The following is a 114,503-nucleotide window of genomic DNA, read 5'->3' as shown; positions in this document are numbered from 1 at the left end:
GCTACCACACCACGGACTCACAAAATCGCATGTTTGGCGGACTTCTCCTGAGAAGGTCTGCGTGCTCAAGGGGACGTTTCACCTAGACACCGGTCTCCACGCCCCAGGCCCAGGCGGGCACGCGGCTCTCCGGCCGCCTCGGGTCACCACAGTGCCGCCCCCCGCCCCAGGGCCCCTCCTGACCGCCCCCTCCTCGCCTGACGTCCTGAGAACGCGCGGCTGGCGGGCAGGTCCTGGGGAAGGCGGGCCGGAGTCTGAGGTACCACCGGCCGGGTCCTAAAGAGCGACGGGCCGGGTCCTGGGGGGCTGCAGGCAGGTCCTCAGGGGCGGCGGGCCGGAGCCTGAGGTACGACGGGCTGGGTCCTAAAGAGCGAGGGACCGGGTCCTGGGGAGCGCCGGGGGTCTCGGGGAGCGGCGGTGTGGGGGGGGGAGGTCCTGGGGGCGACTGAGGTCTGCGGGTCTGCGCGGTTCGCTCCCAGGAGCGCGCAGAAACCTCCTCGCACCCGACAGCCGCCTCACCTACTCCACCGCGACCCCGGAAGTGGGTGGGCGCGCGACCCCCAGGCGGGCCTGTGATGCGGTGCGCCGCAGCCAATCGCGTGCGCCCGGCCTTGCGTCACGGCGAGGCCGGCCAATGGGCGCGGGCCTGACTGCCGCTTCCTGCCCGCCCGCTCTCCCGGCAGCCGGGGGAGGGCCGGCCCGCTAGCCCGGCAGCGGAGGAGTGATCGCCGCCACCCCGCCCGCCGGGCGCCAGCCCAGGTGAGTGCGGCGGCGGGTCGGGCCGGTGGGATGGGCACCCCGGCCTCTCCGGACAGGTTGAGGCGGCGGAGGGCAGCGGCGCCTCCTCCCCCGCGGCTGCGTTTGCCCCTGACACCCGAAGGGTGGGAGAGGTTGTGCAGGTGCGCCTTCCTGCACTCCGTGTCGGGCGCCGTCGCCGTCCCCCGGAACACCCGCTGACGCTTCCACCCCAGTCTCTGCGCTGGAGTGATTCCTGGAGCCTGCGGGTTTAGGGGGTCGAGCTGCAAAGAGACCGTCTGTCCCTCCTGTAGGCAGCGGTAGGAGCAAATCAGCTTGTCGTGGGATTAGCAAGGGCAGATGGTGAGGGCCGGGCGCTCCGACTGTGCTACTGGTGGCTGGACAGGGGGCCCACCTGTCGCCTAAGTGCATACAGCCGAATGAAACCAAGGCTGACCTGCCCGCGATCATCGCGGGGGGCTGGGGGTGGTGGTGGTAGTGGTGGTGGAATGGGGTGGGGTTCATCCCGAAACTGCAGGCTCAGGGCATCTCCTGGCCAGTGCGACCGGTGGACCCTGCTTCAGGAAGGACTCAACTACCGTGCGTGTCCTGCTATTTTCTCCCGCGTCTTTGGACCCTGTTGTCGCTTTCCAACAGCCCTTGCAAGTGGCTGGCAGTAAGCAACCTCAGTAGCCAGACTCCCTGTGTTTGTACAGAGGGTGGGAGTGACAGGATGTAATAGAATACCCAACAGGAAACCTTTCAGGAAGGAGTCCTAAGGCAGAGTCAGGGACATAGATGCTTCAAGAGCTCTCTTGGTCCCTTGTGTCCCTCCTTCTACCATACCCTCGCCCTACTCCCCCCACCCCCACCTTCCCTTGGGGACCTTTTGGCCTCCGAAGGGATCTATTAATAAACCTGTTCAGAAAGGCAGGTGGCTCTGAGGGCGGTGAGCAGGTCTTCTTAGTGGAATGACTGAAGGTCCAATTGGAATTCATTGTGCAAAAGTTCTTGGTGAATCTGAAGTTGCTTTCTTGGATAGTGTTCTCTCTACCCCTACAAAACAAAGGAGTCTCAGGATCCCAGAATCAAGAGACTTAATGCTCAAACCTACTTTTCCTTTCAAGAGTCCTCTGACCCAGTGACCCAGTGTCCCTGGATTGGTTACATGGTTACCTCACAGCCAGGAAGTGGTATATGAGGAGTTGGGGTAGCATCCTGGCAAGAGCAGAAAGGGGGTGAGGCTGGCCAAGGATATTCACCGCTGTCATCTTTGGCTGGGAAATGATGGTGCCTGGGTGTCCACTCTGAAGGGAGTCTACAAACATAACTCCCATTCCTGTCCTTTCTCTGCAGCAGAGTCTTTTGTTAGCTGCCCGGAAGGTTCAATTATGTCTGTGTGGAAATTACTGCTTAGTCATTTCTCTGAAGGGAAGTGTATCAAATACAAGTCAAAGTCACTGTTCATTGAGCTCAACCCACAGGTAGCCTGACTTCGCTGGTTTCTTATAATGTGGACTGTCAGCTGAGAGATAGCTTTGAAGAGTGGCTATATATTAAACTGACATCATAAGAACCAAATTCCCTTCACCTCCAAAATTCTTACTTTTCCCCCCAACAATTTATGAGGATATTCAGACACACAGCCAAGTTTAACGCATGATACAGTAAGCACCCCTCCACCCACCATATTTTCTACTCCTGGTCTTTTACCAGTTTTATCACCAACCTTGCCACCTATTATGACCTTACTTTAAACCTTAAGTACTCATGCTCGCTTCGGCAGCACATATACTACAATTGGAACGATACAGAGAAAATTAGCATGGCCCCTGCGCAAGGATGACACGCAAATTCGTGAAGCGTTCCATATTTTTTAAAAAATAAAAAAACAAAAAAAAAATAAACCTTAAGTACTCGATGGCATTCGGCTTACCTGAAGCAGTATTTCCATCCTAGCCTAGGAAGACGGCAATCTAGTGGATGTAGGTGGCCATGATAATCCGTAAACTTTGGTTGAACAGCCACTGTGTGCGGATCGCTGTTAGGTGCTAAGGAAATGAAGAGACTAAAGGCTCAGGTTGAAGAGAAAGGGCTTTGATTTTGTCTGTTTTCTACGAGATAGGAGATAAGTCGTAGTTTGTGATCGCAAATGCCAAGTAGTAAAACAATGCCAATAATGCCCATTGAGTTCTGGCTGAGTACTGAGCATGATCTATTACAGGCTCTACATCTGTATGATTTCACGTAAATCTCACAACAACTTTGTAAGTAGGTCGGTGTTCCCTTCCGCCTTTTACAAGATTAAGAAACTGAGGCATGGAGAGGTTAGTCGACTCTGCGTGGTGCCAGAAAGTGATGGAGCCAGGACCCAGATTCCAACAGTCGGGGTCCAGGGTGTGGCTCTGGGCACTTTTAGTCACAGTGTAGATGCCAGAGGCAGGTAGTGGACCCTCAGGCTGGGCCAGGCAAGGGTCAAGAGGGGGTGCCTTGCAGCTCTTCCACCTGGACACAGATACCAGTTTTCAAATGGCTCCAGAAGGCTGGTGTCATGACTGCCCATACGTTTGACTGAGCCTTGGTGCCAGGGCAGAAAGGTCGGGATTCTGGGATGTTTCATAAAGCTTGGCTCCTGTTCCCTCTTTTTTATTTTTTTATTTTTTTAATATTTATTTATTTTTGAGAGAGAGAGAGCTGGGGAGGGGCAGAGAGAGAAAGAGGGAGACCCAGAATCCGAAGCAGGCTCCAGGCTCCAAGCTGTCAGCACACAACCCGACGCGGGGCTTGAACTCTCAAACCGCAGGATCATGATCTGAGCCGAAGTAGGATGCTTAACCAGCTGAGCCACCCGGGCGCCCCTCTTGTTCCTTCTGCTTCCCTTCTTCCTCATCCCTTGGTTTCTTCCTTCTCAGCCTGCACTTTCTTCTTGGTGTTCGTAAGACACACTTTGTTCCAAAAGAGCCTATTTGCCTGTAGCAGATGCTCTTGTTCTCAGACGCTTTGCATCTGTGTCATCGAGTTGTGCTGTCTGAAGCGCCCACAGCCTCTGGTGTGCTGGCAGGAGCGGAACAGCCCGGCCTAGCAGCCTCCCGTGAGGGTGGGATGCTGTCTCCTAGCAGCTCTTGCCTCCTTCCTGGCCTTGGGGTGGTGTCAGGCCGAGCTTCCCGCTGCCACTCCCCAGGCCTGCTGTCATCCCAGACCTCGTGGCCCTGCCCTGGTCGGAGGCTTTCCCTACCGGAAGCCAGGCTCCAGGAGTCAGGCCCCAGGGAGCACCAGCACGGTCTGCCCTGGAGGTGTGGGGGTGGCCACAGAGCTTACCAGTCACCTTGCCCACCGCCTACTGAGCAGAAAGAGGACAGAAAAAGGCGGCAGGAGTGGAGGATGGCAGATGGAGAGGGCTCGGCCAGGAGAGGGTGGTTACACAGTGGGTCGTAGACAGGACCCTCACATCCCCACCACACAGCCATAGGCCTCCCGCAGGACTGTGGCTGTGGGGATGCTTTCACCACCCCCATATAGGATTGTCACTGTGAGACCCACATAAACGAGGGGACCTGCCCACCGTGGGGCAGAGGCTTCCTGGGGAGGCAGCCATGGGCGTAAGACTGAACTAAATCTGTAACTTTTCACTTATTCTTTTTTATTATTATTATTAAATGTTTATTTATTTTTGAGAGAAAGAGAGCACAAGCGGGGAGGGGCAGAGAGAGAGGGAGACACAGAATCCGAAGCAGGCTCCAGGCTCTGAGCTGTCAGCACAGAGCCCGATGCGGGGCTCGAACCCACGAGCCGTGAGATTATGACCTGAGCCGAAGTCCGACGCTTAACCGACTGGGCAACCCAGGCGCCCCTTCACTTATTGTTTTAGAGACAAGAAAGGTGTGGAGGAAATATGATCAAATGATAATACTCGTTAGATTTGGGGAGATAGATAACTTGAATGTTACGTTTTTTTTCCTCTGTATATTTTTTGTATGTTTGAAAATAATCCCCATAATTAGAGGGAAAAGAAAGAACAAAGAACAAATATGGGCCCTGGGGGCACCTGGGTGGCTCAGTCGGTTAAAGCTTCAGGCTCTTGATTTCAGCTCAGGTCATGCTCTCACAGTTCGTGAGTTCGAGCCCTGTGTTGGGCTCTGTGCTGACAGCACGGAGCCTGCTCAAGATTCTCTCTCTCCCTCTTTCTCTCTCTAAATAAATAAACATTAAAAAAAAAAAAAAAAAAAAAGAAGGGCCCTAGACTGGAAGCCGGGACTGGCCGCCCACACTGACCTTGGCCTCCTGCCACCAGTTCTCCCTCGGTTACCGCTGCCATGCCCAACTCGGCGCTGTGGGCGGTGGATCTCTTCGGGAAGGTGCACACACTCTCCACGGCTGGGCAGTACTGGGAGCCCTGCAAGGACAGCCAGCTGGAGTTCAAGCGCGTCAGCGCGGCCACGCAGTGCTGCTGGGGCATCGCCTGTGACAACCAGGTCTACGTGTACGTGTGCGCCAGCGACGTCCCCATCCGCCGCCGGGAGGAGGCCTATGAGAACCAGGTGGAGTCGCGTGGGTTTGGGCGGCTGAGTTGGTTGGTCTGCCGGGAGGGAGATCGCCCTGCCCCAGGCTCGTGGCCAAGCCCCACATTCGTTTCCTTCATTCTGCTTAACATCTGAGTTGTCCAGCGTCCAGGGCCTTTGGGGCCAGACCCCCTGTTGTGTCCTTATCAAGGCAGGCTGGCCAGGTCTGCACAAGGTGGGCTCCGGGTAGTTTCCTGGAGCCTGGGACAGGGCCATGACCCCTACCGGCTGCCCCTCGGGGCCCTGTGTCCCACGGCAGGTTGTTTGCCCTTTGGGGAGCTGCTGACATGCTGGCGCTTGGTAATGAGCCGTGGGAGGCTCTGATCCCTGAGTTCCAGGCAGACCCCCTGCTCACTTCCCATCCTGGAGATCTCTGCAGGGGGGCCCTACTAGCAGGGTCCTGCTCGTCACGGAGAGGTCCCCGCCACCCCAGGCCGGCAGCAGGCCTAAGGCCTTGTGTCTGCTTCCCGGCCCTCAGCGCTGGAACCCCGTGGGCGGCTTCTGTGAGAAGCTCCTGCCCAGCGACCGCTGGCAGTGGAGTGACGTGAGTGGGCTCCAGCACCGGCCGCTGGACGGGGTGGCGCTGCCCTCGCCGCACTGGGTGTGGGAGTCGGACTGGTACGTGGATGAGAATTTTGGAGGGGAACCCACCGAGAAAGGGGTAGGTGAATTCCATTCCTGCCGCGGCTCCCCTGTGGGGAAGGACCCCGTGCCCCCCGGTGCTGTCCCCGGTGCCCCAGCGTCCACCCTCAGCTGGTGCCCTGCATGTTCCTGCTCGGGATACGAGGGGCTGGGCACTCGGGGCCCTACCACTGTCCCCTTCCCTCTCTTCTACCCCGCTCCCCCCAGCCCCATCCCCAGCTGTTTCCTTCCTTCTCCAGGAGCCTGACAGAGCCACCCCCTGCTTGGTATTTCAGGGGTGGACGTACGCCATCGACTTCCCCGCCACCTACACGAGAGACAAGAAGTGGAATTCTTGTGTGCGGCGGCGCAGGTGGATCCGGTACAGGAGATACGAGTCCCGGGACGCCTGGGCCAAGGTCGATGCCTGAGTGTGGCCGGGGCAGGGGGCAGGGTTGTACAGCAGTCCCACGGTTGGGAGGGTCCCATGGGACCCTCATCCCCGCCCTCCCCTCCTCTGGGCAGGGCGTACCATGCCACCCTGGGACCTGGCCTTTGACTCACCTCCTGTCCCAAGAACACTGTGGTGCTGAGTGCGCTCTTGGCTGGGAGTTGGCCACAGAGGAAGCCGGACTAGACTGTGGCCCAGGACAGCACAGAACTTGACCTGACCCTGGTCTCCAGGCTCTCCTGCCCCAGACTGAGGCACAGTCTGTGCCCTTCTTCCTCCCCCAACCCCCACAGGAGCCACTCTGGCTCTTGGGTTGTTCCCGTGACCCCAGAAATCTCCCAGTTCAGGGATATGAGGCCTGGATTGGGGTCCTATGTGGCCTTGAATGAGAGGAGGGCCTTGGGCCCTTGCCAGACCTTTCTGGAGGGATCCTGCTTTGAGGTGGGGCCGCTAGCCCAGCCTGCCAGCCCCTTGTGCTGGGAGCAGCCGCCCAGAGAACAGGGTAACGGCTCACACCCAGGGCCAGGTTCTGCGATCAGCCCCCTTCTAGGTGGGGGTACAGGGTCACGGCAGTCAGGTCACTGCAAAGCACAGAACTGAGACCTTGCTTGTACGTCTGCCTTCCACACTGGAGCAGCAGTGGGCCCTCGGGGGTAGCAGCCCCAGGCCTAGTGGCTGACAGAGGGAGGCCTGGGCAGAGGGGACCCAGGGCCGGGAGCTCTCTGTCCTGATGCTGGCTTGCTGGCTTCTCTGTGGAGTCAGGCAGTTGTGGGCGGGCTGAGCTGGAGAACAGAGGGCAGCGTGCTGGGGGAAGGTAGCGGGGAGTGTTGGAGGGGGGCCGAGCACTCGGGTGTCCACCAGGAGGGGAACACTGCCATCTCCTGGCCCGGGTGCCCACGGGTCGTGACCGCCTCTGCCACATGCCTGCTCGTTTCAGATCCCTTCGAAGGATGACCCCGAGCAACTGCCCGACCCCTTCAATGACCTCTCTGTGGGGGGGTGGGAAATCACAGACGAGCCTGTGGGCCGCCTGTCCGTATGGGCCGTGTCTCTGCAGGGAAAGGTAAGGCCCGTGTCCCCCTGTGTCCTAGGATGGGAGGTGGCTGGGGGAGGCCAGCCACCGGAAGGAGCAGGCAGGAGATAAACTGGCCTTCCGGGCCAAAGGTGGAAGCTAGGGGCGGGGGCTGCCCCTGAGCCCTTCTCCGCTCCTCGCCGCCTGTCCCTACAGCTGGGACCGCCCTGAGCAGGCGAGGAGCCATGTTAGTAGGGTCCCCACAGTAACCCCTCCTGTGAATCCTGCGGTTCTATGGACCCACTTGGTCCTCCTCCTCCTCCTCCAAGCTTCTGACCTCCCACCCCGTGCCTGGCCCTGGCCTATCCCTTCTCTGCGCCCCCAGAGCATTGATCAGTGCCCACCCTGAGCTCAGATGTCCTCAATGTTGTCTCCTCAGATTCTGAGTTCCCTGCCAACTCCCTTCGGGTGGTTCCCGCACAGCAGTCTCCAATAGTATCGTGAATGGGGGTCAGGTGGATAAATGGGTGTGTGGAGAGTAGATGGCTGTATGGATGGCTGAGTGGGTAGGTGGATGGATGATGGGTAGGTGTGTGCGTGGGTGGGTGGATAGATGGGTGAGTAGGTAGACGGGTAGGTGGGGAGGTCAGAGGCTGGGTGGCTGGATGTTTAGAGAGAAGAGGAGATTCTTCGCTCAGGAAGTTTATGAACCAAGGAGTAAGGCCAGCTCCCGCTGGCAGTAGTGACATAGGTGGTCCTTCATGCAGGTGACTCAGCACTTTAGCTGTGGTTTTAGAGCAGACTTTGTCCAGTCCGTACCCTTTACCACAAGTTCACCACGATTTTCTGGTTGGCCTTGGAATAATCACAGTAGGTTTTTATCAGGCTTACTTACCTCTGGACTCTTGTTTGGCCTGGGCATAGCTCAACCCACAGTTGTTTGTTTTCTGAGCCGTGCTGAAAGGTGGTAGGGAGCTGGCTGGGACAGAGCCCCCGTTGAGGGTCCATGAGCACCTGGATGCAGAGAGAGGGGAGAACAGGGGCGTGAGAGCAGCGCTTGTGGTCGCTCTGTGCTGGCTGTCAGCCACAGCCCTGCTGCACTCCTGAGGGCCATAAAGGTCTGACTAGGACCCTGGGCTCCAGGAGGAGCTAGAGAGACTGAGGGGCCCCCGAACCAGCAGATAGCAGAATGGAGGCTGCCGAGGGGTGGGCTGTGAGGGAGAGGTGTAAGGGTTGGGAGGCCGTGGTCCCCAGTATGGAGACAGCCTGGGAGGGGTCCCCACCCCCCTGGACCACTTGGCAACGTGAAGCCCCTTCAGATGAAGTGAGCCAAACGGTTTGGACAATATGAACAGGTGGCTCAGTCTTAAATATTTTGTTACACTCGTTGTCTCCAGGTTAAAGGAAAAAAGAAGTGGATATTTTACACATTCCTATGAAAGGGATTTAGGGGTTTTCCCAGTTCACCACCAGGGACCCCCCCCCCCCTTCCCCTAGATTCAGTGCACTGAGAGTGCATCGCCACTAGGGGGCACAAGATCCCTGGGGCTGGATGGGGCCAGAGGTCTCCCTGGGACCCTAGGTGAATGGGGAAGGGGTTCTTGAAAGCAGATGTTCCAAAGCCAGGATGGCTGAAACCCCGGGTGGCATTTTTTTTAGCAGCGGTTGGGGGCCATCTAATCTGGCATGAGGATTCCGATGGCAGTGGGGCCAGGGAGAGCGAGTCTGGACAGTCAGGGCCCCCTGGCTCCCAGAGACTCCACGCCTGGCCTGCGCACATAACTCGTGTAAGCATAGTCAGGCTTGGGCTGTTAGCCTGACCCGGAGCCCTGGCCGGGCCCCGCCTGACCCTGCCGTGGGTTTCTCCGCCACCCAGGTGTGGTACAGAGAGGATGTCAGCCACCCCAACCCTGAAGGCTCATCGTGGTCCCTCATGGACACCCCAGGGGAGGCGGTACAGATCAGCTGTGGGCCCCACGACCTCCTGTGGGTCACGCTCTGGGAGGGGCAGGCCTTGGTCCGGGAAGGAATCAACAGGAACAATCCCAAAGGTGGGCAGCCCTACGCCCCATACAGGGAGAGGCAGGGGGACGCCCACTCTTCTCCCCAGCGCTCTTGCTGATGAGGGCCGCCTGCTCTTTCTTCTGGGGCCGGGTAGGAAGTTCCTGGTCCATAGTGGAGCCTCCCACATCTGAAAATGGGATCATGCACGTCTCCGTGGGAGTCAGCGTGGTCTGGGCCATCACCAAGGACCGGAAAGTAAGACAGGGTTGCTGGGGGCTGGGGCCGAGGGCTCTGTTTAATTTCTTTATTTTCTTTCTTCCTTTATTTTTAAAGGCATCACTGGCCCATATGGGAATCGAATCGAGGGCTCACCTAATGTTGAGGGCTGTGTGGTTACTCTTGCTAGTGTGGTCTAAACCGTTTAGAACAAATCCAGCCAAGCAGCATGCATTTTCTGGGGTTGAAGGCCGTGGTGAGCTCCACGATACACCCATGCCCCCGTACCGGCTGCAGAACAACTGTATTTATCATTCAGTACGCTGTAACGTTTCACATAGTCCAGTGCCAATTTTCTGGAACCCTCTGCCATTTGAATCCATTTGATCCCATCCAGTGCTCGTTTTTACATCATCAGAGACAAGTCCAGTGAAATGAGATTTCAGGTTGCTTCCGTGGTGTTTCCGACCCCACCTCCCAGGCATCGGTAGCATTGTCCAAGGGGGCAGAACCCCCACATGTCTGAGTCTGTGTCCATGCAGAAGGTCCCTGAGCCTTGGGCCATCCCCCAGCCTGAGAAAGTACAGATCACCCAAAGCATCCACTTCCCAGAGACCGCAACTTACTAAGCCCCTCTGAGAACGATGAATTCAATGAGCAGGAAATTTTATTTATATCCTCAATTTGCTCAGTCTTCAGACAAATATTTGTGCAGACTTTCTTTGGGTCAAGGAGATGTTTTAGACATCCTAGAATTTTTTATAAAAGCGATTTTAGGGTTTCTCATTTAACTGGTCACCTCCCCCCATCCCACCTCAGGAATTTTGTGGTTCATTACATAGGGGCAAACTTGACCAGACAAAATGGTATTTTCCAAGAGTCGGGCATGAGGATTACACCACGGTCCGTGGGGGTGAGATGTCTCTAGTCAGGCTCACGGGTCGGTGTCTGCATTCGAGATGTGGTGCGTGCCACCCCCCACCAGACACCGCCCAGGAGAAGTCCCACCCCCCAGCTCTGTGCACAGTGAAACAGCGGGCACCTGCTGCTCCTGCCTGGTGCCAAGGGGTGCTGAGCTGGTAGAGAGAAGGTTCTTGAAAGATTCAGGCACCCTTGTCTCCCGGAGGGGCAATGCCCTCTGCCAGAGAATAGAAAGGAAGCCGCTAGGACAGGTGTGGCTGGAGGCAGGTGACCCTCAGCCCTGTGGGACAATGCCACGCTCAGAAGGAGGTGCAGCGGGAGGTATGGGGAAGAGGGACACAGATGACATCTCTCTCAGTGATGTGCTGTGCTCATTTGTGGCCATGAGCCAGAGACCAGAGGACCAAATTACTCATTGGTCCTTCCAGAACCTTTAAAAATTAATCTCGTTCAGCGGCCCTCCAAGGGGGTGTGTTTGGTTCTGACCTTCCCAGGTGTGGTTCCGAAGAGGCATCAACTCGCACAACCCCTGTGGCACCAGCTGGATCGAGATGGTCGGAGAAATGACGATGGTGAACGTGGGGCTGAATGACCAGGTGTGCGTGTGACGCTGAGCTGTGGGTCCCAACGGCCAGGGTCAGCAGTTCATACACAGCAGGGGTCTGTCTGAGAGCAGAGGCTCCTGATGCTTCCTGCCGCCCCTTCCAGCCAGGCCTGCTCGTGATGCCTGCACGGGTGGGGGGAGGGGTGCCAGCACCTCCTTAGGCTTCCCGCCTGCAGGGGCACCCGGGGAGGGAGGCTAGCTCTGCCCAGGGTCCCAGAGCCCCTGTTTATCCCAGGTCCCTCCTCAGAGCAGTCGTGGGGAGCACATCCTGGAGACTTGAGGGGTTTTGCCGAGAAGTATTTGGGCAAAATCCACTCAGTAAGTGAAGAGTAAAAGTGATCTTCCCAAGTTGATGGATGCAGCATCTCCTAAACGTCCCCGCAGAGTGTGTTTCCTGGTAGAGAAGGAGGCTTGGCTGCTTTTCAGACTCCCTGTGTCCCAACGCACCGCCCTAGAAGCTCTTCCCAGGGCAGGGGTGCTGGCCTCCCCTGGGCCCCCTCGCCGTCCTCCCCCCGACCCCAGTCAGCTGGGCACACAGTGGCCAGGGGCCAGATGGGCTCCAGCTAGTGCACGCGGGGGCTGAGGACGGAGGCCAGCCTGGAGACACCGCAGCCCTCCCAACAAGGCCACTGGGACCACCCTGGGCGGGTGCAGCCCCGTAGACACTCCCGTAGGCACCCCTGCGGGCCAGAGACCAAAACGGGCTGCTCCCCGGGCCCCCCAGCCGCTCGGCACGCCCTCCTTCGCGCCCGCAGGTGGAGAGCAGGAGGAAGCCTGCCCAGCTTCCTTTCTCATTGAAAAGGAGGTCAGAGTCAAGGAGGTTGTTTTGCATCTTTAATTTTTTTTCAGTTTCTTTATTTATTTTGAGAGAGACAGCCCGAGCGGGGGAGGGGCAGAGAGAGAATTCCAAGCAGGTTCCACACTGTCCACACGGAGCCCGACGCGGGACTCGAATTCACGAAACCATGAGATCGTGACGTGAGCGGAAGTCAGGAGTCAGACACTTGACCCACTGAGTCAGCCGGGCGCCCCTATTTTGCATCTTTAAAAAGACCCAGACCCTTCTCTAGGTGCACTTGGGGAACAGCTGTCTTCCCACCAGGGGCTACTCAGAAGCCAGGGGCCCGGGTGGACGCTGTGTGCCGGCACAGCACCCAGTGGCATCAGCACCTCACCTGGACTCTGTCGCCCCAAAGCCCAGGGTCTGCCTGAGGTTGGGGAGCCAGGACAGGGTCCCTGCTTCTCCTGAGCTTAGTGCCGTGCCCTCCCCGGTCCTCTCTGGCCTCTGCTCCCTGTGTCTGACTTGTGCACACACCCCACATCCACCCCATCGTCCTCCGGGCCCTAACACTCATGTGCACATGCGCACCCGACCGCGCATAAGGCCGGGGGGCTCCTGCCTGCATTTGCAGACGTGTCCTCCAGACTTAGGGTGCTGTCCCCTACTCCTTGCCCTCCCCTCACACCCCAGAAAGGGTCTGTGCTGGCTTCCCACCCAGCAGTGCCTCTCTCTGCCAGGTGTGGGGCATTGGCTGTGAGGACCGGGCCATATACTTCCGTCAGGGTGTCACCCAGAGCGAGCTCAGTGGGAAAACATGGAAGGCCATCGTCGCCAGCCGAGAGTGTGACCGGTCACACTCTGGTAGCTCATCAAGTCTCCTCAGGTGATCCCAAGGGCAGCAGGGCATGGAGAGGTCGGGTCGGGAAGGGCCGTCGGTGGGCTCTCAAACTTGGGCGGGCACCAGAAATGCCTGGAGGGCTTGTTCCCACCCAGATGGCCAGGCCCCAGCCCCCGGGCTTCTGTTTCAGTAGATTTTGCGTTAGACGCGAGGTCCCAGGCTTGCTGCTGCTACAGTTTGGAGGGCCACGGGGGTAGAGAGGGGATGAGTCCCAGCTCTGGCCTCTGGCGTTCAGTGCCGGCAGAGGACTTAGCAGCTCAGCTGGGGACGCCTTGGCTCCGTAACACGATTGCCCGCAGTGCTTACCTGCCTGGTCCTATGGCACGGGAACCCTTGGTACAGTGCTCCACAGCTGGCCACATTCCTGTCTGCAGCGTGGGCCCTGCCCAGACCCTGGTCCACACCCCTTTGCTCCCCCAGCATGGCCGTCCTCACTCCGCTGAGAGGGCCGGGAGACCGGCTGGGCTGCGCCTTCCTCATTTACCTGAGGGTTTAGGCTCTCAGCTGGCAGCTCTTAAATATTGGAATCAGCTGAGAAGCTTTCAAAACTACAGACGCCCAACCTAGGGTCTGGCAATGGCTTCTTTAATGTGACCAGAAACCACAGAACCCAAAGGAAAAAAAAAAAATAGATCAACCAGAATTTCATCAAAATGAAAACCCTTTGTGCATCAAAGGATACTACCAGGAAAGGGAAGAGACCATCCACAGAGTGGGAGGAAATATTTGCAAATCATACATTTGACGAGAACCTAGCATCTAGAATATATAAAGAACTCTTAGAACTAACAACAAGACAACTCAGTTTAAAAAGGGCAAGGGACTCGAATAGATGTTTCTCCAAAGCACACAGAAAAAGATGCCCGACGTCATTTGTCACCAGGGAAATGCAAATCAGAACCCAAAGTGAGATGCCCCTTCCCACCCACCAGGAGGGCTACAGTCAAAAAAGAAAGGGGTAACAGGTGTTGACAAGATGTGGAGAGAATGGTGTGGCTGCTTTGGAAAATAGTCTGGCAGTTGCTCAAGAAGTTAAAGCTAGGATTCCCGTGTGGCCCAGCACTCGCCCTCCTCGACATACACCCAGAAGAACTGGAAACGGTTCAAACAAAAATTCGGATGTGAATGTTTATAGAAGCATTATTCGCAACAGCAGAAAGGTGAAAACAACTCCAAAGGCCATCCACGAATAAAGGAATAAGATGTGGCCTGTCCCTACAGCAGGATATTTTTCAGCAGTAAAAGGGATGCGGTACTGATTTGTGCCGCGACGCGGGTGAGCGGTGACATATCGTACTGAGTGAGAGGCCAGTCGCAAAAGATCGCGTGTTGTATGATACCGTTTCTACCTAAACCTGGAGGTTTGGGCAGGGAAAGAGGAGTGTGGAGTGCGGCTCCTTAATGGGTACAGGCTTTCCGTGTGGGGGGTGACGACAGAGTTCTGGCACTAGGTAGTCGTGGTCGCACGACATTGCGCGTGTATTGCATGCCGCATCGTTTGAGACGGTCAGTATTCCGTCACAGGTCCTTTGCCACAGTGAGAAAATAATAGGACTGCCAATGATATGATCGACCTGGGATGTGACATGGCTGCTCCAGTTCCGTGGGAGGTAGCTGTTCGTGTGTGGCGCGTGGCGGCGTGGCTGTGGCTCGCCCGGGGTCACGGCGGACGAGCCAGGCCTGCCCACGGCAGCGCGTGTTCCTCCCTCGAAGGGGTCACGGGTCTGCCCGTTTTGTTCCCAGTGCCGGCTGCTTCTTCGGCGACGAGGTGAGGGGCAGTGGTGAGTCCTGTGCACCGAGCGACACGGACGCCTCCTCAGAAGCCGAGAGACCAGGTCCAGACCGGCCTGGCCCTGCAGAGTCTGGAGACAGTCCCGGGAAGCCCAGGGACAGCTTGGCCCCGGGCTCAGGCACCGGCAGGACCACAGAGCCCGGCGAGGAGGAGGTCGCTGGCCCTGCCATTCAGACCCCGGGGCTTGAGCCTTGCCCTGGCCCGGCCTCCACCCTGGCCGAACTGCCCTGGACCAATATTGACCTGAAGGAGCCCAGGAGAGCACCCAGCCGCTCGGCTGCTGGCTTTCCAGAGACCACTGGCCTCTCCTCGCTGGGGCTCCTCCCGCTGGGCTTGGAGGAGCCCTACGGGGCCGATGACCACCCCCTCTGGGCCTGGGTGTCAGGAGGAGACTGCGCTGTGGAGGCCCACACCGTGCTCAAGTGGTTCACCGTCCAGTCGGGTGAGCGCAGGTGTCCGGGGGCCGAGCGCCCCAGAGGGTGCTCCGTGCTGGGGGAGCCGACCCGATGTCCTGCCTGGACGCCCCCTCTGGTCCAGCCGGCCTGTCAGCAGCTTTCGGAGACCGGCGGGGCAGGGCGCCCCTTCCCCTCTCCCTGCCCTGGCAGTGATGGCCTTTTACAGGCGGGGCTCGGTCCCACAACCCTGGGATCATGACCTGAGCCGAAATCAAGGGTGGGACGCCCAAGCGACCGAGCCCCCCACGCGCCCTTGTGGGGCATTTTACAGAGCTCATAGCTCTCCAGCCAGAAAAGGCTGGTTGAAAACAAAAACAGAAGCCCTGGCTCTGAGGCTCCGCTGGCCTGCAGGCCTTTCCCCCTCAATGCAGACGCTGTCCCTGTCCATCACGCCGGCCCAGACCGCCGCCTGGCGGAAGCAGATCTTCCAGCAGCTCACGGAAAGGACCAAGCGGGAGCTGGAGAACTTCCGGCACTACGAGCAGGCGGTGGAGCAGGTGAGCAGGTGGGCAGTCGACAAGCTTTGTATGTGACACTGGGTCAGGCACAGCACCTTCCCGAGCCTCAGCATCCCCGTCTAGAGTGTGGGGTAACAGTGCCCGCTGCCACCGCCCCCCCCCCCCCCCCGCCTCCGCCACGGGCTGTTTGAGAACGAGGAGGTTGTGCATAGACGACCCTGGCTTGTGGGCTCGGCACCTGTCGGGTGTACGAGAGCACCATCTCCATCACTGCGGGAGGTCGGGGAGCTGGGGGCCCGCTTGTGACTCTGCCCCGTGCGCTGGGGGCCCGTGCCACAGTCGGTGTGGGTGAAGACGGGGGCCCTGCAGTGGTGGTGTGACTGGAAGCCTCACAAGTGGGTGGACGTCCGCGTGGCCCTGGAGCAGTTCACGGGGCTCGACGGGGCTCGGGACAGCATCCTTTTCATCTACTATGTGGTCCACGAGGAGAAGAAGGTGCGTGGGGGGCCCCGTGAGAAGGGCACGCCGGGGACCGGGACCCAGGCCCCCCAGGTGCTCGGCGGGGGGGGAGGGGGGCGTGTCCAGCCCGTGGTGACAGCAGCCCCTGCAGTGGGGGGCAGGGGTGGAGGCCCCCCCTGCTGCAGCCTCACTGAGCCGCCGGCAGCCCCTGGCATTTCAGAGGAGAAATCGGCCTCAGAGGTGGAGCCGCTCAGCCCTCCGAGGACGGGGGTTTGAACCCAGTCAGCCAGGGTCGAGGGTGGTCCTGTGGACATGGAGAATGTAACTAATGTGGTTGCTCGTGAACGAGGCCTCTGTGCAGAACTTGCTTGGTCCCAGAGCCCACCGCGAAAACCCCACAGGCCCCGGGGGCCTCTGGGACCGGCTCTGTGGAATCAGGGGTGACCCGTGACCCAGACCACCCCGGTCCGTCCGCCGCGGCAGGGGCTCCGCCCGAAGGTCCGCTGTGCCCCCAGCCCCACGGGGCCACCGTGCCCTGGTGACAGCCCCGCCCTCCACTCTCTGTGAACAGTACATCCACGTGTTCCTCAATGAGGTGACCGTGCTGGTCCCCGTGCTCAACGAGACCAAGCACTCCTTTGCCCTTTACACCCCCGAGAGGACCCGGCAGAGGTGGCCTGTGCGTCTGGCCGCCGCCACCGAGCAGGACATGAACGACTGGGTGAGTGGTCACACGGACCAGGCTCAGCGGGCAGCGGTCTCCGGGAAGCCTGGCCTCGGCCTGCCGGCCGCCCCCCTCCCGACAGTGACCCACCGTCTCCCCACACCAGCTTGCCCTGCTTAACCTGTCCTGCTGTGAGAGCCGGAGGGTCCACGGCCGCCCCTCCCCACAGGCCATCTGGTCCATCACCTGCAAGGGGGACATCTTCGTGAGCGAGCCCAGCCCGAACCTGGAGGCCCCCGAGCACGTGCTGCCCTGCGACCAGATGTGAGTCAGTCAGTCGCGCCCTGGCCTCGCCTCCCACCGCCCACCGCCCACCGGGGCGGGAACCGCAGTCTGGCTCCCAGGTCTCGAGTCTTCTTCCTGGGGCTGTTCGAGGACCCCGAGGGGGACTGGAAACTTGGCAGGGCTCAGGCAGGTGTTGGGGGCCGGGAACGAGGTGGCTCTGTAGGTGGCATTCAAAACCAGGAGACGGAACCAGGTCGACCACGGGGGGGGCGGTGGTGGCACCGTTCTGGGGCACCCGGAATTTGAGGTGGGGAAGCAGGGGGTACCTAGCTCCCCGCACTGACCTAGGGCCCCCTCTAGGTGGCCCCGAGCCCAAGGTAGGTGAGGCCAGGAGGCGCCGCTCGGGAGGGGAGAGTGGACGAGTCTGTCCACCTTTGGTCCTCCGTTCTTGGAGGCCCTGTGTGTTGCACCCGGAGGAACAAGTCACACTGCCTCCAGTGACAGTAGCAGGACCTGGGCCCACAGGAGGGTGACCCAGGTAGCAGCCTGTACTTTGCCCACCCGGGAGGCTGCACTGTCACCTCAGTGTGCTGGCCCGTGTCGTGGCTCATCCTGATGAGATGACCCTGCTTTCTGCCATGAGATGTCCGTCCCAGGCCCCCAGGGGGCATGTCCCGTGAGGGCTGCTGGCTTGGTCCCCGCCCTGCTGACTCTGGGGCTGAGTTAGCTCTGATCACTACCGAATGGAAAGCAGGCAGGTGCCATCATCCCTCAGGAAGTCCACCACTTGGGGATTGAAGGTGAATAAAAAACAGGATATTCGAGGCAGGCGACCGAGCAAACAAGGCTGCAGGGGGAGGAGGCTGCCAAGGCCACTGGGACACGCTTCTCCCTGCCCTCTCCCCTCGCTCCCAGGTTCTGGCGTCAGATGGGAGGTCACCTGCGGGTTGTGGAAGCCAACGGCCAGGGTGTGGTGTGGGGCATCGGCTACGACCACACGGCCTGGGTCTACACGGGCGGCGGCGGCTGCTTCCAAGGTGAGGGCAGCCAGCTCCCCGGGCCTTCCCGGCCCGTCCCCTCCTCGCCCATCTGGCTTCCCCACCCCACACTGGAGCCACTGTCCCGGTGTTGACTCTCCGCTGGCAGCTGGCTGACGGGTGACCTTCACCACGGCCACCAGCTTCCACAAAGGATGGTCCCGTGGCCAACCCATGAGGTGTGAGAGCTGAAGACCAGACCTTGCCTCGGTCCTGCACCCACAGCTGAGCCGGGGTCCTTGAAGGTTCTAGAAAGGCAGCTACCTTCACCCCTCATTTCACAGACGAGGCCTCAGGGTACATTGGGGGCAGCCCTGGGGCCTGGGTCTCAGAATTCTAGCCCCTGAATGGGTGGGTCGTGCCTTAGGGCATGAGAGCTTGCTGAACCCCTATTGCCCGCCCCCACCCCAGTTCTGGGAAGCAAGGGCCTTGTGTCTGGTTCTGGGAGATGAGGCGGGAAGCAAACCCTCAGGTGGAAAATTCCATGCCACAGCCCACATGCCCTGCAGTGAGGGGTGGCCAGTCCCGTAGAAGCAGCTGTGGTCCACTGAGACCACAGGAGTTTCACATTCCCAGGCTTAACAGCACCCTGATTTGTGAGGCAGAAATTAACGTTTGTCCCCATTTTTACAAATGAGGAAATTGGGGTTCACAGACGTTATGTGAGTCTTAGTGTTAGTAAAGAAGGAGCTGGTGGGGCCCCCCACCTGCCTGGTGCCTGGTTAAGTGGGAAGACAGGGAGAGAAGGGGGGGACCAAGACCAGAGCTAGAAGGTGGCATGGGCGGGAGGTTGAGTGTGCCTCACGTTGTTCTCCTGGAGGGTGTACAGCCCAGAATAATCATGGGGAGAGAAACCCAGGCCAGCCCCTGGGACATCCGCTCCACAGCCCGGTGAGCCCCTCTCTGCTGGCCCTCCCCGCCCTTCCTCTGCCCCTTTCAGTGCTTCTGATAGAAGCCTGAGTCCCCATCCGTCAGCCTCCTCTCCCCCCCAGGCCTGGCCAGCAGCACCAGCAACATCTACACACAGTCAGACGTGAAATGCGTCTACATCTACGAGAACCAGCGCTGGAACCCCGTCACCGGCTACTCCAGCAGGTAAGCCTCAGCCACAGTCTCGGCGGGAACGTAAAGACGGTGATGGCCCCACCGATAGATACCCAAGGGTGACCCAGCTCAACATCTACCCTCCGCTCAGCCTCGGACAGGTAGATCGTGCGTGACCTCACGGTGTTGTACAAGCGGCTCGAGGGATTTCCTTGTGTGTAACTACTTGGGAGTTTCTCTGTCCACCCCAGCAAACCCGGGGCCCAAATATGTCCTGGAAACCTCCGCATGGGCTGTGGGTAGCGTCCCCCCTTCCTCCTCGGTCCTTAGGAAGCGGGACGGGGCGTCACCATGCGCACTGAGGGCCACGGCTCCCGCCCCCTGAGCCTCACGGCCAGGTGCCTGACACCACCGTGTGCCCTTGTCACTCTGTCCGGGTCGGCTCAGCTGCCGTCACCGAGCACGACACGCTGGGCAGTTTAAACAGTGGACGTTGACTCTCCCCCAGTTCTGGAGGCTGGCGGGGGCGGTCTGGAATCAAGGTGCGGGCAGGGCCACTTAATCCCGGGGGCCTCAAGGGAAGATCTGCTCCCAGCCTCCCAGCCTGGAGCCACGGGCATCCCTTGGTTTGTGGTAATGTCCCTGCTGTGTTCACATCACCTTCCCAATTCGGGAAGTTTGAACTCAGTAAGGACACTGTCATGTTGGTTTAGGGCCCACCCTAGTGACCTCATTCCAACTTGATCACCTCTCGCTCACAGGTACTGGGGCTGTGACATCTCTTGGGGGAAGACGTGGGCGCCCAGACCACAGTGCACCGCAGCCCTCGGGCAGATCCTGCCCTGGGGCAGCACTGTTTTTGCCCCTCACCCCTTCCGACGCAGATGTCCCAGGAGCTCCCGTCTTGTCTGCCACCAGCTGGTGCTGGCCGTTCTCTCCTCTTCATGTGACCCCACCACGCCTGTTGTCCACACAGGGGTCTGCCCACCGACCGGTACATGTGGAGCGACGCCTCGGGGCTGCAGGAACGCACCAAGGCCAGCACGAAGCCCCCGTCCCTGCAGTGGAGCTGGGTGAGCTCCGGGGCCGGGGCCGGGGCCGGGGCCGGGGCCGGGGGCCGCCAGTGCTGACCCGCCTCTCCCCGCAGGTTTCTGACTGGGCTGTGGACTTCAGCGTTCCTGGGGGCACCGACCAGGAGGGCTGGCAGTATGCCAGTGACTTCCCTGCGTAAGCGTCTCTCTGCCACGCAGCACCCCTGCCCTGCTGTCCTGGGTCACTCCGGCCCCCCACAAGCCCCAGGGCGTGGCCGAGGAGCAGACCCCTGGATGCCCCCCTCAGCTGCCAGCAGGGTTTGGGGCCGGTCACTTGGTTCAGCAGATAGACTCAGGGAGGGCCGTCCTGGCTCCCTAAGCCCCCAGCTCGTCTGTTCCAGGAGGGCCAGCCAGGGACCCGGTGATGGGTGGGGGCGGCAGGAGGAAGGTATCGGGTGAAGGGGTAGCTTGAACAAAGGGTGGAGTGAGGCCAGTGCGGTCCTGAGAGGCAAAGGGAGATGTGGATGACAAGTCTGAAAAGTGGGGGCGTCGGGGGGGGGGGTGCCTGGTGGCCGGTGGGTACGTGGCACTGGTGGGCGGCAGGCCCTTTGCGGTGCACAAGTCACATCCAAGTGGAAGGCGGAGCAGTGGGAGCCCAAGCCAGGGCTTCTGAGCGGGACCAGGCTCGGGCCGACCAGGCAGGCATCAGGGGCAGGTGAACGCGCAGGCATCCCCTCCAGCCACATCTGAGCCTCCTGGACTGACCCTCCTCTTGGCCTCAGCTCGTCTGTTCCCCAGAAGGCCTCTGGTGGGCCCAGTGGTGAGGAGGACTCAGAGCCCCCTGGTCCGGCAGCTGCCACATCCTGGCCCATGGACCTTGACCCCAGGGAGACCTGAGCCCCGGAGACCCCAGCCGAGCTGGAGGCGTCTGGCAGATCAGCCTCGTGTCCTGTGATACCTGCTGCCTGCTGAGCTCACGCCGTGGCTCACAGGCTCCGCCCTCTAACAGGCGGAAAAAGAACGTGTGTGTGCGCGGTATTGTCACTTTCTGGAAACTTGCACAACGTGGTCTTGATTTGGGCTTCTTCCTCTTCCAGCTCGTACCACGGGTACAAAACCATGAAGGATTTTGTGAGGAGAAGGTGCTGGGCTAGGTAAAGTGGTAACTGGGAGGCGTGGCCTCGTCCCCGCCTACAGATCCCCCCCTCACCAGTCCCCTTGGAAGAAAAGCCGCCGCCAGGGAGAGAGACGGTGGGAGGGAAACAGAATCAAAGTAAATGTCAGCCCAGGAAATGCCCTTGGGCTCCCAACTGCTCTCTGGTTTCTGAACAGTTTGTTTTCAAGAACAAACAAGAGAAATGTCACTGGCAGATTCTGCTCCCAGCAGGACAGGCAGGTCGGGGATGGGAGGCCTGGCTGGGGGCAGGGCAGGGTGGGGCGGGGCCTCTCCAGGCCCCTCATTCCTGCCCAGCGGAAAGGGGTGCCCATGTGGGGGGCCCTGGGGGTGGTCGCGGCCCTCCCCTCAGGGGCCCGAGAGGCCGGGTGGGCAGAAGGGGAGCTTCCTGCAGCATCAGACCCGGAGCTCTGACGTCTCCCACTGCAGAAAGTGCAAGCTGGTGACCAGTGGGCCTTGGCTGGAGGTGGCCCCTCTTGCCCTTGCGGATGTGTCCATCATCCCGGAGAGCCCAGGCGCCAACAGAAGTGGGCACAGCATCGCTCTCTGGGCCATCAGTGACAAGGGGGATGTGCTGTGTCGTCTGGGTGTGTCTGAGCTCAACCCCGCGGTGAGCACCCTGCCTCACCTGCCAGCCCTTGGGCCCTTCTGGGGGTTCTGGCGGATTCTTCTTCGCAAAATAGAACTCTGGACCAAAGTCCGGCTGGGCTCAGGCCTCCAGGGGCCTGCCCAGGACAGTCCCGGGGACCGGCGGCCCCAGGATGTGGCCCTAGGGGTCACTAGGTTCCCTGGGCAGTGGGAGCTGAGGCTGAGGTTGGCCTGAGGAGCTGCCAGTTCACCTGGGACCTTGGGCAGGGGGAGGGGCAGAGGTTAGGCCCGGGCAGCCCTCAGTGTCCCCTCTGGCTCCCATCTCCAGGGCTCCTCCTGGCTGCACGTGGGCACTGACCAGCCTTTCACTTCTGTCTCCATCGGGGCCTGCCACCAGGTGTGGGCCGTGGCCAGGGATGGCTCCGCCTTCTACCGGGGCTCCGTGTCCCCTGCCCAGCCGGCTGGTGAGTGCTGTCCCCCTAGAATGATCCCCACCGGTTGTGCGTGGGGACGAGAGGCGGCCAGGGTTTGGTCGGGGTGAGGCCGCACGTGCTTGCGATTCTGGGGGAAGGAAGATGGGTCCCCTAATGTTCAGTTCAACTGACTGCTGCCTGGGGACCAGGCACGGGGGCCAAGCCAGGACTGTGACCAGAGGCCATGCCCCCTCCTCCCAGGACAGATGGGGACTCTCGCCCAGGGGGTGGGACAGTCCCTCACAGCTGCCCTTCACCAGCCTCAGCCCCCTTCCCCGGCCATTGCTGGTTGTGGGCCCTTTACGCATCCTGCCCTTCAGGATAGCCCTGCATCCCCCTGCACAGGGAACTACTCAGGGGACCCTCCGGGAGCGCAGGCCAGGCTGGCTTGCTCTTGGCTGGCTGTCTAGACAGTGTCTGGCATGGAGGAGGCTGGCCCTGAGGCGGTCCTACAGAGGGGTGGCAGCCTGCACGTTGCTGCCGTCCACACGAGGACAGGGGGCCTGTGTGGTGGTTGTGCGTGGTGGCCCCGGGACGGGCTGGCCACCACATACCAGGCTGGGCTCCTTGGTGTCCCTACTCTGAGATGGGCCCCTTGGACCCCACGGTCTGGAAGCTGCCACAGGCTCCGAGGGCCCTGGGCGGAGTGGGATGCTGGGGGGCTCACTCTATTGGCCCTCAGCTCACGCCAGGCCCATCACACGTGTGTGACCTGGCTGGCCTGAGGATGGAGGCCAGCCACACCTGCCTTGACCCTGTGAGCCGCAGGGGGTGGGGTCACACGGTCTACGAGCTCGTGGGCAGCATCGGAGTCTCTCAGCTACATCCTGAGTCCGACCTCGCACTCGCTGCAGGTGACTGCTGGTACCACATCCCGTCCCCCCCCAAGCAGAGACTGAAGCAGGTGTCCGTGGGGCAGACGTCAGTGTATGCCTTGGATGAAAACGGCAAGTTGTTTCTGATCCTCAGTGACCACCAGGGGAGATTAGGGGTTCCCTGAGCTACCGCAGTGGGATGAGACCCTCACCAGCCCCGGGTCCCTGACATAAGACCTCGCTAAGCCACCACGAGGGGCCATCAGCCTGAGATCAGCCTCCGAATGAGTCCGTCTCGCGAGCCATGCAGGCTGGTCAGGGCTGCCTGGGCCTTAACAGAGGGCGCGGGGCCGAGGCCAGGCAATGCCGCGTGGCTGCTGGGAGCGTCTCCTAGAGGGCACCACTCGGGCCTGCCACGCGGGAGTCCCACGGGCAGCTCGGGGCCGGCGGAGGTCACCTACCTGTGCCACCTCGGGCAGGGATCTCGCCAGTTCCTTTTTCTGCTCTGCGGCTGTCGCAAAGCAAGGTGAAGAGAGGGCAGAGTCAGGACTGGAACCAGGGCTTTGTGCCCAGGCCCTGTTCTCTGTATTTGTTTAAAGAATTCCTTGTCCTCAGTTTCTCATGCGTAGAGACAGGGCGATGGTGCCAGCCCGGCACAGCAGGACGATCGTGCGGCTCAGGTGGAGGGCAGCGTGGAGAGGGCAGAGCTGGCTCCGGCCTGAGCTGCTTTCTCTCTGGGGACGCAGAAGCCCCCGGAAGTGTGGTCCGGCCCCCTCCGTCTCCGGCCCCGTTCCAACGTTCTGGGCCCTTCTCTCCCCAGGAAACCTGTGGTATCGCCAGGGGGTGACGCCCAGCTACCCGCAGGGCTCCAGCTGGGAGCATGTGTCCAACAACGTGCGCCAAGTGTCCGTGGGGCCCCTGGACCAGGTCTGGGTGCCTGGGGTGGGGGTGGCGAGGCCCAGGGCGGATTTGGGGTGCTCCGGGTCCTTGCTCTGCTCTCCCTGTTGCCATCCCCACAGTCCCACTGGAGCTGGGGACCGGGCTTCAACGGGTCTGCGTTCCAGGTCTGGGTTATCGCCAACAAGGTCCAGGGGAGCCATAGCCTGAGCCGGGGGACCGTATGTCATCGCACAGGGGTGCAGCCTCGAGAGCCCAAGGGGCAAGGCTGGGACTACGGCATTGGGGTGAGCAAGGCTGGCCTGGGGCTGCGTGGTCACACTGTGTGCGCTGGAACCTGGCGCCGGGGCTGGTGGGAGGCCCCAGACACAGCCCCTCCGGGGTCCTTGATCTCCTGGGCTCTCCCCTGGGCCCCCGGCAGCATGGGTGACGAGGCTCTCTCCTTCCAGGGGGGCTGGGATCACATCTCCGTCCGGGCCAATGCCACCAGAGCCCTCAGGGGCAGGTCCCAGGAGAGAGCTGCTGAATGCACTGGGGAGCGGGGCCTCCCCGGCGCACCCTCGGGGGTGGCCGGCGTCCCGCAGGAGGCCCCCGGCCTGGTCCGCTGCTGAGGTTGTCTCCTCTCACCTGGAAGGAGGCTTCATGCAGGTGTGAAGGATCAAGGATGATAAGTGAGCCTTCCCGTCTGAGCCGCTCTTGGATGTGGATCCTTGAGGGAAGCTGGCCCGAGGTCACAGCCACCTCGGAGGCGCTGGCTGAACCAGCCCAGAAATGTGAAGCTTTATGGACGCTCCCTCGGTGTCCCTGTCTGCGAGGAGGGCCATGGAGTGGGTTGGGGGCCCCTTCATCCCTGCCTCTCAGGCCTGTCCCTCTCCCCTCTGCCTCCTGTCTTTCCAGAAAGGGAACCTAGAGCCTGGAGCCTTCCAGGGAAGCTGAACCCATGAGGCCCTGGGTGTCCCCAGACAGCACAGGGGCACTGCCCCTCGCCCCAAGAAAATGGCTTATGGGTCTTGCGGCTACTTTGCCCCATTCTGTCATCTTTTCTCAGAGCCGGACTCATGGTTTAGGTTCAAAAGTTCAGCAAGAGTTGACAGCTTGCGAGTGAAGGCTGGGGAGGGGCATCTTTTTCCTGGGTGGGCACAGGCGCCTTGGCATGCACAGGGGAAGCTGTCCACGTGCAGAGAACTGTGGGCATCTGCCCTCAGCCAGCCTTTCCCCCGCTGGCTTTGGGGGCAGCCCCCTTTGTGTCTGATCACACTGTGTGATCAGGGGCCGCAGGGACATGGGGTGTGCAGGCCGCAGCCCTGAACCCGACACCCCAGGGCAAGAGTCTCCCCAGCCAGGCCAGTAGGAAAGCTCCTTGAATAAAAACCAGCTTTTCTGCTGCTTTTTATTCAATTATGACCCCACTGGCGAAGCCTCAAGTTTGCCTCCTGCAACCGGACACTTGCCTGGAGGCCGTTAGAAGCCCAAGCCCACCTCTGCTGGTTTGGGAACAGAACCGACGCCAGCCTTCCCTGGGATTCCATCAGGAGGGGCCAGCTGTGCATCGGATCCCATTTGGCCACGCAGGGCGTTGTCACCCAAAGGCTGACTTGGAGGAGGTCTCGGCTGAGGTCCCCTCCCCCAGGGGCCCTGGAGGGAGCTGATGGTCTCTGCGTTGCGGTGAATTCTGCATGTGGGACCAGGAGGTGTGAGCGTGGGCTGGGGGACGTGGGCCTGTCTGTTTACACGTCACCATCTGGTTGCGGATGGGCCTGGTGGATTTCTTCTACAGCAGCAAGCAGCGATCTGCTGACCTGCCCTCCGCTGTCTGCAGCTGCTTTCACCTTGCCCTTGCCCCAGGGCGACTGCGTCCTGCTGAGTGCCCACTGTCTACCTGCTCGTCCCACCGAACCATCCTGATTCCTTGGATGCTCTTTATTCAATAAAAACTCACACCAGAGTGTAAACACATGCTATTTTTTTATTGCTACGTTGTGATCAAAATGCAGTCCCCTCTCCCCCATCCGGCCTGGGGCAAAAGTTAGCAGTCACGGGGGTGAAATCTTTCTTTTGTTTTTTGTTTTAGGACACAACATTGGTTTCATCAGTACTTTCAAGGGGACCATTAGGAGAAATCAAAGCAAGTTTGGGTCATTTAAGGAACATTTCGCCGCAATCACAGCGGGGGCACTGACCACTCAGTTCCAGGCAGGGTTTCCCACACACAGAAGTCACAGTTCTGGTTTCTCAGCTCCAGTCTGCGGGGATCTCAGCCTCCAGAGCTCGTGCAGGTCTGTTCTGCAGGCGGATGCGAGGCCTGGGTGCAGGCCAGCTGGCAGGGCTCGGGGCCAGTGGGTTGCTGGCTTTGGGCGCCCTCCCCGGGCAGAAGGGTCTCACTGGGCTTGGGGTCCCAGACAAGGTCAAGGGAGCAGACTCAGCAGCAGGCCTCACTAGCCTATCACCCGAACCTTCCTCCACCTGCCCGCCATATTTAACACCCCAAAATGCAACTGGAACCTTTAAGGGTCCTTTGTGACGTGGCCACAGGGGAAGAAGGACTAGACATCTGGGCCCAGGTCACCCCCTGGGAAGCAGAGGGGATGCAGGTGCCAGTTTGGGACAGATGGAGCCCTGAAGGCTGTCATCTGCTAGGGGGTGACCCACACAGAGCCCCTCCACCACCCTTGGTCATCGGGCATAGTCCCCCGGAGTGTCCACGGGGCACCCCTCCCTGTGCTTTCGGCTCAGTCTGTCGGTTCATTCAGCAAGTTCAGGGGTGCATGGAGCCCCTGCTCTGGCCTCGGCTCTGCCGGAATAAGAACCACAAGGTTTGCAGACCACCCACAGGGAGTGTGGGACCCGTCCGTCCCGATCTCGAAGTGGTCCTCAACCTCGCCTCCAGTCGGTGGGGTGTCCTGACCACTGACCTTCCAGAGCAGCCACCTCTCAGGGGCAGGCCAGGAGTACCGGGGGTCCTCACCTGACGGTGCTGCGGGATGGCTGGGGCGGTGGGGCTGGCATTGGACCAGGCCTCCCAGGGGGCCTGGCATGGGGCCTGATCTGGAAAGTCAGGACCAAGGCCCCAAATGGCTGTTCTGAGGGCTGCTGCCTGCTGTCCTTGATGCTGACACCAAGCCAGGGAGGGGATTAAGCGGCTGGGGCCAGGACCCCCAGGGCTGGGGTGGGGTGGGGAGGGGTGAGGCGGCCCTGCCCCCATGCAGCTCGGCCCCCTGAGGGCCTCTGGGACAGCTCTGGCTGCGAGGTCGGGCCTCCTATGTCAGACCAGCTCTACCCTCACCACAGCCTTTGTCACTGGGGTTCCTGCCCGTGGCAGCCAAGGTTGCTCGTCCCCTCCCCATATTGGCCGTGGGCACAGGGATGAGGGAGGAGAGACGCCAAAGCCTGTCGGGCCAGAAGTGCCACAGAAGGAAGCTTGGCCCGGGACTGTGGGGAGTGGGGGGGGACCTGCCAAACTGCCCAGGCCCGCCTTTAAGGAGCAGCACTAGGCAGGGGAGGGGAGCTCCTGCCACCCCAGGATCCCTCCCCCAGAGAGCCCTGCAGGCCCCCAACTCCAGCCAGGACCCGAGAACACCCTGCAGTTTTTGTCAACTGCCCTCTGCCAGTGACGCGACCACAGCAGTGACAAATGCGACCACAAGCAGCAAACGCCGAGGGAGGGAGAGCCCGGCCGTTCTCCCAGACCTGTCTGTAAGCCCCTGAGAGCTGGGCTGCAGCCCCTGGGGCCTGACCCTCCACAGTCAGGAGCCCCACCCAGGAGGAGGAAGGAAAAGATCCCAGCCCTTCTTCCTGCCAAGGTCCCTTTAGAATTAATTTGGGGTAATCGGATTAGGATTTGTGGGGTTTTGAGAGTTTCTACCTGACACACGCTGAACTACATGCTTCAATCATCTCGGCTTAGCCACACTCCGTGGCTGTGGCCTTTGCTTGCTCTGTGCCTCAGTTTACCCTGAACGAAGAGGCCACATTGCAGGTTGGAGGAGGACTGTTCCTGGGCCTGGGGCCTCAGCAGGAACTGTGGAAACTTACCCACATGGACCTTTTCCTGGAATCTCCCTCCCTCCCCCCTCCCCCCCCCCCCTTTGCCTCAGGAAGGAGTTGGGACTGGAGAGAATTTAGTTACAAAGGCCTGTCAACTGCAGCCTGGTCAATTAAAAAGCAGGTCCTGGGACTTAGGTCAAGGTTCGGGCCTCCTGCTGCCCAGAGCCAGGGCCTCAAGCAGGCCACTCAACTGGTCTTGTCCCCTGGGGACCAGGCCATGCCCCAGGGAGGCAGCTGAGCGTTCAGGGAAAATGGAGCCGCTGGGGCCACGTCCACGTGGGGTGTCCCCGCCAATCTGGGGCTCTCGGCACAGAGGCAGCAGGGCCGGGCCAGGCCGCGGACCCCAGGCCAGGCGCTAGGAGCCCTCCCGGAAGCTGTGGATCTGCGTGGAGTACCTCTGCAGGTGGCCTTCGGGCTGGGGCTCGGTGGCGCCCAGCGCACCCCCAGCAGCCGCCTGCTGCTGCTGTTGATAATGCTGGTACAGCTTGGGGCCCGGGCCGTCCAGGCCCGGGAGGCGGCCGCTGGACATGGTCAGGATGGTGGAGGTCAGCGACTTGATGTAGTTCTTGGCCAGAGTGAGCGTCTCGATCTTGGAGAGCTTCTTGTCGGCTCGAACGTGCGGGATGACCTCTCGCAGCGCCTGGAAGGCGTTGTTCAGCTTGTGCATACGCTGCCGCTCTCGCTCATTGCTCTCCAGCCGCCGCTGGACGCTGTTCTCCCGCCGGCCACCAGGCCCCGAGGCCCCCGGCCGCCTGCGCCCACCCTCGGCCCGCGCCCCCTGTGCCCGCACCGTCCTGCTCCGCAGACCCTTGGCCAGCTCCAGCCCCGAACCCTGCTGGGGCCCGTCAGGGGTCCGTTCCCCTGTGGCGGCCTCTGGGTCCTGCGCTGGCACCCGGCGCCTGGGGGGCCGGTTCTTGGTCTTCATGGCTCCACGCTGCTTGTCCCGGGGTGGGGGGGGGGGGGGGAGGCGGTTCTAAGGCAGGCCCTTGGAGCTGAAATCCAGAACACAGGCCACCCTGTGGTCACACGGCAGGCTGGTGGGCGCTTAGGACGCCCAGTGCACACTCAGGGCAGCCGTCCTGGGCAGCCCCCTCACTGCCCAATGTCAGCTGACCACTTGGGGCACCGTGACCCCAGGGTTCTTCCCATTCACCCATGGAGCCCTGAGCCGACCCCTCCCCCATTCCCGTTTGACCTCATGGCGACCCCTCAGACTTTATCTGGTGTCCCGCCCCCGCCCCCCCAACTCCACATGCACTGATCCCTGGACCTTTCTCTGGCCCCCGGAGCCTCACTGCCCCCTGAATGCCTCCAGAGTTTGGGTGGCCCTTAACACTTTTCTCAGAGCAGGTGGATCAGGAGATGTGGCAGGACTCTAGCTGGTCGTCTGCCTGTGGCTGCTGCATCTGCCCTCGTGGACAGGCACCCACTCCAGCCACCACACTGACCGCCGGATGTCACACATGCAGGGAAGACACTGGGGCCAGAACCGCTGTGGACATGAGGCAGCTGTCTGCGGTCAGAGGTCGACAGTGGTCAGAGCCTGCCACAGCCCCCAGTCCCACCGCGTCGATGGCCTCCCCCAACCCAGGATTCCCGCCCCCACCCCCACCCGGTCCCGCCCCGGGGTCCTCTCCCCTCGGTCCCGCCGGGATCCCCCACCCCTAGTTACCTGGAGATCCGCGGCTGCACGCGCTAGGGCTGCCCACGGGGGACAAGGACACGTCGCTTTAGCCGCCCCGGGCGGGGCCGCGGCCGCATGTAAATGAGCCCGCGGGGCGGGGCCGGGGCGGGGCCGGGGTGCGCGGGTCTCTGCCGGCGGCAGGGGGCGTCGGCGCACCTGCGGGCTGGGGGGGCGGGGGCCGGACGCCGCCCCCACTCCCCCCGCCGCTGCGGCCTCCCGGCAGCAGCTGGGAGCCCGGGCCCAGAGCCCATTCGGCGGAGGGGGAGACTGAGGCCTTTGCGAGCACGCCGGCGCTGAGGGGAATTCTCGGGACGGCGCCTGGCCGCCGCACCTGGCCTTGGGGCGAAGGCTCAGAACAGAAGCCAAAGCCAGAAGAACTGGCGGAAAAGCCGTTATGCAATAATACTGATTTCTCAGACAGGTAGTGGCCCGTGTTTCAGCGGCCCCTGCAGCACCCGGGGGCTTCGTGAGCTCCCCCACCACTCCGCAGGGCTCAGGCCCCCACGTCGCAGGTTCCGGGGCCGGGGCGGGGGCGGAGCCCTGCCCCGCGGAGGACCTGCTTCGGCCCCACAGCTGCTTGCAGGTCACGGGGAAATACCCTGGTGGTCGGTCATCGGTTTTACGAGGTCTCCAGGGGGCGAGAGGTGGTCAGCTTGGGCTTAAACCCTGGTTCCACCCACCTGCTCTACTAAAACGCCTGCCTGCCTCAGTTTCCTCCCCTTTTACAGGAGCACTAAAAGGTGTTAAAATCAGCCTCTGGCTTCAGGGGTTCTTCTGGGCTGATGAGGCGCACCTGGAGTGCAAGTAGGCGGCGCCTGGGCCTGGGTTCCCACCCCTTGTGACCAGCAGGTTCGGGGGTTAGGGGTCGGTGGGCGCCCATCTCGCACTTGTCGGAGGTGCCCAGAGGGGTGCTCGTAGGTGTCCATCTACTCCCTGGGGGTCTCAAGGGAGTTGGTGTGACTGGGGTTGGGGCCAGGCCTGCTTGGTAGGAGGCTGTCCCTCCGCTCTGGGCAGCTGGCGAGGGGGGCGGAGCGAGGACGGGGTGATGGAGGAGGCCGAGGTCCACCACGGGGCATAGAAAGGCTGGCGTTGAACTGATTAGCCTCTTGGCTTTTACAGCTCATTAGAGGCTGTATCTCAGAAATTAAAAGGCTTCTGAAATTCAAGGACAAAGGCTTGGAATTACAGATACACCTTGAGGCAGCACAGTCACTACATCAAAGTTGTTTTCCAGTGATCACTTCATGTTCTCACGCAAAAGAGCACACTATCTCTAGAGACCGGGGCACTGCGTGTCCCAGGGCCTGCGGCAGGGCGGGCGGTGCCTGGTCACACACCCTGGGCCTTGCAGAGCGGATAAAAACACGAAACAAACGCAGCAACAGAGTTTATAAATATATAACTATATTTATTTTGAATATTAAATAGTTTTTAAATTACAAGCAATTTATTGAATCACACTATGCATCAATATACAGTAAAAATCTTACAATTTAAAAATGTACACAATTTAAACTGAAAGTTCATTAGCGGTTATATTGCCGTGAACCTCTTACAACTGTGTTAAAGCCCGACAGGGAAGCCGCGTGGGTGGACTGCCCCAGGGGGGGGTCCTCATCTGCGGCGGGAATTCAACAGTGGGTACACACACCGGCCCCTCAGGAAGGTCTGCGTGCGCCTGCGTGAGCCTGAGCAACTCAAACATGTTTTCAAGCCGTTCCGGTAACAGGTTGTTGGTAATTCAATACTGTCCACACGTTTCAGAACTTAGGTACCGGAGAGAAGTTTCTTTAACAGCCAACACTTGAGCCAACCCCGTTACTATTAGGAATGTTGTGCAGGAGACTGAAATGTGAAGTAACTGCGTTGCCCAATCTTATTTTAAGGCTCCTTCTCATAAGGCTACTATTCTGAAGCCCCCGTCACTGGAGCCCAACATTTGGAGCCCGACACTTGGGTTCACTCCCGGAGTTTTCAGATGATGGAGGGCTGGGTAGGGCAAAGCCGGGGGCTGCCTCCCTCGGGCCTCGGGCCCTCTGGACGGACATGCAGTTAAGTCACTAGCCCTCCAAGTACCCTACAGAAAAACTAATATAAGGGAGAGGTTCTGAAAGGTGTTTTTACGGCAGCAAGACAAAGACTTTTCTAAGATAAAACCCATTTCTATAGAAACAATCACCTGTACATTTAAAAATAGAACGGATGCTGTTTTCAATTCAGCTTCGTGGAGCTCCTTCACGGTGAAGAGAAATGGCTTCTTACCCACACACACAGTCCAAGTTCCGGAAGGATTTGGGGAGCACTTTTTTTTTTTTACATTTCTTTTTCTGGCTTATGATGGGATCATTGGATTAACACAAATGAACATTTAGCTAGGAAGGAAATGAAGGTGAGATTCTTCTTATTCTGGGATTTAAAATATGTAAACTCCACCAGAGTAACACTAACCAAAACCTGATAGACTCCAAAAGAGGCCAGGAAATGCCATTGTGGACCAGGCATTATAAACCTCAAACATATTATCTAGAGGATTCCACTGATTTATTTCATTGCATAACTTCTCAGGACCAGTTTGGTCTGAGAACCCACTACTGGTAACCAACATAGTTAAAAACACAAAAAAACAAAAACAGAAACAAAAACGGGAATTGAACAACAAAGCACATGCTGATGCTTCAAAGATGGGCTGAAAATTTTAATCTACATCATTAGTTTCCTGTGTATTGCTTGAGATTTCAAAAGAACATGTTAACTCACATGTGTATTATAAATATAAAATCTTCCCCGCCATGCACCAACCACCACAGTAAGATTTACTACTCAGACCCACCCCCCCAACTCAGTGTATAAAATGCTTTCTTTTGGCAATTAATCATGACAGCAATATAGACCTAAATTAAAACGGGAATTAGGTTGTTAAAATCTCCTTAATCATAGTGAAAAAGATACAGCCCCCAAATATCTATAAATTTATCCCGGGCTGATTGTATAAGAAGACTATATATTCTATGGATCTGCTTGATTTCGGTCATTAAACCTGAACTCCTTAGAGTTTGAAAAAACTTGTATAATCATCACCTCTCATTTCTCTCTCCACAAAGACTGGTAGTTAGATGTAAAAACTCAGGAATCTCAGGAAGTCTCCATAGCAAGAAATTCAGAGTTATGACAATTTGGCAAAATCACCTTCTAATGCCCTGTGATGGTTTCCCATCTGCGTATCACAGGCCCAGCTCTCCTGGCCGCACTCCCTGTTCACACCGCCCGGAGGGTAAAGGGGGCTCTCTCTCCATTCTGAGTTCTTGCTCGGGAAAGTTATTGCTAGGAATGCAAAGTTAGTGGAGTGAGCCAGAATTGATAATCAAGGTCATAATTTACTTCGTAAATTCCAGCCAGTACCCACAACTGCATCTCACACCGGGACCAGAGCTGCTGGGACTTCTGTCACACAGCCCAGTGGACCTGTGTCACGCTGGGGTCAGGCAAGCGAATCAGCACCGGAAAACATTCGGGGTGACGGGCCAGCGTGTGGGGACCACAGCCCCGAAGTCAGACCCCCGATACACACAGTTTCGTGGCGAGTACGCCAAGCCTCCCTCAGCACGCGGCCCTCTAGCCCCTGGAAACTTCCTGGTGTCAAAGCGGGACTCACGGACCGCAGAGTGAGGCCAGCTTTTTATCCCGAACACCCGATTCCTGCCAACGCTGGGGGGCTGCGCTGGATACACTCGGTCCCTTCCCAGGCGAGGGCGAGAACGAGGTGCTTAACGCGGAAGGGAAGGGTCAGTGCAGAGGAGTCCCAGGGCCACGCCTGGGTGTGACGACCATCCGGGGCCGCCCAGGGTCCCAACCGGGAGGACGGGCTGGCTGCGCGGGCTCCACCACTGTCCCTCGTCCCTCCTCCCTGCTGCAGGATGTAGCGTTACCTCCTTGGTGATGGAGACCGGCCGAGCCTGGCCCTAAGCGGGGTGGTTCTTGAGGGGCAACCCAACTCTATGGGTTACTTAGAAGCTCACCACCTGATGTGTACAAATGCAATGAACTCAAACTGTCCTCGGCAACGAGAGCCCTGCGGGGACAGCTCTTGCTCAGAGCTCTGGACCGTCTACGAGGACACGGAAGCCACAGCAGCAGCCGGCGGTTCCACACAATAAGGAGAAGAACCGGCTTTGAGGGGAGGCGCAGGGGCCACAGCAGAGCGCACACGGGGGGGCGGGCACTCGGCTCCCCAGGGACGGGGGCAGGAGACCCAGCCCTTAACCCGCAGCTGAGCCCTGGGGTGAACCGCCTGTCGAGTGTTACCGAAAGGGTTTACAAAATTGGGGAGCCGGGGGTGGGGGGCGGTGGGAGAACCACGAGGAGGGCTGCAAACCCCTCACCTCCTCAGGGAAGCCTCACTTGCTACAAGGAACCTGCGTTATAGAAAGAGACAAACGTGTGTTTCATTCGGTCAACAAAACAAAGCAGTCTTTTTGGACTCATCAAAAATATTTCCTATAAGAACAAAAAAACACTAACATTCGGAGTCATTTATCATTTACAAAAAAGTACCATATGTACAATTCCAACAACTCTAGACAGCAGAACACTCAAAATATTTAAGCTTTACAAGTACCATGCAGAGCAAACAAACTATAAAACAGAGAAAAAAATCAAACTAGTGGATAGCACCAGCTTGACCTGCCTTATTTTCCTTGAATAATTTAAGATTCTGTACAATATCAGGTACTCTTAGAACATTTATCCACAGTGCAATTACAGAAAGCAATTAGTGATTTCTTTAAAAATAATAAATATGGCTCACTGGTGCCCGTTCCCATCGTGCTCCTCCGGGCCCTCGTGCACAGAAGGGGTGTGCAGGTGTGGACATGGAGAACACCCCCCCACACCCCACCCCCCGCAGGGAAACCAGAAACGGCCCGGAACCTACAGTTCCCACACACCGGAGCAGGGTCGGTGCTCCCCAAGGATGACCGGGGCGCGAGCGCTTCTGGTGGGTGAGAGCGGCCGCAGGGCCCCCCCTCCCAGGCCAGGCTTCCCGCCGTGGGCACGGGGCCAGCGCGGCTCCCTCTGGGCCTCCCCAGTCTCTCTCCTGGGCCGGACGCCGTCGAGGGGAGGTCACTGCTGGGCTGCGGTGCAGGAATGCTGCCCGGCGGGGGGAGCAGCCTGGGACCCGAGAGCACATCGGGATCCACCTAATCCTTTTCTCCATCTTCGCTGCTTCCTGTTTAGGAGAGAACGAGCAAAGGTGGGTTTATGCCATGATCGTCCTGGATGCAAACAGTCCGGACGGCATCCGACCTGTGCTACAGAAACAGGAACTGAAGCCGGGAGCGCGGCCACCCACCACCTGTCCAGCCGCGTGTTTTCTTCTTGTGACAGTGGCACCTGCCAGACCCTCACACACTCTCACACACACACCTGCTCCGCTCACACGCAACTTGGTGTCAACGCTCAGGGCGGGAGAAAATCGCTCTGATCTCTGACAGATCGCTAGGGAATGGGCGCGATCCAACCGGCACAATTAAACAGAGCCCAAACACAAACACAAGCTCTTCATGGTTCGTGGCTGTTACCCGAACTTCGAACTTCAAATCGAAAAAAATGCACCTGTTGACATTCATCTCCCAATCTAGTTATGGGGAAAAAAGGATCCGTATGTCCAGATAACACCACTGCAAATGGGCCCTGCCCATGACCCCCCACCCAGGCCCCTGCTATCGCACAAGACCGAGGCTTAATGGTAAAGTCAATACTCCCGGGGGAGAACCAGAGCACATCTGGGCTCAATCCCAAAATCTTGGGCCAAGTGTTCTGAACAGAGTAAGCTTTCTGAAGAATGGCTTCCCTCTGGGGGAGGAGGGGGGAAGGCGGGGTTGTGGCCAAAAGGGGAAAAGAGAAGAAAAGAAGGTGGCAGACACCCTGGGCAAGTTTGAGGACCTGCAGCCAGGCCGTCACCCTGGGCCACCAGGCCCAACCGGGGCAGCGAGGGGACACCTCCAGTGGCACTCAGCTTGCGGAGTGACAGAGGCCTGCGGGTGGGGACTGTGGCCCCGAGAGCGCACTCTTGAACTGTGAGAGCTTTCGGAGGGATTTTTTTTTTTTTTTTTTTTTTTTAACATTTATTTATTTTTGAGACAAAGAGAGACAGAGCATGAACGGGGGAGGGTCAGAGAGAGAGGGAGACACAGAATCTGAAACAGGCTCCAGGCTCCGAGCAGTCAGCACAGAGCCCGACGTGGGGCTTGAACTCACGAGCCGTGAGATCGTGACCTGAGCCAAAGTCGGACGCTCAACCGACTGAGCCACCCAGGCGCCCCGGGATTTTTTTTTTTTTAATCTACTCTGCAAACACCAGGAAAGCCCCAAATTAGCAAGCATTCAAGTCCCACGGGGAAGGTCTCGCAGGCCGACACCCGCCCAGCCCTGCTGGACACACAGCCCTCCTCTCACCTCCTTGCTCCATGTCCGAGTCAGTAAGGTGAGTGAGAGAAAAGCTGGCGATGTTGGCAGGCGAGATGGAGAACCGGGAATACGGCGGCGTGTGAGGCCAGCTCTGCTCTGCGCTCCGGGGCGGCGGAGGCGGCGAGAAGTACTTGGACGTCTGAAGGGAAGGCTTGGAACTGAGAAGGTTACTTGTTGTCTTCGCCATAAAAGGGTCCGGGGAGAAGTCATCATCCCATTCAAAGCCTCCACCTAAAAGGGAAAAAAATACACCTCAGTTTTCCTTCTCTGATTCTGTTAGAAAGAGCAGAGGGCCAAGGGCAGGCACACAAGTGTGCCGCAGACCAAGCAACACCGACTCGGCCCGACGGGGCAGAGCTGCTCCCCGGGGTCCTGACAATGTCCTTTACAGCAGTGCGTGACGTCACCCTCCACAAAAGCGTCCCTCACTCACAGCCCACTACCTTTTAGTTTCTTTTTAAACCCGCGAACGAAGGGAAATACCTTCTTCATCGGTCGAGCTTTCGGAATTTATGCACCTGCTCAGGTAGGGAGAACCCGAAGGCGGTGCCGGGCCGCGGCCGCTCAACTCAGGGCCGTGGGCATCTCCTCCGCAGTGCCCCAGCTCTTTGGTCGGGGTCTCCTGAAAGCCAAAGAGAAATTCCCGTCAGCAGAAGCCGGCTCGCGGGAGCCTCACTGATCGGCTGCGAAATGCTCCTCCTCAAACAGGGTGGGCTCGGGCCCAGGGAAGGTGCGACGGAACACAGCCCCGGTTCACCCACCGAAGCAGCTCCGGAACCCGGGCGGCAAGCGTGAAGCAGCTGCCGGAGGCCTCCGGAAAGCAAGCAGTGGCAGGCAGGCCGGGGAAGAACTCCTCAATGGCACGTACCGGAGTGGACACAGAGAGCTCCAGAAGCCCCTTGGTTCTGGCTCTGAAGCAGGAGGGAGGTCTTCTGATGCTGGGCAGGGGGCTTCCAGATGGCCCCCCTCCATCTCTTGCTCCCCAGCTCCAAGCAATCCTGGGGTGGCAGGCACCTAGAATTCTGAGGTGGGGGGGACTCACTCTCCCCCTGGGGGAGCTGGGATCCTGAGACAGAAGCCCTGCTGCTCGTCTTCCCCTCTGTCCACACGGCCGCATCTAGTGTGCAGCGTTGTGCGCTAACGAAAGCCCCAGATGTTCAGCTGTAGCAACCGAAAAGGGGGGTTCAAGACATCGGAAAGTACCAGGGACACCACGGACAGGGAGGAGCTCAGAAAAGCAACCCTATCAAGTCTGTGAGAACCTGCCTTACCTCCGAGCCGCGCGTGGCAGCCCTGAATGTCAACAGCATCGAAGCTTTGAGAACTGAACCGCAGGCCAGACCACTGGCCAAGACCCACCCTGGCCAGTGGGGGGAACGTACACAGGACAGGTTTGAACAGTATAGCAAAAGCTTTGAATGGGGACCCCCAGCCCACAGAAGGGTGGCTGGAACTTGAGACCTGAACCCCAGTGGGTCGATGCCTTCTAGGACAAAAGTACCAGCATTTTCCTTAGAATCTAAACCGGGACAGAATCATAAACACACTAAAGAATCAGTCAAAAAATCACTCTGCATACAAAGAATCAGGAAAACCTCAGTTCACGGCTGCCAATGCCACGATGACACAGATGCTGGGATTACCTTAAAGACTATTGTGAAAACGTTCCTACGAGCAAGAGCAAACGTTCTTGAAATGAATGTCAACCCAGAATAGTCTTGGCAAAAGAACAGATGATAAAAATAATAACGAAGTGCAAATTTCAAAACAGAAAAATACAGTAGCTAGAACTTAAAAAAATCCACTGGACAGACTCAGTAACAAGATGACAAAGAATGACTGAATTTGAAGGAGATCAACAGAAATGATTCAGTCTGAACAAGGATGAAAACAGACACGTGAGAAAAAGCCAACGGGCCACAGACACACAACAGTCTGATCCCGGAGCACCAGAGGAGGGGACCCGGAGTGCGGCGAAAGAAAGCATTTGGGGACATAATGGCTGAAAACTTCTTGAATTTGGTGAAAGACATAAAACTACAGATTCAAGATGCTCAGCAAATTTGAAATGGGGTAAACGCAAAGAAATCCACGCTCACGATCAAACTGCTAAGAGGAAAAATAAATTTTGCAAAGAAAAAAGTCCTGACAGCAAACAGACATAATAATACTGAGAGAAGAGAGCTGTCAACTCTGAACTGCGGATTCAGAGAAAATATCTTTAAGGAGTGAGGGAAACTAAGGTAATTTGTTGTCAGTAGATTTGATTAAAAAAAAAAAAAAAAAAAAAAGCCAAACTTATTCAAACGGAAGGGAAATGATACCAGAAGGATCCTGGAACATCAAAAATGAAGAGAGAAACAATAGAGCCCGCGTGGATACACAGAACCCAATTTGTCACCTCCTGAGTTTCTTTCTTTTTTTTTTTTTTTTTTTTTAACATTTATTTATTTTTGAGACAGAGAGAGACAGAGCATGAACAGGGGAGGGGCAGAGAGAGAGAGGGAGACACAGAATCGGAAACAGGCTCTAGGCTGTGAGCTGTCAGCACAGAGCCCGACACGGGGCTTGAACTCACGGACCGTGAGATCATGACCTGAGCCGAAGTCGGACGCTTAACCGACCGAGCCACCCAGGCGCCCCTCCTGAGTTTCTTAAAACATGTTTGATTGCTGGAAACACTGATCATGCAGAGCACCGTCTGACGGGGCTTTCAGAGTAAGTGCGTGGAATAATATACCAGACAGCAGTAATAAGGTTTCTGCTTTCCACTGGAAATGGTACAGTACTGATTCTAAGTAGATCGTGACAAGTATGTATATTTTAATCCCCCAAACCATGACAAAACCTAAGATACGTAGTAAAAAAATGCAATGATAAGTTAAAAGGTAATATTAAAAAAGGCCTAAATTACCACAAAGATGGGAAGAACGACCAAGTAAAAACAAACAGAAACGAAGAAAATGGTATGCCAAAATCCAAACAAGACTAATTTTATTAAATGTAAGTGGCCTAAAACCACCATCAATTAGAAGACAGGATTTTTCAGAAGAGATTTAAAAACTGATTTGCTACTCACGAGAAACTAACGTTAAACATAATGATACACGTAGACTGAGAGTAGAAGGTTGAAGAAAGAGATCTCATGCAAATGCCGATCAAAAGAAAGCTGGAGAGGTTACATGAATATCAGACAAGGGAATAAAGAAGGACATTCTGTCGCAGTAAAAGGTCATCTCAACAACAAGATCTAATGGTCTTAAACGTGCATGCAGCTAACAACAGAGCCGCAAAACAGAGGAAGCACAGACTAACAAACCGAGAGAGACAAATCCAGAATTGCAGTCGGAGACTTCAACACCTCTCTCTCTCCTATCCGGCCACGGACGGAACTACCAGCACGCAGAAAAATCAGCACCTCAGCACCAGTGCAGAAGAACTGAACACCGCTCACCATCCAGATCCAACGGACATTCAGGCACGTTCTTTCAAGTACACGTGGAACGTTCACCAAGACAGACCGTAGCCTGGCTCCGAAACAAACCTTTTGAAGTTTAAAGGAACTGAAACCATATCAGACACGCTCTCTGACCATAACAGAATCAGACTAGAAATCAGTGACAGATACAAGAAAATCTTCAACCGTTCATTTTTAAAGAGGCTGAAGTCTGAGCTCGTGCAGCAGGGCCCAGCAGGCACGGGAGGCCTGGAGGGCCACGGTTCTGCCTCTGCCGCTGCTCCCTGGTCCCGATCCCCAGGGACCGCCGGTGGCCGGCAACTCCGGGGCTACCTGTGAGCCACAGACTGTACCGGCTTGCACCTGCGTGCTGACCACCGCTGCCAACTGCTGGGTTATGGAAATGCGGTGTGTAAAACGCAGCCGACTTCAGCACACCTCTGCCGGCAGACCCAGAAAGGGCATCCGGGTCTCCTTCCCTTAATTCGACAGGACTTCCCTGTCCCAACTACATCTCTGCATATTCTTGGGAACCGTAACCAACCCCAAATTCCCATCTTTGGGGAATCCTAACACACTCTGCGGCCTCAAAGCGGCCATCAGGAAGACAAAGTGCACTCGATTTCCTAACACGTTCTGGAATTCCCCAAGACGACAACGTGTGGAGGTTAACAGATACCTGGTCAAACAGATAGACCGTGACATCATCAAAAAACGTCACCGCCTTCTTTTCTTTCTTCCAGTCGTCCGGCAGCTGGTCGATGGCGACAGCAGCCGCAGGTTTCAACAGGCTGCGCAGATGCCTCCCGTCCTCGTTGCTGAGGATCACGGGCACCGGGTGCTCGGTCTCATCCTCCGACTCGGAGCTCAGGCTGTGCAGGTGAAACGCCCGCAGGTCTTCGTCGGAGTCGTCGCTGTTTTCGTCCTCCTCGTCGGCATCCATGCCGTCCTCGGAGAGGTCCAGCATGCCCGACACTCCAAGTTTCCCCAGGTACTTCCCTTCGACGTCCGGCTCCTTCAGCTTGGGGCCCTCGGAGTGGCCGCACGACGACTTCTCCGCCGTCACGTCCGCCGTGCTGCCGGGGCACAGGGCGGAACTCGCAAAGGCAAGGAGCTCGTTGGTGTTGGTTCCGGTGGAAGCGAGCGTGCAGGGGCGCTCCTCTGGTGCCTCGAAGTCATCGCTGCTGCTCAGCTCGGAGTTCCCCAAACTCAAGGGACTGCCGGCCTCGTCTTCGGGAGGCGGCGTCTGTTTGGAAACGTCAGGTGGTGCTGGTTCCGAAGTGTCTCTGGACGCCGGGTGACCGGAACTGTGCGAAGCAGGGAGACAGCTTTGGTCTGGCTGGCCGTGGCTGGTTTCCAGGCAACTGTCCTTGGTGCCAGGACTCTGCTCCGGCACGACCGGCTCAGGCAGCGGCTGGTCCGTTACCACCACCAAGGCCGAGGCCGAGGGTCCCGGGACGCCTTCGGACTTCTTGTCGGGCTCAGAGTCATTATCTGAGAAGTAGGCGGAGTCTCGGTACGAGCTCTGAGAGCCAGGCGCGAAAGTCTGCGAGGCCACTTCCGTACCCCTGTGGCCATCGGCTGCGTCTGAGATGACGATGACCGGGTTGGGGGGCAGGGTGCCACGGCTGCCGTCGCCCGCCGTGGCCGCCTCCGCGGCCGAGGCGCCGTCGGGGGCGGGGTGTAGGGTCCATTCAGGGGACTCCAAGTTCTCCGTCTCGTAGCCACTGTCTGCAGGCTTATCGGGGGGCACGAGTTTCTGAGGAGTGTGAGAGCCTAAGGATCCCAATAAAACGTCACGGACATCCACCGAATCCAGAGAGTCCGGGGTCTCCACAGACTGTTCCGAAGTCGGAATGGGTGTTGACAAGCTGTCTTCTAAAAGGCTGTCTTGACTGGTCGAGTCTGAGGACAGGGCAGACACCAGGCCCCCCTCCTTGGCAGCCGCTTTACAATGCAGCTCACTCAGAGCATCCGCACCTTCCGAGCTTTTCTCCAGCACACGGTCAGCGTGTCGGTCTTCTGAGAGCGGCTGATTTGGGAAGTTCTGTCTCAATTCTGGAACACTGCTTCCTATACTCACCTCATTGGCAAAAATGTCATCAGTAAGAACCGGGTCACTTTTGGTCAGTGTCAAGGCCTCTTCGCTTTGGCGGGTCAGGTCCCGGGACCGGTCACCAACACCGTGTGCTCTGGCAGCCGCTGCAGGAGTTTCTACCGTGATGGTCACAGGGTCCGGATTCGTTTCTTGGCAGAGACGGTCTTCGTGGCTACGGACATCCGAGCATGTGGGTTCTCCCTGCTTCGGGGACGTATCTGGAGGTAAGCGGGGAGATGTTCCTTCTGTCTCCAGCAAGGTAGGAGGTACCCGCGCTTCTGGGGAAGACTGTAACGAGGTGTTCAAAGTGCTGTCCTTGAACACGACACCTGCATCCTGACCCTTGGCGCTGAGGCTTTCCTGCAGCGAAGGAAAGCCTGGTTTGTTCTCGGCAAACTTCACTTCAGTACCTAAAGAGTTCCTATGTGGAGTTTCTAATATCGTCTCGGTGAAGCCAGCGTTTTTAATTTCTGTTTGAAGATCATTTAGATGTTCTTTGTCAGACAGTGAGTCTTTTAGTAGGTTTTTCTCTTGAAGAAACAAAAAGTTTGCTGACAGCTCTTGAACGTTCAGTGGATCAAAATTATCTTGGTGCATGAGGGTTTCTGATAAGCAAAGAGGCTCGCCGTCAAAAAGCTTACGGGGCTTATCTTTCTCAAAGTGGCACGTTACAACAGACTCTCTGGAGTCGTCCGGACTTGAACCGAAAGCGGTCGGCTTCAAGTCGGTTTGAACTCCATTTAGTTCCATCAAGTCAAATATCTTTTGGTGACTGGGCAGATCCTCTGATTTGTCAAGATCACTAAATATACTGTTGAAAGGGCTCTCAGGGCCCCTGGGGACCTGTACGTCCTCGGGTACGCTGGAATCTTTGGGGTCTGCACCGCTTTGGAAGAAATCCTCATCTGTACTGGACTCCTCTAATTCAAGGTTCCGGAGTGTCAGGAATTGGGGCGCCTCCTCGTGTATCCTTTCCGGGTTATCCATTTCAGTTGTGAGCAGTGCGGGTGGGTAATCAAGCTCCAAGTTGCTGCCGCCTTTTTCTTCCAACTGGATGTAATAGTCGCTTCCAACAGAAAGGTTGTGGGCATCAAACACAGGGACCACTCCGGGGGCCCCACGGGGCACATCCTGGCCACTGTCATCTTGTTTCCCCAGCCCGGGGTCTGAAAGTGAACTCTCAAAAACTTCAACTGGAAAGAAGATGCTCGTGTAGGACAAGGCTTCGTCCGGGGGGGCCCGACTGCGCTCGTCAAAGTGGTCGTGCTTGGCTGCCTCCCAGACATACTCAAAGCTCAGGCCCTGGCTGGTCTCGGTCACGGTGAGGACTTCCTCCACCTCACGACCCAGCCGGTCCCTGGCGAAGTGGTCGAGGATTGGGAATGCGGCATTACTTGAAGTGTCTCTGCTGTTTGTATTCGGTTTAAGAGCATTCCACTGCTGCTCAAAGTCGACTTCTGAGTCCCTTTGGCTTTGCATCCGCAGGTAGGTGAGCAACCTATGCACGTCCTCGGCCGCTGGTCTCTTGTCCGGGGACAGCCAGCAGAACTGCAAAACTTCATACCTGGGCAACGATTCAGAGATGATTAATGGAATGATGGTAAAACTGCTTTAAAACAAGAAAGGACTTCACGAGGACTCCCAAGCCAACTCGCACCTCAAAAGTTTCTATGCTATAATCAACGTCAGCCACATGAAGGATCTCGGTTCACGGTGGAATACATTGTGGCGCAAGAGGAAATGAAGAAACATAAACGTTGGGCCTACTAATTTTGTGTGTTCCCGGGACATGTCCCAGTATCAGTGTTTGTCATTTTCCTTCTGGTGTCTACCCAGTGACTTATCCCCTGAATTTAGAAACAGTTTTAACATGATCTCCTCTTTAAAAAATCGCCACAGGTGGTCTATGTAGTAAAGAATGCACTTGTCTAACGTTTTTTAGATTTACTCGTTTTATTTTGCAAGAATTCTCAGAGACAAATGCAGTAGTGACTAATCTCTAACTCCTCCCCCCGATGAAAAGTAACACTACAATCTTACGTAGCACATGGTCTCCTTAGATCATAAAAGGGGCTGAAAGCGGAGGGAAACAGTAGAAAATGAAGTCCAAAGAAGAGAGCAAGCGGGAGCTGGGTCTTCGAAGGGTTGGCTGAATAGAGCCAACCTCCCACGACATAGCCACGAACAAAAGGGAAGACAAAGGCAACTTCAAAGTGTCAACTGTAGGCAGTATGTGTCAAGTTATTCCGGGTGAGACAGACAGTTCGAGCGGTGTGGGAGCTGAGCACTGCCTCAGTGCATGGGGTTGCCTCGCTTCACGGGCAGTGCCTACTGGGCAGGCAGTGGTGTAGACAGAGGCTTAGAAAGAGGTGAACGTGATCCTGAATGGAAGCGGAGTAAGAACTGGTCTGAAGACTCGTAAGAAGTAAATTTGTTTTGCAAATGTCAATATGCACTATGCAAATTAGCTTCTGCCGCCAATTTAAATATTATCCTTCCTGTGCTCTTTTCTCACATATTAGGTATCACTTACAAAAATAGCCTCATTTTTTTTTTTTTAAGTTTATTTATTTTTGAGAGAGACAGAGCATGAATGGGGGAGAGGCAGAGAGAGAGGGAGACACAGAATCCAAACCAGGCTCCAGGCTCTAAGCTGGCAGCACAGAGCCTGACGTGGGGCTCAAACTCACGTGTGAGATCATGACCTGAGCTGAAGTTGGATGCTCAACCAACTGACTGAGCCACCCAGGCGCCTGCAAAATAGCTTCATTTTAAAACAATTCCACAATAGGAAACTCCCTAATGTTGACTTTTCTAATTGGTTCAGACTTCACGTTTTTTCATATTGCACATAATACATAAACTCCTACCTGTTGTACACTTTTTCCAAAACTAACATTACATTTTTAAAATATATGTTAATTCTAAAATCAGTTGTGTGGCGCCTGGGTGGCTCAGTCGGTTGAGCGTCCGACTTTGGCTCAGGTCACGATCTCACAGCTCGTGAGTTCAAGCCCCACGTCGGGCTCTGTGCTGACAGCTCGGAGCCTGGAGCCTGCTTCGGATTCCGTGCCTCCCTCTCTCTCTGCCCCGAACCCACTCACATTCTGTCTCTGTCTCTCTCAAAAATAAATAAAACATTAAAAAAAAAATTAAAATCAGTTGTGAATGATACACAAATCTTGGCTTTTCACAACATTTATCGTTTAAAAACAGGGAATAAATATACTGGGGCGCCTGGGTGGGTCGGTAGGTTGAAGAGTCCGACTCTTTCTTTTGGCTCAGGTCACAATCCCAAGGTCGTGGGATCTGGCCCTGTGTCAGGCTCCTTGATGAGAGCCTGCTTAAGATTCATATTCTCTGTCCCTCCCCTCCCCTGTGCCCCTTCCTCCACTGGTGCTCCCCACCCCCTCTAAGATAATCAATCAATCAATCAATCAATCAAAATGGGGAGTATACAACTAACACCCACAGACAGAGGATTTCCTTATCTTCTGAAGACAACAAAAAAGTAAAGTAGAGTTACCCACCATCTGTCAGAATAAGGCTGCTCCAGCTGGGGCTTAGGGAGTTTTGTGTCTCTCTCTCGAATGACCTGATTGAGAACATCTAAGTTGGAGAGGTTGGAATAAGGCTGAGCAGCATTATCAAAGAGCTCCCAAAGTGTCACACCTAGGGACCTGTGGAAAAAAGGAAACAGTCATTTCCTCCTCCCTTTAGATGTCAAATTTTTAACACCCACATTTTTATTAGTGACTTTAAGAATAAGGTGTGTACTGAAAAGGTTATTAAAGATAGCCCTTTAACGTGATTTTTAAAAAAAGGCACCTTCAATACAATGAGGTCAAGTATGCCTCCTCACATTTGCTACAGAGTACTCTAGAAGCTTTGGCCAACGCAGAAAGAAAAACTTAAACAAGGAACGGGCATAATTATAGATAAGAGCTAGTGTAACTGTCCACTTTGAAACTCAAGAAATTTTTTGGCACACCTTTAGAACGATGTAAGAGTTCAGTAAAATGGTGAGATACGAGAGGAACATCCTGAGGCAGACAAAGAAATCCAGCTTGCGACAGTCGTAAACAGGTGGGTTTGGTTGCTGTTTCGGAGGGGCTTCTTCCCGTCATCCCGCCAGCTACCCGTGGGCCACCTGCCGGAGCCTCTCCGTGCCTCCAGGCCCCCGGCTGTTACCACAGGCAGAAGGGAATGCCCCCTCCTGGGACCCATCCCCCTCCCTCACACCAAGTCCTCTGTCGCCACGGTCACAGCCTCTGCGGCTCAGCCAGAGGGACACTTACTCTCCACCTCCTCTAAGCAGTCTCTGCGTCTCCACCTGGGTCGTACCCAGTGGCATCTCCTGGCCACTGCAATGGCTCCCAAGCCTGGCTGACTATCTGTGTCATCTGGGAACCCCCCACCCCAAGGACTCTCACGTGATAATGTAGGTATGGCCTAGGAAACTGCATTTAAAGGGGCGCCTGGGTGGCTCGGTCGGTTAAGCAGTTAAGCGTCTGACTTCGGCTCAGGTCACAATCTCGTGGTTTGTCAGTTCGAGCCCCACATCGGGCTCGGCGCTGACAGTGCAGAGCCTGCTTGGGATCCTCTCTCTTTCTCTCTCTCTCCCTCTCTCTCTCTGTCCTTTCCCCCACTCACGATTTCTCTTTCTCTCAAAATAAAAAAATAAACTTAAAAAAAAAAAAAAAAAGTTCCCTAGTGATTCTGACATCCAGCCAGGTTTGGGTGTGGATGGTTTACATGACCTGGGATTGAGGCCTCCAGGTGTTTGTTTGAATAATAAACCGCATTAAATAAATACGTATATTATCTGATACTGTACAGTACAACATAACTTATGAGTTAATTTACGTTAACTTCACAAATCAGTGAAAGAAAACACATTCAGAATCTAGGTTGAGAGATCACTTCTGTCAGAGGAAACAAAATAGACCCAAATCTCCCAACTCAATTCAAGAAGGAGAACACACCTTCTCGCCGGCACAGACCTGCCAGAGGCAGAGGGTCGTTCTGGATACAAAACAAGTTTAAGACGCTATCGATGACTTTAGGGAGTCTACAATTTAAGTGAGGAAAATAAGAAATTCGCTGCCACAGCTGGTGTGAGCTTGGGCACATGACCCTACCCGTCGCAACTCTCCAAATGCCTGCTCTAAAACTCCCTCTCTCGAGAAGGCCTGTTCCCAAACCAAGGCCCTCGCCGGCCCCCGGCTCACCCTGTTCAGGAAGCAGGACGCGTGGGCTTTCTCGACTCCCCACCCCCCACCTCTAACATCTCCGGTCTCCCTTTCTCATCTCCTCACACAGGCCACAGAGAAGAGCCGTGTCCCCTCATCAAGGTCCGTCCCTGCCCCAGGGCTCTCTGTGCTACGCTGTGCAGTCTCCTGCAGGACAGCCGCTGTCAGTCACGGCCCTTCACCCCCAGCTGCGGAATTCTTTACCTTGAACTGGCCCTTGCCTCCTTGAGTACCACTGGCCTCCTCCTTCTGGGGAGAAAGGAGGGGTCTTACCCGCTCTTCCAGCAAAACTCTCTGAGAGAGGTCCCTCCCGTCCCCCCCCGGCACAGGGCAGCGCGGCCCCTGCCGCAGGCTGATGTCGGCAATGCTGCCCGCTCTACCGCTAGACTTGTCACGGTGTCAGAAACCAGGGGTGGGCTCTGTGTCCAGGAGCACAGGCTAAGCTCTCAGGTTAAACACCCTGCTAGGAATAGTAAAAATTTGGACAAAACATTAAAATTATCTTTTTAAAGGCATCAGAGATGAGATAAGATAGCATGGAATTACCAGGAAAAACCCTAGAACTTGAAGAGCTAAGGAGAATACTAAAACCACCTCTGAGGGGCCGCTGGGTGGATCAGTCAGTTGAGCGCCTGACCCTTGATTTTGGCTCAGGTCATGATCTCATGGTTTGTGGGATTGAGCCCCACACGCCAGGCTCCAAGCTGTCAGCAGTTGGTATTCTCTCCCCCTCTTGCTGTCCCTCCCCCCACCAAAATAAATAAACAGACTTGAAAAAAAAAATAGAGGGGCACTTGGGTGGCTCAGTCTGTTAAGTGTCTGACTTCGGCTCAGGTCATGATCTCACGGTTCGTGAGTTTGCGCCCCGCATTGGACTCGGTGCTGACAGCTCAGAGCCTGGAGCCTGCTTCGGATTCTGTGTCTCCCTCTCTCTCTGTTCCTCCCTTGCTCTGTCTCTGTCTCTCTCTCAAAAATAAACAAACATTTCAAAAACAATAGAACCACCTTTGAGCTGGTGCATTTGCTGAATCACAGAACTTGGGCTTTTGTGGTCTTGGTTTACAAGGCTCAAAGGGGATGGTGGGGGTGGTGAACAGGCCAAAGCCCTGGGTCTGTCCTAAGTAAGGGGAATCACAGAGAGACCTCCTCACCATAAAAATAAGCCTGCCCGCACCCCCTCCAGGAGCCTGAAAGGCAAGCTGACTTGGCACTGAGGGGCTCTGAGTAAGTGTTTGCGTGTGTGTGTGTGTGTGTGTGTGTGTGTGACAGAGAGAGAGAGAGAGAGAGAGAGAGAGAGAGAGAGACTGTGTGTGTGTGTGTGTGTAAGGGGGGGTTGGCCCCTAACAAGCTGTAACCACAGAGCTGCCCCTTGATTGGATCTGCAGCCCAAATTCACAACACCTGAGTGGTCAAAAAACCCTCAAGCTGAATATGTAAAGCACAGTCCCCTTACACGGCAGGACAACCCTGGTATCCGACACACATAAGTAAGCGTAGATCCTCTCGGGAGGAATGCTCCTCAATTCTCGGTTTCCGAGATCCTCACCCCAAGGCAACGAGGCAGCATCAAGAACCAGCAAGATCAAATCCACAAAGACTTCAGACACTGGAATCACCTGACACAGATCACAACCCAATTGTTAAGAACACTGGGACAGGTTTTAAAAAATCCAGTCGACTTCCTCCAACTGAAAAGTCAATAGCTGAACCATAGAACTTAGTAGACAGATTTAACAGAAGAACAGACACACTTGAAGAGAGAGTTTTAGAGAGAGAGAGAGAATTAGTGGCTGGAGCACAGGTCTCGAAAATTATCTAGAGTGTGGCACAGAGAGTCAGAGAGACAGAGTGTAAAAAGGAAGAGATTAAGAGACAGAAGGCCGAGCAGGAAGGCAAAAAACACACGTCTAATTAGACTTCCCAAAGGACAGAAATGGAGCAGAGGCAGTACTTGAAGGGTAAGGGCTGAGAACACCATCAAACTACAGATTTGAAAAAGCCAAATAAATCCCAAGCAGAAAAACATAAGAAATCCACACCCATACACATCAGAGTGAAACTACAAAAACAGAAGACAGAGAGAAGAGTTTAACAGCAGCCAGAGAGCAAAAGTCACATTACCTTCAAAGGGCTTAGGGAGACTTACAGCTGACTTCTCAATAGCAACAATGGAAGCCAGAAGACAGTAGAATGATCTCTTCAATATGCTGAGAGAAAGTAACTGTCATCAAGTAAAAATATATTTCAAAAACGAGGACAAAATAAAGGTATGTTCAGACGCACAAAAACCTGAGGGTCTGTTACCAGCAAGCAGGCCCTCACTACGGGAAATTCTGAAGGATGTACTTCAGACAAAGGGCGAATGATCCCAGATGGAATGTCTGAGATTTAAAAGAAAAAAAGAAAAGAAAAGAGAACTTAGAGCAAAGGGGTTTGATTACATGGATCAACCTAAACAAAAAACTGCTAAAATACAAAACAAAAAAAACCCCCAAAACCAAAAACCAAAAAACCAAAAAAATAATAAGAACAACGTGTTGTGAGGGTAAAAGAAAAAAAAACAAACCCCAGCAATTACGTATTGTGTGCGTGCGTGTGCATACACGCGTGTGGGGGGGAGGTGTATAATTAAACCAAGTTAAAGTATGTTAAAGTATCCTGAGGGCCTTGCAACGTTCAGAGAGAGAGGGCCAAGACATGAACTGATACATTAGACTACAGTAAGTGGAATACACGTTATAACTTCTAGGGTAACTTTTAATAAAAGTACAGGACTAGAGTATACAGCTCCCAAACTAACAGGAAAAAGAAGTTAAAAAAAAACCAATCCAGATGAAGGCAGGAAGAGGAAAAGAAAATAGAAAAGGCAGGATAACAGTACAAAAAAAATGTATACACAAATTAAGAAAGCTGTAACAGAAATTGTTAGTCAAGGACGTAAACGCATTTCTTTATCAACTTCCATTAAACTGATCTCCTACAAATCACAGTATTACATAATGGTCCAAACTCCTGTTTTTTCGTTCACTGCGGTCAATATTTAAAACCTCTATTATACTGTAGGCCCTACAGTCGACACAGAAAACAGACCTGGTTCCTACATTTATGGACCTTATTATTGTTGAACGGGTAAGAGAAAAGTTAATGATATCACAGTTGTGATAATTGCTAGGATGTCGATAAACTGTCTTTTTCACACCATCAGGCACTCCTGTGTTCCTACATCTTATTCAACTATTTCTCCTTAAGCACTCAAGGAGAAAGAAGTTAAGTCTTGGCTACACAAAAGTCGAACACAATGGCAAATCAGTACATACCAGATATTACTATACTTCGTTTGATCTGCAGTTAGTAGTCTGTCTTGAAAGCTGGTTACTAGTTCTGGAGCAGTCCATCGCAGAGGGAAAATTTTTTTATCATCTGTTTCAATATAATCCTCCTGTTTTATTAGAAAACATACAGGATTTTTTAATTCTATTATGTTTTTTAGCGAAGTCAATGATTTAATACCAGGTCATTCTCAGAAAACAAATACTCAACCCAAAAGACACATGAGACAAAGAAGTGGGCGTCAAGAGAGATTTTCTGGGCAGGAGGTGGGTGAGGTTTTTCTCTGAAGCCTCCTGGGCTCCATGAGCTGCTTTCTGAGCCATGAACGCTCGCCCAGCCATGAACCTTCCTTCCTGGAAAAGGAAGGTACGCCACGTCCGATGCACAGAACACAGACTCTGAGCAAAACATCTTTTAAAACATGCTGGGCCTTATGCTCCTAGTAGGGCAGCAGTGCTTACGTTACCTAATAAAAGCACAGACTCGAGAATGACACAGACTGGGTTGTTCAGTCCAGGCTCAACCGTTCACCTGCTGGCTATCTATCTGACCCTGGGCAGCCAACAAATACGCTAATAAGCCTTTTTCTTTATCTATTCAGTGGGGATCATACAATTCCCACCTCCCTTCATGGTGAGGATTAAATGAGATAATGCCCGCAATTACTTCAGGGTGCCTGGTAGACAGCAAGGGCTCAAGACACTAGAGGTACCGTGTAGACAAATAACCAACTTATATTTGCATAATGTACTTCAGTTACAAAATACTATGAATATATGACCCCGGGGTCCTCACAAGAACCCCGTAAGAAAGAACAGACATGACCCTCGTGTCACTGCTGCTGGCGTGGAGCCAGGACAGTCACATTCTTTGCCCCACGTCACACTACCTCATGCAGTTGGGCTACACAAAAACAAGTGAAAACCTCAACTACCTCTTATCTTCTTTGGGGATACAGTTATGGCAGAGTTTAAAAATCGAAACTTCTAAGCTTACTCAATTTGGGCCAAAACTCTACTGGAGAAATACTGATATGACATGCACGGTATTATTTTTTGATACAGGTGGTCATGAATTATTGCCCATTGGTTCATGCTAAAATTTATTATGCACCATCAAATTACATCAATTACACAGTGTAAAAGTCTTTTTACACAAAGCCTTTGAAAAGCGGTCACAAAACCTCAGCACAGAGCCACTCATCTCGACAAACTGCTCGTCAGAAGCCAACACTACCGTTAAAATGAACAAACCGCTCTCCAGAAAGGCAACGTAGCCAAGATCTTACCCTCCTTTGACGAACAGGGTGGCATTTGTGATATGACCACCTCGGGACTATGAAATCAAATCAGCTTCAGGAGAGAATCTTTAAACCTTGGCTTACCTTGTACCTGCTGAGTCCTATCCCATAATCTCCCACTTTCACATTTAGATCCGAGGTAAGGAAACAATTCCGCAGGGCTAAATCACTGAAAACAGAAAGAGGGATGTGAGCATGAGGACAACGGGAACCCGCAAACAGCACAATGTGACCTCAGATTTGCTACAAAGCAGAGTGGTGTGCCGGGCTCCCTGGCTCCATAACGTTTTAGATTCTTTTTTAACGGGAAAGGGATTATATGTCACGTTCTTTGTTACTTAAGTCCCTGGTGACGATCAGATTGTTTTACAAACAACTGCTAAGGTTAAACGCTGACCACATCTTTACGTTGTGCCGTGTCAATACCAGATCAATGGCTCATTTCCCAATGTTTTAAGAGTGACCAAGAATTCTAAAATACTAAATTGTCTGAAGAGTTTTTTACAGTAACTTGTATTACTTGAGTAACAGTCTAGTGGTAGTCTGTTTATTAGGAGTATAGATGAATAAAGTTACAGCCTCAAGCACCTAAAATTAATCTACATTATTAAAAATGTTTGTTTTTTAACTTTTCCTTCTCAAAGACATGTGAGCATTCTAAGGAGGCCCTTTCCAAATTACTTCTCGCAAACCTCACCTCTCCACAGGTAGGTAAAGAACACATTTTCAGGACTTGCTTAAAACAGTTCATTTGTATCGTTTATTTAAGAACATGTTAATTCTCAAAAACATACCCACTGAAAAGTAAAAACTGCTTTTTCGGAAGGAACTCTCCATACAGACAACAGAGTCAGCACTTCGGATTTTGGTATAAGCCCTTTATCATCTTTTAATCTTTTTATCTTTTTAATCATCATTCGGCATAGGAATTAAAAAAGTGCACTAAGTCAAGACAGAAAAGCATACTGAATTTAGTTTCAAATCACAAAGTTATCAAAAACTGGCTTTCTGTGGTCCAAAACTCCACATGTCTGTCTTCCTCTGATCGTAGAAGACAATCCTATAGTGATTACGTTCTTATCTTCAAAGATTTCACTCTTCAAAGCTTCCACGTGGGGAACAGGACGCTAATGAGGCTGGTGACGGCAGCACGGATTCAGGCACACCTCAGTGGCTGTTATTTGCAAAGCACTCACTCTACACGGGCACTTCTCTGAGCTCCAGCCACGTATTAACACATATACTCTTCACGACGAACCTTTGAGGCGGATGCTATCATGCTCCTTATTTACAGATGAGGGAGCAGGCCTAGGAGCAAAGGAACTCCACTAGGGTGGCAGAGTCAGCGAGAGGCCGTCCCCACCAGTAACTGCCAGCGACAGCACGTCAGGCCAGCAAGCAGAGGGCTGTTTCATGCATACGGCTGGTCCTCGATGAACAGGTGCGGACTGAGACTTCCAACGGGTTATGTTCAACTCTTCTCTACGCTATGTTTGCTAGTGGTAATTTTCAGTGTCCATTCAGAAGCTTTCAGGCCTGTGGTGTCTGGGAACAACAGAGAAACTCCCAATCTTTTTTTTTTTTTTTTTTTTTTTTTTTAGTATTTATTTATTTTGAAGGTGAGAGCGTGCGCGCACATGCGTGGGTGAGGGGCAGAGAGAGAGAGAAGATAGAGAATCCCAAGTGGGCTCCGTGTTGTCAGCACAGAGTCTGACGCAGGACTCGATCCCATGAACTGTGAGATCATGACCTGAGCCAAAATCAAAAGGTGGACATTTAATCGACTGGGCTACCCAGGTGCTCCAAGAAACTTCCCATCTTGTTTTTCAATGTTCATTTGTTTTTGAGAGAGAGAGAGAGAGAGAGAGAGAGAGAGAGAGAGAGGCACAGAGAGAGGGAGACCGAGGGTCTGAAGTGGGCTATGAGCTGACAGCAGAGAACCTGACACGGGGCTTGAACTCACAAAGGTCGAGAGATCACGACCTGAGCTGAAGTTGGGCATCCAACCGACTGAGCCACCCAGGTGCCCCAAAACTTCCAATCTTAAGAAGAAAACTAGTCTCCTTGTTTGGAACGAAGGAGGCAGGAGGGAGGAAGAATCAATACACCATTCGAGAGCAGGGAAGCGGACACACTTCCAGGCAGGTAGCACCGTGCGCGGGACCGGCAGCCGCAACAGGACAGGGCCGCAGGTTCCGCCAGCAGAGGTTCGGTGTCGGGCACCCCTGACGGGCATTTCCGCAGTCTCCGTTGACAGATCCTTCTTAACCTTCCCCACGTCCCCCTCCTCGGGCCGGAGTTAAAAGCTGGGTGCCTCATTCCACCGGCGCCCCGCGCGTGCCGCCTGACGCTGGCGGGGGCACCTGCAGAGGCCTCGGCGCCTTCCCCGAGGGCCGTCCATCCGGGCCGTCCGCCCGAGCGGCTCCCGGGCCGCTCCGCTTCCCCGCTCCTCACGCCCGCTCAGCGCAGGTCCTGACACGCATCGGACGCGAGGGCTACGGGAAAGACGAAAAGTTACAGAAGCGAAAGGCCACGGCTCTCACTGTCAAAGGCATCCTAACACTCGAATACGACCCGGCCGGTGTTCTCAGGGAAACGCTCCTCGTCTCCTGGAAACCCAAGCGATGAGGCCAAAAACGGGGGTGCGGCTGGGAGGGCTTGCACACCTGCCCCCTGCCTCCACCCCACACAGACCCAGAGCCACACACGGCCCAGGGGGAAAAGCGGCAGACAAAGGCGACCCGGGGGCAGGTCACTTAACACATCAGAGCCTCGGTTTCCGCAGGAACAAACAGGGACGCACACTCACAAGCTTTCGCAGGGGTAAAATAAAGCTATATACGAAAGGTCTCTAATTTGACGCAAAATTGGTACAAACCTTCTCTGAAGCCCGACAGTACGCAAAGCAAAAGACCAGAAAAACACAAAGGTGTAACTTAACGGCACAGGTAATTCTTGACGTCAATGGCTGCTTTGGGTCGGGGAATACAAACATACGCAGCATATTCTCCTTCAAGTTGAAAAACAGGTCTAGTGGTGAGGGTGCCAGACGATCCGGCCCCGACAGGCTCTGTCTGGCTCGGTCCCCACGGCCGTCGCCTCCGCTGTGTGAGTGGAGCAGGCCGACACGGGAGGCGGGAACCCACAGATCTGAGGAGTTCCCCGCCCGGGGTTCACCAGGAAGCATCGCTGCTTGCTCTCAGCTCACACCAGAGCTAGTGTTAACCCATCTCCAGAAGGACTGCTCGACTGGAAACAGCTCGGCGGGGCCGGAGCCATTTTCAAAATGGCTCTATTTATGTTACCTACACTTTCCTGAGACGGCCCAACTCCTGACAAAAAGAGTAACAGACGGGAAGCAAAATTACTGAAATTTTGAGTATCTCACTGAATATTCTTCTTTGAATATTTCACTGAATATTCACTGAATATTCTTCTAGGGCGTGACGTACATTATCTTAAGTCATCTTGACAAAGCACTTCAGGAAAAAGATTATCCCTTCACAGAAGAGACAGGGTCGGAAGGATTAAAGGTCGGGGCGTATCTTCTGACGGGCGCTGAATTAACAACTTGAGCCCCAAACCCCTGCTTTGCTCGCAGCGCTCTGCCTCTGGCAGCCGTGAGTGTTAAAATAATCATTCCATGGTTCTGAAGAAACTGCAGGATGTGGCTCAGAAAGGTGCGAGCACAAGACGAAAGCAAACGGGTTCTGAAACGGCACCCAGGACACGGTCTTGACTGCTTTTGCTCCTATTTACTAGGTAAGTCCTTGCTAGCTGAACCACGCTGCATTTAGTGAGCGCCCGCTGCATGCCAGGCACCCGCCAGGCTCTGCGTGTACACAGAACACCTGCACCGTGAAACGCTGGGTGGGCCCTGAGGAAAAGGTTTGGCCAGGATGCTGTCCACCACCGAGGGCCTGGGCTTTGAGGCCCGGGGATCATACCAAGCCTTCAGTTCTCCGTTCTCCCCAGGGCTGGGCCACAGCTGACACTGAGGTGGATGGTCAGGCTGCTAGGGGTCTCCACCCCTGGTTATGGCTCATCTCCTCACCGGAAACAATGACCAGACTGGACAAAATACATAAGGAAGTGGTTTTCAGGTCCCGCACAGCGGACAGCCCAGGGCTCCGACCCTGAAGAGAAACCAAATACCAGAGGTGAGCTCCACATGCGCTCCAGCTTTCCGTTGAGGGTCCTTTCCAAACCATGGCACAGATGCAGAGCCCAGAGAGCAACAGCCTCCTTGGACGGCGGAAGCAGAGGCTGCCGGGGAGGCTGAACTGTAGGGCAAGGTGTAAGGAGAGGAGGGGTAAGCGGAGAGAGCACGCAAGGGCCCCTCTGAGTCTTGTCTGCGGCCACCTCCTGAGCTGCGGTGCCCTGGAAGAGAACGAGGGGCTGACAGAGGACACTCCCCAGAGCCAGCAAGACGGTCAGCGTGGAGCGACTGCCCTCAACACCCTGGTGACGCCCCTCAAAGTCCTTAAGAAGGAGGTGACTCTGACATAAGGCAGGGGATCCTCTGGGCCCGTCCTGAAGACGTCCAAACAAGGACGGGGCCAAGCTGCCAACGAATTGCCTTCCGGACACAACCGCATCACACTCGGCGTGTGTCGGGATCACGAAGAAGGTGAGTGAAAACGCAGTAGGCCTGTGGTGGGGCCGGTACTCCCCATCACACAACTCCCAGAATCCAAGCCGGGGCTAAAAGGCCACATCAGATCAGGGTCAGAGAAGGCCGGCGTGTTTCAGGTGTGCAGGTTTTAGCAAGTGACAAAGCAGGGGGCTTAAGAACACAGCGCTACACCATGGGTCCCAGAACACTGACTTTCCCAAAAGCCCCAGGACCATCTAGAAAAATGCAACATCCAATACATTACTTAGCACCGATGATTTTAAACTGACACCTAGGGTCCCAAGGCAAAGCGGCCCTCCCCTCGAAGACACCCACTTTCACCTTCCCTCTGCTTCTCGCACACACTCCTCCTGCGGTGCGCATCCCTTCCCTGGCGTGGCCGGCCCCCACCTTCAGCTCTGTCCTCCCTAATCCTCTCTGCACAGCATACCTGCATTTTGCATTAACTGGGTTATTGGAATACTAGGCTTTTTCTAAGGCTTCCTGAAGCACAGTTTTTTAATTTTCTTTTTTTAATTAAAAAAAATTTTTTGGGGGGGCACTTGGGTGGCTTGGTCGGTTAAACGTCCAACTTCGCCTCAGGTCTGATCTCACCGTTTGTGAGTTCAAGCCCTGCATCAGGCTCTGTGCTGACAGCTCAGAGCCTGGAGCCTGTTTCAGATTCTCTGTCTCCCTCTCTCTTTCTCTCTCTGCCCCTCTCCCGCGCTCTTAAAAATAAATAAACGTTAATGGGGCGCCTGGGTGGCTCAGTCGGTTGGGCAGCCGACTTCGGCTCAGGTCATGATCTCGCTGTCCGTGAGTTCGAGCCCCGCGTTGGGCTCTGTGCTGACCGCGCAGAGCCTGGAGCCTGTTTCGGATTCTGTGTCTCCCTCTCTCTCTGACCCTCCCCCGTTCATGCTCTGTCTCTCTCTGTCTCAAAAATAAATAAACGTTAAAAAAAAAAAATTAAAAATAAATAAATAAATAAATAAATAAATAAATAAATAAATAAATAAACAAACGTTAAAATATGTTCCTCCCCCAGCTCCACCCTCCAGGTAACACGTTTCAACAGACTGGCAGCTATAATCTCTTTGTACTTTTCCCATACACATAGTATACACACAAGAAGGCATTTGCTCTATGCGACGTTACGCCCGCCTCTGTACATCCTCGCTTTTTTTCATTTTTTACTCAACAACATCACACAATGCGGAAAGCCCTCGGAGTCACCATCACAGCAGCTGTCCCTCCGGTAGCCGCGTGGTACTTCCACAGTGCCGGACGGACTGAGATGGGTTCTCGCTCCCCACAACGAAGCTTGCTTTGTTGTGGTTTTTTTTTTGTTTTGTTTTGACGCCCCTTCAGACGACACGGTGCAGTAACAGATCGTTCGTTCTCATCCATGTCCTTAAGTTCCAGGGCTTCCATGTCCTAGGGAAGTGAGTCTAGCAGGGGGTAAAGGGAACGTGGATTTCTAATTATACAGCTCCCGCCCTGAAAGCTCTTCAAAATGTGTAATGATTTACACGAAATTCCGGAAACTCCCCCACATCCCTGCCAGCAACAGACGCAGGGGGCTCCTTTAGTCCTGAGGTTCTGTGACTTTGACCTGCGTGTCCCCAGCTACTGAATGTGATCATCCTCCTGTCCGCTGGCCCGGCCCTGTCTCTGCCCGTCTTTCTAGGGGTCGATGTTCTCTCGCCAATTGTGAGGCCCGCTGTGTATCGTGACCGTTCGCCCCCCGGGCCGCTCCTTGCGTTGGCAGCCACATCTTCGCAGGGGTGTCGTCCAACGGACTTTGTCACGGAGTCTGTTGCCACACAAAGTATTTCATTTGCAGAGAACAGTCAGCCTCTGATGTAGTATCTACCCTTTATTTTACAACTCCCGGGCTTCCTACCTCAGGAAAGGAAGACCTTCCCAGACAGGAGGTCTCGCTCATCCCTCGGTAACACATACACACAGCCTTCTGCAATTTTGCCGGAATCACCTTTATTTCTTACGTCTTTATTTTTATATACAGGGTGGTGCAGAGGTCCAGTATTTTCACCGATGGGTAACGAGCTATGCCCACATTGGATAGGGAAGCCACCTTTTCCCCAGTGACAGGAACATCACTTTGCCATACACTAACTTGCTCCTCATACTGGCTACTGTCCACTTACCTGTTTCTCCATCAAAACCGTCCTGATCTCTATCTCAGTGGCTGACTTTGAGTTCTGATACCTCGTAAAGCAAGCCTCCCTTGCGGCCCCAATTCGCCTCTTTTTCATACTTCACTGGCTCTTCTAGACATTTATTTTTCCATATAAAGCTGAAGATAATTTCACTCCCCCTCCGAAATCGTGTGAGGATTCTTACTGGAATTGTTTGTGAAGCCTGCTTCTCAATTTTGAGTTAACGGACATCTTTGTGCTGCCTGCCTTCCCACCATAAAACGGGGCACATCTCTCCATCTGCTCGCGTATTTTACGTCCTTCAGTAAGACTGCATAGCTGTCTCCACGCAGTCCTGTGTCTTTCTCACATAAATTATTCCCCAGTAATTTATAATGAATTATAACAAATAATTTTGTGGCACTGGTAAAAATGGGATGGGTTTTCTGGCCTCACTTCCAGGTATACTTTAGTATATCTATAAGCAAGCTACAATAAATTCTCATTGATTTGGTTTTTTAAAGAAACTAGTATCTTGCTGTTTCTTGAGATACAGTATCACGCCACCAGTAAAAAAGGGTGCCTAGTGAGTGCTTAGGGTAGTTTACTGGCCTGGAGTGTGGGCCTCGGAGCCCCCAGCTCTGGTTTGGAACCCCAGCTCTGCTCCATGACCAGGATCTTATGAGTGAAGAACACGAGGCTAGAAGAGGTGAGGCCCTGTGCCTGGGGCCCTCACTCTCTCATGTCGCATATACTGGTCAAGTGCCTGCAGAGTTGTAGCTCAAGCCAGATTCCACAGCCTGCATAAGGAAAATCCTTAGATTTGCATCATAAGAGCAAAGTGACAGTACAATTGTGTCTTCTTTTCATTTAACACCACTAAGGGCCAGATGCTACAGGGGGCCTTGATATAAGATTATCAATTAGGGAGAGCCCCCCCCCCCCTTGACTTGCTGGATGGGGGCTGCCCAATTCATGAATAATTTAATAAAGCCAACTAGATCTTCAAAAGTAAGATAAAATAATCGGAAGAATTAACGGCAATCATATTTATTGCCATACAAAATTTTTTTTCCTTAAAGACTAATCCTTAGAATACGAAACATTAGAAGGAATTTGAAAAGATAAAATTTGAAGATTTACATGCACACAAATTAATGAAATCTCCTAATAACACACCAGCTGAAAGATCTACTCATGCCAGCCGTGCAGCACAAGCCGACTAGTAACCAGACTTTCTAATCTTTACCAGTGCGAACACCCACAGTACAATTTAAGGAAAACTAATGTAAAACAGAACCTAACCCTAGTGTTTATCTATCATGCTCCTGCAACCCTGGATACCCACACTCTGAGAGCCGGAGAACCTCAGCGTTTCTCAGCAGAAGGTAACCGTAACTTTAAAACACGGAAAATCCTGGGGTGTCTGGGGGGCTCAGTCAGTTAAGCGTCCGACTCTTGGTCTCGGCTCAGGTCGTGATCTCACAGTTCGGGAGTCTGAACCCCATTGCACTATCAGCACTATCCCTGTTTGAGATTCTCGCTCTCTCTCTCTCTCTCTCTCAAAATAAATAAATAAATAAACTTCAAAAAATATAAATAAACCAGGAAAATCCTGAGGCGGCTCACGAACGATCCAGGTACTCCATCCCTCAGCTACCTGAGGCACCATGAGGCCCAGGCTACTCGCTAGAACCTCTGTGCGCTTAGCTCATGGTGGTGACCTGTGGCATCTCACTGGAGCGGCTCAGGAAGCCTGACGGGCAGGGGACGGGAAGTCCCAGGCTCTCGGCCAGAGTGGCGGAATGGTGTGGAAGGTAACCCGCTGGCAGCTTCTGCTGTTGACATGGCCTTCACGGATGTCACATGTAAGCTTCGGAGATGGAGGCTACCTAAGACCCAGGCATAAGTCTCCTCTTAAACAATAAGCAAAAATAAAATTTAATTGCGGGTGCTTTACTAGATCAGTTTCCAAACATAGCTGACAGCTTTTAGTTGGACATGTGGGCTATTCTATTTTCAACCAACACAGAAACCTGACTTTAAGTCAGCCCATGAATATTCTGAATTCCAATTTAAAAATATGCTATACAGTTTGCTACCACCAAAAACATGATAATAATAAATAAATTAATTAAAATATGGCTACTTAAAAAGAGGGGGGGGGTGCTAACAATTTAAATATTCTTCACCTTGAGTTTTTGTGCCTGAATGACATCCAAACATAAATGTGATTTAATTCGTCACCTGTATTTGTTCTGAAGTTCACAAAAGCCTAAATCAAGTAGGACTTCAACCTATAGGGACTCACAGGAAGGGGCACCTGGGTGGCCCAGTGGGTTAAGCATCCAACTCTGGATTTCGGCTCAGGTCACGAGCTCACAGTTGTGAGATGAGGCCCAAGTTGAACTCCATGCAGAGTGTGGGGCCTGCTTGGGATTCTCTCTCCTTCTCTTTGCCTTCCCCTTCTCATACGTGTGCATGTTCTGTCTCTCAAAATAAATAAACATTAAAAAAAAACAAAAAAACCTCAACTCATGGGTTGCCAATTTTTTGAGGTCTTTGCCAATTTTTAATATACAGCAGTAGGCACGTACTTGGACTTTAATGCCATTTCTAGCTGCCTCTGAGACTTTTGTGCTGCTGACTTTGACATGATACTCTCTCCGAACGCTCCATCTTCCAAGATCTAAAAATTCCTAAACCAGCTTTTAGGGATTAATCTGCTGTGACTTACAAAAGATTAACAATACAAATATGCTGGGTATTAACCTGCTATAAGATATTAAAGATATGAAATATAAGATTTCTCTGTCATGAAGCAAACAGACCATTTACATTTCGAAGTTTTGTATAAGGGATTCTGCCTTGGGCTTGAAGAAACCCATAATCTCTGGGGTCTTTTATAAAGCCCTTTATCAGAATGATTCACTCACTATGCATGCCAAATAAGATATAGATGTAGGAGAAAAATGTTAATAATTTTCTTTCTTTCCTACCCTGAATAATGTTGAGAATGTGACAGGGTACTTTTCCATGTCTGTTCTCATGCACGCACGCATACACAGCTCTAAACATACAAGCAGGTGTTTTCTTATTTAAAAAAAATGGCATCATACTATAAATATATTCCTATGAAACCTACCTCTTAAAAAATAGAATGCTTCATAGCCCTTAAAGTCAAAACACACAGGTGTGCCTTTTCAGGGCTTTGGATTGTTAAGTGTTAAATTATCTAATTAAAGTCAACTGAAGAGTGGCGCCTGGGTGGCTCAGTTGGTTAAGCGTCCGACGTCGGCTCAGGTCATGATCTCACGGTCTGTGAGTTCGAGTCCCACATCAGGCTCTGTGCTGAGAGCTCAGAGACTGGAGCCTGCTTCGGATTCTATGTCTCCCTCTCTCTCTCTGCCTCTCCCCCATTTGTGCTCTGTCTCTGTCTCTCTCAAAAATAAATAAAATGTAAAAAAAAAAAAAACTAAAGAGAAGCTGGTTTCCCTGGAGACCTGAGAAATAATTTCAAACATATTTTTATTTTTTATTTATATGTTCAAAGTTTATTTATTTTGAGAGAGAGCCAGGGAAAGGCAGAGAGAGAAAGAGAGAGGGACAGAGAATCCCAAGCAGGCTCCACACTATCAGCGTGGAGCCCAACCTGGGGCTTGAACTCACGAACCTCGAGATCATGACCTGAGCCGCAATCAAGAGTCGGACACCAGGGGTGCCTGGGTGGCTCAGTCGGTTACGCGACCAACTTCGGCTCAGGTCATGATCTCACCGTTCATGAGCTTGAGCCCCACATGGGGCTCTGTGCTGACAGCTCAGAGCCTGGAGCCTGCTTCGGATTCTGTGTCTTTCTTTTTGCCCCTCCCCTGTTGTGCTCTGTCTCTCTTTCAAAAATAAGTAAACATTTTTTTAAAAAGTTAAAAAAACAAAAAAAGAGCTGGACACTCAACCAACTGGGCCGCTCAGGTGCCCCTCAAACATATTTTAAACATAAATCAGAGCTCAGAAGGCTAGAGAAGAATAAGCAGCAATCTCCTTTTGGGTTCACAGAACCATCATCTCCGACAGGACTCAAAGCCTTTTACAAAAAATTAATTACAAAAATTACATCAATGGTCTGAGCCAAACACAACGTGCTCCAAAGAGCTGCGGCTATTCAAGTGGGACCAGGAAGGTTTCGGCACAGATACGTTATACTGACTGCTGCTCACGCACACCCCCTGACCACCTATAACCCAGCCCGGGGGCGGGGGGCTGAGGTGGGAGGGCAGGCCTCTCAGAGCACTGGCACCCCTGTTGTGACCCTCCACAAACAGATGATGCTGGCCTAGCAGACCCTCCCCTCCCCTCCCAGGGATGGGCAGCGGGACCCACCCTGAAATCGCACAATCAGGACCACAGCCCGAAGCTGACGTGACAGGGGAGCACAGAGAGACGTCAGCGGGGAGACGGATGCCGTCTGCCCCCGGCTGAGCGACGTGCAATTTTTTACATTCTCTGAAATTCTGGAAATGGTCTCCGGACCTCAGGCTGTCTGCAGACATCCTGTTGCCCGGTTCGGGTCTGACCGAAGCCCAGCTCTACCCTCGCTCTGACCCGGGGCGTCCCAGACAGCTTCTGCTTACACACCCTCCAAGTACTCTCCGGACCCGTCACGCGGACGGCGCAGCCCGGGCGGTGAGCGGGGCGCCGACGGACGGACCCACCTGTGCAGGAAGTGCAGCTTGTGCATGGCGGCCAGGCCCGCCGCGATCTCGCAGGCCATCCGCTGCAGCAGCATGGTCTGCGAGTCCCCCCTCACGTGCTCTTGCTCGTTGCGCAGGTAAGCTTTTAGGTCACCCTGCAAAAGGCAGCGCAGGTCAGTTTCCAGAGGGGACGAGGCGAACACGCTGGCGACCACACACGTGCCTCTGCCCGTGTCAACTATTATTTATTAGAACTAAGATTTGACCTTAATAAAGAGCAAGTTCCAAGTTACAAACAGTAATTCCACCCAATTGCTTTAAAAGTATAGAAAACACTATCATCTTTTAGGATCGTTCTAACCAAACGTTAGTTTATCTTTAAATAAACTATCAGTTTAGATGAACACACGTAAAACCAAACAGTGAAACTTAGATAATTTCTCAGTGATGCACCATCTAAACCAAGTGCAGAGGTACAGAAATTTCCAGGTAACTGAGATGATACGGAGAGTTGAATAAATGGTGCCGTGTGCACTGCCTGTAAGGATTCTAGGACACACACAGCCAGACATTAGGTCACGAAGGCTACTGCCAGAGCACTCGTGAGCGACGGAGAGGGAGAGAACGAAAGAAGACCGGCCGGGGGAGCGGGGGAAAGCATTCTGAGTGCTGGCCGAGTCTCTGCCAGCTCCCCCAGGGCCCGGTGTGGCCCCAAGACCGCTCGGAGAAAGAACATTCCGGGCCCTCCAGAAAAATGCATAAAGTTACTAAGCCTATTCAGACTCTGGCAGCGCGGACAGGAAAATGAACAAACTCACACCGGACGCCTCCTGAGGCACATCCACCGCAACGCCAGGCCCTCCAGGTATCCCTGCCGGACTGCCCGGTGTTACTCTGCCTCTTTTTCAGGACTTTGTTATTAAAAAAATTTTTTTAGTGTTTATTTTTGAGAGAGACAGACAGAGAGAGACAAGAGTATGACCAAGGGAGGGGCAGAAAGAGAGACGCACAGAGAATCTGAAACAGGCTCCAGGCTCTGAGGTGTCAGCACAGAGCCTGACGTGGGGCTCAAACTCACTAACTGCCAGATCGTGACCTGAGCCAAAGTCAGACACTTAACAGACTGAGCCCCCCAGGCAGGCATCCCTCTTTGAGGACTTAAATTTAGGACTGTATGTTTTGGGGAATACACGTTTAAGGAAATAAAATCTTCCACATTCTCCTTATCACCATGAGTAAATATTTATTGATCGGACTTAATTCCAAACTAAAGCTTTATATAAACAGTTAACAAAATTTAGAAAGCAAGCCAATAGCTTTCGATTGTCATTATACCTGGGTCAAGTGACGACTCCTGAGGAAGGTAACCAACTAAAGAATAGAATGCATTTCTTGCAACTGTCAGGAAAGAGCAAATTTATCCAATTCTACCCAGAATAAAACCTTAGAACACAATATTCCATGACAAACGTTTGCCTACCTTTAACTGCACACTGCAATGTAAATTCTAGGCCCGCTGCAACATCTAAAGGCTTTCATTCCCAGTCTCAGTGGTTTTTATGTGAATGATAATGTTGAAATTAATAATTACTGCCACCGGAACTTCTGAGCAGTGTGCCAAGCACCGTGCGAGGAGTGTCTACACCTGCTGCCTCGAGTAATTCCTGCAATTTGAAGCATTTCCTGGCTGTGGAACTGAGGCTCAAGGAGGTTAAGAAATCTCGACGAGGCCACAGCCAATAAACAGTGGGGCCGTATCTCTACTGTTTAGTTTTACCAACCTGTCAAGAAAATCCACTTAGGGTTGCAGATCAAATCAATTTACTTTATAAGAATGAATGTAAAATAACTTCATGTCAGCCACATGCATTTGTCGGATCCCCCCAAACTTAATGGGACTGCTCTGCCAGGGAAGCAGTTTCGTGCCCTCGGGACCCGTATGTCCTACCTCTTATTTCCTCCCAGACGTGATGCTGGAATCACAAGCCGCTCCAGGAGAGAAAGAGACCCTTCTTGCCTTTGAATAATACATGTCCCAGAGAGCCTGGGAGACTACATCGGTTAAGGATTCGACTTCGGCTGAGATGACGTCATGATCTCGTGACTTGTGGGTTCGAGGCCTGCGTCGGGCTTTGCACTGACAGCATGGAGCCTGCTTCGGATTCTGTCTCCCTCCCTCTCTGTCCCTCCTCCATTTGTGCATGCTCTCTCTCAAAAATAAAAATACATGCCCCTTCCCACCCCCACCCCACCTTCCCCCAGGCTAGGCTCTACCCAGTGTTGGAGTGGGTGGGAATAAAGACGGAGTCTCATGACAAATACATTAATCCAGACTAAGACCAGCAAAAAGCGCCAGGCCTACAGGCTAATGAGATTTTCATAAGGTGGCCCACATGGAAACTAAATATGAAAATGAGCAGCTTTTTATTTACATTACCAGTGAAATGGCAACTTAAATCCATTTGTCCAACCCCTTTCCTGCAATATCCATCTAAGAAAAAAATCACCCTCACACAAAAGTAGCATTATGCTGTGCTGTATCTGGCCGATTCTCAAAACAAACAGAAGCTGCTGGCAAACAGTGAACACTTCGAAAGTGACTTTGGCCATGAAGGGAGAATGGCAGAGTGGGTGGAGTTACTTTTCAAGGTTATCTAAAGTGCAGTTCAGCCCTGAACAATGACGGGGTTGGGGCGCCGACCTCCGAGCGGTGGAAAATCCACACAGAACTTCAGACTCTCCAAAAACTCAACCACTAGCAACCTGTGGTTGACCAGAAGCCTTACTGATAACGAAGAGTTGCTTAACACATATTTTTATGTGGCATATATTATAGACTATATTCTTATAATAAAGTAGGCCAGAAAAAAGAAAGTGTGGAGAAAATGATAAGGAAGAGAAAATATATTTACAGCACTGGCCTGTATTTGTCGGGAAAACTCTACGTGTGGGACCTGCCCGGCTCAAACCCATGTTGTTCAAGCGGCAGCTGGATATTCATCACCATCCACTGTGCTCAAGGTGTCTTCTCTCCACAGTAATTCACTCCCCAAATCTCACCAGAAGATGCATAACAAGCACAAGGGGATTTTGCTTAAGAATGTTACCGCCCCTAATGTTTCCAGCTTGGCCTCTCCCGACCCCAACCCCCAGCGCGGGGGACAAAGTCAGCAGTTAGCAAAACGCTGGCAAACACACCTCTAAGCTGGGTGAGGAGCTGACACCAATGATTACGGAGGAGCCCGGTGGGACTCGTGGTGGTTTGTGCAGGACCCAGGGTTGGTTCTATGTTCTAGAAAGACCGTCGGCTCTCCTGGTGCCACCATTTAGAAGAAAAATCAGCGTAAAATCTTTAATTACAGTAAAAATGTTTCTATTAAATAAATACCAAAACCGGATTCATTCTATCCAAAACAGACAAAACCGTATTGAGACGCCAGGTTTACTTTATTTATGTTTGCGTGGTACTTAGGTGGGCAGACAGGGATTATTACTTTGGTCCCTTATTTAAAGAAAAACCCACCAAGAACAGCAATATATTCTGAATTAAAATCGTTCCCTTTATCCAAGTCTTAAAAATTTCTCAGATCCTCCCCCAAACCCTCCCAGAAAGCCTGGAAAAGAAGGACGTATGACACTAGGTGGCAGCAAAGCGCCGCACTCAGGACTGCGCGGAGCCGGGGCCGGGAAGGACTTCACGCACCACACCGAGCGGCCCGCAGACCTTCAGACAGAGGCGCACTAGTGTCCTCTTAAATTCCAGCCCGGGCCACCAGGAGGGCCACGCAGCTTTCTCCGGGGCACCGCAAACGATGAATTCATTTCATCACAATGCGAAAACGCAACCAGAGAGGAGTTCTAGGAGTGCAAAATTACAGTCTCTTATACTTTTAACAGGAGGACTTTGGGGGAGAATTTATGATTTTTAAACGAAACTGGAATGAACGGGCGCAAGACCGGCATAAACAGCCACATACTCGGCCCCCGCTGACGGAAAGAAATGTCCACACGAAGCCAACGCCCCAGTACCTGTCTGGCCGTGTCCCCGCCCGCTGGAGGCTGCTTCCTCGGCCCCCCGAGCCCTCACCTGCCAGCGTCCATCCCCTGACGCACCAAGCGCCGTTGTTACGGCTTACTCACCCCTGTGCTCACGCGCTCAGACACCCCTCAGGTCAGTCCAACCAGGAACCAAACAAGCCTCCCTCTGCCTCCACACTCCTCCTGCCCCGGCCGTCCCATTCCCCCTTCTCCCCTTCCCCCTTCGCACATGCACTCTGAAGCCTGGTCTGCACTGGCTGGCCCACCTCCCGGGATCCCACTCCCTCATGACCCTGTCCCCACGCCTCCCCCACGCTCCGCCGCTGCTGGCCCCCCCCCCCACCAGCACTGCCAGGGTAGAGTCATCCCTCCCCCCTCCCCCCGCCTCCCGGTCTCCTCCTAGGTCACTGGCATGCCTTTTCCAGGCCCCTGTGCTGGCCCCTCCCCCTCTCGCTCATCAGCAAGTGTTGGCACCGCCCAGGGCTCCATCCATCCTGCCACTGCAGACACTCATTCTCGGGTGACTCTACCCACCCCAAGGCTTTAAAAATCATCTCTAATGCACTTCTCAGGCTCAAAGCCCTCCTGAGGCTTTCCTCCCGAGCCCCAGACTCATCTTCCCAACTGCTGACTTGACACCCTCTCCTGGATGCCTTCCGTCGAGCTGGTCTGATGCAGACCTCGGACAACCTGCTCCGTCTCGGGAAATGGCATCACCATCCTCCCGGGGGGTGAGACCAAAACCAAAGACCTCGTCCTCAAGTCCGCTCTGTCTCTAGACGTCCAACCCATCGCCAAGTCCCGGGCAAGGCCTACTTTCACCAAAGCCCAGGGCGGCAGCCAGGCGTGAGGAAGGGAGAGGCCACCAGCAGGGCCCAGGGACACCCTCACTGTCAAGCCTGATCATGCTGCATCGTCGTGCTCTCTGCTGCCTCTGGCCAGGGACCCTGTCACACGCGCCTCTGTTCCACTGTTACCCCACGCCCTCTCTTCTTCGTGAGCTCTGTGGGGGCAGGGACATGCCATTCATCTTTGCCCAGAACCTAGAAGGCTCCCCGTGCATGGGCTTACTTGATGAACACATTTGTAACTAAGACATGCCCATTAACTAGGCATCTTCTGTACGAAAGGACAGTTCTAAAGTGCAGGTTTCCCTCTGGTGGAAAAAACATGTACAACCGTTAAACCACGTGGTATAGAAACACACAGAATAACGTTAAGCCATAAATTAAAATCCCTACTTTGCCACTGGTGATCATGTGACCTGAGGCAAGCCAATTAACCAGACAAATAAAGAAGAACAGAAAGTCTGGTGCTGAAGCCTGGGTTTGGCGCTTCAATGAGCACCTTCATCTCCCTCAGCCTCAGTTTCCCTATCTGTAAAATGGAGCTCCTGCCACCCCACCTCACAAGGGCTCTCAACACCCACGAAGTGAGTAACGGATACCCCGTGCCCAGCACAAGGTCCGTCACAGACCGGCTAGAGCTATCCCTTCCTTAGGCCTCCTGGTGGGCATGGCCAAGGTTCCTCCGGCTCTAAGAGCCCATGATTCTAAGCGGCCCTGACTCCTGACAAGAGGCGGACTAAAGCAAGCCCCACAGAGGAACATGCAGCACATCGAGAACCCCAAACGGACTTCTTTCCCATTCTCGTGTGGCTACTGCTAATTCCTTTCAGAAACTCGTCCTCTGCTTTATCGGCAATCAGAAAGCCAAAAAGAACGCTCCCTCGCAAAGAAAATACCGTCTCTTGCTTCGGAGTCAGGTGACGAGAGTCAACGAAACGGATGAATCTTCAGAAAGATTAAGACAGAGCAATGTGTAACCTGCACTCCTCTCTCTGCCACCTCGGCCCTCGGTCTGGGCTCCAGAGTGGCCTGTCTCTGCTTTTCACCCTTTCAGCTCATCTTTTCCAGCAGACGTCAGCCTGCCTCTCTCACCAGGACGTACATTCCCGCCCCCCCGCACCCCCCCCCCCGGCTCCCCAGGGGGGACACTGGCTGAGGGGCTGTTCCCCCTAGGAGGTCTATCCAACTGCTCTTGTGTGCTGAGCAAACTCCTTCTCCAAAGTTAGCCTTCTCCAATGATCCCAGTTAGAACTGCTATACTTCTCCCCTTTTTTTTTTTTTTTTTTTTTTTTTTTTTTTGTAAAAGTAATCTCTACACCCGATGTGGGGTTTGAACTCATGGCCCTGAGATCAGGAGTTGCATGCTCTCCCGACTGAGCCAGCCAGGTGCCCAGAACTGCCATACTTCAATACACACTACTCAGACCTTTACTCAATCACTAACTGCGACCAATTTAAGTAACTAAATATGAATAGAAATAGCTCCTATGTCTTGAGTACTTACCATGTGCTCCAAAACTTACTTTACCAGCTTATTAATGGTCAGGGTAGTCTACAGGGTAGGTGGCATTATCCCCATTTTACAGAGGCCTAAACTGGGACTTAAAGAGGTCAGGTAACTTTCCAGAGTGACACACGAGTGGCAGGATGAGCATCTGAAGGCGGGCCAGCCTGGCTCTCCAGGTAGGAGACACAGGGACCCGGGTGACCCGCCTGTGTTCCCCAGGGCGCCGGGCACAGCTCCTCGTACCCAGCTGGTGCCTGGTACGCTTCTGCTGAATGAGTGGTCCCTACCCAAAAGCAATCTCCTTGCCTGGACACTCACGAGCGAGCGGTGTGCACCTTCCGTGGCAGAAAGCCGGAGGCAGCACCCCGCAATCATCGCTCCTTCCCTGAGCACGGCGCTGTGAGCGTTCCAAACTGGTGGCTACAGTCCAGCTACCAGACTCGCTCTCTCTTCGTTTTCTTTCATAAAAAGCCTAAGATAAAGTGCTTTTTCAACAACAGACCGGTAATTCCACATCACCAGAATGACTTAGGTGCAAAAATAGTCTCTCCTTTCTATTTAAAAGACGTTATCGTTGCGTATGATCACCGCCCGATGACGACTGAAAGGCCAATGTTCATTCAATAGCTCTTGACCTACTAAGAACATGTGAAGATAGTGGCTCCTTTCACTGTGGCCGCAGCTGTTTATGACCAAGCCCAAGCTATTACCCTGTGTCCTCTGGATCCTTGCCAGTGGGCGGTTTTGCTTCAGGTGACGCCCCTCTGCTCTGGATGGCCTATTTCTGGGAGGGCTGTGGGGCATCCAGGCCGGGAGCAGGACTCGGTACTGAAGCGAGGCTTTGGTGTGTCGGGGGGACATCCCCGCAGGTGGGTGCCCTCTCTGGTTCACCGGGATGATGCTACCTGACCATTCCGGCCACGGAGCCACTGCACACACCGAGCCTGGGCAAGCGGACTTCAGAGCTGGTGACCCCGCTCCCTCTGAAGCTTAGCAGGGCCCAGAGGTGATGAGCCCGAAACTGTCCAATGACACAAACGTGACCCTCGCTGCTAGGCAAGGTGGAGGGTTCCCTGGGTCAACAGCCTCTACCTGGACAGGAGACTGGGCACTCGGAGCACTTCCTGGCATCCTGCTAGCACAGGGACCAGCTGGGATGGCACCTTAAATAACAGTAAGTAATCATCGATTTGCACGTGTGTGGTAAAAACCGGTAACGTAACACTGCCATCTTAACCACTGGTAAGTGCACAGTTCAGGGGCATTAAGAGCATTCACGCTGCGGTGTCACCGTCACCACCGTCCTTCTCCACAACTCTTCATCTTCCCAAACTGAGACCGTGTCCCCATTAGGCACACTCCCCATCTCTCCCAACTCGGTCCCCGGCAACCACCATCCCGCTCTCGGTCCCTGTGAGTCTGACTGCTGTAGACGCTTCATAGGTGGAGCCACGCAGGATCCTCTTCCAGCGGTTTGGCTTGTCTCACTGATCATGCCCTCAAGGTTCATCCACTTTGGAGGTGTTAGCATTTCCTTCCTTTTTAAGACTCAGTAATACTCCACGGTATAGACTCGATTTTGTTTACTTATTCATCCACCAATGGACTCTTGAACTGTTTCTTCCTTTTGGCTACTGCGAATCATGCCACTATAAACAGGGGCGTGTGAACATCTCTTTGAGATGCTGCTTTCCATGATTTTGGATATATGTCCCTACAAGTGAAATTACTGGGTCGTATGGTAACTCTTGTAATTTTTTGAGAAACAATGATTGCTTTTAAGGTTTTGTTGTTGATCAATGTACCGCTGGGCAGTGCACTTAAATTAAAAATAGCTATTAGCTCTGCACCGCCAATGAAAGCTGTTGGTGGGGGTGAGGAGCTCTTTCCAAACTTCTAGCTACAGGAGTGAACGTTCTCCCATGACGACTTAGGAGGTTCACATAAAATGTTTCAAGGAGTCGTATTTGTTGAATGGGTGTACAAAATTAAAAAAAAAAAAGTTTTATTTGTTAATTCTGGAGGGCTATATGCATAATCCTCACCCCAAAATACGGAAACCAGTACAACTTTGGGTAAGTTAATATTCTCCGCATATTCAGTCTAATAAGTACTTGGAGAATATGCATTTAAATGTGAGACATAAATGTCCTGGGTAAAAACCATATAAAAAGAATGTTAACAAAAAGCATGTATTTATTATATTTACATAAGGGGCACCTGGGTGGCTCAGTCGATTAAGCGTCCGACTTTGGCTCAGGCCATGATCTCATAGTTCATGGGTTTGAGCCCCGGGTCAGGCTCTGTGCTGACAGCTTGGAGCCTGGAGCCTGCTTCAGATTCTGTGTCTCCTCTCTCTCTCTTTCCCTCCCCTGCTCATGCTCGCTCGCGCTCTCTCTCTCTCAAAAATAAACATTTTAAAAAATGTATAATGACAAAGATACAAAGAATACTCTTGAATCTTGTCAATTCTGACTTTTTTATAGTAATTGTAAAGGAGCTGTTTGTGTGCTTTGTAATGTTTCAGTTTCTTTATAAAGTAGGTTAAACTACTACTCCCAAAAAGAACAAGCAGCTTTGTGAAAAAATGAATTAGAATAGCACTAAAACTAAACCCATCGCCTGAACCATTTAGAAGACAACATAAGGTGATGAGCATCCAGAAGCTTTTACCATTCCAGGAAAAACAATAATGTCTAATAAAACTTCCAGGAATAGACGGGGCAGAGAGGGAGAGAGAGAAAACCCCAAGCAGGCTCCACACTGTCAGCACAGAGCCTGACGGGGGGCTCGAACCCACAATCCGCGAGATCATGACCTGAGCCAAAAACCAAGGGACAGATGCTTAATCGACTGAGCCACCCAGGTGCCCTGAGATAGTTTTGTAACTACGAGAATTGTGGTATTTCAATAGATATGCTCCCTGCCACATTTTTGTTGTGTTTGATCAGGAAGAGTGTTTTGATTGTTATTCAGAAAAAATATCAAGAGCTTAGGGACCCAAAAGAACCACCATAGAGTGTCTCAGAAAACTACAACTCTGACTGCAGACTTGTCTCCTCACACAGAGACACTAGACCATAGGGCTTCTCAAACGCTGTCCGCACAAGAATCACCCGTCACATCAGTTAGCCTGAGCCAGACTAAAAGGAGCAGTTCTCATATTGTAATAACCGAGGGTCATAAACATTATGACTGATAACATTGAGATAAAACAAAACGTAAATGCAATAAAATAATCAGGAATGTCATCGAGTACGTCGTCTTCTTAGTTCTCATGCCTCCATTCAAAGGTTTAAATAACCATGATCACATGTCTGCTCTCACTACCAAGGAGGCCTAGAGGACAGTGACCGAACTCTCCCTCCGGATCCATGGATCCATGTGGAAATTCGTCTTCCAATAGCAGGTGTTCAACAAAGAAGCACCCTTGATGTTCGGAGAAAATGTGGGCTTGGGACAAAAAAGCAGAGGGAAAGCTCTATGAGGTCCCAGCTTCTTTGGAGGAGGGTTAAAATACTAATTTTAGACTTAGTCAAATTACATACGCATATTGTAACTTCCAGTGTCATCGTACCAAAAACTAAGAACAGTATCTAAAATCCAAACTAGTAGGTGCGAAAAACTGAACCAACCACCACCCCCACCCCCCCAAAAAAACCCCACCAAGAATCCAAAAGAAGGCTAGCAGAAAAGCAAAACAGAAAAATTGAAACAAGTAGGTAGGAAAAATAATACAAAATAGGTACATAAAAATTCCAACTATGTCATAAATGCAATAAACATAAACGGACCACACGTTCCATGGTAAGTGATCAAGACTGACAGATTAACGGGGCGCCTGGGTGGCGCAGTCAGTTAAGCGTCCAACTTCAGCCAGGTCACGATCTCGCGGTCCGTGAGTTCGAGCCCCGCGTCAGGCTCTGGGCTGATGGCTCGGAGCCTGGAGCCTGTTTCCGATTCTGTGTCTCCCTCTCTCTCTGCCCTTCCCCCGTTCATGCTCTGTCTCTCTCTGTCCCAAAAATAAATACAAAAACGTTGAAAAAAAAATTAAAAAAAAAAAAAAAAAAAAGACTGACAGATTAACAAAATTTTAACGATAAGCTATTTTCAGGTGATGTAAACCAAAGGACTTAGACACACCAGGCAAATTCTAACCAAAAAAGGCTGGGATAACTATATTAATATCAGTAAAGCACAGACTTAATCCTCAGTAATGCTTTTAATCTTATGAAGAGTCCCTTCATAATAATGAAAGCTTAAAATTACAAGACATTGCATCAATTCTAAATTTGTATCCTTGACACAACATTCAAAGCAAATACAACCAGAATTATAAGGAAAATCTGTAATCAGAGCAGATTCTACTGTGCCTCTTAATAACTGATAGAAAACAGACTCAGACTCCTCTATCAACGCCCTCCCAAATCAGAAGGATGCAGGAGATTTGAACCACCTCATATGCTTGACCCAGAAGACCTATACAGATACACTTGCACAGAATGTACCAGAATATACATCCTCCCCCTCCCAGCACCTACAGAGAATATAAAATACACTGATCCTAGAGTGAAGCTGAACACAGCCTGGAACAGACCTGACGTACAAGATCAGTGAGAACCACTCTGCTCTCAGCAGTCGCTGAGACTGGGGGCTACTCTGATATAATCCAATGAAAGCTAATATATCAAGTTTATTAATTTTTCTTTGTAATTAACTACCACTGCCAACAAGAGGAATATTCAAATCACACTTTGGAATTAGAACAAAAATCCACAATGGTTACTGCCCGTTTTGATTTTGCCGGCTGAAAATACTGTCTGAACGAACTGGGGGTTTATCTCGATGTACTCCCACCTTTCCGTGCACGATCTTAATGTTTTCATGTTCTGAAAACGGAGACGATGTGAAGAAATCAATCAAAACCCAGTTTTTTAAAAAAACATGTTTACAGGAACTTTTCACATAAAAATTAGTATTCATAAAATCCGTGTTTGTGCAGCTTTTATGCAGAAACTGCACAAATACAGTTTTTCCAACTTATAAATCTCAGTGATCCTGTCATGCGAAGAAGTGAGGCTATTAATTTTGGGTTAAAAAAAATCATCTAATTATTTAAAAATCTAAACGGCACGTACATTCACTATTTTAAAAGTCTGACAGGTCACGGGTACTCTACAGGTACGATGATTACCTCATTGGGGAAAAGTGTTTCAAACTGCCTAGCTGAGGTCAAGACCTCGAGCTCTAGGGAAGGGGATGCTGGAGATCCAAACTCTGGCTCTGGCATATCCTTGATGAATAACATTTTCTCAATCTCCGTGAGCCTTACTTTAATCATATAGAAAGTGTGGACAAATATGATTAGATGAAATGCACGTGAACAGCTCAGCATAGGGATGGAGTGTAAAAACAACACTGACGTAAGTGTCCGTCAGGACTGTTTTCAAAAGGTAATGACTTAGCACATTGTAAAGTTTTTAAAACGGGGGACAGAAGTGAAAGCAGTCCCTCATCCGGCATTTCTATCTGTCAAAAACACTTGGGTGTCACATTTTGAACGCCTGACCTTGAATTTCCACGAAAAACTTACCAGGTCACAGAACTCAAACACCAGGAGATAGGGAATTGCTTCTACACATTGTCCAACACACTGAAGAATATTTGGATGCTGAAGAACACTGGGGAAAAGAAAAGTCACGTGTCATTCATCAGGGAGCACACGAGTACACCTGTTCAGACAGTAATCTAAATTAAAAAAATTTTTTTTTTCAACGTTTTTTATTTATTTTTGGGACAGAGAGAGACAGAGCATGAACGGGGGAGGGGCAGAGAGAGGGGGAGACACAGAATCGGAAACAGGCTCCAGGCTCCGAGCCATCAGCCCAGAGCCTGACGCGGGGCTCGAACTCACGGACCGCGAGATCGTGACCTGGCTGAAGTCGGACGCTTAACCGACTGCGCCACCCAGGCGCCCCAACAGTAATCTAAATTTTAACATTCATCACAATTTAAATACGATACATTGCAAAGTCATTTTAAACACCTGGTCCTCAACAGACCCCGGGCTATGTTTACAAAACACATCTTAAGGTACTTACTAGTAAGGTTCGCCATTTTTCAAAAAAGTATCTTGTTCCTTTGGGCTCGCGCTCGCTTTTAACTCCTTCACTATTACTCTCGCTACACTAGTGCCTGTGTAAATCTCTCCAAGGAGGACCTAAAACAAAGAACAGGTTTTCATCTCACTTCCATCGAAATGGTAAAGAAGCAAGTCTCACTCATCAGGAAATGGAATCCAGGAAAATAAATGAAGGAACAATCAGAAGGTCCTCTATTATGAAAATACTCCCTCAGAAAAAGCTTGTGAAATGAAAATGTTTTCCTTGTTTTAAACTGTTTACTGGATATGGACAGCATTCATCTATGTATCCGTGTTTCTTTTCTATTTATTTTAAAAATGTACTATACTTTCACAAACATTACCGGTGACATCACAGAAGAGTTATTTACAAGTTCAGTTCAAACAGAACTCAAATGTTTCTCAAAACACTTCAGCTGGGTTTTGTTATTTTGTCTCCTTCACGTAAGAGAAAGTGAAGGGACAAACAGTAGCGTACAAACATATTATCACAGCATTGTGACTTTAAAAATCTATGGCATCGCAATTATTCCAGACCTTTATCTTATACCGAAACCTCAGTTAAAACACAAGGAAAAAACATGCCACCGAAATCAACAGAATACAAAATGAATGAAAACGAGCAAACGAGCACACGACGAGCAAAATACCAAATACAACATTGGGCAATACAGAGGTGTTCCAAAAATACAATATTTAAGATGAAAATGACGATGAAGTGAAAGTTTTCATTTAATTCAAGAATGGCCAAAACTAAAAGCCTTCTTTTTGAAATAGTTTTCAATATTTTATCGAGTAGATTAACTTTAATGCCCTGGAAATTGAGAATAAGACCGTGAACAGCATGTATTGTGTTTATTCAAGAATGTAAGGGCAGAAAAAGAAACAGACAAGAAATTCTGATAACCTTGTCATATTCCTGGTTTCAAATAACTAGCCTGTACCTCTACCATAAGCCTAACACTGATCAGGTATCAATTCCAGAAAAGATCAGGATAATCTCACTCTCTCTACCACCGCTGCCATCAGCCTTGGTCTTCAATGTCAGCAGGGACAATTCAGTCAACATCTTGACCTCTTAGGTTTTCTACCTCACTTCCAATACTCTTTTCTGTGACCCAATCTTGGCAAAAAACTCCCACAGGTCTAGACCTAGCGAATAATTATTGGATCATGTCCCAAACCCTGAATTTTAAATGTTTTTATTTTTGAGAGAGAAAGAGACAGAGAAAGAGAAAGAGAGAGGGACAGCGAGAGAATGAACACAAGTGGGGGAGGGGCAGAGAGGGAGAGGGACACAGGATCCAAAGCAGGCTCCATGCTGTAAGCACAGAGCCCAACACGGGGCTTGAACTCATGACCCGTGAGATCATGACCCGAGCTGAAGGCAGACACAATTGACTAAGCCACCCAGATGCCTCCCTAACCTTGAGTTTTAACTTCTCCTTCTCTACCAGTCCTCTGATTTCCAGCTCACTTCAACCGTCTAACCCAAGAAGGGCACAACTTGGCCTCCAGATCCATTCACGATAGCAGCCCTCTACCACTGCCCTACCACAGGGCCCCCTCCCCTCCCTGGCAGCTTAGGGCCCACGATCCTCCACTACCGCCCCCCCCTTCACCACTCTTGCTGAGGCCTGGGAGCTCAGCCAAACCCCAGTGCTGCTAACACTCAACTACCTGCCTACAGTAACACCGAATGTAGACAAAACACACGCTCACGACCACGGCGACTGGCCTCATTTCCAATCTGGGAGGGTCCTCAGCATTCCCATCCTCCCGCTGCGTTCCCTACCGGATGGATTTCCCGGGAGGACTCTTTCACACCTTCTCCTCCTGTTCAAACCCCCAACGTGTCTTTTGACTCCTCCCTTTCAAACTGGCCTCTGTTCATTGAATAAAGTAACCAGAAGTGGACTTCCCCATTTTATGCCAGCATCTGTACCCACACGCTGCTTTTATTCCCGTTTCAAGAGAACTCTGACAGCATCCCCCCTTGCTGTCTCCTGCATTATCACTTCCTCCCCTACTGCATAAAGTGCCTAAAATAGCTACACAGCCTATAAAAAGTAAAGCAAACCAAAACAACCTTCCCTTGGCCCTGGGACGGCCCCAAACGGCTGGTACTCCACGTCTCTGCTCCCTTTACGGTAAAACTCCTCAACGGGGTCGTCTACATGAGCCGTCTCCACCTTCTCCCTTGCGCCTACATGTGAGGACGTGACCCCCGAACAGCCTCTTTTGACAATACCACGGACCTCACGTGGCCGAGTCCCACTTTTCCCAGTCTTCTCTTAGTCTGCCAGCAGCAGTCACTACCATTTATCTTCTTGGGTCTCCTTCTTCGCCGACCCTTAGAACACCCCGCTATCCTGCACCCCCTCCTTCTCAGTGGCCAATTACCTCAGTCTCCGTCACCAGCTCTCCCTGACTGCGCTGACCCCTCCCAACCAGACCCTCGGGGCTCAGTCCCCCTACCTCCCTTTCCCCTCCACGTTCAGGGCCTCGGTGATTCCATCTGGCCTCTCACCTTTGAATTCCAGCTATACACTGAGTTCTCCCAAATGTCTATCTTTGGCCTGGACCCTCGCCCTTGAACTCTAGGTGTGTATTTCCAACTGCCTACTCCTCTCTCCATCTGGATGCCCACGAGCCATCGCACACCTAACCTACCCAAAAGCGAACTCCCGACCTCCTCCTCCTCCTCCACACCTGCTTCTCCTTAATCTTTCCGTTTCGCTTGACAGCAATTCTCTGCTTCCCACCAACCGGGCCACAGCAGCCATCCTTGACCCCCCTCTTCCGGACTCCACATCTGATCCGTCCCCAGTCCCGCACACTCTTATCGCAAACGCCATCTCGACTCGCACCACTTGTCACCACTCCGTGCTATCATCCAAGCCTGCCTGCACCTCGCCCGTATGACTGCAGTAGCCTTCTAAGCAATCTCCCCGCTTTCCCCTTGGCCTTCCACAACATAACTGCCCGCCTGGTCCTTGTGAAGGGAAGCCAGACTGCATCCCTCGGGTCTCAGACGCCCGAGTCCTCTCCCACCTCACTCTGACTAAAAGTCTCTGGATGCGTATGCTGTCTCCCGTCACCTGGCTCCCCCACACCCCTCTGGGCCCGTCTCCTCCTCCTGAATGTTTACTGTCTGATCTTCCCACACATACACTCTCTCCGCAGCTAGAGATTTAGCCTTTGTCGGGGCAGGGTTCTCTCGTTTGCTGCTACATTCATAGACTCCACGCAGGTCAGGACTTCACCCATCGTTCCCCACGCTGTACCCTCCACATTGAGAACAATGTGATAGGTAATAGGTTTTGCTATATGGCTTAGAAGATTCAGTGACTAATAAAGGCTGCATGACATCAGAGATACAGGGCTGACAAACAACTCTGAATGGAAAGCAAGGTGCATAACACGGCTGACCACTGAGCACATACATCTTGTCTTGACCACCCTGCTTACGATGTAATCGCTGCTCAGTTAGGAACCTTTTACCCAGAATGACTGCTAGCTACATCACGGAACTAGCTGTTGTAATAAAATTATTCCTTCTGAATACCCCGTGGTAAAAGAATCAACAAAGCACTGTTACCATTCGTCCCTTGACAGGCCAGGAGAAAGAGAGAACAGTTCTTTGTCGTGGTTTTCATTACAATACTACGATGCATCAAGAATTCTAAAGTGGTTTCAGTATCACAAGGGAGGGAGGGAGGAAGAAGGGGAGAAGAATGAAAAAAATAATAAAAATATAAAAATAAATAATAAATAAATAAAATAATAATTTAACTTGAGGAGGATAAAAAGCTTCCAAAATTCCAGTCTCTTTTCCCTGTTTACTGTTCTTGCACCAACAATGAGAAAAGCATCTGCTATATAAATAAAAGGCCTTCTTGGAAAAACGTATCCACCTGGAAACGCCGAAACCCCTCTTTCTGAGGCGGGGGGGGGGGGGGGGGCTCAGGCATAATGAGGAGAATCAATCCGTACCACAGCATCCAAAGAGAATGTGGAATGTCACACAGAACAATTCTTAATTAGCTTCAAATTCTAAACACTAGCACTAGGAAGGAAAAAAAGTAAATGTGAACATCTTACCTTTCCAAACCAGCCATTTCCAATTTCCTGTATATAGTTCAGACTGTGGCGGGCAACTTGGGACTTCAAACCTTCTGTAGGAAAAAGAACATAAAAACTAAATAGGGACATTTAACTGACATACAATAAATATTAAATACAAAATCTAAAGTATAAACATGAACATAAAGTTACAGCTTGTCAGCACAAAGGTAGAAAATAAAGGTAGATATAAATTCATACATACATATATACATATACATGTACATATACATATATATACATATATATATATATATATATATATATATATAATCACTTTCAAACCAATACTGCCAAAATGGTTTCAAGTTTTAAGACTGACAATATTTTTTTTTTTTTGACAATATTTTTTTGAATGAGTTTCCTACTGATTCTTAAATGCTTTGCACTGTTTTTTTGTTTGTTTGAAGGAAAGAGAGAGAGAGAACATCCACGTGAGCAGAGGAGGGGCAGAGAGAGGGAGAATCCCAAGCAGGCTCCACACTGTCAGTGCAGAGCCCAACGTGGGGCTTGAACTCACGAACCACAAGATCATGACCTCAGCTGAAATCAAGAGTGGATGCTTAACCGACGGAGCCACCCACACACCCAGACACTGTGTTTTCTGATCTAACCTACTCTCCTCTAACTACTGATCACCATTCCACTGGCTTTTACTTAGTCCTTAGTTCCAGGGTAGAAGTGAGTATCTTGTCAAAAACCGTCAGTGTCCGTGCATGGAACTGGAGGGTATTATGCTAAGTGAAATCAGTCAGAGAAAGACAAAAATCACATGACTTCACTCATATGAGGACTTTAAGAGACAAAACGGATGAACATAAGGGAAGGGAAACAAAAATAATATAAAAACAGGGAGGGGGACAAAACAGAAGAGACTCATAAATATGGAGAATAAACTGAGAGTTACTGGAGGGGTTGCGGGAGGAGGGATGGGCTAAATGGGTAAGGGGCACTAAGGAATCTACTCCTGAAATCACTGTTGCACTATATGCTAACTAACTTGGATGTAAATTAAAAAATTAAATAGAAGAAAAAAAAACATAAATGTCAACTTTATCAGAATTCTGGAAGACAAAGATTTATAGCAGCCAAATCAAACCAGGAGAAAGGCCACTGAAACAGGGTAGAATTTCTTTGTGTCTTTTTTTTTTTTTTTAAGATTTTTTTTTTTAATTTTTTTTAACGTTTATTTATTTTTGAGACAGAGAGAGACAGAGCATGAACGGGGGAGGCTCAGAGAGAGGGAGACACAGAATCTGAAACAGGCTCCAGGCTCTGAGCTGTCAGCACAGAGCCCGACGTGGGGCTTGAACTCACGGACCGCAAGATCATGACCTGAGCCGAAGTCGGACGCTTAACCGACTGAGCCACCCAGGTGCCCCTCTTTGTGTCTTTTAATTTATCAGAACCCCACCCAACAGCGGTCTTAATGACAACACATGTTCCAGTGAGAGCACAGTGGACCTTATCATTCCCCAGGCACTGTGTTTCTTTTCACCAGAGGTTTCCCTCAAGGACTGCCTCAAGCGGCTTCCCTTGGTTTCACAAACTCAGAACTCTATCAGGATGGAGAGTTCCTCAAAAACAGTGAAAGCCAAATGGACAAGACACTTCCACCTGGGGCAAAAAATAAATAAATAAATAAATAAATAAATAAATAAATAAATAAATAAATAACAACTGAGGCAAACAACAGACACACTGAAAGCTTTAGCAGAAAAGCTGGGGAGTGAGATTTGCGGGGGGTGAGAGGCGGAGGTCTTTGAAAAGCTATTGCAACATATGAAGAAAGCTTGAGAGCCACCTTCACGTTCAGGGAAGGGCACGCCCACAAAAGACTGGACAATAACTGAAACAAAAAAATTCACTAGAGGGGTTCCACGACAGATGTTAGCAGACAGAAGAATCAGTGAACTTAGAGAGAGTTCAAATAAAACCATCCAGGCTGAGAGGTGGAAAGAAAAAAGAATGAAAAAAAATATCGATGAACAAAGGCTAAGGGACTTATGCGACACCACCAAGTGGACCAATCCACACACATAACGAGAGTCCCAGGAAAAGAGGGGAAAGGGGTCAGAAAGGATATTTGAAGATGCAGTGGTTAAAAATGTCCCAATCTGATAAAAAGGCATGAATCTACACATCCAACAAGTTCAACAAAGTCCAACTAAGACAAACTCAAGGAAACCCACACTGAGATGCATCATAATCAAACTGTGAAATGCAAAGATGGAGAACCTTGAAAGCAGCAAAAGGGACCAACTCATCACATACAAATGATCTTCAATAAGATGAACGACTGATTTCTCATCAGAAACCATGGAGGCCAGAAGGCAGCGGGATGACGCATATAAAGAGCCAAAGGAGAAAAACCATTAACCAAGAGTTCTACACCTGGAAAAGTGGTCTTTCAAAATGAAGGAGAAATTGAGACATCTCCAGATAAACACAAGTTTAGGGAGACTGCTGCCACTATACCTAACAAGAAGGTTAAAGGGAGTCCTTCAGGCGAAAACAGAAAGACGCTAAAGTGTAACTGGAAGACATAAGAACAAATAAACATCACTGGTAAATATAAAAGCCAGCATTGTTGTATTTTTCGTGTATATAGCCTCTTTGTATTTCCTACATGATTTAAAAGATGAACACATAAAAAATTATAAATCTATGTTAGCGGACACACAATGTATGCAGATGTAATTTGTGATAACATAAAATGACGGGACTGCGTTGCAGAGTTTTTAAATGGTATCAAAGTTAAGTTGGTATCAGATGAAATACAATTATTATACATTTAAGATAACTGTAATCCCCAATATCTACAAAATATAAACAAAAGGGAATGAGAAGGGAATCGAAATGGTACGCACATGCACATACAAATCCCAATGGTCTGTTTTGCAGAAATGGAAAAACTGATCCTAAAATTCATATGGAATTGCAAGGGACTCTGAATAGCCAAAACAATCCCGAAAAACAAAAATAAAGTTGGAAGACTCACAAACTTCTCAATTCCAAAACTTACCGCAAAGCTACAATAATCAAAACAGTGTGGTACCGGCATAAGGCTAGACTAGACCACAGACCGATGGGATTAATCAAGAGTCCCCAGATAAACCCACACAAATGTGATAAGCTGACTTTCAACAAGGTCCCAAGACAATTCGATGGGGGAAGAAAAGTCTCTTCCAAACTTACTGCTGGGGCAACTAGGTGTCCGCCTGCAAAAGAATGAACCTGGACCCTCACTCACCTCACACCATATGCAAATATTAATGCAAATTTCAAAGCTAAAACTATAGAAGTCATAGACGATAACACTGGTGTAAATCTTCATGATCGTGAGTTTGACAAAGATTTCTTAAGGATGACACTAAAAGCACAAGCAACAAAAGAAAAAAAAAGATCAACTGGACTTCATCAAAATTGAAACCTTCTGTCTATCAAAGGACACTACCGAAAGAGTGAAAAACCTACAGGGAGCGAAATGTGCAAATCACATCATTTATTACGAAGCTATTATAATTACAACAGTGTGGTACTAGAACAAGGAGTTGACAGATTAGTGAAATAGAACAGAAAGTCCACAATAGACCCATACACATATGGAACTTAAAAAGCAGGGAGGAACGGGAGAGCCACTCAGTGAATGAAGCTGAGAAAAACACAGTAATCTGTAAAAACAAACAAACAAACAAACAAACCACCTCATGGATTCCCTAACACCATACCCAAAAATCAATTCAGGATGGGCTATGGATTTAAATTAACTGTCAAAGCAAAACCTTAAAACATTGTAGAAAAAAAAGTAGTTAAGTATCGTTTTGACCACAGCATGGAAAAAGATTTCTTAAGACATAAAAAGCTCTAACTCAAAAAAAAAAAAAAAAAAAAATTTAGAAGTTAAAAAAAGAAAGAGACTGCAAAATTTCCAGCTTAAAAGGCTGTTAAATTTGGCTATATTAAAATCAGGAAACATCAAAAAATTCTTTTCTGTGTATATTTAATTTTTGGTATACATTTTGATTTTTTTCATTTTCTGTTTCCATATTTACTAGTGATTTTCTTAGTGGTTACCATGGAGATTACAGTTCTCACCCTAAATTTACAACAATCTAACTTGAACTGATACCACCTGAGCTTCAGCAACAGCATAGACCAAGTGAAACCCACAAGCAGGAACATAAATGAGCACAACTCCTTGTGGAGGGAGAGCTGGCAACAGCCCTCAAAATTACAAACACATGCACTCTTCGGCCACTTTTGAAAATTTATTCTACAAATACACTAGCCCAACATCAGTGTGCAGACCAACATAGGTGAAACCTTTGTTTTTAATGGCATAAGATTAGAAACAACCGAAATATCCATCACTAGGAGACTGGTTAAATAAACTGTGTTTGGTCCATACAATTTCAATAGTACAGACTTTTTTTTAAGTTTATTTATTTTGAGAGACAGAGAACGAGCAGGGGAAGGGCAGAGAGAGAGGAGGAGAGAGAATCCGAAGGGGGCTCTGTGCTGACAGCAAAGAACCTGTTGTGGGGCTCGAACTCACAAACCGTGAGATCAATGACCCGAACTGACTGAAGTCAGGCACTTAACGGACTGAGCCTCCCAGGCACCCCTCAATAGTATAAACCTGTAAGCAGGAATAAATAAGCTCTTTTTATGCAAATGGAAATATCTCTAAGGTTTATCTAAGTGGGAAAAAAAGCAAGAAGCATATTTTATGATGTCACCTATGAGTAAAAAAAAAGTGGGGGGGGGGGAGGGGCAGCAGGTAAATGGGAATATTTACATCAAGAAAGTCCGGAAAGAGGTATAAGAAACCAAGAAGAATGGTTATGTACAGAAGCTGGGGGTAGAAGCTGAGGTCAGGTTCAAAGATTAGAGGCTTTTCACTAATATATACCTTTTTACATTTTGGTTTTCGAACAAAATGTATCACTGTATTATCTATTCAAAAAATAAAGTAAATTTTAAAAGGAAAAAGGGTAGAGTTTCTAATAGACTTGCTTTTGCATATGCGGTGTACTTTTTTCACTTAATGCATCACCAGCACCTTTCATCCTTTTATAGGACTACACAATACTCCATCGTATGGACTTACCATCATTTAATGAGTTCCATACCAACATTTAACGTTTCCACTCTTACACTGCCAAACAATGCTGCGATAAACTCCTCTGCAGATACTTACTTGCCTACTGACCTCAAAAAGCTACTAAGAGCGGAACTGCGGGATCAAGTGTAAACACATTCTACACTTGGATACATACTGTCAGACTACCCTAAGGAAAGAATGTCTCTATCAATTTACAGTACAGCTAACAGTGAGTGTCCAAGTGCCTGGTTCCCACCCATATCCCTCCCCTGTCACCACCCAGTGTCCTTTCTTCTCTTTGTTGAACTGTTATCTTTTTTTTTTTTTAATGTTTATTTATTTGAGAGAGAGAGAGAGAGAGAGAGCGCGAGAGCGAGAACACACGAACAGGAGCAGGGGAGGGGCAGAAAGACAGGGAGACACAGAATCCGGAGCAGGCTCCAGGCTCCAAGCTGTCGGCACAGAGCCTGACGCGGGGCGGGAACCCACGAAATGAGAGATCGTGACCTGAGCCAGAGGTGGACGCTTAACCAACTGAGCCACCGCCACCCAGGCACCCCAATCTGTTATCATCCTACTTTAAGTTTGTATTTCTTTAATTAATAGTAAAGTTCCTTTTTTATTGGCCACTTAAATTTCTTTTCATGAACTTCTTCTTTTACATCCTTGACTTATTTTTGCCTATTGAACTGTTAGTCGTCGTCTTATACATTTGTTTGTAATCTTAATATGTATTAATATATAACAGGGTTTTTTTAGACATTTTTTGTAGCTTACAAATATTCTGGCTACTTTGTCAAATTTGTTTATGGTGTCTTTTACCATACAGAATATTCCATTTTATGAATCAAATTTGTCAATATTTTCCTTTATGGTTTCTGCATTTGGTGCCAAGCTTGGCTAGGCCTCTTATATCCCAAGATCATAAAAATATTCTGTGACTATTCTATGCAGAATAGTCTCTATGCAGAGAAATCAAAAGTAATTTCTTCCTATTAAGAAGGAATTTAGGGGCGCCTGGGCGACTCAGTCAATTAAAACATTCAACTCTTAATTTCAGCTCAGGTCATGATCTCGCGGTTCATGAGTTCGAGCCCCACATCAGGCTCCTGCTGACAGTGTGGAGCCTGCTTGGGATTCTAGGTCTCCGTCTCTCTCTGCCCCTCCCCCGTTTGCACAGTCTCTCTCACTCTCTCAAAATAAATAAACTTAAAAAAAAAAAAAAAGGAATTTAGAATAGAGGGCTTCAGAAACATAGAAAGGTGCATGAACATAATGAGGATAGCTGTACAGGTCACTACCACTTCCGCTGTGTTCACTACAGGGCTCTGGTGCATCCCCACTATGCCTCGGACAGAAGTCGTGAGGCTCTTCTCTGCCGCGCCTTCTTGCCCACAGTGAGGGGTCAACATCATCAGACTCGGGGGAAGCCAACCGGGATGCCTCTCCGGAGCGTTTTCCGAGGAGAGGGAAGCTCCTTTCTTCTGGTAGTAAAGCTACAAGGACACAAACCCGGCAGCGGCAGCAGCCACGCTCCGAGCTGGCGAAAGAAGCCAGTGTGTGGGATCTAAGCCGACACACACAGAGGAGAGAAATGAAAGATGGACGAGAAGCGCGATGGCGTCCGAGTTCCCAGCGCCAGTTGTCTCCACGGTCAGCCTCACCCCTACCCTTCCCCATCGCCTGGTTCCAAGTGTCCGAAGAATTCCCCTTTCTATGTACACTGATCTAAGATTCTATTACTTGAAATCGATTCATGGGTGTTAAGACTCCAGGATGGTAAAGGCCCTAGAGAATTCTCTCAGGGCTTCCCTTACGTGTAAAGGAAAGCCTATTACCGAGTAAGCAAAGATAGGAGAAAATCTTTCCATTTACGGATACGTGCACTTAGGTTACTTAGGTTATCCCCAGGATATCCCAATCCTTTTAAATTTTACTATTTAACTTTTAAATTTCACTATTTTGGTCAAAGCAAGGGTATTATTATTTACAAAAATTAAAGGTAGATACTACGTGTTAGCTTTTCAGCGTTGCAAAAACCACCAATACTAAAATTTACCAACTTTACAAATGTTTCATATGAAATGCACCGGCTGTGTCATGTTTCACCTGACTTTCCCCTTCAGTCACGCATGCCTCCAGCAGCACAATCCACTGCGGGGTGCGCACGGCCCCACGCCCACACCACTGGGCGCAGCACCACGAGGGGCAGGAATGGCCCCTCACAGAGAGAAGAGCCTCTCCCAAGTGGTCTCAGAAATCCCTGACCCTTGAATTGTTAGTATTTCTGTTCTAGAACAAGAAGCCAATCGATCTCTAACCAAACCTCTATCTTAGGATGAAAAATCAATCCAATTAACATATCCAAATAAACCCCTCCTCCCCAAACACAGGACATCCCCGGAAAGACGGCAGCATTCTACTCAGCAAGGCAAGCTGCGTCAAGAACTAGCAGAGAAGCCTCTCTACCCAAGGGAAGGCCAGGAGCTCCGTGTGAGAGTTCCACTTCAATGATCGGAGGCGACCAGTTTATTCTTACACCAGATCTAGGGTCCAAAAGGAAAGGACTCAGCTTGCGCAGGCATGCAGTGGGCCCGACCACTACATACAATTCAGCTTCCCCAGAGAGCAGAAAAAGAAACAAGCAAGCAGACGAGACAGGCGACCCAAGTATTTTGAAAACATGACGCCGGATGCAAGGCCTTACCTACGGAAGGCTGGAGCCGCGACGGAGCTGGTAGTGAGATATTTGGTACTGAAAGTGTGAAAACTTCTGCTGGGGACTGGACAGACGGAGTGTCTTCTGCTGGTGGTGTGAAATCTATCTCATCATCAAAGTTATCTTCAAACTCCTAAAATAAGAGACGATCAATGTTATATCTTATATAAACCAACGTGAGAACAAATATTAAGAATACATACGCTGACATCGGACATGAGAACATTGACTCACTCACTCGTTTGAAACATGCCGCCTTGGGTTTTTTCCCCCAATTTGCACCTACTTGAGTAAAAAGCATATGTAATTGTGCTCTCCAACACCAAACAGCAGAATAAATAAGGTTTAATAAGTTATACATACTTTGTATTAAACTTTTTCAACTGAAAGCTTGAAGTTAAACGCAAAATTGTCTAAAATGACCACGGAACTTCAAGTGGAAACACTCTTCTGGTTTGAAATTTTGCCTTTAAGTTACCAGAGCTTAGGCTATTCTTTTTTCTTTATTATTCATTTTCACAGATCCCTTTGCACATGGAATCAAAACAGATTCATTTTGGGGCGCCTGGGTGGCGCAGTCGGTTAAGCGTCCGACTTCAGCCAGGTCACGATCTCGCGGTCTGTGAGTTCGAGCCCCGCGTCAGGCTCTGGGCTGATGGCTCGGAGCCTGGAGCCTGTTTCCGATTCTGTGTCTCCCTCTCTCTCTGCCCCTCCCCCGTTCATGCTCTGTCTCTCTCTGTCCCAAAAATAAATAAAAAATGTTGAAAAAAAAAATTAAAAAAAAAAAAAAAAAAAAAAAAAAACAGATTCATTTTATTATAAAACTACATGCTCATTTCTAATTGCATTAGAATTGTATTCTGCTATGATTTCAATCAAAATAGGGACAGTTAAAGACCCAAAAACGGGGGGGCGCCTGGGTGGCGCAGTCGGTTAAGCGTCCGACTTCAGCCAGGTCACGATCTCGCGGTCCGTGAGTTCGAGCCCTGCGTCGGGCTCTGGGCCGATGGCTCAGAGCCTGGAGCCTGTTTCCGATTCTGTGTCTCCCTCTCTCTCTGCCCCTCCCCCGTTCATGCTCTGTCTCTCTCTGCCCCAAAAATAAATAAAAAACGTTGGAAAAAAAAAAATTAAAAAAAAAAAAAAAAAAGACCCAAAAACGGTATTTTTGAGGAAGTCCTGTTTCTCTGCAAAGAGTAACGATGGGAAAATTACTAAGCTGTGTAGAAAAACCATCAGGACGTGAACGACGGTCAATATGACACTGTGTAGCACATAAGTACCTTCAACACACTAAGAACGTCTGGTTTTCTGAAGATGGCAACTTTAAAACCGAGGCTGCGCCCATACAGGTGTGAAAATCTTTTCAGTGACTCATCAGCAGAGAGCTGTCCTGACTCTTGCTCTTATCATTCCAGTGAGCTCAGTCCACCCTGGTGTCCATGTTAATTCCACGTTCATACAGATGACAAGCAAGGTCATTCACTCACTCAGATAATTAATGAATATCACCCCACCAAGCACCGTAACAGAAGCTGAGAATAATCTGTGAACAAGACCGTTGTCCTTTCCTCTAGAGAATATCCTTCTTTCCCTTTTCCTCTTCTGCCACCTCCCCTTGCTACCCCCACTAAGCCCCGGGAAGTTACAAGGGTCGATCTGTCTGATGGGACATGCATGATCTCACACGTGTGTGGGGGGACACTATTCTCACATATGTCACCTATGCTGTCAAATGCATTTAGGACATTACCGCTGTTTTTAATGGGAGGGCGTAGGACCGGCAAGGTGCTGAAACTTCAATCTCTGAGGCACCTCTCAATGGAAGAGCTTTGCTCAATTTCCCCTCTGGACATTCCTAAAGCTTCTCTCGTTAAAAAAGACTTTTTATCCATCGCATCTACTTAAAAACAATGCCACTCAAAAGTCTGGCAGCACCATGATAGACCGTTAGGCAGCCGGTGATTCTAGAGACGCAGAGAGGTAAAACAGCACAGCAATAAAAATGGGGCTGGTGAAAATTAAAAAAAAAAAAAAAAAAAAAAATTTAAAGGCGCCTGGGTGGCGCAGTCGGTTAAGCGTCCGACTTCAGCCAGGTCACGATCTCGCGGTCCGTGAGTTCGAGCCCCGCGTCGGGCTCTGGGCTGATGGCTCGGAGCCCGGAGCCTGTTTCGGATTCTGTGTTTCCCTCTCTCTCTGCCCCTCCCCCGTTCATGCTCTGCCTCTCTCTGTCCCAAAAATAAAAATTAAAAAAAAAAAAAAAAAAAAATGGGGCTGGTGAAAATTTAAAAAAAAAAAAAAAAAAATTAAAAAAAAAAAAAATGGGGCTGGTGAGAAGACTGGGTCGCTTTTCTAGGTATGCCAGCAGCTGCCCAGATGCACTCAGGAAGTCGCTTCCTTTATCAGGCAGTAGCCTCCTGGCCTGTAGCGTGACTTCCAAGGGTCGAAGGTCTCTAACGCTGCAGTTCTAAATCTAAAGGCGTGGACACTTGTCTTCAGTCGTGGCTTACACAGCTGGAGAGGATCCTGTACACACCGTGGTCCCAGGGCCGCCTGTACCAGAACCACCTGGGGAAGCGGATAAAAACACTGCTTTGCAGAATCTACATCATAATGAACTCCCTGGGTCAACAGTGAGACCCAGTTGGGTCAGAAAAATCTAAGGCAAGAATGAGGCATTGTGACATGTGAGAGTGACCGGATTTTAGTTTCAGCAACACTGATCAGACTTTATCTTTGTCCCCAAAAGACAAGGCGTCTGTACACAGTCCCTCGGCAAGAATGATGGTCAAGGGACAGGTTCTCTCCCCACCACTGTGCACCCCCGCCCCCAACCATGTGGTAGTCGGCAAGTTCCCACGGAGGTGTCTATAGTGATTCCAGGACCTGGGGGCTAAAGCTGTGGATTACTTAAGCCCACACGTTTGGGGTAGAATCTTCTAAGAAAAATGGCCCGTGCTAGTCTTTTCCTGCAGCCTTCCTGGTGTGTAATGTTAGCATCAAGCCAAAAGGATAACACGTCTCCTCCTCTCTCGGGGCTGCCACCAGACTCAAGGTAAAGAAAACACAGAAACAGGGGTGAGGCTCTAGAAATAAGGCTGATGTGTCCACTAGCAGGAAGGTTTTAGCTAGAAGACAGCCCCGCCCCCCCAATTTGAACCAGTGGCCCTCAGGGCCCCTGGGGACGGCTCCAGGACAACCAGCAGGGCTCCACAGAAAGATCATTTTCTCTCATGCATTCCTTTTGTTTCTCAAGTCTTCCTCTTTATTAAGTATTCCCCAGGCCCTAATGTACACCAGCAGGCACGTGGTAAGTTCCAGAGCAGGATATCCCAGCTGGTTTCTGGCAGATTCTACCCATCTGCAGCTACAACACCAGCCCTTCTATAGTGTCTCCCCACCCCCCGCCACACACACACACACCCCCCACCAGAATTTCTAATAGGTAGGATTCTTCTTTCTTCCCCTCAAAGAACTCGAGGGTTCAGGGAAAATGAAAGATGCGGTTTCTCATACACAAAACACACTGGGGCGTCCTTTGGCCTCAATAATCTTAACCACCACAAACTCACCAGCATGCTAAAGTTCAGGGGGAAAAAAAATCAGCCTGCTCTTCCTTATAGGCTTTATAGCTAGTGAATTCAATCATACTTTATTCCTCACCTAGCGAAAATTAAACAGGCAAGTGGTTATTGTCAATGATGCTCTAAAGCAGGGTCAGCAAACTACAGCTGCTGGACCAAATCCAAACCACTTACTTTTGTAAATAAAGTTTCACTGGCACACAGCCACAACCATTTGGTTTCACCTTTCATATCTGTATCAATGTAGCGCTACAATGGCAGAGCTGAGAGCTGAGGAGCCTTGACAGAGGCCGTATGGTCCACAGTATTTACTATTTACAATGGCAGGATATATTTACTACACAGCCCTTACAGAAAAAATTGGCCAGCCCCTGCGCCCAAGGGACTCCAACGATCAACGCATCAGAGGATGATTTTTAAATGTCCCCACCATCTGTGCTCACCTTGAAGTCTATTTCCGGGTCCTTACAGCAGGATACACAGTTTGCAACTAACACTATTAATATCATTAAACTGCACACAGACAGGATCACAAAAGAGGAGGAAACTTCTGCAGCAGGTGCCTCCCCTGGAAAGAGAAATAGCTAATATTAACAAGACGGACATTCCAAGATCAACTGTACTCTGCAAACTTTACTTTACTTTGCAACTTTACTTTGCAAATCAACTTTACGTATCTTCCACCCAATATAAATGGGACCAAGAGTTAATAAAATAATGCCTAGATGCTCAAGATAAGGCAGATGATCAATCCAGGATAAGGAGTCAGGGTTTTTAAAAAAAAAAAAAAAAACTGAATATGGAAATAACCTTAGATTTACAGAAGAGCTGCAGAGACCCTCTGAGCCCCACCACACACCCTTCACCCAGCTTCCACGGACATCAACACCTTGTGCCCCACAGCAGTCACCAAAGCGAAGCCGGTAACCTGGGGCCATACTACTAACTGAATTTTCAGCTTCATCCGGGTTTCACGGAGGGTTTCACAGCTTCTGCCGTTGCCTCTTTTTTTCCAGGCTCCAGCCCAGGCTCCCAGGGTTGTCTTACTCATCTCACCCCCTCCGTGGTTCCTCAGTCTTCCCCCGGGTGTCATAGCCTGGACACCAGGGAAGAGCGTCGGTCAGCATTTTGTACAATGTTCCTCAGTCTGGGTGGCCTGATCCCTTCTGCCGGACTGACTAGACTGAGGTCACGGATACGTGGGAAGAATCTAGAATATCACAGGGCAAACCGCCCTTCTTGTCACATCACGTCACGAGCACACAGCACTGGCACAACTTCCTCCCAGTGACATGAACCCTCATCAAGCCACTTGGCCCAGGTGGCTTCTGCCAGGTGTCACCACTGAGAAGTTACCACTTTCCCCCTTTACATATTCCTTAAAAGGGGGTCACAAAGTCCACGGCACACTCACAGAGAAGAGGATTTAAGCTGTGCTCCTTGAAGGGAGGAACACTATAGAATCTACAGACATATGTCACCACTACCAAGGTAATTAATATTTGGGAGACACTTTGAGGCTGTGCAAATATCCTGTGTCTCCCTGAAGTTTTACACACTCATTTTCACATTTGCCATTGCGTCTTAACCTGCAGCAATCACCACTACAATGTTCTAATGGGTGATCGTCTATGGCCCTCATTCCTCCTACATTTACTACGTGGGATTCTTCCATAAGGAAGATCTGTCTCTTCTCCCTTAATAATTTATCTGGTCCTTTATTTAGTTACGGACTCACAGATATTTATTTTCTATTCTTTGGGTTATAATCCATCATTAACATTATTTTATAGCTTGAAACATTGCAGCTTTGGCCCCTGGCAGCTTTTTCAAGTTGACTACTGGGTCTTTTGGACATAACCCATCTTTTCTCCAACACCTCCTCATGGAAAGCTCCAGGCTTTTCTTCTATTTTCCCTACTCTCCAGCTTTAGAATCAGCCACTTCTCCAAGGAGCCTTGGTCATAATAAGAGCTTTCTACTAGAGCAGAGGTCTGCAAACTACAGCCTGGGGCCTGTTTTTTGCATGGGGGGGGGGGGAATTCCAGCGTAGAATGACTTTTACATCTTTAAAGGAGTGTTTTTCAAAACAAAACAAAATGCAACTTTACTTTCAGCCAAGAATTATCTGGAAAACATCCTATTCAACCAGAGCTATTCTGAAGCTCTTCTTTTGCCCAGTGGTGTTTGAATAAGAAATAAACTACCCCCGCTCCGCCTACTTTTTGGAGATATAACTGACATACGACACATAAGTTCAATGTCCCAGTGCACCAAGGGGAAAGCAGGGACACAAGTTAAGGAACAATGTCACCATTTTCCTGAAGTGAACCTGGAGCACCTGAAGAAAACAAAAACTAACCCAAACTCCTATGTGAGCAAAACACGTTCTTGAATATAAAAATGACCTCGGCGAAGAGCAGAGGAGTCTGAAATCAACTGCACACAGAACCCAATGCCTTGCCAATAACAAGAGGTCCCTCTGTGAAGGGACAAGGCTGAAACCCACATTGTTCCACGTGGGGCTCAGGCTGGCTGAAGCCTTGCTCAAGTCTGCACTTAAAAATAACAGTTAACCGGGGCGCCTGGGTGGCGCAGTCGGTTAAGCGTCCGACTTCAGCCAGGTCACGATCTCACGGTCCGTGAGTTCGAGCCCCGCGTCAGGCTCTGGGCCGATGGCTCGGAGCCTGGAGCCTGTTTCCAATTCTGTGTCTCCCTCTCTCTCTGCCCCTCCCCCGTTCATGCTCTGTCTCTCTCTGTCCCAAAAATAAATAAAAAACGTTGAAAAAAAAAAAAAAATTTAAAAAAAAAAAAAAAAAAAAAAAAAAAAAAAAAAAAAAAAAAAAAAAAATAACAGTTAACCAAAGGTTGCTAAGGATCTGCAAGTTCTAAACCAATAAAAATCTAAAAGAGGAAAATCCACACTTCAGACACAGAAAGTAACTTGGAGATTCCTCTCGAAGTCCAGTGTCACAGAGGGCAAGAACTCCCTAACCGGACACCTGTGCGCGTGTGGACAGCTAAGTGCGGGGTGGACCCCGAGAGCCAGCTCTCTGTGAACGGCGACCTGGAAGGAGGGGACTTCCTCTCTCTCTCTCTCTCCTGGCAGCTACCTGCTCTCTCATCCCGCCGGGCCTCGGCTTCCCACTGGTATTCATTCTTACAACCTTGTTGCACTCCCCTGACTCATATAATAACGATTAAATATGACTCCTGAGGCTTATACAGCAAAGCACTTTCATATACACTGCATCTTATTGATTTTTTTTTTAACATGCAGTTTTTGTCCAACCACATCTTAACATGGGGCATCTTGCACAGGAAAGCAAGCTGGTTTACACTGGCATTTGTTTCTTAATGGCATAAAAATAAGGGTGTGTCATAATCCAACGTTATCTGAGATTTGATGAAATATAACACAATTCCACTCAATCGTCACAACATCTCTGAGGGAATTCGATCTGTTCCACATTGTACATGAGGGCAATGACAAGGCCAAAACACTAAGTGGGAAAGCGGCAGGGCCAGACTCTGGGTTCAGGGGTGGTGAGAATAAGTCCCCCCCTTGCTTCCCTGGCTACCACATTGTTTTGCGTCAAGGAGGCTGACTTTTAATTCTTGAAAACAGCCTAACCTAAGTACTGTGAACCAAAGTCCATCGTTGCTGATTAAAAGTTCATACTTCTGGGACTCTCCTCCAAACTCCCCAAGTGGATATTAGTTTTTTCCTCTTTTTTCACCCACAATTTTTTATGATCACATACTATCTATTTATTGTACAATTTGATCAGAACTGCCTGAAGGCCAGCTCAATTATCTGATTCACAAAACTGTCTTCTGTGAGTCACCAGGTAGGCATGAAAAGCCAGACTCCTGCTAAAAATAAATAGGTATGAGTTTTGCCCTACCTCGATAACGATAACGTACTTATTTCTAAGACACTGCAGGGGTGTCTGCTCCCCAGTACTCAGATTTCTTCCATTTACATGAGGTTTATTCAACCACAGTGTCCACCAGAGCCACGGAAAGGCCTCTACAAACTAATGCTCAAGAGGAAATGTTTGCAGCTGTACCACTTTTAAAAAGTACTTTATTTACTGAATTTTTAATTAGTCCAAAGAATTGTGCTAAAAAAAAAAACAAAAAAAACAAAAAACAAAACAAAACAAAACACCTCTACATACCAACGAAGGAAACACTTCCATAAAATGAAGAAATCAAACCAACCTGTGACAGGCTGGAAGGTGAGGTGGGTTTGCACAAACCACGGAGAGGAAGTAAATTCTGGTTGTGGGGAACTACAACTAAAATCCCCGAGCCCCAGCGGTTCAAACTACAAACTGAGCCCCGGAAGGTTCCTGACTGCAACTGCTGTAGTAGGAAACTACGAAGAAAGATGGCTTTCCTTCAACAGTCTGGGCCTGCAGCGTTCAGAAATGCATAAAGCAAACCGATATCCTACTACAGCAAATCGATAACCACAGGAGCGTCTCCCCACTTTTAGGCTGCTTTCCCAATCACGAACCGAGAACAAGGATAATTAGAGGTTTGGAGTAGTATGCTTCCCCAAGACACTGATTAAAAAAATAATTGGCATCTCTAAAGCACGTTCTGTGAGTTATCCTTGTACAGTTTTTAGACCATTTTAATAGATATCTGGTACTTGATTTAATAAAGCAGAAAACCTGAGGAACTCTAAGAAGTGGGTACACATTATCTGTTTTATAGACAGGTAATTTGGAGAATGCAATTTCTCGGCAATGACTCCGAGGTAAGTCAGGAGGACACCTGATTATTAATTCAACTATTATAAATCCCTGCCCAGAACCTCGATCAGAACTTGAACACACATGTAATTAACGGAAGAGTTACTTGTGAATCCATTTTTGGATTAAATAAAAAAATGTTTAAGGTCCACAGATAAAAACAACTGATGATATGTGCAAATCCATTAGGGACTGAAAATGCTGATATTTTAATTTTGTTATTCCTTCTTCAGGCACTAGCTGACACACTTTTACAGAGAAATTTCCTCGTTATTTACTAGTTTGTTTATCCAGAGGTAAATTCAAACCCTCTAATCCCAGGACTGGTTCCTTTGGCCACCACCACTCCCCATTCTGAGGCTATATAAGAATGGTGTTTACATTTTTAAGTAGTTGTTAAAGAAAAAAAAAAAAAAGAATATTTCATGAATGTGACATTTTAGACCAATAGCTAAATGCAAAGAGAGACAACAACCAGATATTATGTGCCTTCTGATGGGAAAATACCAGCCTATATCCGACCAACCCTCTAGACCTAAATACCAATTTATAGGAAATAAAGAGAATCATGGAACATACACACAATACCACCACCAGAATTTAATCAGCGAAGCAAGGGTACAAGAAACGCTAAAGAGGAAGAACTGTGTTGAGGGAGACGGCGAAGAGACCGAAAGAGATTTGAAAAGACGTAGCAACCAACTGCACTGTATGGGTGTCATCTGAATCATGATTCACACTCAAAAAAATCATGACACTTGAGACAACTGGAAATGTGAACACTGGTAATTGACCATATTAAGGAAGTATGACTCATTTCTCCTAGGAGTGATAATAATAATGTGATTATGTTTTTAAAAGGAGTCCTTACCTTTTACAGATAGTGACCTAGTTAAAGATGTCCGGAGCTTGCTTCCAAACAGGAACAGTACGAGGGGAGTGAAAGCAATGGGGCTAGCATGGAAAAGACAGCCAGGAGCCTGAGTGAAAGCCCTGGGGAAGTCAGTATGGCAATGTCTGTCTAGTCTTGCACAGATCTGTATGTCTGAAGTCTTCCATTTATTAAGCAATTTCTTCACATCCACTAAAATATGAAGTTTAAGCAGAGGGGCGAACTAGATACAACAGCTTGCAATCTGTACTCCTGTGTATCAGCTTGCTAGAGCTGCTGTAACAAAGTATCACAAACTAGGGGGCTTAACCAATCCTGGAGGCTACAAGTGCAACATCAAGGTGCCAGCAGGTCTGGTCCCTCCTGTGGGCTGTGTAGAAGGATGCGCTCCGGCCACTCTCCTGCCTTCTGGGAGACGGCCGTCTTCCCCCTGCATCTCCTCCCATGGTCTTCCCTCTGGATCCGTCCCCGTGTCCAAATTTCCCTTCTTTATAAAGACGCGGTTATGTGGGATTAGGGCCTAATAACCTAATTTTAACTCAATTACCTCTGTAAAAGCCCGATCCCCAAACAGGGTCACACTGAGGTAACGGGGGTTAGGATGTCAACATATGAATTTGAGTCGGGGTGGGGAGGGGGGAATACAATTCAAAACCAATTCTATGATGCACGTTTGAATGAAAACAAGAAAAAAACAAAAACCAACAGCTCAGAACAGCGTGTACACAATGCTACCCCTGGGGAACAGTGGTCACCAACAGGGAAGGAAACCGGGTGGCTGGGGGATGAGGAGGCGCCCTTACATCCCTTTACATTCTTGAATTTTGTACTGGGTTTTCCCAGTTTCCTTTAGCCTGCCGTCCAAACTCCTTAAGAGGCCCCAATATCACTCATGGTCGGCGACCACCTGCCCTCCACACTGGGCTCTCATCACCTCTAACTCCCTCCCTGCATCTCGTTTCATCTGCCATGAGCCTCTCACAGTCCTTCCAGGCAGGCCCTCTGCCCCTTTGGAGTCTGCAAATTCACATTCTCCCGGACCAGGAAGCTCCCGCACTGACAGCACGGACAGCCTCCCTCCACTGGTTCATCGTCACCACTCAGCTCTCAACTTGGAAACCGCCCCAAGGCCCCACAGGTTAGAGTGCTCGCCTCTGGAGCCCCCAGCACGCTGTTCGGTCCACCGCAGGGTTTATCACACTGTGTATTTTAAATGCCCAAACGTCCTCCCCGCGAGACTGCAAGCTAAACGGGGTCAGTGACCAGGACTGGACACTCCGGCAATGACTCCAGGGCCCAGGACAGAGAGCCTGGCACTCACTCAGAAGGGGGAGGGGGTGGAGTCAGAAAGATGGCAACTGAGGGGCCGGAGAAAAGGAGGGAAGACGGAGAGAGAAATCCACAATTCATCTACTGGTTACCAGAAGAAACATGCTTTCAGGGTCAAACAAGGAAGATTATAAAAGCAGCATTCCTTCGACAATTTTATGCTCTTATCTGGCAAAGATTTTCCTCCCATTACTAGTCACACTCCAACTGACACCGGCACCGTGTTGGGGTGGTTCTGACCCTTCCCACTACTAATAGTTTACCACTTACTGCCCAGGTCACAGAGAACTCCCACGTGCTTTATTTACCCGTTTTGCAACTCATGTTTAGGAGTATCACTATTTTCTTTAAGGAGTAAGTTTTCTCAAAAAGTGGATCTCCCCCTACTTATGTTCTCCTGTGATAACGAGTATTTATTCACACCTGTGCCCTCCACACAGTTCATTTTGCTGGAAGCTGTCCGAGCAGAGTCACTCTGCCAGCAAGACAGGACTTGAAAGGTGCCCTCTCCTCCCTCCACAGGAGCCCCCACCAGGAGGTGCTGGCCTGGGCGGGGGGTGGGGGGGGGGGGGTGGGGACCAGCACATGAGCAGGGCTCCACTCCCAAACTGGTGAGAGAAGGAGGAAAAGGGGAAAAAAAAAAAAAAAAAGGAATCCTGACAGATGCCTTCTAAGATAGGACACTAAATTTGCTTTGGGGGCGCCTGGGTGGCTCAGTCGGTTGAGCGTCGGACTTTGGCTCAGGTCACGATCTCACAGTCCCTGAGTTCGAGCCCCGTGTTGGGCTCTGTGCTGACAGCTCGGAGCCTGGAGCCTGTTTCAGATTCTGTGTCTCCCTCTCTGCCCCTCCCCCGCTCATGCTCGCTCTCTCTCTCTCTCTCTCTCTCTCCTTCAAAAATAAAAACGTTTTTTTTTTTTTAATTTTTTTTTTCAACGTTTTTTATTTATTTTTGGGACAGAGAGAGACAGAGCATGAACGGGGGAGGGGCAGAGAGAGAGGGAGACACAGAATCGGAAACAGGCTCCAGGCTCCGAGCCATCAGCCCAGAGCCCGACGCGGGGCTCGAACTCACGGACCGCGAGATCGTGACCTGGCTGAAGTCGGACGCTTAACCGACTGCGCCACCCAGGCGCCCCAAAAATAAAAACGTTTTTAAAAAATTTAAAAAAAATTTGCTTTAGTCTCAACACTGTGTATTAATGTGCCCAGGCCACCATTACAAGCCACTGCACACCCGGCGGTTTAAACAGAAATCCACGGTCTCACGGCTCTGGAGGCTGCAAGTCCAAGATCAAGATGTGGCAGGGTTGGTCTCTTTTGAGGCCCTTCTCCTTGGCCTGCAGATGACAGCTGTCTTCTCTGTGCCTTCACGTGGTCTTTCTGTTTGTGCACCCTTGGTACCTCTGCCTGTGTTCGAATTTCCTCCTCTTATGAGGACACCAGTTGTCCTGGATTAGCAACTAAGGAGCTAATGGCCTCGTTTTAACCTATTCACTTGTTTAAAGACTTTACCTCCAAACACCATCACCTTCCGAGGGACTGGAGGTGGGCTGGGTTTGAACCAGGACTCAACGTGGCCCATAACGCTGTACGTTTACTAATTTAGGAACAGCATCCCCACTGGCAGGGGACCCATCTTGGGCAGCACATGCTGCCTTCCTCCCTGGGTCCCAGGACCGGGGAAGCAAGCACCGCATGTGTGTGTCACTCTGTTGTTTTCTCTTTTCTCTACCCTCTGGCCTCTGGAAATTCACATGAGAGATTTTAGCGGCTACTTAACAATTGAAACCGCTCGCTGGCCACTGGGCTGACTAGACAAAGGGAGCTCAGTACAACTCAGGGAAGCTAAGGACCAGCCATCTTCCAAACTGGTCCTGACACAAAGTCCACTTCTAAACACATAGTTTTGGCTTTTTTTTTTTTCCCCCTTTTTTCTGTAAGGGTAGGACCAATAATTGGACCTTTTCCAATATTCTGACAAGTAGCTTCACATCCTGGAGACCTAGGAAAATGAACCATCATCATACTACTTGGGGGAAGAAATTCAGACGATCACCGCAGATCACGTATTTCTACTTAACAACTCAAAATGACAAACCCATCTATCATAAAGGTTTCCTTGCACAGAATCTTGAGTCACTAAATGTTTTCCTTGCCTCCTAGTATAACACTACATCTCTTTATAATAACATTAAATAATCTAGAACCTCCCTAACGTAATCTAATATTAGAAGGAGAAAACAAAGCATAGCGCTAAATACACTCAACCACACACAACAGTAAAGAGTGCATTGATCTAGTTGATGAATCAGAGATTCCACAAAGACCCCGAAGCCAGAATATCAACAGCCTAGAAAAACATATCGTGCTGTGTCCTAATCACAGACAGTGAAGTGTTCTTTTTGTTCGAAGATGATTTTCAAGGTCAGCCAACCCAACCGTTCTCTCGTACTTGCAGAAAGGTTACATAATTTGAGTGCTGACTGAATACCTGTGAACACGATCATTTTATGTGACGTTGCTGTTTCTCTTTGCCTATTCCATCAGACGGTTATCAAAGATTCATTCCATTCCAATTTTTTTTTTTAATTTTTTTTTTAACGTTTATTCATTTTAGAGACAGAGAGAGACAGAGCGTGAATGGGGGAAGGTCAGAGAGAGAGGGAGACACAGAATCTGAAGCAGGCTCCAGGTTCTGAGCTGTCAGCACAGAGCCCGACGCGGGGCTCGAATTCACAGACCGCGAGATCGTGACCTGAGCTGAAGTCGGTTGCCCAACTGACTGAGCCACCCAGGCGCCCCAATTCCATTCCAATTTTAAAAACACTAACTAGGACGGAGACTACCACAGAAGAGCTAATCTAACATGGTAACAGCCCGGCCAAAGCAATGTCAGGTTCACAGAACTCTGTCAGACTACAGTGCTCCTATGCCCAGGGAAAAAATGGCAGGGATGATATTTTATGAACTACAATCTTAACTAAGTTGATGGCACAGTTCGGTCGTGGAGCAACCCACAGTGCTCAGATGTCTGTAACAGCACTGAATCAGGATCTTTCTGCAGTCCAGGAAGGCAGCTCAGGAACAGGCAGCATCTGGTTCCACAAGTAGAAACTCAAGGCCAGCTTCCCAGGGCTTCTTCCCCCATAAGTGGTCACTTCAGTGTACCACTAATATCCAGGGGAAAGAACATTGTGTCTTTCCATAGGCCTTCCCTCTGAAATCTGTAGAAATGCACAGGTAGTCAATGGCAGTACTGGATTCACGGCACTCAGCCAATACAATTTCTGCACGATAGGATCCACGGACGGGAGAGAACCTAAATGTGTGTTCCTCACTTCCCAGGTAGGGCAGGCCCTGAATACCCTAGAAAAACACGTCTACCTTCTTCTTTAAGTTTTCCTATAGGACTTTGATATAGAGTCTATGGTCTCAGAAACTTTCTAGCTTCCCACGGTCTCACTGAAATTCTTGCTAATATGATTGAACTGTATTCTTACTTAGGCAATGTGTCTTTCTTTCTCTTACTTTCTCTCTTTCCTTCTGTATGTATGTATGTATGTAGGTATGTATGTATGTATTTAGAGACCACAAGTGGGGGAGAGGGACAGAGGGAGAATGAATTTAAATAAACTTAGGGGCACCCGGGTGGCTCAGTCGGTCAAGCGTCCGACTTCGGCTCAGGTCATGATCTCGTGCTCCATGAGTTCGAGCCCCACATCGGGGTCTGTGCTGACAGCTCAGAGACTGGAGCCTGGTTTGGATTCTGTGTCTCCCGCTCTCTCTGACCCTCCCCATTCATTCTCTGTCTCCAAAATAAATAAACGTTAAAAAATCTTTTTAAAACAAAAATCTTTTTAAGCCAAAAATATTTTTATCACCTTTAATTAAACAGTACAACTTCATTTCATAGGTGGAAACTAAATTGTTATTCTTACAAATTGTTTTTTAAAAAGTTAAATATGAATGTGGATACTGAGCCTCATTATATACAAGTCAGAACTTCAGTTTCCTAATTTTCAATAAGGAATTATCTTTAGTAGTTCAAGGATCTTCTATATGACAACTATGGTTAAGTTTCATCTCCGCATTTTCAGACAGCGAACAGAAACGGATATCCAGAGGAGAAACGATCGGAAATAGTCTCTGCGTGCACACCACACAAAGCAGTGTTCCAAGGGTACAAAGCAGAGCACTTGGTGAACAGGGTGGTCTGGCGGGTAGGGTCCCTCATCAGGATAGGTCTGCCACTGAGTGACTGCTGGGACTGAACTCACCACACGGAATGGCCCTGAGGCTCAGCGCCTTCACCTGTAAAGTGGCCGGTCAGCTTTAAAACTCTCTGTACAAGGATTGATCATTCTAAAATTGTATGAGTCTACCAAGTGCCTGTATGGATAATACTGGAAATCAGATCTTTTATTAAAGTTAACTGTACTTTTCTTAAAGAAAATGAAGTTCAATTACAGGTTTCGGGACCGTACCCAGGCAGCAGGCTTCTGATGCAGCAGTCCCGGGGGACTATTTTGGTTAAGTTTGTTGTTTTTCAGTGTCTCACTAGCAATCAGTGTCCTGGTGTTGCGTTTTAATAATAGTCTGAAGTCAGAGTCAAGTGGGGTTCTGCGCTGTGACGGGCAGGCTGCATCCTTGGAAAGTAACCGTTGCTGCTGACACAGAACCATCCTACACAGGCACACTGCCAGGTGGAACCAGGAAGAGGCATTTTTTTTTTCCTTGTGAAAGGAACACAGGCTGAATTTACCGGGGATTTGGGGAAGAAACTGAAACATGAAAAATACTTCAAACCTAGTGGCTTATCTGAGAGGCAACCAATAGACCACAAGACTGGTTTTGCAATAAAAAGCTGAAACTACAAAATTTTACAATTGCTCACTGGTTAAAGTAGCAATTGTAAATGTGCAAAATGATTGCACAACTCATCCTCCTCTACCTTCTAAGTCCAAGATGCCTTAGAGATTTACTTCCTATAATTAAAGGTTGCAATGATATCATGTCAAACCCAAGTCTCCCATGCACTAGAGCAAGCAAGAGAAAAAGGCCGTTTTCGGGATGGACTTTAAACATGGGCCTCAAAAAGGAAAAAAAAAACCATGAGCCTTTAAAAAATTAAATAATAGTGTTTTCACTATGGGATACCAGCAGCTTCCCTCCCAAAACTCACTATGGCGGGGGCGCCTGGGCGGCTCAGTCGGTTAAGCATCCTGCTCTTGATTTCAGCTCAGGTCACTATCTCACAATTCATGAGATCGAGCCCCATGTTGGGCCCCAGGCTGAGCGTGGAGCCTGCTTGGGATTCTCTCTCTCCCTCTGCCCCTACCCTGCTCTCTCTCAAAATAAATAAACTTAAAAAAAAAAATCACTGTCGTAGATGTCTGTAACTAAATTCTCTTCTCCCATCCAAGGCACACACGTGTTGCCAAAAACAAGTCCTGAATTATCTGTACTAGTATGTGAGCCTAGGATGTTCTTAATCAAACTGCACCCATTATACAATCATTACAATGTAGCAGTTTCAGAGATTAAACAGTGTACTTTCTTTAGCTCATCATAAGACTATTCTGTACATGCCAATACATCCACAGCAAATATACAAAAATATATCAACGGGCTTAAAAAAAAGTACTTGTGGGAAGATATGAAATAGGCTACAAATCCCAGGCTATTCTAAAATAAGCCAGCTCAGAAAAATAAACTTTTTGAAAGCAAGACGTTAATGACATGATATTATCCTGGAAAGAAACAGCCCTGTGAGTTACTGAATAGGTCATGAATCCGGGGCTCTCACACTGCCGTGCACACGTCTCACCTGGGGAATCAGGAACGTCCCTGCGTTATGCCTGCTCTCGTTTCATTTCCTTGCTAATCTGAGCTCGGGCGGGAAGAACCCTGGGCAGTCCAGGGCTGGCATGTTTACACCACGAGGCTCTCGGCTCACAACACTGGCATCTGACTGTCAGGCTTCCAGCTCGCAGTTTTTACTCGTTATTTATACGAGATATTTATAAAATGTAAAGAGGCTATTATTTATACTGACTTCCAGAGAGGGACTGAAATTAAAAAAAAAAAAAAAAAAAAAAAAAAGCCATTTAGAGCCGTGACTGTGTTCTGCCCTGCAGTGTTTAAATTCCTTTGTGGTTATCGCATACCTACTTTTCACAGGAAGCTTCTTCAGAACGATATTCATGTGCTGTGGTCAGGAGCAGAAGTCTCTTCAGAATTCAGGTGTTGACATTAATTTTTAAAATTTAAATTGTTCTTCCTTCCTCGAGTCTCACTAGTCACCCAAGCCAACAGATTTCTATCAAATAAGTGATTGGCTCGGCGGGTTGAGCGTCCAACTCTTGATTTTGGCTCGGGTTGTGATCTCGAGGTTCATGGGACTGAGCCCCACATCAGGCTCTATATGCTGATAGCGCAGAGCCTATTTGGGATTCTCTCTCCCCCCGCCCCCGCCCCTCCCCTGCTCATGTGGAGACTGGAAGAAAAAGGAACTGCAAAGTGGAGAAAGTTGACAACAGGTGATCACAGTCAGGTGGTGAAGTGACCGGTCATGTTGAAAGCATGTACCCTTGACAGGACGTGATTAGAATGGCACTTTATCTCTGTGGTCTTCCTCCCAAAAACAGCTGACCCCGGTCTAACCAACGAGAAAAACATCAAACTCCTCAAGAACTGTCAAGATCACTGAAACAGGAGAACACACCAACGAAGCCCGAGGAGACAGGACATTAAATGGAATGTGGTATCCCGCACCGAAAAGGGACATCAGGGAAACACTACAGAAACATGAACAAAGTATGGACTTCAGTTGATACTAATGAATTATTAGTAGTGGCTCCTTAGCTGTGACAAGTGTACCACACTGATGTAAGACGTTACCAAGAGAGAAAACCCTGCCTCTGCGGGAACTCTTTGTACTATCTTTGCAACTTTTCTGTAACTCTAAAATTGTTCTAGGGGCGCCTGGGTGGCTCAGTGTGTTGAGCATCCAACTTCGGCTGAGATCGTGATCCCGTGGCTCGGGAGTTCGAGCCCCACATCAGGCCTGCTGCTGTCAGCACAGAGCCCCCTGGGACCCTTTGTCCCTCTCTCTCTGTGCCTCCCCCACTTGCGCTCTCTCAAAAATAAATAAAAAACGTCTTAAAATATACTAAAAAAATAAAATTCTTCTAAAAGATAAGGTTTATTGTTAAAAATAAGGCCACTATAAGTGGCCTTGTTCCAGGCAACGGGCTGTGGGCTGTGGCCGGATGAAAAGCAAAGTTTGCGGGAGCGTGAGTGGCTCTAGGCTGACATCCTCTCCTTCTGGCTCCCACACTCTCTGGAGTACTGGTCCGCAAGCTTCGTTCCCCAGCACCGTCTTTACCAACCTCACACGCAACCTTTGAGCGTCCACGGCCTGTGATCGTGCAGATACTGGAAACACCGAGGATGCAGGACACAGTCCTTGCAGTCCTGGTAAAGAGACGGGACTTGACGAAACAGGTGGCAGCTGCTAAATGCAAACGGGAGACTGGGACAGGCAACCCAAACCTCTTCCGGTCACAGAGCCCGTCGGTGAAGTTTCTTCACATTCCTTCCACTTCATGTGCATTGATTCACAAACCATAAAACGTGTTAGTGTGCCAATATATTCTGTACCTTTAAAAGTCACGTATGCCAACATTTTTAAAGGATGAAACAAAAACTAAAGGCTGAAGCTCCAAAGTTTCCGTCCCGCACCCCATGGAACATCACGTCCCACAAGTAAACACTTCTAGTGGGAGGTCACTGGTGGAAGAAAGCTCTGGGGTCTGGGCGAGGTCTTGGTAGGGCACTGGGGCTGCAAAGAGGTGAGAAGAACTGAAAGAAAAAGACGACAGCACACAGAGGTGCTAGGAAGAGCCAGACTACCGCAGACAGAATATATATGGTGAGCTGGGAGAGAGGAATTCGCACAGAATAACCTGCAAACGAAAGCAGACTAACTTAGCTCTTAAAGTGCCATGAAAGCCAGAGCGTGGGGGCAGGCAGGGACCGCCGATGCCCCGCCAGGCGCATGACCTTTGCTGACCGATGCTTCCCAAACTGGGGTCAGATGCCACAGGCCAGGGGCTACCCTAGCCACACCACAGCACAGGGTTTCAGCGTACCTGAAATCGATGGTAATTTAAGCCTTTTCCACAAACATATACTACACAGTAAAATGCAAAATCCGCCAAATTGTCAAAAGCAAAAGGTGTCAACACCATGCCCCAAGCCCCAGGAGGGTGGAAGTGTACAAGTCACTCTTTTGCAGTCGGGGGGACTGCAGAGCACTGGTCTGGATGAGGATGAGCCCAGGGAGACCTTGAGAGGTGAGGCACTCCCCATGTTGTGGTTTTGGGCACCTGGCGTATTTGGTGTTAACAATTCTAATTTCGCCCATTTGAATCACAATAAAGTCAAATGAAATTTGGAATCTCTGCCTCATACTAACCACTGGGGGGAAAAACACCTTTTTAAAAAAATACTGAGGTTATTTTTCTGATAAGCCTGTTCTTTGTGGCAAATAACTGTAATGCCGAGGCATGGTTCCAAATTAGTCACTTGCTAACAATTTAAAAATACTTCACTCCAATATTTTGCTGTGACACACTGATTTTACCATATTTCCTCAGCTTTCTCTTACAACGTCTTCATATGAAGATTTACAGAAAAGTTGAGAATCTAATCTAAAAAAGACCCTAGATGTAGCAATCTGTTTTAGACCAGGAGTGATTGTACAACTTTTCCTCTAATCTTTCCTTCCTCATCCCTGAGTAATAAATAAACCTTTTAAGGGGCACCTTGGCTGGCTCAGTTGAGGGAGTGTGAAGCTCTGGGTCTCAGGGTCATGGGCTTGAGCCCCATGTTAGGTGCGGATTCCTTTAATAAACTTTAAAGAAATAAAATAAACTTTTTTAAGAAGAGTAAAACACAGCTAGAAGGCTACAAAAATACAGGGTGCCTGGATGGCTCAGTCAGGTAAGCACCTGACTTCAGCTCAGGTCGTGATCTCCCGGTTTGTGTGTTCAAGCCTCGAATCATGCTGACTGTGCAGAGCCTGCTTGGGATTCTCTCTCTCTCTCTCTCTCTCTCTCTCTCTCTCTTCCTTGTTTTCTCTCTCTCTTGAAATAAATAAGCTTAAAAAAAAAAAGACTACAAAAATACATGATTTTATTTATTTATTTATTTTTTTTTTTTAATGTTTTTTACTTATTTTTGGGACAGAGAGAGACAGAGCATGAACGGGGGAGGGGCAGAGAGAGAGGGAGACACAGAATCGGAAACAGGCTCCAGGCTCCGAGCCATCAGCCCAGAGCCTGACGCGGGGCTCGAACTCACGGACCGCGAGATCGTGACCTGGCTGAAGTCGGACGCTTAACCGACTGCGCCACCCAGGCGCCCCAAAAAATACATGATTTTAAAAGACAGGAAGCAACTCAGTCACAGTCATCTCTCCAAATGACATTTTCTAAGGGAAGGTCTCAGCCCTGTGGTGGTTCTACCACAGCCCAGCTTAACGGGCTGTCTTCAGGGACACTTTGTGGGAGTATACATTTTGTTTGGGATCAACTCAACCTCCACTGCCTGCAGTTCCTTTAAGTACATTAAAACCAGAAACTGTTCACGTGCAAGAGCTTTAATTATCTTGACATTTAAAAACGGGTTTATTACATAAAAGTGGGCTAATCCAGATCATCTTAAATAAGTCAGACTTCTCTGTAAAGGATCTCTTCCTCACCCATCACACAGCAAATTATTTTAAGTAACAAAGGTTTTTAAATTCAGTAAATTCTAGGCATGCCATAAGCAGCTACCACTGTGAGTTCCTTCTTGGAACCATACCACTCACCATTAGCTGATGCCACGGTAACCCACCAATTTTACAAGGAAATCTGAAGCAATGAAGACGCCTAACGTGGCCGACATGGCACACCAGCATGATGCGACCTCACCCTCCCCAAACCCTTTAGGTAAATATCATCATCCCTTTATTTTTTAATTTTTAAAAAATGTTCATTTATTTATTTGGGGGGGGGGGGAGAGAGGGAGAGGGAGAGGGAGAGAGAGAGAGAGAGAGAGAGAGAGAGAGAGAGAGAATCCCAAGCAGGCTCCGCACTGTCAGCACAGAGCCCAACGCAGGGCTCAATCTCACAAACCATGAGACCATGACCTGAGCCGAAATCAGGAGTCAGGTGCTTAACCAACTGAGCCACCCAGGCACCCCTTAATTTTATTTTAGAGAGACCACGCACGCGTGAGTTGGGGAAAGGGGCAGAGGGAAATGGAAAGAGAGAGAAAAAAATCTCAAGCAGGCTCCACACTCAGTGCAAAGCCTGATGCAGGGCTCAATCCCATGACTCTGGGATCAATCATGACCTGAGCCAAAATCAAGAGTCGGACGCTCAACCAACTGAGGCACCCAGGTGCCCCTCATCATTTTTTTTTTGAGTTGAGTTTTGAGAAGCTTGGAGAGGTCAAGTAACTGGCCCAAGGTCTCAAAGCTATTGAAGCGGCAAAGGAAGGCCTCCCACCCAGACTACCTCCAAAGTCCAAGTTCTGTCCACAACACCCGCTCCTCCGTGACTGGTTCACAACTTACACTCTCAACAGGACTGAAAGGTTGGATTCTTTTTATACGTCCATCTATAAGGACTTTTTTGAGGACTCACTTGTTTGCTTCAGAACCCTGGCCACCCCTTACATTACATTTCATTTATGTTACAAATCTTTTTTATTCCATGTACAGCTGTTATCTGACACAGCAGACCCAAGGACTCTCTAAATTTCAAGACAATTGCATGAACAGTCAGCACATTGATATCAGCAAAACTGTAGAGATTTGATAACTTCAATGCTCATCAGCTACAAAACTGTTGGACAGACTTCCTATTACTGTGCAAATGAACATACTTAGTTACCCCAAAAATACCACCAACTGAGAGCAAATACCAACACTCCCAACCTAAATGAAATCTTGAGCCTCACAGCCATAAATCCTGAGATAATCAGCACGAAAAGCCTGTTGAAAATAATTTTTATTTCTCAGATGCCATTGAAATAAACACAAAAACTCACATTTAGAATTCACTTTAGAAAGCACTTCCTTTACTGCAGAATCTTTCTCAAGATCCAAAGCTGTTTGTTTAATCTAAAATGAGAGCCCCGGTTTCACTAGCTGCTGTTTAATAAGTAGCTGAGTCCCACTGGCTTCACAGACTTGCGTGAGCTCCTTTATCTGGAACTGCTAACAGCTTCCTCTGTACTCTGTGACCTAATATGCCACAGGACAACAGAATTGGGCTTCCTGGTGTAACCACTATCCTGGTATTAATAACAAACAGGGGATTTAGGGGAATGTATACAAATATACTATCTCTTTCTATGATGTGACTGAGAATCTCACAAAAGGTACATAAGTGTTTTCTAAGACAAGAATGACCTCATCACTAGGAATGGAGAAAAGAATTTCTCAACTGTAACCTTAGTCTGGTCGTTCAACGGTGTGTGAAAACAGTGGACTTTCTCCCTTTATGTAAGCTTTCCAGTGAGGACGGACACGATCTCCGTCTACACAGCCAGCAAGGGCCCTTGCAGAAATACACATTCTCAGGAAAAGGCTCCCAAAGAGGGCAGGAGCGACTCCCAGAGCAATAAAGACAGGCCCAAAATAAAGTTCAACCAAGAAATGGTTTCCTTGTACACCTGAAACTAATATAACACTGTACATTAACCAACTTAAAGAAAGAGAGAGAGAGAGAGAGAGAGAGAGAGAGAGAGAAAGAAAGAAAGAAAGAAAGAAAGAAAGAAAGAAAGAAAGAAAGAAAGAAAGAAAGAAAGGGGTGCCTGGGTGGCTCAGTCGGTTGAGTGTCCAACTTCGGCTCAGGTCATGATCACATGGTTCGTGAGTTCGGGCCCCGCGTTGGGCTCTGTGTGGACAGCTCAGAGCCTGGAGCCTGCTTCAGCTTCTGTGTCTCCCTCTCTCTCTGCCCCTCCCCCACCTGTGCTCTGTCTCTCTCTCTCTGCCTCTCAAAAATAAAAAAAAAATAATTAAAAAATGTTTTTAAATATATTTAAAAAAAGAAAGAGTGAGTCTTCTTGCCTGATAAGCAAAGGCAATCCACGTATTTACAAAGCTTAATTATGACTGAATGGGTAAATACCCTTTTCAACTTCCGAAACCTAGAAATGAATTTTGGATGAATTTTGGCTGAATTTTAGTTAACTGCCTCATTTCTTTCCCCCCATGCAAATGGGCTGGCAAAGGAAAACATTCAAGTATTTTTTCCAACCTATTTTTGATAAGCCACGCTTTCTCCAAGGCACTATCAAGCAGTTTGGAATTTAAGTGGAAAGAACAAAGCCGAGGAGGCAAAAGACTACAAGCGAGGCATGTATCCTGAATTTGAAAAGGGCCAGCCCTACTTCTGTGTGGAGCGCAGTCCCCACAGAATCAGAGGCCTGAGGGTTACAACGCTTCCAACATTTAACTGCCCTTTCAGCTCACATATATGTTCAAGACGGGTTCCTCTCTCTTAACCAGTGAGCTCACTTATCAGGATCAGCTCAGAGGTTTCTTTATTCTTCTTGGTCACATACATCTTCATCAAGAATCCATCTCCATTACCAGGATTAATAATCTCTTTTGGATGGAAACACAAACCCACAAATCTATGTGTGACTGAGCACCTCTTCCACAGAATTTAACCCCAGGGACCTGTCACTCATATGCCACATGTCTAATTGTATTCCTTCTGAGCAACAGAATACGAAGGGGAAATCTGCAAAAGCTGCTATAAGTCACCACATATTTCTTTATGCTTTATTCATGCCAAAATTTGGTATTTCTATTTATGGGTTACTTTTCCTGATTGTCTTGTTTTACAATGCTCCCCCCAAAACCTCCAATATTCTGATCTGTACCTCCGTAAAAATGGAGGTGAAAGAGAAAGAACGGAATAAAAATCATGTTAAGAGGTTTATAAGGAGGGGCACCTGGGTGGCTCAGTTGGTTAAGCATCGACATCAGCTCAGGTCATGATCTGGTGGCTTGTGGGTTTGAGTCCTGCATCGGGCTCTGTGCTGACAGCTCGGAGCCTGGAGCTTGCTTCGGATTCTGTCTCCCTCTCTCTTTGCCCTTCCCATGCTTATGCTCTGTCTTTCTCTCTCAATAAATAAACTTAAAAAAAAAATTTTTTTTTTAAGAGGTTTATAAGGAGATACATTCCTATAGGTTCCCACATAGAGTCTGTTTTTCAAAATATATAAAAACTTAAGTGCAAAGTCATCTGGAAACTTCTTGAATCCCTTTCACATAAATACTCTTTACACACTATCCTACTCTGGTGCTAATTTTCAATTTCACCATCAGTTTCAATATCACCATCCACGTTCTTCTGTATTGTCTTTTACAACTTTGCCACTTTCTGTGACTCATACCTGGGCTGCATACACTTCTCATAACATCCACTTTTCTTGTCTATCAGATCAGAAAACAGAATTCACCTAACAAGTATTTGATCTAAGGCAGTGGCAAAAATTTAGCCATACATTACGTGGTACAATGATAACAGTTAATACCCAACTAAAGGGCACTCAATGACAGAACTTGGTGTAGCTCTGGAAACATTATTTATAACTTGCATAGTGGATGCGTTTGTCTTTACTGGGGAAGGGAACTTCCACATTGTGTAGCCGGTTAACATCGTATTAAAATAACTCTTAACCTCAAGAGTATTCCGAAACACTTACAAGACCTAAGGTGGGGAACTGGAAAAATCACACAGCTAGGGAAATCTCAGACATGGGTTTCAGATGTGGCTCCGCCTACAATTTAGCTGTGTCACCTTGGGTAGGTCATTTGACCCCCCCAGGGCCTCAGTATCTTCAACTGCGAAACAAAGATATCAGGTTAAATTTTCTTTAAGGACTCTTTCAATTCCAAAATTTCATGAATCTATGAAATTTCAGTCTCTCCTTACTTCAAAGACAAGCACTAGATCTTAACCCAGATTTTTTTTTTTCTTTAAAAAAAAAAATGACTCAACTTGGGATGCTTTCCTCGGGTAAAGTTTTATCTGGGAAAATAAACCACAACTGAAGAGGATGTCGAGAAAATGGGGAGGAAAAAAAAAAAAAGAAAACCACACACTGACGTAGCTAAAATAGAAACTTCAATCACCCTTGGGCCATTCTGTCAATAGTTATTCAAAGACTGCTACTCTAATCACTGGCTTCCTAAAATAGAAATATTTACAGAGTTGTTTCCTTTCCATTCCTTGAGATTCAATCCGAAAAAAAGCACAGCGTCTAAAATCAATTTACAACTTCAGAACAAGTTGCAGGGAGCGAATGAAACTCCGCACAGTTCATTAAGTCATTTGCATTCAAGTAAAATTAGGGCTAAGAAACGGTTCTTAATAAAAGATGTGAGAAACGCACAGAAGGCAGGTGACATCTGAAAGGGAAGCAGAACTGCCAGAAAGGGATGTAGGCTGAGGACCTCCGGGCAACAGGTTCAGAGCAGGTACCGCAGCCTACGCCGGGAGGGGTCGATCGCTGCCGCCCGGCTCGCCGCCCTCCCCGGGCCCAACCGCATCGCCTCGCCCCCGCTTCGGCCCTGGAGAGGCTGCCCGCTCCCCCACCCCACGCCCCTGCGGCAGAAACCTCCCTAATCGCTTGCTTCCCCGGGGCCTCCCGCCTTGGCAGGCCCTCCGATTCCTCGGCGTCGCCGGACGGGGCCCGCCGCCTCCTCCCCTGCCACCGCCGTCGCAGCGGCCCCGCAGCCTGGGTTCCCGCAGCCGCGTCCCCGCAGCGGGCCCGCTCACCTGCACCTGTTTGCGGAAGTGGCGCGGCCCCGGCACTGCCGGCGGCCAGGAGCAGCGGCAGTAGCAGCAACGCCGGCGGCCCCGGCATCTCGCCCACTGCACGGCCCCCGGGGCCGGCTCTCGGGTCTCCTTCCGTCGGTCCGTCAGTCAGTCGGTCCTGCCCGCCTCAGCGGCACCCGCGCCAGCTGCTCCTGAGCACACGTCGCTTCGGCCAAACCTCAGCCCGGCTCCTAGTCCGCACCCGCCGCCCCGGCCACAGAAACACCATCCTTCCCGCCCGCCCGTCTGTGCCGCCGCCGCCGCCGCCTCTCAACAGCAGCAACGGCAGCAGCCCTGCGGAGCCGCGGGCCAGGGCAGCCGCGCTCCTGCCGCCATGATGGGCTGCGTCATGTGACGTAGGGTGGGGGCGGGATGCCGTGACAAACAGCCCAGCCAGCCAATCGTCCGTTCCACACCGGCCCCAGAGGCCCCGCCCACCACCCTGAAAGAGGGAGGGTGGCCGCCGGTGCGCCCCCTGCAGACCGAGGAGTGCGTGGGCAGCAGGTAATGCCGACAATTATTTTAAATTTTAAAATACAGGGAAGTATAAAGAAGACAATAAAAAGCATTCAGAATCTATCTGATTTTTTTTCAGTATTTAAAAACGAGCAAAACTAGGCCTGTTTTGTCTTCTGCCTTTTTTACTTGGCATAGCCGTTTTAGGCTCTTCTCTCCTTAGGTTGACCTATACATCTTAGCAGCCATCAAGAATACTTGGGCTTTTATTTCAGTCCAACAAGAATAGGAAGGCTCTCCCCTCACACTCACTGACTCAGCTCCTGAGCTCAAGATGTTCCCTTTACCAAGACTGCCCTTCCTGTCCTCTCTTGGCCACCTGGCACACTCTCTGTCATCTGTCAAGAGTCACCTAAAGGATGACGTCATCTAAGAAAACCCCTCCCAGCCCCGGGAGAAATGACTAGCATCTCCTAGTGCCTCGCCCTGGCCCTGGACAGACTGCTATCCCAGCTGCCATATTTTATTGTTCCTGTGACTGTAAGCTCCCTGAGGACAGGCACTGCGCCTGTGTCAATGGGAGTCCCCCCGGGGGCTGGCACAGGGCCTGGCCCTGAGTAGTTGTTTCCTGTGGAACGGCGCCCTGTCCTGGTGCTGGGGACTCCCAGGTGCCAGCCTCTTCCCACCAAGAGACAAGGTCCAGCCAACAGGGGAGGAGAGACCATAGTCCTGTAGAAAGGGTAAAGAAAGCACCTTCCAGGCAGAAGTAACATAGTAGTGAGAGACCTAAAGGTTGGGAAAAGGCCAGGCCTTTCTGGCACTCGCACCAGTTTGTGCATGAGAGGGACTTATTTGAATCTTATCAGATGGAGCTCTGTGGACTGCCAGCAGGGGAGCCCAGTTCTCCAAACTCCTCAAATGTCCATCCTAAATGTCAGCTCTTGCGGTGCTAGCCCAGCATTGGACCTACAGGCGATGCCCCAGGGAATGTTTGTTCAATGATTAAAGCAAGCCAATAAACACCTAAGTAAACAC

The 114,503-nt window shown here is 50.5% G+C and overlaps 3 protein-coding genes and 1 non-coding gene across 6 annotated transcripts; 2 read left to right on the top strand and 2 right to left on the bottom strand.

The window, feature by feature from the left end:
* Positions 1–662: 662 nt before the first annotated feature.
* TECPR1 (tectonin beta-propeller repeat containing 1) lies at positions 663–25,926 on the top strand. Of its 2 annotated transcripts, none has more exons than XM_058710254.1 (25): positions 663–759; positions 5,027–5,273; positions 5,773–5,955; positions 6,212–6,334; positions 7,304–7,429; positions 9,255–9,429; positions 9,537–9,637; positions 11,014–11,115; positions 12,642–12,787; positions 14,546–15,036; positions 15,401–15,546; positions 15,847–16,002; positions 16,538–16,687; positions 16,797–16,954; positions 17,831–17,952; positions 18,945–19,047; positions 19,973–20,069; positions 20,144–20,223; positions 21,125–21,181; positions 21,631–21,811; positions 22,118–22,253; positions 23,117–23,209; positions 23,898–24,004; positions 24,142–24,261; positions 24,424–25,926. In XM_058710254.1, the coding sequence occupies exons 2-25, from the start codon at positions 5,049–5,051 to the stop codon at positions 24,583–24,585; spliced, it is 3,540 nt and encodes a 1,179-aa protein (XP_058566237.1). In that variant the 5' UTR covers positions 663–759; positions 5,027–5,048; the 3' UTR covers positions 24,586–25,926. The 2 variants fall into 2 exon arrangements, with proteins under 2 accessions (XP_058566237.1, XP_058566236.1); XM_058710253.1 differs by having other exon boundaries at positions 743–759; positions 4,965–5,273.
* On the top strand, positions 2,506–2,612 carry LOC131501742 (U6 spliceosomal RNA). The gene has a single exon (XR_009256873.1). It is a non-coding gene; the product is annotated as a U6 spliceosomal RNA (small nuclear RNA).
* A 6-nt stretch (positions 25,927–25,932) lies between the features above and the next one.
* Positions 25,933–29,131, bottom strand: BHLHA15 (basic helix-loop-helix family member a15). The gene has a single exon (XM_058710261.1). The coding sequence runs from the start codon at positions 28,941–28,943 to the stop codon at positions 28,374–28,376; it is 570 nt and encodes a 189-aa protein (XP_058566244.1). The 5' UTR covers positions 28,944–29,131; the 3' UTR covers positions 25,933–28,373.
* Positions 29,132–31,086: 1,955 nt separating this feature from the next.
* Positions 31,087–113,358, bottom strand: LMTK2 (lemur tyrosine kinase 2). Of its 2 annotated transcripts, none has more exons than XM_058711552.1 (14): positions 112,974–113,358; positions 91,577–91,701; positions 87,541–87,685; positions 79,706–79,779; positions 75,561–75,679; positions 75,053–75,140; positions 63,088–63,221; positions 51,689–51,773; positions 50,292–50,413; positions 45,253–45,402; positions 40,304–43,286; positions 36,651–36,789; positions 36,156–36,398; positions 31,087–34,926 (listed from the first exon to the last, which is right to left on the bottom strand). In XM_058711552.1, exons 1-14 carry the CDS (start codon positions 113,059–113,061, stop codon positions 34,898–34,900), a joined length of 4,524 nt encoding a protein of 1,507 aa, XP_058567535.1. In that variant the 5' UTR covers positions 113,062–113,358; the 3' UTR covers positions 31,087–34,897. The 2 variants fall into 2 exon arrangements, with proteins under 2 accessions (XP_058567535.1, XP_058567536.1); XM_058711553.1 differs by having other exon boundaries at positions 112,980–113,358.
* Between the last annotated feature and the right edge of the window lie 1,145 nt (positions 113,359–114,503).

The sequence above is a fragment of the Neofelis nebulosa genome, chromosome 18, assembly GCF_028018385.1.
Source record: "Neofelis nebulosa isolate mNeoNeb1 chromosome 18, mNeoNeb1.pri, whole genome shotgun sequence".
Lineage (NCBI taxonomy): Eukaryota > Metazoa > Chordata > Mammalia > Carnivora > Felidae > Neofelis > Neofelis nebulosa.
This window is presented reverse-complemented; position numbering and strand designations above follow the sequence as displayed.

Coding starts and splice junctions, on each gene's coding strand:
- TECPR1 (XM_058710254.1), top strand. CDS start 5,049: ATGCCCAACTCGGCGCTGTGGGCGGTGGATCTCTTCGGGAAGGTGCAC. Junction 16,955..17,830: donor GTGCTGCCCTGCGACCAGAT/GTGAGTCAGTCA, acceptor CCTCGCTCCCAG/GTTCTGGCGTCAGATGGGAG. Junction 20,224..21,124: donor TATGCCAGTGACTTCCCTGC/GTAAGCGTCTCT, acceptor TTCCTCTTCCAG/CTCGTACCACGGGTACAAAA.
- BHLHA15 (XM_058710261.1), bottom strand. CDS start 28,943: ATGAAGACCAAGAACCGGCCCCCCAGGCGCCGGGTGCCAGCGCAGGAC.
- LMTK2 (XM_058711552.1), bottom strand. CDS start 113,061: ATGCCGGGGCCGCCGGCGTTGCTGCTACTGCCGCTGCTCCTGGCCGCC. Junction 75,141..75,560: donor AAAAATGGCGAACCTTACTA/GTAAGTACCTTA, acceptor TCTTTTCCCCAG/TGTTCTTCAGCATCCAAATA. Junction 43,287..45,252: donor CAGCCTTATTCTGACAGATG/GTGGGTAACTCT, acceptor ATCGTTGCCCAG/GTATGAAGTTTTGCAGTTCT.